Source organism: Tetrao urogallus (assembly GCF_951394365.1).
Source record: "Tetrao urogallus genome assembly, chromosome: 2".
Lineage (NCBI taxonomy): Eukaryota > Metazoa > Chordata > Aves > Galliformes > Phasianidae > Tetrao > Tetrao urogallus.
The window spans coordinates 12,962,053-13,083,948 of NC_136814.1; the positions used below are offsets into that span (position 1 = coordinate 12,962,053).

The following is a 121,896-nucleotide window of genomic DNA, read 5'->3' on the forward strand; positions in this document are numbered from 1 at the left end:
CATTCCTGTGAAAAAATTATTTCCTACTAAAGCAAATGAGAGAAAAAGGAATGGGAAAAAGGAAAGATACAGATAACAAAAAGAAAGAAAAAAAAAGGACAGTCTATTCCTGAAGCTTTCCAGTAAAGGAATGCCTACATTACAGGATGACACACAACTTTTAAGGGAAGGGATTGCCTGTAGTAAATGTGCAAGCCTTAGTGCTAAATGTCAGCCTAACAGTCAGTGGCTGCAGGAATAAAAATTCTTCACATCAGTGCAAGAAGGAAGCAGCATGCATCCTGGGAGCCATCTGCAGCCTTTTTCTATCAGCCCCTCACAATATGATTACGGTGTCCAACGTGCTGCACAGAGAGCCCTCCTGCAGAATCTCCCTACTTAGTCATGGGCGGAAGAGGGTTCTGGTTGCTTTTTTTTTTTATATACTAATAGTGATTAAAGCATCAAGCAAGGAAACAAAATTCAAAACAAAATTCTCTCCTGTGAACTCACTACGTACACTACAGCACTTGCCTAGCTCCCACTCACACAGCAGCTAAAAGCTCTAGAGGAAAAGAACAGACCTTAATGATCACGCATCCCCGCACTCTGGAGTGTGGGCTACGGCAACTAATAATAGATGAAAGTTTACATGTTTTTCTTGTGTTTCTGCTGGGTTTGCTGTGTCATTAACTCAACTTGTGCCTGACTACTTATGTTAAACATCCCCTTTGTGACTTTCTCTAAATCTTAAATTTTGCATGTGACCACATGTAAATGTAAATGTGTATTTTTATGGTCCTGTAATCTCAGCGCTTTTAAATCCCCGTTGCCTGAAGGCATGCAGGGAGCTGAAGCAGAAAAGCTTGGTCAGTTTGTGATCATTTAAGCTAGTTTATTTGCTCTTTCTGAGTAGATTCAGTTCCTGTAGAGGTTTTTGCCTTTTGTGTAATAGAATAAAGATAAGATCTAGGAACCTAATTAACCCTGCAGGGCCTGTGAACGAAGCTCATTAGAAAACAGTCAAACACATTTATATTTGAATACCTTATTTACAGGAATTCATATCATATTTCTGAACCGCAGATATACATACCACATAATCATACCTTAACCACTGTAAAACATTTCCTTAAATTAAGCAGAAAAATGCACCAAATTTGAGCTCAAAGTCATCTGGATTATACATGTAAATACCCCATGCCTTAAAAAGAATAAAAATAAAAATTAAAAAATCACTGAGTAATAAATGGAAATTCTATGTGCAGGACATTCTAAGCTATAATACCCCTTTACCCACACCCCCCAAAAATCTGTATTTCACGAAATCAGTATTGCAGCCTGACCAGAAAACACCAGTCCGAAACAATTTCTCTAGGGGATTTCCCATCCGCCCAGGGCAGTGACAACATACGTGTCATCACAGATGCCATTGGAGACTTCTGGAAAGACTTCATAAGGTGTAAAAATAAGGCTACTAAAGACCTCCTTCTGGTGTTATTTCATATGTCCGTAAATTCTCTGTGTCAGACAATAGCAAAGCATCAGTTCTGGTACTCAATGTTCACGAATACACGTCTTTGTCATACACGTTCCAGTTACTTGAAATATCTTTTGCAAATCTGAATTCTCTTTACTAATCATTTGTTCCTTCCACTCATTACAGAAAGACTAGAGAAGTCAACTGAAGACAGATCTTTGGAAATATCTGATGAAATTTTCTACTCTGAAAAACAGAAAATCCCCCATGCGCCTACTTTGAGGTACAGGGAGCAAAAAAAGTCATCCATAGGCACCAACTGATAGTGCAAATCCTGACAGTGCCAGTTGACTCTGAGCAAGAACTTACTATATTCCATGGGTTCAGGACTTCAGAAGCCAACAGCACAATGCTGGTGATTGATAGCTGACTCACACATTAGTGTGGTACAGGGCACAGCTCTGCATATGCACTGTGTACATGGAGACTGCGAAACCAGAAGAATTATTCCAGCTTCACATGACATCTTGTAGGGCAGCTTGGATACAGAATTAGGTCTGGTCAGTACTTAATTTTGTTGTAAGAGACTGCCTGACTGGTGAGTAGGATAAATGATGCCACTGGGACTGAAATGTATCTTAAAATTAATCATTTGCTTAATGGCTTTCCTAGACAAAGCTAGGTCTAAATATGTATTTAAGGATATTTTCTGATGCAAACTTGGGATAGAGAAGATTCTGTCACAGAGAGATTCTAAGCAAGAAAGAGATATATTGTGCCACATGTATTTTACAAAGGACATTACATTTGATATGTTCTAAATTCTACATGCAGACAATTAGTAAAAGCAATTCAGGAGAAGGAATGAGCTTTTGTTTGAGATTTACAAGGTATTTCATAGAGCAGAAACCAATACTATAAAAATAAATACGATTATGTATTTCTAAACCCGAGCTTAGAAATCTGCTTTGAAGGCATAGAATACCGTATTAGCCACTTTAAAAGCCTACTGTTTAGAAAGACAAAACCTTGACTGCTTCTATAAGTAGATTCATGATTTATATCGTGAATCACTTTGGCAAGAGTAGGAAAATCCCAAATCAAGTTACTCTTCAACCTGCACTAATAAATCCTGTGTTGACGTGAATTGTTTTCTCAGTGCACCATTTTAAAGAAGTCGTGTGTGTTTTTAATCACCAGCCTTCTTGTTTCCTCTATATCCTAGTCAACAAAGCGGTGACAACTGCAAAAGCAACTTAGGCAACATACTGCAACTCAAATGCAGCTCTGAGAAATATCTCTGTGAAATGAAGTTTAATGAGATATCAAAATGTTACACATGCAAGTCTTGGCTTCTGGACAGTACTTCGGAATGCAAAGCCAGTTTCCCTAGTCCAGATTAGTCAATATCAGGTTCATTGGTCTAACATTTCACAAAATATTTTCCCACATTTGTCTGACTGCAGTTTGAAGGGTGTAGCTGACAACATAAATGTGCCCTAAGGTGAAAATCCCTAAACATTTCCCTCAGCGATCTTAGAGTCTGGACATTACCAATGCAGATGTCTGTAATCAAGAGATCTCTGCAGACCTGCTAATTATTCCCTAGGCTTTTCCACTGGCAATAAAAATCCCATTTGTCGCAGCTTGTTTGCAGAACTGCTTCCATTTCCACAATGGTGGCATTAATTAGCAAAAACCTGTGAAAATTGTCAGAGTTTATAGGTTTAAAAAAAAAAAACCAACACAATAAGCATTGCTTCTATATATTCATATGAATTCAGCCATGGCAACAAGTCAGGGAAGCTCAACTTTCTCAATTGGAACAATTTTTCATGCTTGTAGCAATAAGTGGGAAATAATAGGGGTCTCAGATTCACATTAGGGAAGTTGCTTCTGTGACCTCTTCATGCAGATGGATGGTGAATTTCTCAGATAATAAATCAAAGTTCCCTGATGGTACAGTGGCATCTCTTGCTGAGGCCCATAGAGCTGCTAGCTGCCCTCTATTCAAAGGCAGCAGGCCTCTACTCTGCAGGACGCTTTCTCTACAAATCCTTCACTCAGGATCAGGAGATACCAGGGCCTCTATAAACTGCCCAGGCACTTTGAGTAGCAGCCAGCATCCTGCTGGGAAATAGACACTTTTCAACTTCACTGACATCTGTCACACACGCAAAGAATAGAATGTGATCAGGAAAAAAAAAGCCACGTTATGGCTTTCCCATCAGCAGGGCCAGCTAGGTCTTTACTCTTAGTGGATATTTAAAAAGTCCTTCAGAGATACCTTCCTTAATGGTAGCATTACAAAGAGAGTCTCACCCTTGGGTTTTAAGGAAAAAAAAATCCTCAATTTCTCTTGATATATTTTGCATTCAGCAAACTTCCCTGTAGGAATTTAAAAAAAAAACAACAACAAAAAATAACCTGTGATGTTAGTTTTTCCATGCAGTTTTTACTAACTTTCTACCAAATATGTCTCTGAAAGGAAAATGACACCAGTTTTTATTATCAGAAATATATTTATTATGTGACAATCTAACTCCTGGAATAGCAATGCTCCTTTTTTTTTTTTTTTTTTTTTTTTTTGTAGTTAAAGCTTTTTCCCAAATGACCCTATAATAAGCATGGGAAAGCAGTATTGTAAATACAGTAATGGACTTCAAACAAGTACACTTTTAGCTCAACCTATATTAAACACTAGTTTGGTGCAAGGGCTGTCAGTTATTGTGCTTACATGATGCAAGGATAAGGCTTAAAAGACACTCCCTTGCTAATGAATATCATTTCTGTTTTAAATAGATGACAGCACTTCAGTAGGAGTTTCGCCCTCTCCAAGTGTGATCTTTATGCATAACTTTTTCATCACCTCCTTCTTTACTTAAGTATTTCCCTCAAAAAATACAGTCCTACAGAGAAAGTCATTTTTTCAGGAAAACAAGAATTTCAGCTATAGGTCTGACAGTCTGTGGAACCATGGGCATCTTTCTGGGACTCCTCAGTTTCTTCTAAGGCTGATGGTGAAAAATTTGCTTTTGTCTGGTGCTGTGAAACACATTCTGATAAAAAGAACGTTAAGATTTTCTTTTTACACTCATTACAGAAGTAAATATCTGTTCATTCTGTTTTTTTTCTCTAGTAACTTCAGTAGGGTACATAATGGTAACTGAAAACAGGTTTTGGCCAACTGACTTCATTCTGTTTGTTTTTTAGTTCCACCCAAGTAAACTAAATTCAACAGTGATGTGAACAAGGTAAATCAGACCAAGCCAGAGGTATTTTATATAGAGATTTCAGCCTGGTCTGGCAGAAGTATAGGAAGTAGTGTATTTTCCCAAAGAAAATCTGAGGAAAAAATTCCAATGTGCCTCCTCAGCTTAAGATGACAAAGCCCTGGTACTGCATAGGCACCTGAGGGAAAGGATTTAGCCGCTAGCTGTACAAAGAGAAGCAGCAAGAGATTGGAATCATCAGTCACTGAATGCTGACCATGTTATAATATCTGCAACTTAAGATTAGATGAAAGATAAGATAAGAGAAGGATAAGATGGGCTTAGAAATGAGTCCTGGTGATGTTTAGAGCAGAGTGCTAAGCTCAAAGCCAGCTGGTGCATTGGTTTCCCAAAGCTGCATGAGCCAGAGTCACAGAAATGGGTCACACCTGCCTAAAGCCATCGCAACTGGGAGTGATGAAGGGTAACCTGGCAGTGGAAAGCAGCCTGGATCCTTCCTTCCACTGGGCAAAAGACTCTTAATAGCTTTTCCCCACTACAGTTTTAGTTAAAAGACTGTTTTCTAAAGGCAGGACTTGACTGAACAAATTTAGCAACACTGTCAAATCTAATAGTCATTAAAGTTCTAATGGAAAACTTCATCAAATTCTGTTGGGCAGAAATGTGTTCTTAATGAAGAAAATCCCTTTGTTAAATATTAACATACAAAAAGCATTAACATTGTGTTTAAAAAGACTAGGCTTGTTCCAAACACCTTAAAACAATGATATCTGCAGCTTTCCAGAAATAGGTTTTTATTCAGTCAGGAGCTCAAGCATTTAAAGGTCCAAACTTTAGTATTTAGATCCTGGAACTAATTTTAAAAACTGTTCAGTTCAACTAAAGCATGCATTTTTTTGTAGCAAATACGCTCTTCTGAAATAAAACTGCCACCTCCATCTTCATCATAACGATTTCTGACCTGCTCACAGAGCAGTTTTGGGTGTATGCACACAGCACAAAGCCAAAGGCACTCAGACCTCCACTGTCAAGTCCCACATGTTCTCAGAGTGCAGTTGTGGAGTACTCTGCAACTCAGTGAATTATTTAAGTACACACTTCAGATTTCAAAGGGTCTGTTCAAATTCTTAAAGTTACTCTCGGTATCATTTTGCCAGAAGTACTCCCTGCCTTACTGAGTCAAAGTCTGATGGAAAGGCATAGAAGGATAAAACTGCAACATAGTCAAATCAAGCCAAAGACAGCACTGAAATCAGTAAATGATCTCCCCAGTCATCCCAAAGCAAGACCATAGAAAACAATTTAAATGTTTTTTAAGGCACATATGAACTCTTTTCAAAAAGCAAAATGATTTGAAATAATTCCAAGAGGATTTTCCTATTTTTGAGCACTGCTGGTTTAAATACCAAAAAGAGATTTTCAAACAATTGTTTTATTTTCTAGAAATTGTCAAGTACATTACTGTTCTACTTCTTCTATCAGACCGTACCTTTTTCCAAAACAGCTGAATCTTCTATAACTATATAGAGGCCATCTCATCACTGAAATTCGAAATGATCTGGATATTTAGGAATATAAATATTCTAGAAATGTCCTTAATCTGAGTATCTACATAAACTAAGGAAATATATTTAATACTAACAATCAGAGCACAGCAAGGATCTCAAGGCAAGAAACACAGATCCTGAAACACAAGCATTTGTGGTCTTTAACATTATATCTTCAGGTCCTCTTTCTAGCATAATGAAAGAGCTTCAGAAATAATCTTATTGTTTCCTTGTGCCCTGTATATAGTAAGAAGCTGCCATCAGTTTTCATCTATTGTCTTCATGGAAGGATTTCTGGGTTGTTTTCTTTAGGAAAATCCTAAGGAATGCCAAACACATCTTACATGTATCAACATGTCATTCGAGCACATTTAAATGCCATGGGATCTCTCTCCTTTCCCTGGGCCAAATAATTTCCCTTGCGTAAACATATTCAATATTTGAAAATTTCTTTAACATATAAAAAAAATCCAGTAATCTTTTCCCCAGGATTCTCTACAGAAAGTGTGAATACTATGTACACCTTCATTGTAAAGGGGAAAATTCATTCATCCTCTGAAATCTCTAGCATCTTCGCTGCTGCTGCAGAAGATAAGCTAATGATTCAAGATTTGCAAAGGGACGGACCCATACTGTGACTTCCGGCCTTGTAAAGGCCACATGGTAGGTTTCATTTGTCTCATTAGTTTTCCCACTGTACCAACCAGAAGTTTATTATACAGTACTCTTCTCTTTCAACTTTTACAGTTCACGTACCTCAGCAGGAGTCTGGGCAATATGACCCAGGATGCTCCTCCATGTCCCAGGCTCCTATCAGATACATGAAAAGAAATCACAGAGGCCCCAAAGAAATATTTTTGGAAACTCAGGATTAGATGAAACACAACAATGGATCATATAAGCTCAACAACAACATTCAGCGTAATAGACAGACACAAACCACACTGTGTTGTATATAAAATATACAAATATCTCCACTTGATTTCCTAAGGAAATGAGGCTTATGCAGTCATGCCGTCTGCCTGTTCATCTGTCTCCCTTTAATAACTCTCAAACCCACTGGCACATTTAAATGTAAACTCTCAGGGGAGAAGCAGAAAACCAGGAGGCAATTAAGTTTCTACAGGTCTTGTGAAAATCAGTCACTGCACAAAGGAAAGAGACCTAAATTAGAGCCCCAAACTGGTGAAAATCTCCTTGGCCAAGGAACCAAGGGTTATTTGTCCAATCAATACAAATCAGCTTATTTTTAGTCTTCAAATCTTTATGTGCATGGGTCCGTAACAGATGTAGCAGAAGCTGTCTTGTGCCCTCCTTATAATTGAGGGATCTGGGAAGAATTCTGTGGTCTCATGAAGGTGCATGAAAAACACATGATATGGTTTCATAGGAAACTGAGCTCCTGCTGCACTTGGAACAGCTCCTTCTATTTTTTTTTCCACAAAATGAACAAAGTAATTTCTGATCTTAATTCCTTGGATGGACTGTGGTTTCTTCCCTCTGCCCCAAAGGCCTATGGAACCTGTACATAGTTATTTGTAAGTGCTTGGTCATTCTAGTAGCTGCATTTTTCATTTGATATTGAAAAATATCTTACGGAGATCAGGATTCCCTCAGATCTGGGAATCTGAAGGAGGCACATTTCATTCTCTTCATCTTCCAGTAGTTTATTAAATCACATGAGACCCAGCTGATATGCAAGGCTTGTTTGCTCTCACACTAAAGTTAAACTTACTTAATTCTACTCTCTTGCCACCTTTGCTAGAGGACGTTCTTTGGAAACAGTTCATCTTCCAGCTACCTTCCTTTCCCCAGTACTTACCTTTTCTTTTTTATTCCCAGATCACATACATTAATACTGATATATTCAGAGGCATTCTGAGACACGTGTTAAAATCATGCTAAGTGGGAAGCAAAACAAGAAGATACTCCTAAAACTGATGTGAATCATATTAAACAGTCTTGAAAGTGGCAAACTTCAGCATCCTGTGGAATACCCTATATCCTGTCGCTGAACTTGAGGAAAAAACACACCTTCAAATTATTACCTCCAGATACAAGAAAAATCTTCCTGAGAGCATATTCTCAAAAACTTGTGACATGGTTTCCAAGCCTGCTCAAGCCTGAGCGAGTAATGCAGCATCATGAGAGCTGAGCATAAAAAAAAAACACATTAATCCAAATGTACCTTGAAGCACAATACTTAATGATCCAGGAAGGCCTGTCTTCATAATTTAACAGCTATTATGCACTTGTACACAGGGAAGAAGAACAGATTCATTGCATGACTGATAAACAGGATACTGATGCCAAGCTGGGGAGTCTTTTAAAAGCCAGATCAATTCAGTCAATAAATTGAAGTCAGCAATGCTTTGCACACTTGCAGTGGAAAGCTTCCTTCTTTTCAAGTTACCTGATCCTTCTTTTGAGAAATTACATGAAGGATTTCTAGACTGCGATTCTGAAAAAGGTTTACACTTGTATTCTTTGATGAAAGTTACTTGCTAGGCATATAGTCATGTTTTTAAAGGAGTCGCCAGCAAACCATATGTTTAGTAAATATTTACCCATTTTGCCAATACAGCATTTCATTCAAGAAACAATGGATGAATAGTGTTAAAATAGTGGATTAAAGGACCAAAAAAATGAAACTGCAATCAGGGCATTTGAACATATAACATCCTTTTAAAACCAATTTTATAACTAAGTTAGGCTATGTTGCTCAAGTCAGTCTGTTATTTACATGGATACGAGTTGTGGGAATTGGACTTTCTTTCTAATGAGCTATTGATTTTGGCAAAATCACTCCAGGCAGAAAATCCATATATTAACAGGCCTATTTTGTTCACCAAGATGTGTTATTTTATAGCACTACTGAGAAAATTCAGTGCATGAAGTTCTTTCAGCTACTCAACAAGATAAATTGATGTGCCTCATAGGCAGAGATCAATGCAATACAGTACTGATCAGGAAGGAAATAGCTGAGAGACTCCCCCGCAGAAAGATCAGGATATTTACAATTTTTTCAGTGCAACAAAGACCTGAGATTCTTAACTAGAAAGTGAATATTCTATTTACCATACACAGAACTTCTATATCCAGTTGATTTCCTTGTCAAAAAAAAAAAAAAAAAAAAAAAAAAAGTTCTTGAAAACTAAAAGCATGCAAGAAAGTAAAGGAATATACTTTGAAACTCAACAGGATGTTAAAGTGGATGTTTTCAAAGAGAAAAGAAGAAAAGCAGCAAGATGCCAGAAAATAGAAACCCCTTAAAATAGTTGAAGCGCACAAAATTTATATCCAGTTTAGGAAAATATCCCTATTCAGAAAAGGTCTTACGCACTCAGTGACATGCTGCCCAACAGAAAACGGAATTTCAGTATGCATTTATATGCTTAGTATGCTTCAGTATGCTTACATGGCCTGGATTGTCAGTCTTCTATAAAACAAGCGGGTTCAAATACATTTAGAATATCTTCCTAAACTGAAGGAACACAATGGTAACAAAGCTCAAAAGGACTTTTTTATAAGGATTTTTTAAACATTCCCTCCCCCTAAAAGTATCAACTACATACATTCCTACTCCAACTATCCTAGGTGTTAAAGGTATTTACTTCCTTGTGACTTGCTAACTGACAAGTTAAACATTGATTTTCCTGTACCGCTTTCCATTCCTTCACTTGAACTGTGGAATTATAAATGGAGAACATACATAAACCACTTATTCAGGTTTCATGGACTTCCAAATCATTATATCTTTATACAGTAAACCTACAACAGACAAACCAGACTACATCTTTAGAATGCACTATTACTTTGAAACCGAAGTAGTTAAAGCCAGCAAGGGTATGATCTGGCCAACTATCTGGCAGGAAATAGTTTTTCAGAGATAACTGAGTGGATTTCTATGGCATGCAAAAATACATGGCCGTATTAGATAGTCTTGAGTTTCCATCTGACCTAAAACCCATTAATTAAGTTATGTTTCCTTGGTAAATGAAAGGCTAACTTTTGACAAGATGCAGATATATGTGCATCTTCACTGTGTTTCTTCTTTATGTCTTGAACTCAGTGTTGTCTCAACTTTGGATCATGATTTTTCTGCTTTCTGTTTATGAAAGCACACACAAAAAATGAATAAAATAAGCACAGCATCCTATGAAAAAATATTTAAAAATTAAAATGTCATAGAAAGAGACAAAGCCCAGAACTATAACCTTTTGAATTTTGAGACTGCTTTCCTACTTGCTCCCAAGAGGTGAGTTATTCACTTCATTTTTCTGCCTCATACACTTTCTTCAGAGTAAGAGAAAAGGTTTCTGCTCGATTTTCTCACAAGAATGATTTTTGTTCTTGCTTGGTTTATTCAGTTCACTCATATTTAATAAGGTTCTCATCCAGCTAAGTCCTAAGCATGTACTCCATCAACAACTGTACAGTAAAAGCAGAAGTCTTGAAATCTACTTTCAGAATTGTAATTTTTTTCTCTTGCTATCTGTGCACTCACTGAAGTTTACCGTTACCCTTCAGACTTCTTGTTTAAATGAGTTCCCCTTCTACATGTACAGCGATGAAGTCTGCCCTCCAGCTTTGCTTCTCTGTACACTGTAGAAACTGGACCAGTGATTGCAGAGAAGAGAAAAACTTGTTGTAGAGAAATGTAAGGGAGAAGAAGGTTTTTATGTTATGAAAAGAATAATACCATAGATGGGCAGAAGACAAGATCTGAGATTCTGCTGTGGATTTTTTAGGTTTAAGCAGGAGTCAACTATCCTTGTTTCTACAGATCAAAGCAAAAAGCAGCACGGTGACTGTACACTGTAATGGGTATAGTATTATCCCAGAGGGAAATTACCTAAGTGTCAGATTTAAGGCCCATGGAAAACGTACCTTAAAGAAACTGATATGTATCAGTCACACTCTTATTGGCAAATGAGGTTCCAGCATTAAGAGATGTAGGCTGTGGAAAGGTAGGCTATTGTCATGCCCTTTTATTTTGAGTGGTTTCAGAGAACCGTAACTTATTAGGCAAAGTAAATAAAGACAATATCTTGCCTGGAAGAAAGAACTTAAAAATCGCACCAAAGTTTAAGACCTTCTGAATGACAGAGTAGAGATGAAGGTGAAGGCAATAAGTTTCCTTTCTAGCCAACTGGAAAATAACCTCCTTTCAGGTAACAGCTGATTCTGAGGCCTTAGATTTATGTTGTTTAGTTAATTCAGGCACAGAAGGTATAGTAGTAAATGTATGGGAATACTATAACAAAAGTGTACAGTACTGAATACTGAAGTATTGTTATTAACTGACAGCTGAAAATATGGTATGAGAGTGTCAAGCTCATGTAATAGCATCAAGGGGAAGGAAAGAGAGAGAAATATTGTTAAAAATTATAGTGGCAAGAAAAGGAAGCCACTCTATCCAAACTGAAACTCAGGGTGCTGTGACAATTCTGACAGATATAAAGACAGCAAGCAGGGGCACATTTTTTGTGGGTTCTGCAAAAACAAGTTGTAGTTTTTGAATAAGAGAAGCCAAGACAACATCTGGTATTTGGAAAAAGATACCAGAACTGCAATGGCTCACATCATTTTAGAGTTTGCCAAGTCTTGAGGGAAGTACTAGAGAAAGTCCTGTACAAAGTCAACAGCCAGTTCATGAGTAACTCTGAAAAAGCTGTAGGAGAGTAGATAATGCTGAGAACATGGATTGTTTAGGCCGGACACAAACATGCAAGACAGTGGGATCCCAGAAAGAAGAATATTAGTTCTGCCTTGTCAATATTAACAACAATCACGGGAAAAAGACAGCAAACAAGAAACTCTTCCCTTTTATGAGGAAATATAAACTAACAGCTGAGGTAGATAAAGAGATTTGTGTAGCATTACAAAGAAAAATGTATGCTGTGCTATGGTAAAAGCATTTTCCTTCGAAGTTACAGAACAGAAAAGAAATAAAGATTTGTGTAAATTCTCAGGATGAGCAATAACAATTACAGAAAATTCAGACAGCCTAAATATGTAATATTTCACACATTTGGAAAAGCATCCTTGGAAGCTAGTAGAATATTTGAATAAGATTAATGTTTGAAAATAAAAAAAAAAGCAGCCAAGAATCAATTCAAACACCAAGTCAGACTAACAAAAAGGACAGATTTCTTCAACCATGCATTGATGCATCCATTCTTCTCAACCAAAAAAAAAAGTATTTACAGAATCTTAGGGCTTATTAGGGGTCTCTAGAGATCATCTAGTGCACCGCTCTGTTAAAGCAGCTTCCCTACAACATATTGTACAGAAAGGCATCCAGATGGGTCTCGAATATCTCCAGAGAAGGAAGCTGCAACTCCTCTGGTCTGCCTGTTCCTGTGCTCTGTCACTCACAGTAAGAAGCTTGTTGAAGATGGAATCTATCCCTTCATCCTGGGATATGAAGATATTGAACAAGATCATATCCAGCAACCCCTGGGGAATAGTGCTGGTTATACTGCTAGTTACAGGAAGAATCATTCAGGTATTTAAAAAACCTAAAATTACTATATCTAAGGGGAAAGGATTTAAGATAAGAACATCAATGCTTTTCTATACTAAATGCATTACTAAAGTACAGAAAATTATGTTTGGAAGAAAAAATGCTTGATTCTACATTTAAAAAATCCTTTTCAATTGGACCGAATAGCTCCCACATTGCAGACTAGTATAGAAAAGAGCTACTAATGTGTCTGAAAAGCTAGACTGGTTATCAGGGACAACACAACCACGGCAGCAAAGATTCCCAAATGTAGTGCCCATACTCCTCTTCCAGCACACGTCACTCTGCATCACTGCCTACCTTTCATTTCTGTAAGCTCACATTTAAAACACAGCTTGCCTGAAAACACAGGAGACTGTATGGTGCTTTAGGCTGAGAAAAAAAGGCAATTCAGTCATGCAAGTAAGAGGTTATTCTCATCATGCCCACTTAGACAAGAGGTTTATCAGAAAAGCAGTGTGTTATTAAACCAGCATTCAGTCTAGCTACCCAGAATTGACTTGAGAGGGTAATGGTAGCAAGTAGACAAGGGCACATCACAGTAAAAAAAAAAAATATGAGAAACTGAAGAATAAGTTGACAATGTCAAATCCAAAGCATGATAGCAATTGTAAATATAAATTCCTTTGGAAGTTTCTAAGCTGGGTATGAACGCAGCCCTGAAAACAGATATTTAGGTTTCCAAAGACTCATAGCTTACTGCAGTGGTACAGAGCATGCTGAACAGTGGATAAGCATTAGCAAATAGCTAATAGATATCTGGATCAGATAAAATGCAGTGTTAAGGTTTTGTGGGAAACAGTCTCTAACCTGATTTATGAAGAAAGGGATGGAATTTGGTGTATCATACACACACTAAGTAAAGCAGGATTTGTCAGACACCTTTGCTCCATGCATTTTCCACATGGCAGAGGACTACACTCTACACTTGATTTTTTACATCTTTCTCAGTGACCATAGTCTTCTGTCAAGACTTGCAAGGCTATCCCTATATCAAGGTGATGGTGAATGAGGTAAGGCTCTGCTCACTCTGATGTAATCTGAAATAAATGAGATGGACAAGTGATCAGATTAAAGAAGTGGGTCAGATCTGCTGTTGGCACTGCTCCACTGACGTCAATGGAATTAAGCTGATTTACACCAGCTGAGTATCTGGCCTTCAAGTTTCAACGCATTTAGTCAAAAAAAGTGAAAACACAAAAAATCTTCCATTGTAAATTCTCAAGCCCAAACCCCCCCATTTACTAAAAAGAGTAAATAAATTACAACAAAGTTATTACTGTAGACATCGCTTGCTACAAGTCAGCAATGAAAAGAATGAAGATCAGGCCACACTAAATCTTTAATTGCCCCTTCCACTCCTGTGTGAGAAATAAAAGGATAATTCAGCACAAAAACACCTTAGCTCTGACTCAACTATCTTAGCAGTAACTATTGGTGGAATGAGCAGATACTGTCCTTTGCTTTATGAAACATTAACCTCAATCCACATCTGGCAATAAGAGCTACAAATAAAATCTAGCTTCTGCCCTGAAGTGTCAAACCCTTATGGCTGAAGAAAAGCAGTATTTGTGATCTACATACAGAAACACAAATTTCAGAAACAAATCAACACACATAAACTTTCAGATATGCCACATATCAAAGTTCACACAACTGCACCTTTATCCCAGCTCTAATAAAGTTTCCTTTGGAAAAAGTGTATTCATAACTGCCATCTTCTGAACAGTTCTCTGAAAATATTGCAGTGATTCAGTATGCACGTGTTGGAATACTGCACGCTTGATGAGTAACTATTTAGTCATTGATAGTGTAAGTAAGGTAAGTGTGTAAGAAACAGAAAAATCACATTTACAGTGAGAACAAATCATCTGCATTTGAATCTACAAAAAATGTGCCATATCCTTAAATTGTTGGAAATCAGTGTTGTCCTGCAGCACTCACACAACTTCAAATGCTATGTGAATAAACAAAGTAAACAAAGCATACAAAATAAAACATGCCACAAATATTTAGAGATAGAGAGGTTGAAATCCAGGCAAGCTTACAAAGACTTACTTTCATGAATGACACCAAACCACATGTATTCCATATAGAAACACTCTATATTTCCAATTTATTTCATCCTCAGCAACATCTCAGTTGCTTCTATTCACACTGCATTGACTCCAAGTGCAGATGTTTTTGCTAAGGCCTCAGAGAAAGCTGGAGACTTCTATCATGTCCTAAAAATCCATCAGAAATTACACATTTGAGAAGGAGCCAAACTGTCTTGCCAGACATGCAAATATAGTCTGGCGTCTCCCAAATCTCTCCTGCTTGTATTTGCCACAATAAGCTCTGGTATAAACATTTTACACATACACACATTTACACTTTCCTCCATAAGCACTCACAAATATGCAAACAAAAACTGAAGTAACTGTATTTGTTTATATTGATATTGCTGATTTATTTACTCACAGAAAAATATTTTTTTTTTCATTTTTACACTCCAACCTTAGTTGTGAGGTTTTACAGATTCCAGCTTTCTGCTGCCTTTGAGATCCAACCTACACCCACTTCGTCCTATAGAGAGCATAAGGGAGGATGCAAATCTAAGAAGGATGATTTGTTAGCCTAATCTCTCCTCTTCTGTGTGCAGTTATCAGATACTTCTTTTCTGGTGTGTTTTCGTGCTCTAGAAACCCTCCTCTCTACATATCCATCCTGGGTAGCTGTATACAGAACAAGACTTACATCCAACTTACTCTGCCAGCATTGCTAAAACCCTACAGGTAAGCAAATTGAGATATCCATCCCACAGTCTAAATTCCAAGAAGTGATTTCTTTTTTCCAGTGTACTGCAGACACTCATCAGATAGGCAGTAACAGACTGAAACTTCACCAGTATTTATTTTATAATCCATAACATTTCTTCAAGCAATCATACAGATTTCAGTGTTTCCTTTGATCGCTCTTTGCAACAATGAGTGCAGGCCTTTGCCTAGGTATGATTCTTCAGTCCTAATACGTACAATGGAAATGCCCTCACCCACAGAAAGCCTTCTCATTAAAGCTCTAATCTGTTCCACTACATTCTTGCAAGACAGAATTATCCAGCTTTAAAGCATGCCTCAATAGTGAGCCATAATAAGACTGCTAGAAACAGCTTAAGTAATTGGATTGCTATATGGTATTGAATGTCTGACAACAAAAGATATCAATCTCTATTCTACTACCGAATCTTTGTTCCAGCAATGAATTCATTTAGTAATGCATTTGGAGGGTTGTAGTCCCTGCAGAAGGAATAACAGACTGCAGATACAAAAGCAGGGCCATCTGATGAGCACAGAGAAAGCAACTGTGCCATTCCAAGAAGTTAATTACAGTTTTGAACAAAAGTACAAGACCATGATTTGTTGACCATTACCATAATCACATTACTATAGTCTTTTATTCCTAGCAGCAGAGGGTCTATTCTTGCTTTTCATTTGGCACAGTGCATCATATTTGTGTTTTGTCACCTGAAATGTGTTGTAGAACAGCTCTCCCTCTAAAGGTAACTGGAAATGTCATACTTCTGTTTTGATGCTTTTTCTTTTAGAATTTATTATCTATATAGACTTCTTTTTTCAAAAGAATCTTTGAACCAAGACAACTATTCCCATGATTTTCTACAAATGACAATTCGTAGAAATGATTTCGTATGAAAACTCATGTTGATGATATGTGATACTACAGTGATTTATGTATGTTATCATAACTCAGACAGGATACAATGGCTCAAGACAGACTGTTTATAGCCCAATCACTTTTGGAGCTAAACATGCCCTGCACTCGCATACATTGAACAATGTTTTAAATCCTTCTAGTTATTTCTGATTTATTCCACAGCAAGGCTTTTGGGCCATCCTAAGAACATATGACAAGTATTTTGTTTCAGACAAAAGCATCCCCTAAGATCACTGAAAACAGCACTGGGACCCTGTGCTTTCATATCTGTTAGCCATGATAGTGTACGCGGGGGCTGGGATACCAAGAATCAAGAGAGTTGGGTGGAATCTTTGTCTGAGAAAACCCTGGTTTTTGATTCCATGCACCAAGAGACATGTTTTAAATTGGCGCACACCAGCCTAGTGCAGAGTTAATGTGTCTGGTTCCAATAGCTCCACGCATTTCATGTAAAATATAACCAAAAGAAAATAGTTAGATCTCTTCTTCAAAGTAACATAAATGGTACAGTGAATTAATTCCCAACCACTTAGAATTACTAAAATGGTGCTGAGCCAAAAGCTGTATGAATTTTTTTTTTTTACACTATGATCATTTTGAGTAGAATAGTAAGTACTTCACAGTTTGAAGTGCATAGAGAAATTCTAGGGCTACTGCACTGAAAAAGACAGCAGTGCCCATTCCTCCAGAAAAAGAGCAGCAGCTCCAGGTGCTCTCCAAGAAAAAGGAGAAATTATCAAAAACATAGGAGAATATCAAAACCATCAAGTCTCTCTGGGTGTTCAAACAGCGTCCAGAAAGAGAAAGCGTTAGCAGGAGTGACCTTCCTGCAATCCATCATGGACACACAATTCCTTCACGAATGACCCAATATTTCTGCCATTTATTAGAAATCAGCTGAACAGCGATTTGCCTTTTCACTAACCAACCAGGGGATTGAGCAAATTGCCAGAGAAACAATCAAATTGTCCAGTGCTAATTAAACCATCTATCAAGAAAAAGCTCTAGACTATTTAAAACCCACCTTGCCCATGATTGGTGACAAATCCCCTTAGCTACTACTACAGCCTACATCCTACCAGTGGAGTGAACAGTCTCTGCCACAGCACAGCTCCTAAATCAAGTTTGGGAGCTTTGGAGAAGCATGACTCTGCAGCCCTCAGCTGTGCTGAGGAATTTCTACTTTACTAGAACCCATCTCACCCAAACTGATCCTTATCACACCCTCAAAAAATCCCCTGTCAATCAGCCAAACCCTAAAAAACTCCCTAACAAAGCAGGGCATGCTGTTGAACAAGAATATCACTGGGGTCAACAAACACAGCCCTTGGGAGCCCACTGGATGACCACAGAGTAGACTGACAGAAATCACCCGCCATTGACTGGAATTGCTCTCTGTGGTACAGTCTGACACACCACAACACATTTCCTGTCATACCCAATCCAAATACCAGCAACAACCCATCAACACCAAGGAGCAAAAATATCCACCTTTCTTGAAGCACTTCTACTCCGCAGAAGGACAACATGTTGCTGAACATTGTTCAGACATAGAAACTGAGGCATCAAATGGGAACGTTACTTACTGGTCAGTTAAACTTGGCGGAGATGTGGGGATTCTGCTCACTGAGCTTCTCCTCTTCTATCTGCGAATTCAGGGATCCCCCAAAAACCTTTTGTTTGAATTGTGACAGCTTTTAAATTCAGGCTTGAATTTTTAATTGCATTTCTGCTGGTTTGGAAACACTAAAATGTATAGGCATTTCCCTGTGTAATGATTAAAATCAGCAACGCTCTAGGCTTTTGAAATTTGCTGAAGATTTATTCTTTAAACTAGAGAATGATTTATTTCAACAATTAACTTCAGGCAGACTAGCTAAATTACGTGCTTTCAGGGCTCTCATTCACCACAAAATTAAGAACACTGGGTGCCAGCCATAGGAGCCCCACAATCCTTTGAGACTCAGCACTGACAGAAACTCATCCTTACCCAGGGGAAAGAACTGTCTCTTTCCCATGGCCACAAAATGCCATCCCTGACCTTCTTCTTGGCTCCACCATTTGCACAAATCCTTAGGCTTCCCCCTACTTGACCTCATGCAAGTTGCAATGGACATATAAGGCACATGGCTCCCTGGGACTACCAGGCGTGCTCTAGGTCGATGTCAAAACAGAAGAGACAGGCTCTGAAAGGACTGATTATAAGCCAGATGCCTCAGAGCAATCACACTTCTTAAGAGAATTTGTATTAAAACTTTAAAAGACTGAAGGTTTTTCAAGAAAAGAGTAACTTTCAGTGAGAGCAGAAAAACTCAACCAGGAATGTTTTTTTTTCCTTTTTTTTTTTTAAGCATAAAATCTAAGAAAGCATCTCCTGCATTTTATGAGAGAGCTCTCTATCTTCAACTGGCAGTCTAGGAGCATATTGATAACTACATAAGGCTACTTTGTAGTTACAATGAATCAGGTTGAAAGTATAAAACTTGAGAAGGCATTAGTGAATTTGCGCTGATAAATAATCCCTTCATCTACAAGAGCTTTCAATGCAAACTAAAATGAAGAGGTTCCCGCATCAAGCAAAGCTTTGGAAGAATGACTCATGTCTTTCCCCCATTGCTGAAATGCTATCTCATACTTAAGAACCCTCAAACACTGATACTCCTTTTCCCTTCCCACTCCGTTATTTCTATTTCCCTTGATTTCAGCTTTTGCTTCCTTTATGGTTTTACAGCTTTGACTCAGTAAACAAAAGCCTGCTGTTCTCTGTGTACTGGACTTGTTCCTGTTCTTTTCACCACAGTTCAAGATCTCATAAAGCATGCTATAACACAATGGAAAGTACAGCAACAACAGCAGCAGAGTAGCAAGGTCCTAGACTGCAGCAAGGATGCCTTTGCACCAATTCAACAACAGCAGGCACAGAAACAATGGAAAGAACCCACTTACCTTCAGATGGCCTCAAGCACACAGAGAGCTCCAACAAAACCCTTTTACCTCCACTGCCAACCCTTAAATGAGGTCTGGGAAGGGGTGGATCCTGGCTCCAGCCTTTCTGGTCACTCAGGTGCATTGCATAATTGTACACACCTGAGCTCCTTAGGGTTGACCCTGCCTTCCCACGAGGTGCTCAATCACTGGATCAAGCTGTGACTTAGCTTTCTGCTACAATGCCATTTGCACTGCTTTGTGATCAGTGTCAGCAGCAACACGCTCTGAAATGTGGAGTGTGCAAAACTTCCTTAAACACATACCCAGAATTAAAGATACTTCAGTGTATAGAAAACATCAAAATTATAATGTGATCATCCTGAAGAAGATCACGGGTCATGAACCGATAGATTTTCAGTACCGTTCTGCTATGATTCTGTCACGGTTTCACGGTTTTTCATCGGTATTCCACATCATAATATCAATGCTAAGAAGCACAATCAGGGCAACTATCGGTGTTTGGACACATTCCACAAACTTGCAGAACTGTGACAGAGTCATTAACGAATGTACCTCCAGCAGCAATATGAAAAATCACGCTCAGGCTCAAAAGACATGTTCAGTGCTGCAGCTTTCCTGTAATTTAATTATTTTCAATCAGCTCTGATTCTTAAGTAGTAGTATAGTGAACCTATCTGGGTTAGACAAGCCATGTTTTTCTTAGCAACACTATTCATTATACTTCTGCTCTGACAGACTAAAACCTAAATAACGAGAGCCTTGGGATGACATAAGTGTTGTAAAATCTTAACTAGACTTTTTTTTTTTTTTTTTTTAAATAATAATATATGAGCACTTAGTATAAATTTCAATACTTTACCACTACAATAGCGTCACTATATAAGTTTCTTGACTAAAATACTGAATTCACAGGAAGAAGAGAAGAGAGTATAAACCAGAGGTGTCCAGGGATAGGCAAGTGAAATGTTCAGCAGCTTAAAGAAGTATCTGGAAAAAAACGGGCTGAAAACACCAGATTATTGGTGCTGATTGTAAATGAGATGAGAGTTACATAACATACCTCACATACAAAAAGGTAGTCATGTCCTTCTCAATGTCTCCCATAACAAAAGACAGAAGTCCTGCTGATTACAAAGACATTTTAAACTACCTTAACAAAAGCCTCAATAAGAATAATTGATCTATGGGACCCCTTGCCAGAAGAATAACCGAAAAACAAAGCATGCTGCATTTAAAACTGAATTAGTGTTTTATGTTGAGACTGTCATGACTCACTTTCTGACAAGATACAATGAAATTGTTATAAAGCCCTGTGACTCTGACACAGACTACTACATGATGGCTACAGATATTTAGTCCCTCTAAGTAAATAACACTTAATTTCCAACTTTTTTGCCCCAGTACTGACTGGTACTGACAGTATCGCACTGGATATCTTATCTAGTCTGATAGTGTTTAGGCTTCTCCTTTGTTTTCCTCCTTATGTTACTCACTTCTCTATAATACCATGATATTAATAGCATTTTCCTTCTTTAAAAACAGACCTTTTCTGGATCAGTTGTTGGAAATCTCAGAAAGGCAGGACCTTCATTGTGAAAGTGCTACTTATATAAGTATTCTGATCATAACTTTAGGTTGACGACAAGCCAATGAATACTGTGAGAGAGAATACAGCTCTTATGCTAACATACATAAGCATAAAAGATACCATGAAAGATTTTTTCACTTTTGATTTTGGATTTTTTCAAATTGCTGTATCAGTGGATATGTTAAGGCAGCTGTTTCTAACTTTTAAGAACCTTCTTTAGAAGCTTTTGGTTGTCTCGAAGTTCAGGAGCAATCATTTATTTTTTCAAAAAACTTGAATTACAGACTAATCAGTTCTAACTGTCGTCAGTGTTAAAAATACTTAATCTAGAAAGCTGTGTCTTAATGAAAAATGCGTAAAATAAAAATCCCTTCTAGACCTTCTAGATCAGTTTTCAAGCTGTGTTTACCAACCCTGGCTGAGTCGCCAAAGGAAAGGCCTGGCCTTATAGTCAATCCATGAGGCACGCAGAACGGCATTTCAGCTGAAGAACCTCAGGCAATCGATGTCTTTGGTTTCATGTAAAAGCATACACCCCATTTCCTGCCTTGGTTGATTTTTTGAAAGGTGTGGGCAAAGTGCTTTTTCCTAAGCAGGCTTTCTTATGAACTTCAATTCAGTGCATACCTCTACTTCATTGTTCTGTCCCAGCTACTTGAACTCCATTTTAAGAACTAGGGGCTGGCTCTTGGTCAATATAGCTGATCTTTGGTACCACTTACCAATCACATAGTTATCAACCACAATCTTCACAATCACACTGGAAGCTATATCACGTGAGTCAGCCTTTCACTCTTCATCTCTGCACAAGGCCTTCAACAGTCGATTTGCTGTCCTTAAAAAATTCCAACTCCAATATGGCTTTCCATACATATTTCATTAGCCAAACACAATGGGACAGTGTGAAAACTTCTGGGTTAAAGTTAGAGATGTTCTAGCTGCTTTGAAATACTCTGTGCCAGGTGACTCAGAAATTGTCTGGTTTGATTTGAAGCTGATCTTTCATCAACCATTCTTCTACCTTGGGTGACTGGAGTGACTTATTCACACGGCAAAGTCATAGAAGAGTCACCTCCCCTTTCACAAAGAAGGGGAAGTCCAACGTAAGCAGAAAGAGATGCACTTCCCATGCAAATTTTGAGACAGACACAGCCCTTCTTTCCCCATGGTAAAGCCTTGTGTTTTGCATTCCTTCACTGAAGTACGGCCATGCCCAAAGGCCCAGCTCTAATAAAAGCTCATGCAAGGTTTTCAGCTGAGCTAGACAGTAAAAAAAAAAAAAAAAAAAAAAAAAAAAAAAAAAAAGCCTTTTTTTTTGTCCAGAACCTGCCTCCATTCAGTGACAATATCTCTTACTTCTGTGCCCCCCTAACGTTGTTTCCCTAAGCGCTGGCAGTATCTCTCTTGGCCCGGACCACTTTGCTCTTTTTTCACAATCACATTATGTCACTTAGTGGCAATGTAAGTAGCCTCCAAGCCTGCTCTGGAGTGGGAAGGTTTGGGCATTCCTTGTCTCTAGAAAGCTTTTGTTTTCTGTGGCCTCAGTCCATTCTGAGTCTTCCCACATCATTCTTCCACAGCCTTCGTGTCTCCTGATGGCTCTAAAATGTAACATGAGTCCAAATACAGAACTCTTGGAAGCTCAACCCCACACTACTCTGCCCTTAATTCTCCCTTCCATTATAACACAATAAAAACACACGCTAATAATATTACACAGTAATAACATGTATAGTAGAGTTTCTTTGCAAGCTAGGACAATCACTGGTACTGAGTAGCAACCCTTTGGGGTATTTCTGAACTTGTTCATGCTAACAATTTCTTTCTATTCTGTTTCTCTCATCAATAAACTTCTTCCAGCACTTATTCTTCTGGTGACCAGGATCATCAAGATGACACTGTTAGCCACTAGATTCTGAAAATCTACTAGTTAATATTAATAGAAATTAATATGAAAGGGTATTTTGAGAAGGCCTGGCTTTTCAGTCCCATTTTAAAGATTTATTTTGCCCAGTACTAACGTAGTATCCTTTTAATGCTCTGCTTCTGAAAAATCTCCTTTTCCCTACAGCTGAAAATATTCTCCTGCCTGTATATTTACCAAGAAGAAAGGAGATCACAAATTTTATTCCGTACTAGGAAGGCATCATCTTGGAAAGCATTTGTCAAAAATGTAGAGGTAAGTTCCCCTCAGCAAAGCTGGTTTGGGCTTGGGATGATCCTTCCAACAAAAACAATAACAAAATCCCATATCTTTTGTCATCTGAAATCACAAAAATAAAGGCCATGTTGTTATTTAGTATAACAACAACAGTGACTTTATGACATACTCTTCTTAGAACATCAGCTTTATTTCATCAGTTCAAGTCTGACAGCTTTGCATTCTGTCAGCAGGAGTCTTCACTCCACTTGATGTAGACAGATTGAAATAACCTAAAACTAAGCCATACACAAACTTCTGTACAGCAACAAATCTTCCCAGTCACTTGTCATCAATGACTGCAGTGCTCTCACCCTGCTTGCAGAACACCAGAAGCACTCTTTCTAAAGGGGCAGCAATATCATGCTTAGAATCACAGCGCAGTGAGCTGTCAAGTCTTATTTCCCCTCTTAATGGTTTAGCAAATGGGCTGACATTTTTTTACAAGCATCTAACTTGTTAATTGATAGTGTTTGCTCTTGGCTATTATTTTTAAGAGAGCCTGTTCTGGCCACAGTACAAACATCCCTTTTGCTGCAGGCTGCCCCTTTGTCTAACAATCTGATACATAGAGCCCATTGACTGCTCCGCTGCCCAGAAAGAGATGAGCCTCCCTGGATACAGGGCTCAAACTTTCACTGATCTCCATTTGGGCTAAAATTGGTCATGTTAAAAATGTTCAAAGAAGTGACTGGAAATTAAAAATTGTTGAAGGAAACCTTATGGCATAAAAAAATAAAAATAAAAACTGTATTGGTACAGCAGGAAAGCATTTCTTGCCACTTATCCCTTAGCCGTTCCAGTAATAGTCTTCAGAAGAGTAGCACTGACTCAAATAGCCTAAGAACATGGTTGCAAGCTTCCTTCTTCCCTTAGAATTTTACCAAAATCATGCAACAATGTCATTGTTTTTCTTTCAGTGGGCTAGCTTCCTACTCACATTCTGATAGTAAAAGAGAGTTTCTCAAGAGAAGTGAAGTCTTGAAAAAGCTTTGCTCACTGTTGGGAGGCACTCTCAGTTTCTGTTTGCTACAAAAACTGCTTACCTCCTTGCAGGAAAGAAATGAAAGAACAGTTTGTAGAGCTGAGCACTTCGGTCTTCTGCAGATTCAGCCAAATTCACAAGTAATATGAAGGGATAAGATACACCTGAAACAAATGTCACACTTCCTTGATGACAGTGAAACTGCTTTCCACTCACCACAAGGACAGTTAACATTACTGCTCAACTGTATGGCCTTTCTACAATAAACTGCCCTTACCCCAATGAACATGCGTCTCTGTGCACAGCCAAAGGGAAAGTGGGAAGGTGCCTAAGCCTGTTGTATATCCTGTGAGCTGCACAGGATGGGTGCAGTGGTGTCTGCCCTTCCTGACTGGACACTGCTGTGGAAAGCAGAAAGAAAAGAGGCTGCGCTATAGTTAAATAAATTAATAAAAGAAACAGAAAATAGAATCCTTCCGACAGTGCAGGACAGAGTAAACCTGTCTTGTGTTCTGTCCTCACCTACATAGTGCCTCAGGGAACCTTCTCTGCTCCAGCATTAGGCAATGTGAACCTGGATGTTTTCAAAAAGTATGTGACTGCAGCAGTGTGTGAGAGGCAAGAGACATGTTCAGTTCTGCGTGAAGAAATGTTGCTCAGGTGAGTTTCCTTCCCTCTTCTTGCCCTAGATGGCTAAATTCTCTTTTGCACAATGGATTTTTCCTACCAAACATGAGGTAGGTGGCATACATACAGCTTCTTCAGCTGCTGAAGCACATGTAAGGAGCTTGCAGAACAAAAAACATGGAGGTAGGTCTGCAGGGCCCACAGCAAGGAACACGGTTGGCCCAGGAATTCCACTATTTTTCATGGCTGCTGGACAAAGGACTCTTCCCCCTTATGCAAGGCCCCTCCTCTTTGACCAAGATTCAAAACCCAAAGAATTTCAGGAATTATCCATCACTTAGTGAAGCTGCATCCAGGCAAGGACTGGACAAGTCATTAAGCTAAAAAGCAACTGCATTGCAACAATTACCAAATCTCTACCAGTTCAATTTGTACAAGCATATGTTATTGCAGCAATGTATGTATTCAAACATAAGTGACATTAATTTTAAAATATTTAGCAATAACTTCATGTTTTCTACTAAAAAAGAGTTCTGTGGTAGATGTTTACTCCTATATATAATGCATTAAACAAATGCATTTCAATTTACTCACCTAGTACTTTTATGTAAGTTCAGAATTATTCCGCTTAAATAGGAAAGTTAAACTACCTAAAAATTGGAAATTTAGTCATGAGAGATGACTTGATGGTGTGTTTTAACAACATTAAGAACAAGCAGTAAAACAACTAGGTGTTTTGTTGTAGGTTTAAGGAGAGAGATGCTGAGGGAAGCCACAGGAAAAGAAAGTAGGAGATAAGAGAGTGGCGAAAGGCAAAGGCTGGTATCAGTAAGATCTCCTACTGCTGAGCATGGCCCTTATATGTCGCTTGGCAAATACAATAGACACGCAAAAACAGGTTGAAAAAAATCTTCTGAGGAAAAACCCTATAGCCTTATATGCCTCTCTCAACTATCTTCTTCAGCAATCTTGGATTTGGTTTCAGTGTAATATGAATAGACCTATCTACTTACAAAAGCTTCCCTCTTCCCACCAGTCTTGTTTGTTATTTTATGTGTTTCTGCATCATTTGCACAGTTTGCTTTGATCTACATTCCCTCTGGATGTGCGGTTTCCTTTTCGGCTACCAAAAGGAAAACTGTTTGTTTTGAGAATTTGCTTATTTGGAAGCTCTGCTGGCCCAAAATACCTATTTTTAATCCAACTGAACACAGCTCAGTGCTTTCAGCTCTTCAGCACTGGTTGCCTTCCTTTCAGGAAAAAAAACCTCTTTGGAACAATAACCGACCTCTTCATACGCTAATAAAATTGCCAAACTGTAACCCTAGCTGGCATAACTGAGAGCATTGTGTTTGCTACAGCCAAGTTTGAATGTTTACACTCAAGCATAACATGATCAACGATGTACTTCTATTTTAGCACCATCCTGAAAGAGTCAGCATTTTGTTCCGCATCTGACACCCAGCAATATGTACTGTGCTGTGCACTAAAACATCACCAAAAGTGGTCATTACAAATTCTCTCACTACTTCTCTAATGCAGACCTAATCTATCTTCCGTCGATGGCATCATTCCTGCTGCCTCCAAGGGTAGGCTGGGCTGCGGTGCATTTTCAGTGTTGCATATAATGTGTGACATTGAACATAAAGTCTGAGCCATTTTAATCCTTCCTCCTTCTCTAGTAAGCACCACAATGCCAACATACTAGGAGCAGTCCATAGACAAAACACAGTTCATAAATAACGTATAAACAATCTTCAAATGAGAAGAGAAGACAGGACACATCCTTGGAATGACTCTTTGACTGGGAAACAGGATATATTCTTCAAGGACCTTGCAGGAGTACAGTCCCAAAGGACAATCATAGATTAGATCTTTTCTTCTGTGGGGTTAGGCCACAGGAGTTAACTTGGGAAACAATTCAGATAAACAAAGTGCTGGCAAGAGGAAGGACACTGTTAGATTTTACTTCCGTGTCATTATTAGATTTGGGTCTTCATGTCAAGCTTCACATTAAGGAATTAGTTTTAAATGGTAACAGCACTAACTGACATCATCAGTACTGGAAAGTAGGAACAACCCCCTGCAATTCTGGAGACGACTTAACTATTGTGAGCTTGCTCTTAATGAGGCAGCCTGGAATCAGAGTATCCTGGTCTGTTGAGTGAAAACAAGCACAAATGTGGTAGGGTCCCTTAGTAAAGATACAAGTCCTGGCAGACCAAGTGCAGAAGCTGGGGGTTTGTGTTTTCTTCATCTGTAGGCCAGTACACCACACGCAAAGGCTGATATGCACATTATTAATTGTTTTTTTAGAAAAAAATTGATAAAGGAAATTTGCATGTGAACACAGAGACGGTACATAAGTAGTGGGAGAAGAAGAGCCCCTGCTTTGCATAAAGAAAAATCTTCCTCATAAAAACAGAGCTAAGCCCACTTCATGAGAATAAATACACAGAAAAGTATTATCAGTGATAAGTAACTGAAATGTCTGAGAACAGTTCTCCTCTTCAAACAGACATATTTGCTGGGGAAAAAAGAAAAAGAAAGAAATTCGTGGAGCAATGTAATGTATGTGCCAACCCTAATTCACCTGTATGAATTAAGAAGAGGCTTTGCTAACAGAGGAGGCAAATATATACAAGGCAGATTTCTAAGCTGCTCTGTACCCAATTGAAAAGTGAGAACAATGGAAGTGATCCCCATCCCTGGAGACTTCCAAGGCGAGGCTGGATCAAGCCCTGAGCAACCCGATCTAGCTGTGATGTCCCTGTTCATTGCAGGGCAGTTGGACTAGATGAGCTTTAAAGGTCCCTTCCAACTCTAAGGATTCTGCAGTTCTATGAAATTATTTCTTACTAAGTGAACATGGACAAAGTAAATCCTAATATAAAAGCATGTTCTTCCATACTCATTATTTTCCAGCACATTTCTTTGTATCTTTAAAATACAAGACTTCGTAACAAGGATACAGTAGAACATAGTGATGGCGCTCTCTGTGGTTCATTCCTTTAAGCCATGTCTACTGTCTCACAAAGTAAGAAACAACTTTACAATATCACAGAAGAGAACTGGGACAGGAGGCACCTAAATAATGGTTCTAGTGGAGAATTCTTTATTTTTTCTAGATTTAAAAACATATATGCAATGTAAATCTCTAATAAATAAGCTACAGGCGGGAAATACCACATAGCTGGCAAGGCATTGCAAAGCAACACACTTGGGCTATCCCAAAGCAGACCCCAAGAGCAGTATCTGCCCCGCTGCCTGTACATTGCCTCAGCTGCACTGCCCGCCATCTCCTGCACTGCCAGTACCAGAGCTTGCATCATTAAGGCTTGAAACTGATCCACTTCAGTGATTAGGCTGATCCAAGGACACGGACAGAAGAGCAGGATTTAATGGGCAGGCGGGCAGGAAAAGTCTTTTAACACTTTAGAAAACGTTGACTTGGTGGAAGGAATTGGCTAGCTCAAGGGATTAGTAATGAGATACTGAGCCCCTTAGCTCCAGGTCACCAAACTGAATCTGGTCCAGGTCAGCAGAAATCAAAAGCCGTTACCATTCAGTGGCCTTCAGGAAGTCAGTTGGTGGTCTTACCCCAGCTACTACTGGCAAAATACCTACGTTATCATTACGGATAACAACAGCACTCGTGGGAATGGTTTAGGACTGGCATGGTACAGGAAAAGGCTGAGAAGATGTCCCAGCAAACAGACCAGGCTGGGGCTCAAGAAAAATGAGAAAACAGCTCCCTGATCATCTATAGACTTTCAGCATGATTTGAGGCACGAGATTAAGGACATTGTTCATTAAAGGTTTGTTTCCCCACTGCTCTGCTCCTTGCAAGGCATTTGTCTCTGACATTTGTCTCTGAATGTCTCTGATACAATAATTGCTGTATTTCAGGTCCCAATCTTTTAAATAGGAACAACCAGCTCACTGGGCTGCTGCTGCAGATCCACACAAAAGAGCTGATTAAATACAAAAGCTAACCAAGAAACCAAGAGAAGGGAAAAAAAATCCTTTTTAGATAAAATCAGGTCCTCTAACTCAAGAGCAAGGCATGTTTGGGTGTGCATAAGGCTTGTATTCACAAAATCCTACAGGAACAAATTATCCTTATAACAAAAAGAAGCCTTCCGAAAGACATCACACATTTCCACTGTTACCCAGCAAAGCAGCATCAAAGAATTCAGCTTCTCCTAGCTTTCTCCCTACATAGGATGAAATTCTGTATTGCACAGGAGGTCAAATAGATTATCATAATAGTTTCTTCTGGCCTTGAAGTGATGAAGCTGAAGAGTGTATCACAAGATATCAGTCACTACTGAAGGCAAGATAGCAGGCAGCAAGCTCAGTGATAGGGTGTGACATGGCAGAGTAAATCTGATGTTCTTAGGCTGTGTGAAGCTGGGAAACTGACATTTTGCCTTCTTTGTTGCCCCTTTGGGACACTGAAAGATGCAGGTTATTATAATAATAAGCACAGTCCACTCTCAAAGCAGCCTAAGTATATTGCCTCTTAGGGGAGCGAGTGCGTGAAGGATTGAGAAACACTAGTTATTTTCAAACTGGATTAAGTCTTTCAAAAGCTAATAGGTTTTCAATGAGCTGTGGTGCTGCTGCTGCAGCTGCTCTAATTTGAGAATAAAAGAATGCAGGCTTTGTGCCTAGGGACCTGTTATTGATCTGAGCAAGGAAGATGGGAAGGGAGGGGGTAGAAGAGGGTTATCCTCCTTTCAGCTGGGGTGGGGGCATTCTTTCCAAAGTCTCATTATCTGCTAGTAACAACAAAGCCTAACCCCATGACATGCTGCTCTATACAGGATTGCACTTGTTGAGAACTAAAAGCATTAGAGAAAAAAACCTCCTCTAGCTACCTTGCACAGCTAACTTCATTGAGGGCCCACGAGACTCAACAGATGGGTCTCGGGACACCCTCATTAGGAAACGTGCCCAGCCCTTTGCATCTGGTGCCTCACTCTGTGCTGTGCCATGCACTCATTAGCATTATGGGCTCACAGATTCCTTAGCACGTGCTTCCAATAAATATCGGAAAGGAAGGAGGTAAGGGTTCAGGATGCAAAATGAGGGGTTGCTCACTAGGCTGGGAAATCCTTACACACACACACACACACACACACACACACACACGAACACTCCCTTGTAATCCCAGAGGAGGGGGGACAATAAAAGGCAGCCAACCAAAAACATGCATTTAAAGGGACAGGTGTGGAACTGCTTCATTTCAAATTGTAGCGGAGACTCATTAGTTCCCCTCTGCCATAGTAAATAAAAATCATCATTACATATGTTGAAACAACAACAATAAAAAACCTGACAATTCAGGGCAATGCACAGACTGTGGATCTGCGAGAGTCTGGGGCGCTTTTCAGACACAAAGTGGATGCACAATGGATTATGCCTTCAGAGAAACTAAGTAGTTTTAAGGTCTGGTTCTTTTGGGCCCTCTCCAAGCATGCCCTTCATCACACTTGGAATGGTCCCTCACTTTAGGGTCAAGATCAGGAGCAAACAGAAGGGAAAATCATCCGTGTTTGAAAATGATGTGAGACATAGAGGTAGGAATGTAAAAACTCCCCCACACACTGCAGAAAGGACAAGGAAAGACCTTCAGTCAGAGAGGTCGAGTGACCGAGTGCAGCATCTGGCTCACACTGTCCATCCAAGAAAAGGCATTTTATCCCCCATCTCTCCATGATGCCCCTAGCATGCTCTTATTGCATTCCTTCTCATTCACTTCTATTAACATTATCCTGCTTCTCGTTGCAGGCACCTTGATCACAGCTGACTCGTGCCAGAGCAGGACTGAGAAAAGCTGAAATGAACTGCTGAAGTTAACATGGACCTTGTTCAAAGTATTGAATACACCAAAACTGCCACAGTACAGACTCGCATTCTTCTCAGTGCTGCTGTTACTAACATACAGATGTGTCAAATGCCTCACTGCTTGATCAGTGACATAAAAGTCACCAGTGCACATTCAAGTAACATTTGCATGCCAGTGGCACTGTCGTAACACACAGAGTGGTCAAGACTTTTTAAGTTTTGTGTGTGAAACATGGACGTGAGGAAAGCTTGCTATGTTAGGTCCCTTGCCTAGGACCTTGTCTGTCTGTACTGCCAAGGATCCTGTGCTATACATCTTCCAGGACCTGTGCTTTGTACAAAAATACATAGCTGACGGAAAAAAATTCCTTCTGCAATTTTCAGGCAATGCCAAGGGACTAGACAAATGCATGCCATTGTGCCACTGCACATGTGTGTAACCCTGTTCTCTGGAGAAATGTTTCTCTTATACATTAGCAGGGACATTCCCACCCACCCTGCTTTGAGATCTAACTCCCTGACCATTCAAACACATCCCTAAATGAAAGCTTTCTGTTCCCTGACCCAGGAATGTCTATATTTTGGACTGAATCTGGATTTTAGTAATCCTAAGTCTTCTAAATTCTTCCTCATGCCAAATGGAGCAACTCCGCTTGCATCCCCCATGCAGGACTAACCCAAGGCCCAGAATATCAGATCAGCCATGGAATAACAAAAGGCAAAAGCAAGAAACCATGTACTGCTCACCCCCATTTAAGTTTACTAATTGCAATCCCCTTCTTTTGAGTTATTTCCTTGGCTACAATGATACGCTTGCATTCTTCAGTACTGCACCCTTAGGGATGTGGGATTGATAACATATTGAACAAATACAGCCATATGCATTTAACAGTGAAAACAATCTACATGAAGGGGAAAGTTCCAACATTTTGATACTTTCATCACAAGAAAATGAAACTTGTTCTGAGGACTTAAGACAATTAGCTAAAAGAAGCATCCTTGCAGAGAGCTGTGTGGAAAATCCTGCCAGGAGCTTGGGGCTGTCTTACAGGTATCAGTTGCTTATTGGAGACAGGGCTCAGCCCAGGTTTCAGCATAGACATTCTACAACTGACAGGAATAGCTGAAGCTGCAGCTTATCAAAAGAAAGTGTCATCTTGTCTGTGACAGACATGCCATTACTGCTCAGTGTCAGTCTCTGCACCTACGGGAAGCTACTCCAGCTTGATAAGCTGCCACCCTGCTCACACCTAAAGCTGTAGTCAGAGCTCTGTATGTTCAGAAAGCAGAGATTTGAGATCAAACACCCTGTGTGTAGGAATCCCACACTGAGGAGGTAACAGGACAATAGAGAAATTGGGATCACCAGATCAGGCATGGGCATCTGATCCTCAAAGGGTTAACAGGGAAACAAACAGAAAACAGAAAATGTAATATGCATATAAATAAAGGTAACTGGAGGAGAAACAGTACTATTCTCTAGAATGGAGTAAGGTCTCAGTTTTAAGCTGTGACAGAAAGCAATAATGTTATGGATTCAGTTAATTACAGCTGGATAAAACTTCAAGGCTCTACAATAGATGCAAATTTTGGCTCTACAGCTTTTAACTCTGTCAGGGACTTCACTGGTTCGCACTACAGTTATTTCTGAGCGCCTCAGTCATTATTTTTTTCTTAGTCTCAGAGAAACCCCTGAATTTGATTTTGAGCTTTTAGTTCCAAAGAGATAAGGTACAGAAAAACTAAGAAGGGAATTTCAAAGTCACAAAAGGCACGTGCACAGTGTACAAAATGGGGCTCTAAAAACGTACTTCTCTTGTGCAACACACCCCAGGGAAGCAGGAAAGTGCGTGCCCGCAGCAACCAACTGCAGTTGGGTCTCCATTCTTCTCCAAAACCTTTTAGCACATTTGAAAAACTTGCCTAAAGACACTGCTTTAAGAATTTGCCTGACTTGGAAGACCTGAAGCCTTTTTGGAAGTAGGCTTGTACTACTCAGAGTCTGGTAAGCTACTCTTTCTCCTACCAGAGTTTCTGCCTCTTGCTCAACTTTCTCAACACAGCTAGGTTTCTCTCCCGATCCATTTGTGAAATAGACTTAACATGGGGCGTGGCCTCCACACTAAATGCTTTCTAATTAGTTTCTAAACATTAAATGATTATGGAAGTGCAATTCCCATTCCACTCAGGTGATGAAAACCTTTACAGGAGTTCAGTCTCACTTAGTAATTAGAGAAATTAGCTTTCTAAGTTTAGATCACTCAACTGTGCAAATGTGTTCATCTGGTGGAATGTGTTGCTCTGAAATGTGTGTCAGCCAAGCAGCACGGTACAGCCTCTATCTCTGCCTCCGTGACACTCGCCCAAGTGGGGAGGTCAGTTGCAGTACAGCAAGAGGAAAATAAAGTGTTATGGGTATATTATAGGAAAAGCCTTATCTAAAAGCTCACTCATCCATGATTAACTGCACTGATACAGTTTTCTCCTTGCAAAAGGGTTGCTTAACTCCCAGATAAAGGATTAGCCAAGTGGATGACATTGTCCATCTTTCACTCAGTCTGTCCATAATTATATCTGAAACTGTGATGAACAAGTTTAGCCAGTGGCTCATACAGAAAAGCAAAAAGTAACTTAAAAACCACCTTGTATTAAAAAAAATATCTGTGGAGAAACAAAGGGCTTCTTATAGCTTCTTCATTTGCTTTGGAATGAGGTCATCAAACTTTACGAATTCTTTATGACTGCAGATTCCAGTGGTAGCTCTTTCTACTGGTTTTGAAGGTTGCTAAAGATTGGATCCTCACCATTATGTAACCACTTTGGTCTGCATTACAGCAGTAAATGGCTCGGTCACTGACCTGAAAACAAGGTGGACCGGGTCCCCAAACGAGGAATTTTCAGGGGCATCGTTCCAAACTTACCTTCGGGTATCACAAATCTAAGGAAATCCTGTGGGATTGTTCACAGCCATGATTTGATGACTCACAGAGCTTTAAAAGGAAATTACAACTTTCCTAACACAAAGCACTGACTTTTGGACACCTGACCCTTGTAGGCCAGGCGCTCCCTCTAAAGGCTATGATCCTCGTCCTATTGAAGTGCTGCTGGGCATTCTCCCAGTGGCTCTGATGAAGCAGGATCTAACTGCATTAGGAAACTGATTCAGGACTAAAGCAAAGTACTCTCTGTAACACGGGACCTTGGCACGCAAGATGTTTGTAACAGCTTCTAATGTGGATGTAATATCATTATGTCAGAATAGGAAGATTAACAGGAAGTAACTTGACGCAATGTAAAAAGCTGAGGGCCAGAAATTGAAAAGTTCTTCACCGGCCTCAAGGGAAGATACACAAGGCTCTGCACCTTGTGTGACATGAACATTTGTAAAAATGGCATTGCACCAGGAATTTCAAATGCACCAGCCTCAGACTACTCAAAACAACCACAGTTCAGGTCCCACCTGCGCATGTAGTGATTTGTACATTGGTGTACACAGTGGAATGGGCATCTGAAAAAAAATCCTCAAGTGGCGTAACACTGAACACTCCATTGATTTTCAGTGCTGAGGCTAATGGCCCTGAGAGTTCAGTGAAGAAAAACAGGAGATGGGACTTCAAGAGTGAAATTCGGGCCTCAATAAGTGAAGGAGATTTTGTTATTGATTTCTACAAGGTCACCATGCCTTTTAGAGCTGCAACAGGGGGCATGCAATATACTTCCACGCTACTCAGTCTTTGCCTTGGTTTACCTATCAGTAATACTTCGCATCTCAAGACATTGGGAGGCTTAATTCGTAAGTGCTTGCAAAGCATTTAAAGTTGTTGGACAAGTAATTCTGTTTAAGGGCAGCTTCACTGCTGAGTCACAAGCACTGTGGGAACCAGCATTTTGGGTTTCTTAAGCACTGGAGTCAAACAGGTGGAGTAACCTTTCACAGAAAGGCCAACTACAGACCTGCCCTAGAGGTACGCAGCCTACTAGCAAGCAGCAGGGTATTAAAAGGCCCAGAGGAGCAGCTGTGTGGCACTTGTAAATGAGTAACATTCAAATTGGCTGTGGAAGCTAAGTAGAAGCCATTCAAAAAGGAAGAGATGCTGGTTCCTGTCTTACCAAACTGCAGCCACGTTGCGGGGAAGATACAAGGAGGGTTTACCAGCCTAAGGAAAGGTAACAACTCTGAGTAAGGAACAACTGATGCTGTTACGCCTTTTGGGCTGAAAAAGGAGTGAGGAGTTCTAAGCAACGCTGCATTTCCCAGGTGTACCCAAAGTGCTGGTATGGAACCTATGCACACAAAGGACCTGCAGGTGTGCGGCTGCAGCGTGAGCGTGGCTCTGGTGTCAGGGCTATAGGCAGCACCAGCACAGCCCTCACCCAACCAAGGGCAGGCCCGCACCACACCTTTGCAATAGGAAATGAAAACGAAGGAGGTACAATTCGGTCCGAAATTTTCTTTTTCTCTCTCTCACTGTCTCTGGTGTATAAAACAGACACTTACACGTTAGCGTGTTGCGTCAGGATGGGATCAAAGGACACAGGAACCGCTGCTCTGGGTCATACCGGGCACCGTGCCGGCGGGTCGGTGTCTGCAGCGCCGCAGGGCGAGGGGCAGCGGCACGGGGCAGCGGCACGGGGCAGCGCGCGGGGACGGCACAGCGATCACCCAGCTGCGCACGGGAGCTTGGGGAACTGCCCGGCCCTGGGATACACTTAAAGCTTGCCCTCGTTTGCTCCGTTGATGTGCGGTTCTTCCTCGGGGAGCGCGCCTGAATGCTTTTTTGCTACGGTGCAAACCAACACCCAGCGGCAGGCAGTCAGTCAGTCCCACACAGCCCGCCGTCGGCAGCGCGCGGTGACGAAGCCCGGCGCTCACTCGGGAGCCGGGAGCAGGCGGGCTGCCTCCACGCGCGGCTGGGCCGTTTTCCCACTCACGATCTACGGGAGATACCGGCCAACGCGCCGGGCTGATCGGGAGGGACGATGCGGCACCGGGAGAGAGCGACCGCCGCCTCGCCTTCCCTGAGGGCCGGCAGCCCCTCGCGCCTCGAGGCCCCGCTCCCGGCGCGCGCCGTCCTCCCCTCAGCGTTCCCGCCGCGAGCGAGCGAGCGCGCGCCCCTCCCTCGGCGCGCGCGACAGCCGCTCTGCCTCAGGTGCCGCGCGCCGCAGTAGCGACCCCAGCCCTTCCCACGGCGCGACCGCCTCGAGCGGGGGATCGCGCCTCCGCGAGGGTGCGGCGAGCAGCTCCTCCAGGTGGGCCGGCCGGCACCTGCGGACGAACGTCTCGCGACGGACCCACGGACCGCCGGCCTCGGGGCGGGAGAGACCCGCGGCCCGCCTCTCTCCGGAGGAGCGGCCGTCGGCTCTCCGCCTCCTCGCCTTGCCGGTACCTGCCTTTCCTCCTCCCGCCTCCCTCATGCATATGGATAGGCGCATGCGCGCGCGGCCGGCCTCCCCGCCTGCCGCCGTGGGCTAGATGAAGGCGAGCGGCGGCGGCGCTGCCAGACGGGCGGCGGGCGGTGCGTGCGCTGCATGTGCGTGTGTGTGTGTGTGTGCGTGGTGTGCGTGCGTGTGTCCGCGTGTGTCCCGGGGGGCGCCTCCGCCGCGCGCTGCCCGGCGACCTGAGAGCAATAAAAGGATCGGGATAATAATCGCGATAATAAAATAAAAGAGAAAAGAAAAGGCGGACAACAAAAAGAAAGGAGGAAAAAAAAAAAAAAAAAAAAAGAGGGAGGCGAGAGAATAAGGAGAATAAAAGGAGGCCGGGCTGCTTTGCATTGAAGACCGGGGCGCTATTGAAAGCGCCTGAAAAGCGGCGTTGTTCGGCGCGGGCGCGGCGCGGTATATAGAGAGCGGGGCGGCGGCGGCGGCGGCAGCGGCGTCTCCTCCTCCTGCTCCTCCTGCTCCCTCCGGCCCTCCCCGGCGCGTTCCGGAGCGAGCGGCGGCGGCGGCCTGCAGGCGGGCAGCGCGGCGGCGGACGGCGGCATGCGTGCGGCCCGGCGGGCGGCGGCGCGCTCCCTCGTCCTCCTCGTGGCCCTGCTGGGGCTGCGGGCTCAGGTACGTGCGGGGCGCGGGAGTGGCTCCCGCGGTGGTGGCTGGACGGGGTCCCATGAGCCGCGGAGGCTGCGCGCCGCGGGGCGGCTCGGCGGGAGCGCGGGCGGCGGTGCCGGCTGTCCTGCGGGGAGGGCGGCGGTCCGTGCGGCCGGTCCGTGCGGCGAGGCGAGGCTAGGCTAGGCTCTCCGAGGACCGAAGTGCCATTAGCGCGCGTCGCTTATTTTCGGGATTACTTCCTTCCCCCCCCCTTTTTTTTTTTAATTTAATATATATTTGTGTGTGCATTTTTGTACTGTTTTTTTTTTTTCTTTTTTACATCGTTGCCAAGCGTAGTGCCGACGGGTAATGCGGGGCTGCCCGTCCCGTCCCGTCCGCCGCTCCTCCGAGCTGTAGCGGCTGCGCTGCTGCCGGCGCCGCGGTCGCGCTTTGCTTCCGTTCCTGGGAAGCCTCGCAAAAGCCTTTTAGACTCGGGTCTTTGGGTTCTTTCTCAGCATCCGTGTTGCCGGGATGATTTATGAGCCTTTCTTGTGGGTATTTGCTAGGAAAAAGCTTGAAGCAATTGCTTTTTCTTTTTTCTTAATGCTGTGTGCGTGCCTCTCAAAAGTAAGCTGGCTTTAAGATGACTTTCCTCTGCCTGCAGAGCTGCCGTAGGTTGTGTTTGGGGTGAAAGGTGAGGTAACCGTGTTTTTCGTTTTTTTTTTTTGTTTTTTTTTTTTGTTTTGTTTTGGTTTTTTTTGGTTTTTTTTGGGTTTTTTTTGTGTTTTTTTTTTTTTTGTGTTTTTTTTTTTGCTTTCTCCTGCGGTTCTTTCTCGGGACGAGCAGGTGGTGTCAGCATCGGGACAGTTCGAGCTGGAGATCTTATCCGTGCAGAATGTGAACGGCGTGCTGCAGAATGGGAACTGCTGCGACGGCACTCGAAACCCCGGAGATAAAAAGTGTACCAGAGACGAGTGTGACACTTACTTTAAAGTTTGCCTGAAGGAGTACCAATCGCGGGTCACCGCTGGCGGCCCTTGCAGCTTCGGATCCAAATCCACCCCTGTCATCGGCGGGAATACCTTCAATTTAAAGTACAGCCGGAATAACGAAAAGAACCGGATTGTTATCCCTTTCAGCTTCGCCTGGCCGGTGAGTGCCCTGCTCGCTCTGCATTGCCGGATGGTGCTGTTAGAGCTCGGCTCGCTACGAGCGTCTCCAGCTTGTGGTGCGGGGATGGAGGCGCTGGGCTGGGGAGGGAGCGGGCGCCTTGGCGGGGGAGCCGGCACTCTGCCGGGCAGAAACGAGCGAAATGCGGTGATGTTTTTGTTTGTGTTCCCTGGGGCTCACAATGCGCAGCCTGTTCAATTTGAAAGTCAGATGTGCAGCGAGGGGGATCTAAACGGGTCAGGGAAGCAAACCCAGTATCTCTGCACTTTACAGCATGAATAAGCCTCTTGAGAATTAGAAGGTCAGAAGTTCATTTATTTATTTATTTATTTTTTCCAAAGCAGTGAAGCCTTGGGCTTGAGCCAAAGGAGCGGTGGGTTAGGGGCAGTGGAGGGATCCCGTGTGAAAAGTGTGTGTCATAGCTGGCCTCCTTCCCTGGAGCGTGTTTGGGAAGGCTTCCTGCTTCCCCCAGGGGAAAATCTCCCTGTGCTGCTTGGTGTTGATGGGAGCTGCTGTTGCTGCTCTGGGTGAGCTGGTTGCCAGCTTCCCTGAGAAGCTTGCTGTGTTTTGAGGTATGTGTGGACTCTGGAGCCTAAGACAGAAAAACCTGGCCATAGCTTTGGTCCATCTTACCCTCTCCTATCCGCAGTGCACGTTTTCTGGCACATTGTCTCTGTGATCCATAGATTTTGGCTTCCCAGTTTGCAAAACTTTGTGGGGCCTTTTGCCAAGCACTTTCCCACTGTTGTCCATTGCAGTAAACAGCGGTCAGCCCTGTGGGAAACTAGTGGGGGTGACCTCTTCATTAGTTGAAATCTGCCTCATTGGTGGTCACATGCAGAATGCTGGCTCGCCCTTCAGAGTTTCTTGTTGCTTCTGGAGAGCTCAAGGGGAGTGAAGCCTTGATATGCTTAGCCCTGTAGAGGAGTCCTGTAGTTGTTGCACAGACCCTAAGGACCGTCCTTCCAAAATAACTGTTGCCAGTGTCCCATTCATGCAGTAGGGTCTGGGGATATGCAAGACTGCTGCTGCCATGGCCCTCAGTACCACGAGATGCACTGCTCTGTGCCCAGCAGTGTTGCCAACATCAGCAGAAACTGAGGATGACCAATGTGGGGGGCTTTTGTGCACACATGGCAGTCTGCCTTTTGGGGTGGCTCTTTCAGATGCTGTGGTATATTAGCTGAAAATTTATGTTCCTAAAACTTGTATTTAAAGATCACCTAGGAAACGAAACTGTTTTTCCCCCTCCCCTTCTCCAAAGGTGCTGAGCACACACTTTCCCAGTGACTGCCTTGGGATATGTTGATGCTCAGCAGTTTTGAATATCCAGTCATCCTAACCTAGATGCCTACGGCCATTTTTGCAAGGGGTGGAGGGCCCTTGCATGCAAGCAGGGGAGGAGTAAATCTTGTTTCCTATCCTGTGTCACCGTATCGTTGCTGGAGAGGTGGAAGCATATGTAGATTTTCAGCACTCTTCAGAGCTTGGCCCTTCTAGTCAGATAAGGCCTGGTTGCTGTGAGGGCGTGGACTTTTCTGGGGGAAAGCCCACCCCGAGAACATTCCTCCCTCCAGTTGTAGTGCAGACACCCACTTTGTTAGTCCTGTGGCCAAGTGCTGTAGGCAGCTGTGTGTTCTTGGAGCGTCCTGTGCTGCCTCCTACCTGCCTTCTCTGTCAGTTGTGACTTCTGGAGCAGCAAAGGCTTTAGAGGCAGAAGGGTGAAATCAAGCCTGCGTTTTTATGGAGATAATATTACAAAGTACAATAGCGGCGTTAACAAAAGTATTCTCTGTTGGAAGTACAAGTCCTCTCTTTCTTCCTTTTTTTTTTTTTTTCTTTCTTTTTTTCCCCCTAACATGAATGAGATAAAACTGTTATCAAATATGCCATCAAAGGGATAAAGGGTTTTGTAAAAAATCTGAGGTATTTGAAGCTCTGCCAGTGGCTGCAATGCTTGTACTGCAGGGCTTTTTTTGTTGTTTTTTATTTCTTTCTTCAGAAGAGTTAGGGTCATCTCCCCCCTGAGCCAGTCTGCTCCCAGTCATTTAAATGCCTCGGATCTGAAGATAAGTGTATATAGAAAAGATGTGAAAACTGAATACTCCCCTTCTAATGCCCTTCTCTCTGTAGGATCACTAGGAAGGGACATCTTCGGTGTAGTAGGAAGACTTGGGGGTTCTGGAGACCATGGAAAAAGTTTCTTGTCTGCTTTCTTTAGTGAAAGAAATTTCTCTGTTGTCCTGCTGAATGTAACTCAGTACTGGAATCATAGAGCAGCAGTGAGACTCCAGTGCAGCCTGCAAAATGTGCAAAGCTTGTCAACTTCTGACAACTCTGTTTCCCACAACTGGAAATTTTTGGAATAAATGCTTGCATTTTTTTCCATGCAAAAATATTACTTTTGAGATTGTGATGACTGTTCTCAATTATCAAGCCTGCATCCCAGCTTTAACTTCACAGAACACGGCTTTTCAGTTAGCCATTGTGACTTCTAAATAGCACTGGAACAAAAGAATATCTAATGTGACAAAGCACTTGTTTGTACTGAAACTGTGGACAGAAATCATTTTTAAGTAGTTCTGAGAGCTCTAAAGATAAACTAGAAAACTTAATGAGCCAACTCAAATCTGATGCTGAAATTTCAGCACTTAAAAACATTTCTGTAGATGGGTAAACACTGTTGATTAATCAAAGCATGAGACCAGCTTTAGATTTACAAATGTGGCTAATTGTGAGAGCTTACCATTCATTTTCAATTGGTTATGTTCAAAGAAACTGGAGCTAAGCTGGAATGTTAGTTGTATTGCGCTTGAAAATTCATGCTCATCTCTGTGTATGTGTTGTGTTTTGTTGTCCAAGGGAGGTTTTTCTGGGATGTTACAGCTTGAATCTGTAACATTCAGAGCTGTTGTTGCCTTCATGACTTTAAAAAAGCTACAAGAAAATGAGAGTGTGTGTGCGTGTGTGTGCGTGTGTGTGCGTGCGGGGGGGAAGGGGGGGGAAGACAAAGCACTTCTTCCCAGCCAAGCTGCCCCTCTGGCCTTTTGTCAAAAATAGGTATGTTGTGTTAGAGATTCTGAACAAAAGAAAATGGTGTGTAATATAAATGTACTGTTAGATTTGGCTTGTAGTTGTAATGTAGATTTGAAGCATTGGAGTCTTACTACAAGCTCACACAGTTAGCTGTTGTCAGTTTTGATATGTATCCTTGTGAGTAATGGCTGTGGAGATGGTGGGCCATAAATTCATTTAAGTGATTGGAAGTTTGACAAAGTTGCTAGGGAACAGGGCAGCAGACCAGCAGAAAAAAACATACCAGAGTGCATCCAGAAAGCCATCCCTGCAGTAGCTTGCAATTCTACAGTAATTTGCAATGATAATAATATTTTTAAAATATATACACAGCCAGGCTTTATTCATGCATTCTTTTAGAGATTTGATTGATTTCTCTTGATGGGCAGGCCTGGCTTATGAAGCCATATAGGAAAGTATATGGAACAAAAGAATTTCCATGTTCCACTTGTCAAAGTCAGTCTCAACAAGTCTTGTTTGCTAGACACATGCTCTTCTTTGGCATAAATCAAATCTCTTGCCTTTCTTAAGGAATCAAATGGCATTCATAGTCTGATGCCTGCTGTACCTTCAGGGAGCCACACATGGATAACAAAGCAAAGCTTAGCAGTAAATTCTGCTTTTATGTGAAGAGAGGTTTTTTTTGTGTATTTGATGAGGCTGTGAGTAAGAAGCAGGTCAAAGTTGGCAGTTCCTTTGGTATGCTCAGGTCTAATTTCAAACAGCTTGTTTATCCTGAAATTATGATCCTTGTAATTATTTAATGTTGGGGCCAATTGCACCAACCCAACAGCAAACTATTGAGGGTGGAAAAAACCCTCCAGCATCTGAATAGCTTTAGTGTAAAATATGATGGAAAAAGTGTTTTGAATGTCTTACTTCCATCTTTAAAAAATAAAATATTTGGCCTTCCCCTTTTTTTTAATGACAAATCTTACTGTTTCTGGGTCCTGGAGATGTAAATATGTCCTCTGGGTAGGCGCTGCTTTTTCTGGCTAGAAAGAAGGAATGAAAGAGCTTTAGTGTTGTGTTCTAGTTTTTAAGGTTCATGATTTCCTCTTTCCCCTTGTCTAGACACAAGAGGCTTCCAAAATACTTATCTGTGCCTCATTAATTAATGTAGCGGCCTTTTGAGAGAAAAGCATCGCATCATTCAGCTACTTTTATTGTTGTTTTATTTTCGCCTTTGTTTTCATTTGCTTTATTGTACATGTTGAGTTTGTCTTTCTTTCTATTTTTTTTTTTTACATAACTTTAAACCATTGGGTAACAATCATACAACTAAAGCTAAAGATTTTGTTCTGTGTTGATTTTTTTTATTTTTTTTTCTTCCTCCTTCCAGTTAGCTCTTGAAAACTTGCAGTAGCACATGCTCAGTATTGTTTAAGCTCTTCTTAAAGAATGTCTCGTAAATCATCTCAGAGTAGGGCAGGTCAGAAGAAAATTTTATAACAAAATGCAGATCAATCAAGTAATACTCACACCACATCGTTTGTTGTTCACTTATGAGAATAAATCTTCAGCACTTAAAGGGCAGTGTTTTGCTTAGGATGGCTAGCCAAGATGGAGCTGAGAGCATTAACTGACATCTGAAGCGTAATTACCATCCGTGGAGCTGTGTTTTTTCCCCAGGACTGCAGAGAAGCAGTGCAGCTACTTGGGGGTTTTGGACTTGTTACATGTTCTTAAGAGTTATTTATGTTCCAGTCAGTTCAGAACTTCATCTTCCTGGTAAATCCATTTGATTATATTACCATAATATGCCTAAAAATAAATCCTGCCTGCTTCCAGGATTTTTGTTCTTGTGATACATAACGAAGGCCCGCTCCAGTTTAGCTTCAGTGCAGCTGGATTGGGCCTCATGTTGAAGCTTATTCCTAAACTTTCTCAGACTGCACGCATCCAGCGCTGTCGGCTTGTTTACGCAGCTGGAAGTGTGCATGTCTAAAAATGAATTGCATAAAATTGATGCTTTATGCATAAAATTCTTGTTGGGGAAACTTACTGCTTTGCTGTGGAATGAAGGCCTCAGTAGAAGTAAACTAGTTGGGAAGGTGGTGAAGTTGGGCCTCAGCTCATTTGTGTGAGATGTTGTGCAGCTTGAGAAGCTTGCATTCTCATCCATGGCTTTTATTCCAGCTTCAGTTCCTACTTCACTACCTCCAGTGCCCTGCAAAAACCTCAAGCTACGCTTCTTAAAAGCATTTCTATATAGATAAAAGTAAAGACAGGACCGTCTTTGAAAAATCAGACTAAACTAAGCATTTCTGCTGATGGACAGAAGTTTTATATGTTACCTAATTCAGTTCTAATAATAATTGTAAATGTGAGCCATATGCATCTTAAATGGGGAAAGATGTGAAAATTAGAAGTTGTTACAATCTTTTCTTGTTTCTCTGGAGCTCATGACTCTGTGGTCACTCTTCTACAGCATAAATTATACTCATTATTGTTGTAGTATTCAGAAGAAGCTGTAAAATGTGGATAGAAGTGGTTAAAGTGGTTTGTAAGTAGTCAAACATCCTGAGTCCTTTACCAGTTCAACCCAGTTCTTATGCACTTAGGTAAATAAGTAGAAAGGCTTCTTGTTCAGGCTTGCTCTATGTGAACCTGACTGTTTTGCTTGGCTGGCTACTAGGTATTCTCTCTATTAACCTTGCCACCCTTTTGTAACTGGTGCATTTAATTATCAGTGGGATGCTTTAAACAGGTAGGGGGACTGATAAGAGCAGGTAATCTGCTTGCTGGGGGAGGTCAAAAGCAACTGTTGACATCTTGGCCTACCTACTAGCCTTTAACAAGTGGGGCTCCGTGAGAAAATCGCTCTGTAACCAGGTAAGGTGCTGGTTAAAGTGCTGTTGTCGTGTGATGCACCTCAGCAGCTGCAGTCACCTAAAATCATTAGTTTAAAAAGAAAGATCTTATGTATAACATCATACAATATAAATATATGTGTTTTAAGAAGAGCAGTGGGAGGGATGGATCTGAAGTCACCCCCCTCTAACTCAGTACATTGTTTCATTAATGCATGCTAGTTTTATGATTGGAATACATTGTAGCCTGGCCACCCAGACAGTGACATTGACTGCTAATATTAACTGAGAACAATAGCGTGGCCATACTGACTGCAGGGAGGATTACAGAACATAATGGGGCCTATCCAAAAATAATGCTAATACAGGACAAGCAACAGGAAGCAGCAGTAGACTCAGCATTGCTCGGCTCCCAGACAAACCATGGACTTACTTCACACAATGGCAACTTCAGCACATTATGTATTCACAGGACACTCATTATTCCAGCAAGTTTGACAGATCAGAGATCAGGATGATTTACTGGATGCTTAAGCGCATGCATAGTTTGGATAGTGGTAATTTGTGTCCATCATTTGGCAGGAAGGAGAAGCTGTGTCACAGAAACAGTCTTCAGTTACTGACTTGGCTTATGCCAAGCTGGAATGGTGGGTGAAAGTCATTCCTGTAAGTTGCCAATGAATTAAATTTGTTTTTGTATATTCTTTGAATGGCACTGAAGTGTTTACGAGCACTGACAGCAATGGAGGAACTGCTCAAAACAAACAGCAAAAGAACACTGTGCTTGCATTTTCACCCGGGCATATTCTGATGAAACCTGCCTGTTTGAGGTTCAGTCTAGCACTTGGTCAGGGACTCTGAAGCAGAAGATCACTACAGCTTGCTTTGCCTGTATATACAGGGTTAAGAGAGTAACAATTTATGGGTTGCTACCTTAGTCTTCTGTAGTCTGGCCCATAGAATTGCTTCCTGACTGTATTCAAGAAAGAGTCAAGAGAATTGTTTCCTGTTTTTCCTCCAAATACGTAATTTCTCTGGATGAGGAACCAGTTGCCCTCAGCTCCCATGGAGGAGCACTCTGTTGTCAGGGTTCACTGGCTGACCGTGGCATGACGTGGTGACGCATCTGCACGGCGGCGTCACTGTGACTTGCCATGCGGCAGCAGGAGCATGCAAGTGAGAGTCCTGCTGACTTTTAGGGGAAGTGGTTTTCTGACTAGCCTCAAATGTGCTCAGAGTTGCCCTCCTTTCCTGGCTTTTGGGCACTCTGAACTACTACTCTGTTTCTCCGTTTTTTGTCTCATCCCCTTCTAGCTGAAGGGCAGAGAGACTGCAGCAGCTCCCTCAGTGTGCTGTGCCCCTGGGATAGTGTGCCCAGCTCCTAGCCTTCTTCCTAGTGGTGCAGGCACAGTCTGAGGACTGTTCTCAGATGAGTCTTCAAGCTGTGCCTGGCTAGGAGTGCACGAGGAGAACATGGCTGAGCTTAACCTGCTCTCCTTGTTTGGCAGAGGGGAGGAGCAGGCACAATGTTAAGAATGCAAACTTCCCACTGCATTTGTCTAGTCATGGTTTCACATGCTCAGCAAAGCTCTTGCTTGGTTTAACCACAAGGCTAGAAGGGAAAGAAGTTTGACAAGTTGCAGCCTCTTTCAGAAGGAGGCTGTCCTTTTGCTAATAAGCCTGATGTTTCAGTCTTCCTCTGTAACTCCGAATCGCAGAATGTCTTTAGAAGCCAAAGTACAAAACCACCTCTCTTGGGTGAATACCTGGATGAAGGGAAGAAGAAATAGTAGAGAAGAGAGCTTTGAACACCTGTTGTCTAGCTGGAGCTGCTATTATTTCATTTAAATAGCTAGAAAATATGCTGCATTGCTCTTTCAGGCCTTTAAAAGGGACTTTCTTTGGATTTCAGCGTCTTCAAAGCTTTCAGTGAGTTGTATTGTCAGTGGACTGAGGCTAACTCGTGATAGCTTGTCACTGAGGGAAGCAACCCTTGCACATGGGTGCTTGCTTTATTTTATTTGGAGTGTGACCTCAACCATTTCCATCCTCTCATAGCTTAAAACTCATAGGACTTCAGCTTAAATTTGACCATGCTGCCTTTCAGCCCTCTGGGTGGATCAGACTGGATGTTGTGCACACTGTGCAGGCTTGCTGTTCCTTTCAAACTGCCTTTCCTCTCAAGTCAGAATCCCTGCCTTCTGGTCAGGCTCAGTCTTACAGTGGCTAATTGGGTGTGACTCCAGAAAGTTCACTGCTGCCTCTTTGCTTAGGACATTGCTTTGATGGAATAAGGTGCACGACGTGGAATTCTTGTGTCTGGATATATATATTTATTCAAAGATGGGCAGAGGTCAGCTGTGGGCATGGGAAAACTTAAACCTCCTCACTGTAAGTAGTCATTCCTGAGATATCTTAATTGTTGATCTATAGAGTGGGGATGATATGCGCTTTTAAAATATAACAATGGTTCAGTCTTTGCACAGAACTCTTTTTTGGGCAGTGGTGGAGAGGCATTGGCTGGAGTTATGTGATGGCTGTATTGCTGAGGGGCGCTTACTGCTGTTGTGGGGATGTGGGTGTCTCTGCTTTCTGCATTGAACACAAAGTCTTGTCCTTTCCCTGCCCCATGCTGAGAGGGACTGAGCCTAGAGATTAAACTGCCATTCTTGATACCTTCCCTTTTCAGGATGGGGATTCCTTATTTAAAATATGTCAGATGAGGTGAAAGGGGGCACATAGAAACAAGGGAGTTGCTAGGGTACGTCTTCTCTCCCTGCATTTTATTTCTACCCAGTTAAGCAGAAGCTCTTTACTCTGTAAACAAACTCCTGTTGGAAAGTGGTCATGCAGGTATCTAGCAACATTAGTACTTAAAGCCAGGATTCAGCCTTTCCTTTCCTTAAGGGCTAGGTGTGTTGGTAAACAGTGCTGAGAACCAACCCGTAACTGTTGCTATGAGTTTAGACAAAATATCTTCCAAAACAATTATGCAAGGCCGAAAGGAAAACATCCTTAACTTCATTGGAAATAGTGCTAGTTGTCATAATTCATTCTCCATATCGTAACACTTTTTTTCAAGCTTGCAGAAACACGTTGTGCTTCTGTGTTTGCAATTAAACCAGTGAGAAAGCATCCGTGATAGTGCAATGTGCACCTCTGAAATGGCTCAGGAGCGCTATTTGAGTTTTGTTTGATTTTTACCTTTGACTTGTGAAAGAACTTCTTCAGTATGCTTTCAATGGTGTTAAATGATCACATCGCGCTTTGTTTTGTTGCAGAAGTTTCTTCCAAGTTGAGGCACTTGTTCTAGACTAATAGCAAATGTGTCACTTTCATGAAATATTAACCAAAAATGGTGTGGCCAATGCAGCCTCCCTGTAAAAGTCAGGATGCATGTCTCAGCTCGCCCAGCTTTGCTTACTTTTTGAAGCATTTTCCCACAGTTATCAGTGAACAAAATGGAATCCTAGTCTGCTTTGAATATGAAACATATTTAGGCTATATTCCAAGCTGGTGTCCATCACAAACTAGGTTTTCATTCAGAGGCTGCATGCTGTGTCCAGTCGTGAGAAAACAGTCTGCCTCAGCCTCCTTTTTGTTCCTTTTTTTTTTTTTTTTTTTTTTTTGTTTTTGTTTTTGTTTTCCTCTCCTCTCAAGGAATTTGAGGTCTGCCTTAAAGCAGCACCTTCTAGCAGCTTATTCTCAACTTTATTTTGGTTTCTGGTACAGAAAAGGTGTTAAGGGCTGCAGGCCACTACTGAGTGCCTATATAATTAAGAAGAAATAAACCTTACAGTATACAGCTTCTATGGCAAAGCATCAAAGCTCTTCACGGAGAGAGTTTATATTTGTTCTGTTATTGTTCTCACCAGAAAGATGTTACGTTTATTACTTCATTTGTAGTTCTTAATGTACTTATCAAATCAGAGTGTGTTGGGTTTTTTTATTTTTCTTTGGCTTTTTTTTTCATTTTGAAGGCTTTTTTGAATCCTTCTTTAAGTTTGGCTGTGCCTGGCTATATGGCAATTTTGAAAGATACAGCTGAGTTAATAATATCCCAGAGTAGGGAGGGGGAAGGGAATACATCTTAATGGCTCTTGTTCTCAAGTTAGGATTGAAGATAAGGTGGCTCAGATGAAATAGCTGGCATCAGTCCAACCCATGGAGTCGCTCTTGATTAGTTTATGCTGATGATTATTATTACTGGAGTGCTAGGGAGCTCATTGGCAGGTTAGTCTGTCTGTAAATGTGACACGGGGTGGATAGTGCGTCTTCCCTTTCCCTGCTCTCCCAAATAGCTCGATTTTAGCCTTTGTTTTACAATGCATCTCTCTTAGCCCACCCCCTTCCCACATCCATCAGTTCTTCCCTCGGTTACCTGATACTTGTGGGAGCTGCGATGGCCCTCGTGCAGACAAAGCTTTCAAAGGGGGTGCTGAAAAGCAAAGTCCCTAGAGATTGTGCTGTCAAGGCAGAGCACAGTAATCTTAGCAACACTTCTTGCTTTCAGGATGATTGGGGGCAGGGAAATCAAGGCTACTTTTCTCAAAGTAAAACTCTTTTGAAGCAGTTCTTGAGAGTGGTGGTTCTTTTTCGTTGGTGTTTTTTTTTTTGTGTGTGTGTTTTGTTTTTTTTTTTGGTTGCTGCTATGCTAGTTCAGTGTCTTCTCTCTTCAACGTGCAGTATGCAATTCCACACGTGCTCAGCTGTGGCTACAGCATAGTGTCAAAGGCTGGACTTCCTGGTTAAGTACATAAGATGCATTAATGATGACAAAGATGAGCTATCCGAGGTGAAAGGTCTTGTAAGTCAGACTGGATAAGGTAGCTTATGGGGTTTCAAGAAGATCACATTTGTCTCAAGTATAACCTATTACCTATTTCTGTTTTCTCAGGCACAGAGCAGGTATTTTTTGAATTTGAATTGTATTATTGTTTTTCCTTCAGGTTCCATGCGGCTTTGAAATTAACTCTTGTTTCTCTTTTGCAGAGATCCTACACTCTGCTTGTTGAGGCATGGGATTACAATGATAACTCTACGAGTAAGTATTTGTTCCTCTGCTTTAATTTGTTTGGACTCCTTGATTTCCTGTCTATTGAAAGGTATTTGGCAGTCTACCCAGCTTACTATGAACAGTGAGGAGTGTGATAAGCTCTCCCACAATCAATTCACAGCAACTGCTCCGGGCTCTGCACTACCCTGTCTCCTTATTTCCTGTAGAGAGTGAGTGGCTTGCTCACTTAGGCACTAGCAGTTTCATGCCTAAAAATAGATGCTGTTAATTCTCACCTCATCCTCAGGGAGAATAAAGACCCAGGAGTTTCTCTTGTTTTGTTTTGTGTTGTTTGCTTTTTTTAAAGAATGATATTTAGAAGCATAAGCATTGCTGACTAGGGACCTCCCTATAAACTGCGTGCTTCTCAAAATTGAACACACTACATTTAAAAAAAAAAAAAAAAAAAAAAAAAAAAAAAAGGCCAGGTGATCCATTTAATGACTGTAGAAGAGGAGGAGAGGCAAATGATTATCAGTTCTTCCTTGGGGGTTGGATGTCTACAGACATGTATTCAGGAACTATAAAAATGTTTACCAGGTAACACCTGGTAGAGGTGGCTGGAAATCAAGGGTGGGAATCTTTCCCTTGGAATGTCTTTCGGCTGGATGAAGTTTTCTGCTGAGCTTTTACCATTGGCTAGAAGAAGCTATGTAGTCTCCTGGCTTTATGAGCTGTTCTGTATACTGCGTACTGTTACCGAAGCAGGTATGCAAAACTAGCTTTTTTTTTTTTTTAATGTAAGGTTTTAATAGTGTGTGGTAAAAGCCACAGGAGAAACTATGAACTTGTAAACTTTTGACATGACAAGCCTTTTTCTTCAACAAGGAAACATCAGCACTGTGGCCCATCTTCCATAAATCTTACAGCAGCTTATAGACCCCTTTGGACTGAAGTGGTCTTCACAGAAGAAAGGCTTTATAGAAATGTGCCCAGTGCTGTGGTTTTCTGTTCACGTTTTAATTGGTGAAGAATAGACAGTTTGGGAATGGCTTTTTGAGTCCAAGAACCTTTCTACACAGATCTACTTAGTGGTGTCTGTGATTTGCTTTACAACCTGCCACGTTCAACACTTTCGCAGTTCCTGTGATCTCAAGTTCTACTCCTGCACAGTCATGGAGATGTCTGGGAAACCTCTTGGCTCTTGGTTAAATGTGTTTTATGGAGAGGTAGAAAATAGATTGCTTCAGCAGCAGAGTTGTATTAAAAATGGAAGATGCCTGAATTCAAAATGAAGGTCTTGTTTACAGTAGGATCTGAAGATTTTTTTCAGACTGGGTCTCTGCCACTTTTACTATTATTAGAGCTCATCTTTTTTCATGAAACAACTGCATTTCCAAAGCTACACAATGAACCCTTTCTTTGCTTTCATGTTCTGGAAGGACAAATGTCTTCAGACAAAATTGCCTCATTTCTCAGCAGTACATTTGACCAAGTGCAGACAAGTTCTTATGTATGTTCCTGATTTGCATTTCTGCACTAGCCTTGTTGTCGTACAACCATCTGTAGGTCACTTCAGTCACAGTACTGCACAAAGCCTTTTCTTTGTAAACTGACTTTACTTACAGTCAGCTTTCCCATAGCTAAAGAATGTCGTGAAGATCTAGCTAAGGAAATAATTAGAACTAAGCAATTGTTATCATATAAAGTGATGAGCCTTTTTATTCTTAAACCCAAGATTTTCTTTCACACTAATTACTATTGAATTGGTAGCTCTCAAAAAAGTGAGTTTAGTAGGCTTTGTGTGTTTTGCAATAGTTTGAGCATCCTTCTGATCAATGTAGTCATTAGGAGATCCTAGAATGGATGCTTCCTTCCCCTCTCTACATTCCACTCCTCCTACGTTCCCTTAATCACATACTCTCTCTTGTCTCACTTCCAAGAGTGTCTTGCAGTTAAATTCTGGCCCTGTTGAAGTTGATGAGAATCATGCTTTGCTGGAGCCAAGATTCAATGTAAATAGTTTCCTTACTCTTGTTCTTCTCTAGATTCCATCTTGATACTGTCGCTTCAAACACAAAGCTAATGGAGCTGCCACTGCATCTCAAGCTGTGTCAAAGAGCTATTGTAAATTACTGGTATCAGTTGCATGTGAATTCTAGTTGGGCATGAGAGATTTCAGCACAATGTAAACCAAGCCATAGCTGGAAATTGTCTGAAATGAAACTTTAAAAAATAACTATGCTGTCCTTGGCCACCCAAACTGCTTAGAGTGGATTTCTTTGGTTGTTTAGTTCGGTTTTGCTTCCTGATGCTTGATAGCTGTAATTTCCAGAAACCAGACCACTGAAAGGCAAAGACAGGCAGTAAAAATAGCTAATTTCGCTAGAAAGTTGGATAGAGTTGCTCACTGAATAAACAGACAGATTAATAGCTTTAAAGTTTAGCCACAGAAAGCAAAGGGAAACAACTCTGTGACAGCAAAGTGCTGAGAGGAAGCTAAAGATGTACAGAAAGCCACTCTCTTCCGCTTCGTCAATTTCTAATTGAATTATGTTTCCTCTAATCTTTCTATCAAAGCATGGGATTTTTAGTCTGATGATGTCAAGGGAATTATGAAGATCCCTTTCTTTCAAGCCCGATTGAATTCTTGTTTTAGTAGCCAATCTGCTACTTTGGGGTTGCACACTTTAAAACTTAAAAACACTGTCAGTGCAGGCTAAGAATGGAAGAGTTGTTGCAATGCCTTCCCTGAAGTCTGGGTCAGCACGCTTGTGTAAGTGCATACTGACAGGTGGGAATAAGGAAGGGTGGAGAAATACTTATACAAGAAGGAACATGCCAATACTTCATTGTGAAAACTGTGGGTGATGGCTAATGGAAAGGGATCTTAAGTTTGTCAGACTGAATTTCAATGTGTGGTAGTAGCTTTATAACGTGTATCAAATCAAAGGCATTTTAGCTGTGATTCAAAGTGAAATTGCAGCTGGCTTTCATCTGTGTCCTTAACGAAATGAAGTCCAGTGGACTAAAAAGGGTGTTTCCATTTCAGCTCTTATCCACAGGCTGAGCTCAGAGGAATTGGTGTCACAGATGTACAACAAGGACTAATGAGCTGACAGATAGGGGAAGAATGATAGAGCAGAGGCAAGATCTCTTTTCCAAGGTGATTGTTTTTCTGGTGCCAAGGACTGAAATAGTTGTCTGTGTGATGTTCCTCACAGAGAACAGGAAAAGTCTGGAGAAGCAAGTGGGAGGGTGTGCAGCACTAAGTTAAGCACCATTCCCTTCTGCTACTCAGAGGAGAAGAGGAATAGAGTTGTTTTACTCGCAAGAAACAGGATGTCTTTATGCACACACTCAGTATTTGGGGAAATGTATTCCCTTTCCAGCTATGCTGTAGATCAGGGTGTAATCTTGGCAAGTGCAGCAAAGCCATCTCCAGCACGCATGAGTAGAACTGTAATCGCTTGACTAGCCCCATTCAAGGCAAATAGATATGCATCTGCTTAAGTACCTCTTAGAATTAGTAATCTTGTTGATGAGATCTAAGAGCCTTACACCTGCACAGTACAGGGCATGATATTGCTCTGGATATACCAGTATGGAAAGTCCTTAGGTATCTAAATTAATAAAAGCCTGCATGCTTTTGAAAGTCTTCTGCAAAGATGTGAGATCAGGGACTTAGTGCCAATGAATAATAAAAAAAAGGATTTAATTTGAAAATATAAAACGAGAAATACCAGAAGATGCATTAGAAGTTGTTGCCCTTAATTTCACACTGTAAACAGTTAGTGAATGCTGGAAACTTGAGCCAAGAATACTCATAAAAAGTGGTAAGTGCTTACTTACGTATATAGACACTCTTCTGTGGTTGGGGAGCAAGCGCTTTGATTCTCAAAACTATAGACAAGTAGGCAGGATCTAGCGACGGAGTGACAGTACGTATCAGTCCTGCAAAGCCTGTCTTTTTGAAAGCTAAAAATCAAAAGACTTTAGCAATACATTTAGAAGTGTTTTACGTTAAATACTGCCCGTGTGTTATGTCAAGTGTTGTAGCAGCTTCATTAGTCTTCAGCTCTTCCATAAAATCTCCAGGGTTTCTTCTGTGTTTGTCAGAAGAACTAACTGAATGTGAATCCACTTCAGTTCTTCACACTTGAATGTGCTAGTACTTCCCGTGCCGCTCTGTAACATCGTTGGCAAACTGCCCTTCTACCTAAACTTTTCCTCTGGCTGGATTATGGTCTCATATACAGAACAATGTAGCCTGATACTTATTTTTGTTTGTTTTTTTTACCATGTCTGTAAGGATATTTTGGCTGTTTTATGATAAACTTCAATTCGGCAGTCAAGTGCTTGCTAGCAGCGTGTCGTAAGACAGTGTCAGATCATTTAAGTCACAAGACCTGAACTACAAAGTGAAATACCGCAGACGTATACAATGTTCCAAGCTAATGTGAAATATTATTATTTCAAGCCATAATTTAGACAGTTGTAGGGCTCAGAAAGCCAGAAAACCTTTGCTGGAACTAAATGTCAAGTACAAAGTCTAAACTTTGAAATGCTCTATTGAGAGAAGGGGATTGTGTAGCAAATATATCCCGTAATTTGAGTTCTCTTTTTGGAGCCCTTGCCGTCTTGAATTTTTGGTGTCAGCTAATATCTGAAGGGGAGAACTTTCATGGTATTTTTCAGCCAAAACTCGTGGATGTTGACCAAAGTCCAAAGTTGCTAGTTTTCAATATCGTGTTTACACCAGAATCCCAGAAGGCAGCAAAGATTTGGTAGCGCTTATGTTCAGTTTGTGGACGTTGCTTTATTAGGATTCTGTAATATGACTTTTTTGTAAACATTCCGGTTAAAAATGAAATGAATACCAGTAATGGAGGAGCAGGGCGAGCCGCGTTATGTACCGGCCTGTTGGAGCTTGGAGAAAGAGGAGCTGAATCTTCTTTAATCGCTAACATTCTATGCTATGATTCTTATGGGATGTCTGGATGCTGAGAAAGGGATAAGCGATGGGCAGTAAGCTATCAGTTCCTTCTGACTTTCAGCTTTGTTTGGCTTTATAGGCTGTATATGCATTTCAGTTACTGGTCTGTAGCTCCAGGGCAGCCTTATCTTACTCTCTGAAATGGAAAATTAATAAAACCAACTGGCTATCTTGGAGAGTCTTGTCTGCTAAGCTAGAGATATGTAATGGGAGGCAATGATACCTAAACAAATGTTTAACTCCGGTGTCTCTTTTAACATCTAGATCCTGATCGCATAATTGAGAAGGCATCCCACTCTGGCATGATCAATCCAAGCCGCCAGTGGCAGACACTGAAACATAACACAGGAGCTGCCCACTTTGAGTATCAAATCCGTGTGACTTGTGCAGAACATTACTATGGCTTTGGATGCAACAAATTTTGTCGACCGAGAGATGACTTCTTCACTCACCATACCTGTGACCAGAATGGCAACAAAACCTGCTTGGAAGGCTGGATGGGACCAGAGTGCAACAAAGGTTTGTGACAAGTGCCTGAACCCTGGATTATCAGTAGGCTCGGATAGGACTTGAGTTCTTTGTATCCAAGTTGCAATTTAGTGATCAGTTTGTGTTGACAATAGGGCTGAGGACTGATGGGATGCGAGTAACTCGTTACACAGGGGCAGGACAAGACTAGTTTCTGCCTTGTTTTTAAAATCTTGGAGAGATCTTGCTAGTACTGGGTGCTTAGCAGATGTGTTCTTTCTCTGAGCATCCACATCTTTGCCCTTGGGAAGAAAACCCAGCCCACTGACTTCAATGGGAGTTCTGTTGCTGACTTCAATGGCAGGATTTCCCCTTTGGTGCAGAACTTCAAGACAAGCAGGAAAGAGAGACTTGTTTCAGAGCTGACCTGGCAAGTGTGAAGCTTTGGTCTTTGAAAAGTCCCCAGGTGTTTGTTCTACCTGAGCTGATGTTCAGCATGTTTATTAGGGAATGGCAACTTCCTAAGTAATTTCAGAAAGAGAAAGCAGGACTGTGAAGAGGAACAGTCTATCAGCATGTCTTGCTGACTGAGTTTAACTGCAATTTGAATAGACGCTCATCTTAATATCCTGTCTGTTCAGAGATAGGTCTCAAGTGTAAAGAGAAGTTAAAAAGTTGCTTTGAATTAGATGTAAAGATAGGCAGAGTGCGCCAGTTCACCACAGAGGAAAATAAACTTGTAGACTCGGTGACTTGCAGCTCAAAGGTGAAATGGTTTCTTTTGCGTAGAAACAACTCTTTGAACAGTGCTAGGTATGATTTCTCTGTAAATCTAGCTGACAGATTTCATATCACAAGGAGCCACCTACTTTATTTATTTTTTCATTTTCTAATAGACTTGATATGAGGGACGTGTCAAAACCTTGGATTTAGTGGGATTACAGTGGTGGTTAGAGATTAAAACCTTCCCACCAGTGTGAAGATGCAAAAAGCAGGCTGCATGCTGATGTTCTTTTGTTTTGTTTTTTAACAGCTATTTGTCGTCAGGGATGTAGCCCCAAGCATGGCTCTTGCACAATTCCAGGAGAGTGCAGGTAAATGCTCCCCTCTCTCTCTCTCCTTGTCCCCACCAAGCAATTAAATGAGTGATGCTGAACACAGTAGGATTGTGGAGGGAGGGTATTTTTGGAGCCATATTTTTGAGCAAGGCATATTATTCATGCAGACTTGCTCAGAACGAGGGGGGGAGCAGGCTTTTAATGCACTGCTAATTTGAAGCTTTTGGTTTGTGAAATGGTGGCATTTTGAGGGCTGGGGGAGAAGTGGAATAAATCAAGTGAATACTGCCTAATGAGCACTGACTAATTGCTTCTGCTAAATAGTGCAAATGCCTTATGGGTTGGGTTTTTGTTTAGTTTTTGGTTTTGGTTGTTTTTTTTTTTTCCCCTCCAATATCCCGATTAATAGGCTGTTTCAACTACTAGCTTGAAGTACAGTGTGGCTTTTCTCTCTTTTCTCTTTCACTCGCATTTTTCCCCCTTTCTCCCTCCCACCCCTGCTTTCTTCCATCAGAGGCAAAAGTCAAGCATTCTTTAGAATAGGATTAGTTAAATCTTTCTGTTCTTTTACCATTGTGAGCCAGGCTGGGAGTGCTGAGAGGTTAATAGCTGGGATGAAATCTTGTCAGTAGGCTCTGATGAATGTAGAATTCTGCTGCTGCGCTTTGAAGTCCATTCTGTCCTGGCAAGGACACAATGAGAAGCAGAGTTTATCCATAAACCAACAACTAAATATTTGGAGTGCTTCAAAATATACAGCATATATTTATGACACAGGGAGGTTTTCTCAATTACTAATACAGGGTTAACAAATATTAAAACGTCCTCATTCTTTATGAGCAGACTGGTTGTTTTCACGTAACCCTTTCTCATGCCTGTGTCTAAGGAATAGGGAGCTCTGCACTTCTTAGGCTACAAAGGAGCAATATTGATTCTGCGTAGGAAGGGTTAAAAGTGAAGCTTGGCTATTCGTGAGTAAAACACCGAAATCTGGAGGAACAGAAGTCTTTTTTTCTGCTTAACAAACATACTGCTGCATTCTCCATTGCTGGAAATGTTTGCGTGAAGTGAGCTGCTTTTCTTTCTAGATAAGCTGTAGTTCAAACAGGAATTAAATCTGAGGTATCTGACAGTCTGTGTTATATAAAAGGTCAGCCTAAATAATCACAGAGCACTGTCTCTGTAATCTGTGTTTTAAAACAAAACAATTTCATCAAGGAACTTTCTGAAAGTAAGGTAGGAAGTAACTTCTCGTCTTCTGCGAGCAGCGTGACAAAGTGAAAGTCAAGCCATGGGGTGGGCTTATTCTGGGTTATGCTAGGAGATTTAAATGTTGAGCAGTGCTGATATGGGCTGGTAAACCTCCAAAGCACCACATGGATATATTGCAATTAAAAAAAAAAAAAAGCCAAGCAAGTGATAGGAAGTACTGGGGGTCCAGATGGTGAGAGGAGCGTGTCAGTCAAGGCCACCAGTGATTTTGTGCTTCTGTCATCAGAATAAACATGCCTTGTAGGGTTGCTGTCTCCTAGTTAGAACAACAGGCTTTGTTTCCAGATTTTTTTTTCCTTTCTCTTTCTAAGTCTCTTACCTCCCACTCACTGCCCAGACATGCACTAGTGCTCTTATTTACTTAAGGTGCAACTTTCCCACACTTGATTTGCATAGTCTTGAAACAATGCTGTCCTTCTGGTGCTTTCAGATAACTTCTGCTTGCCAAGTCAGACCAATATCTTTAAAGTGAACACAGAAACAAGATTTTATTTTCTTTTAAGTTTTGATGAGTCATATGGCCTGTATGTTACAAATGCAACAGTTTAAAAAATAACATCCTAGCAGAAACTGCTCTGGGTTCTGGTACAACAGACAACTTGCAAACATTCTTAAAATATCCTTTTCTCACTTGGTGCAAGTTACTTTCTTCAACGCAGGTCTGCCAACAAACCCAAATTTACTCATGGATCATTATATAGAGAAAGTTAACTTTGTATTTCGCATAAGAAACTGTTGCATACATATTATTAAACAGGAATTATTACCACGAGTCTTGTTCTGGAATTGATACCTAACTTTTTTTTTTTATGCCCATAGAGTTTGTCCCATTTTGTTTGTTATACTTTGAAGTTGATCTGACTGAAGAAAGGCCTATCTCTGGCTCCACAGCTTATGCTCTTTGTGTGTGTTTTCTTTTTTTTTAATTACTTCTGTTTAAATTTGCTTCAAAGAAAATGAATTTAAAAAACAAAACAAAACGACTTCTAATTTGTCAGGAAGGAGTAAAATTCTAGGTTTGCATGCTTGTTTTTGCAGATGAGGTCCATTAGTTTTGCTGCCATGCAAGCTCATAGGCAATTTGCTTTCAGTGCAATACAAATTAAAAGGAAATGTTTCTAATTTTTTTTTTTTTTTTAATCATTCCATATTATTACAATCTTCCCTATGGAAGAATTTTCCAGGAGCTACTTGAAAGAGGTCGTTTTGCTTGGTCTGACTTTCTTTCATGTTCTCTGCACACAAAGAAACATAAGTTGGACTAGCTATTTTCTTATACACAAACTATTAAGACTTTCCCACTGACCCTGAATAGGCTGCAATTGAAATAGCTATTAAAAAAAGTTTAATTAGGATGTCGTTTGTCACCTGAGATTTTGAGAAGTCAGACTTGCCACTGGCTGTGTGTGATTACCCATTGGATAGATTCCTCTAGCTTTTTCCCATGAGAAGAAATTGCCTGTAAAAGAATGGGGGGGAGGGGATATTATAAATAGAAAGATTAGCTGACTTCTGTACAGAAGGGGTTTATTTTCATAATTTAGTGACAGCTTAGCGCATAATTGCTGCTGATCAATTACTCTTAGGACCTCTTAATGAAATGTAGTACTTCGACCAACCTTTGCTTTTAACTTCTAACTTGTTTTCCTTGCTTCTACCTATTGATCAGCTTTAATTTGAAGAATTCTTGGTCTACCTTGCTAGTGAGAGCTAAATAAAAGCCTAAATGAACTTTCTTATAAGAGGGCTTTTCTTTAAAAGAGCATCTTCCTTTTAAGAACAGAATTCAATTGATAGTAGCAATAAATACTTAATAATAAATTCTTCTCAAAATATGAAAATCCAAGTTTCCTAAAATTGGACATGTTTTATTATTAACCTGGAAAGGGGATAGAGTAGATCAAGCTCTGAAATGCATTGGCAACAAATCATCTTTGAACACATTCAGAATCCTGCTGTGTGCTGTTTTCTTTAATCTCTTACTGTGGCCCAATCTGTATTTTCTGTGTATGAGTTATAGTGCAGAATAAGGTTAGGTTCCAATGCAGGAGAGAATTCCTAACGCCGTACTGCTGCCTTGCCAACGCTCAGAGTCGGTGTTTATGGTTCAGTTCATCATCCTGCAAACTCAGCATGGCTGCAATGCCTGGAACCTTGTATTTATGAGGATCTCTGGATAACTGTTGTTTCCACTGACTCCCCCCTCCCCTTCCAATTTATAATGCACCCTGTCAAAGCCCAGAGATTGATTTGTAGTGCACACCCACCCTCTCTGCCACATTTGTATGAGGCTCCAAAAGAGTGTTATTGTGCTGAATGGCCTCATGCTGATTCTCTCTGAACAGTTATTCTTTTGTCAGGAGGCCAGCTACAGAGACCTTGGCAAAACTACTAAAATGTTTGTTTACAAGAAACCATCAAACAAATGTTGAATAGCTTCTCCTTTCCCCTTCTCCTCCTGCACCTCCCCAGTCTTTCTCGAAGCTTTGGAGTTCTGCAGTCCTATCTGTATAATTCTAAAGGGCCGGGGGAGAAGGAGGGCTATTCATTTATTGATTCCCTTTTCTTTGTTCTGATGTATGTTTATATATATTTTATTTTTTTTCTATTAATCGAAGGTGTCAGTATGGATGGCAAGGCCAGTACTGTGATAAGTGCATTCCACACCCAGGATGTGTCCATGGCACTTGCATTGAACCATGGCAATGCCTCTGTGAAACCAACTGGGGTGGTCAGCTCTGTGACAAAGGTATGCTAATCTTGCAGATAGCCAAGGGTAACACTTGAATTTTAACACTGGCAGACTTGCTCGCTTGGTCATGCACGTGCTCTGCCCACAGTAAGCCTCCTGAAATGTGGGACTTTTTGTCCTCTATCATCTTAGCTGTGCGTTCTCTGCTGTTATGGCACTGTTAGTCTATGTGCTTTGCTTTGTCAAGTCCTACTGCTATGTAGGTGCATTCTATAAAGTCTCCAGAGCAAAGCACAGACGTGGTGATATTTCTGTTTTTTCAAACCATAGCTTTTCAACTCTCGTCACCTTTTTGCAGATCTGAACTACTGTGGAACCCACCCACCCTGTCTGAATGGTGGTACCTGCAGCAACACTGGCCCTGATAAATACCAATGTTCCTGCCCTGAGGGCTACTCTGGACAGAACTGTGAAATTGGTAAGTGTGTGATGCAGCCCTTGAACTGCCACTGGTAGTTAATTATTTTGCTGTTTGGGGATTTTATGAGGTTGGGGAAGTCACTTTCTAATATTAGTCTAATGTCAGGGCTGGCTATAAAGATGAGACTTGCATGTTCACGCTTCATCAGCTTGTATCTCTGAAAATCAGCCTCCTGCTCACCAGAGAGATCACTACAAGTTGCCTAGTTTGGCTCTGACTCAAACAGGTGCAAGTCGAGGTGTTGATAAGCATCATGGAAGATGACTTCCTAGTAGGTAGTAGCTTTGATTCACAGTTGGCTCAGCAGGACAATACATCAAGTGCTGGTGGATGTCCAGAGTAGAAGCATGTAGCGGGAGCAGGGGATGGCTTCTTGTGATGTTGCTGTAGTCTGTATCGTAATGTACTCCTGTCCTGGTGCAGCGGAGCACGCATGCCTCTCTGATCCGTGCCACAATGGAGGAAGCTGCCTAGAAACGTCTACAGGATTTGAATGTGTGTGTGCACCTGGCTGGGCTGGACCGACTTGCACTGATAGTAAGTCCCTTCAAAATTGTATTAAAATGTGCTAGCTTGCTCTTCTAGATTTGTCTTCCTAATACCTGGTGGACATGCAAGACAGCCTACTTAATGTTTCCAGCTTTAGCATTGGTCTTTACCAGCTATTTAATATTGTGGTGCTGAGGTTTTTGTTAAACGCAAGGGGAAAAAACGGTCAACAGTTTCTAGAGTGAAGTAGAATACAGAGTATTTTGGTAGCATGCTGTCAAGTTGTTAAAATACTGGTTTGTATACAAATCTGATTTCCACTTGTGCATGGTTAGCAGTGTAAATTTCTTCCCCTGTGCTCTGAATGCCCCTTTCTTACTATTATTTTTAAAACTTTTTTTTTAAAGAGGCTTTTTCCCAAAAGCCCTCTTGTCTCTCTGTTCCTCAGGGCAAATCCTAGTGACAACAACCATTCATCAAATTTATCATTTACTGACATTACCTGTTTGGTAACAGAGCTAAGCTTCTTCTTATTCTGTATTACAGATATTGATGATTGTTCTCCAAATCCATGTGGTCATGGAGGAACTTGCCAAGATCTAGTTGATGGATTTAAGTGTATTTGCCCACCTCAGTGGACTGGCAAAACATGCCAGCTAGGTAAGAACTCCCTTTTTCTTATCCTTTTGTTGCTCCAGGTGTTGGGAGTGGCAGGGAAATGCAGGAAGGATCATAGTCCAGCAGGCAAGGGCAGTCATGCCCTTTACTTCAGGCATGTTTACAGCACTGAAGCCTGTGGACATATTCTAGCACATTCAGAAAACTAGGTTGCAGTGTTGGCAGGACTGGGGCCCAGGACACGTTCAAAGTGTAGAGTAACTGCTCCTGATGCATGCTAGCAGCCGAAGGAAATCATTGACTAAGCTAAACAGACTATAGCTAAACTATAAATGAAGTGGGGAGGGTGTATCCCAATCCCACCCCCACACGTATTTCTTCCTTCAGCCTGTGAGAAAGTTGCTGTATCTCTTCAGCCATGTCAACTCCTCCAGGCCAAGAAGTTCACAGCTGGGTTCCAAAATGTGGATGATCTCATGAAGTGAGCTGTCTGCATTCTTTACACAACACACCAACTCCAGTGACCAGGCTGCAGCACTCCTTTGAAATTCTGGACTGAGATAGGGGGGAGGGGAAGTTGCTTTTAATGAGTAGCTAGGTAATTATCAAATAATTAGCATAGCCTGTATGTTCTAATTACAGAGAAATTGAAATAGGCTTAAAAGACTGATGTTTGATTGACTTTTGTTCATTCAAGTCACGCTAATCCACACTGTATAAGTTCCTTAGATCTGAATGAACTGTTGATTATTGCTGTGAAAACAGAGCTAGACTTTTTTTTCCCTCTTCCTACTCTACAAGCCCTGCATTTGGCCATTCACATTGTTTTTCAGATGCGAATGAATGTGAGGGCAAACCCTGTGTCAATGCCAACTCCTGCAGGAACCTGATTGGCAGCTACTATTGTGACTGCATTACTGGCTGGTCTGGCCACAACTGTGATATAAGTGAGTGTCTCTATCCTTGGGTTTCTTAAATTGTCTGTGTAAATGTATGTATTCTGCTGAATTCTAAGCTTGGATTTAAACATCAGGCTGAGTCCCAGCAGCTGATGTTTTTAAAAAGGGAGTAGTTGGTGTGGAATGAAAATACACAATTTTATCAAACTCATTAGTCCATAACCTAGCTGTATTCTGATAAAAATGAGTTAAACAATGATGTGAAGTTTTCCTGCTTCTACTAGAAGTATTGCAAGAGGTTCCCACCCATTATAATAACCTTATCTTAAGGAAGGTGTGCAGGAAACTTGACAGAAGGTTTATCTACTGCAGTTTTAAAGAAATTGAACTCTGTTTCTACAGTGAATAGATTTTTGCTTGCTAACATACTAATTTTATTACAGATATTAACGATTGTCGTGGGCAATGTCAGAATGGAGGATCCTGCCGGGTAAGCCATTCTGGTTTTACTTTACTGTTTCCCAGAGACTTGCAACAGTAACTGAAACATTTGAGTCTAAACACAAGTTGTGTAGAAAATAGCAATTAACTGGCATAAATTGTTGTTTCTTTGAGTTGGGAGGAAGGATTGTCGTGTTATAGCATGTAGGGGTATATGTGTAGAACAATGAGGGCAGAGAAATGACTGCGTAAAAGGACTCTTTCACAACCAGTGAATGAGATGCTTGTGCAAACTATCTATTGTAAACATAGGTATTCCGCTGTAAAATGTGGATCAATGTGTTCTACTCAAAACTACAAACACAAGCCTTTACTGGCTGTGTGTATAGATGCTTTGTTTTAATTCTTCTCCCTTCTTCTTCCCCTCCCTTCCAATTATTACTACCTAGTTTTAATTTGAGCTAGTATCTTATGTTGGTAATAGCGTAGAGGATGTATATTTCTTTTATTCTTTTTTTCTTTAATAAAAATATTTAAAGATAGAGGAAAGAAGCATAACTTTAAATTTTCTTGTTTCTTCCCAGGACTTGGTTAATGGTTATCGGTGCATCTGTTCACCTGGCTATGCAGGAGATCACTGTGAGAAAGATATCAATGAATGTGCAAGTAACCCTTGCATGAATGGGGGTCACTGCCAGGATGAAATCAATGGATTCCAATGTCTGTGTCCTGCTGGTTTCTCAGGAAACCTCTGTCAGGTAAGAAGCATGGGTGAAAAGCAGGCCCTCAGCCAGTGGTGTTTCTACCAGCACTTTGGATCTGTACACTGAATACCTTGCATCCAGTGAACCATAATATAAGTTGTACTTGATATCATTGTCAGTCTGCCAAGAAAGTGACTGATTAGTATATATCTTGTGGGGGAGGGGAGAAGAGCAGGGAAGGAGAAAGCAACAAAAAGCCCTCATGGGCTGCTGCAGATTCTTTCTTGTTAAACAGATCGCAAGTGTTTGCATGTCAGGTTCTGTTGCATGCTAACTATTAACTTTCAGTGGCTGTTTAATATCATGTGTGCTGTCGGTTGAAATAGCTGCAAGTCTAACTAAACTCTGTATGTTATGAACAAGTCATTGAGGCAGTAGATAAAAAGGTCAGATTCTCCAATGTCTGCCTGTCATACTGAAGGAAAACTATGATAAAACTTCAGTCTCACTCAGTCTTTCCCTTCCCTCAATGGTCCCCCCCCCCCCCCCCCCCCGTCCAAACCCCCCTCCCCCCCTTTTCCTTCCTCTTTCCTTTCTCTACACTGCTTGCAGCTGGATATAGACTACTGTGAGCCAAATCCTTGCCAGAATGGTGCCCAGTGCTTCAATCTTGCTATGGACTATTTCTGTAACTGCCCTGAAGATTACGAAGGCAAGAACTGCTCCCACCTGAAAGACCACTGCCGCACAACTCCTTGTGAAGGTGAGCAAAAATGACTGAAAACTGTTTCTTCCTGTCCCCTACCAAAGCCAAAGTAATGTAGCTGCAAAAGTATAAGCAGAGTCATTTTTATAAATAGCCTCTATTTCAATGAGAAGATGAGTAATATTTATAAATAGTAGCTGTTTAAAAGATAGCAAAATATAAATATGTTTTAAATAAGCCACTTTGGCTTAATATATTACAGACTGGAAAGTGGGTCTGGCAATCTTCAGAGAAGATGCTGTGATGATTTTTATGCGTAAATAATAGGTATAGGGCTTTTATTTTAAAGCTGTAAGCTTACGTATGTCTTTTAAACTTCCATCTCTGGAAATAAAAATGTTGCGATTAGCTGAAGAAATCAGATGGAATGGGCAGCCCTCACTCAATTCTTCTGCTTTTCTGCAGTAATCGACAGCTGTACAGTAGCAGTGGCTTCTAACAGCACACCAGAAGGAGTTCGTTATATTTCTTCAAATGTCTGTGGTCCTCATGGAAAATGCAAGAGCCAAGCAGGTGGAAAATTCACCTGTGAATGCAACAAAGGATTCACTGGCACCTACTGTCATGAGAGTAAGAACTGAAAAGTTGTTTTACTGTTCCTTCTGTTTTTGGTTAACTGTTCCATCCTTTCCTCCCAGATAGCTTGAAGGCTTCTTTTTTCTAACCCAGTGAACCTTGGAACTGCGTTAAGTTTTCATATCCTGGTTGGGTGAGGCAGATTGGAATTTGTTAGGCCTTGGGGAAAGTTCACAGTAATGAACCTTCTGGCCTTGAATTGTATATTTTTAAGAAACTTATATATACAATGTCTTAGGTATTTAATAGTGGGGTTTAACATGGATCTTAAAGGCTTCTGATTTTTTATTTTTTAATTCTGAATTGCTGAGCAGTGGGTTCATTCTGTTTTCTCTGCACTGCTTTTGAGCTATTTCTCATCTTGCTTATAACCCTTCTTCTCATAAGGAGCTTAGAAATGGAAGTAGCACCAAACAGCCTTCAGATAATTTCCAGTGGCTATACTTCTAGTTTGATTTGACTCTTTATTTTTTTCTCCTTTGCCTTCTCTCTCCCTCTTCCAAACTATTGCAGATATCAATGACTGTGAGAGCAACCCCTGTAAAAATGGTGGCACTTGTATTGACGGTGTAAACTCTTACAAATGTATTTGTAGCGATGGATGGGAAGGAACATATTGTGAAACAAGTAAGTTAACTGTTCTTCAGCACGCAGTAAGATCTCTTGGAGGCATGACTTGTACTGTCTTTAAGATGACAGTGTCCAGTGCCTATTTAACACAAACTTTGCTGCAATGACTGAAGAAGACGAGGTATCTTCTTTTTTCCTCAGTGAATCCCAGGCTTTTGAATCTAAACCCAAATTACCACACCAGATTCTCCTACTGTTCAGTTTTTCACTCTATGCTTTGGATAACTTCCTGAAAGAAAACCTTAGCATTTGCTTATACTGTTTTAGGAAGGACATATCTGTGTCACATTTGTGTTTTGTCAGCCTTGGGAACAGAAGAGAAGTGAGCACTCCACTCCTATCCTCTGACCGATAGGGTAGTTTATATAATACACATTTTCACTTCTTGTTTACTGAAACAAAAAGAAAACAAACTGGTGGAACAGGGTGGAATATTCTTCCCAACTGTGTCAGTGCTTAAATCTTTAAAATACTGACTTAAGCATTTAATCCATGATTGAAACTCAGGCCAAAATTAAGAATGGAACAGGCACCTTTCAGGCCATTAAGCGTTTACAGATTTGACAAACATTGCTTAGCTTGTTTTTCCTCTCCTTATTATATCTAGATATTAATGACTGCAGTAAAAACCCTTGCCACAATGGAGGAACTTGCCGAGACTTGGTCAATGACTTCTTCTGTGAATGTAAAAATGGGTGGAAAGGAAAAACTTGCCACTCTCGTAAGTTCAGCACTTCCAAAAATGTAATAGGCATGCTCTGTTTGGCTGCTTAAACTTGCGTAGCATTAAGGAAGCACAGGCAATAAGAATACTTTGGGTTCTTTGTAGGTGACAGCCAGTGTGATGAGGCAACATGCAATAACGGAGGAACGTGTTATGATGAGGGGGACACTTTCAAGTGCATGTGTCCTGCAGGATGGGAAGGAGCCACTTGTAATATAGGTAAATATCCTGCATAGTCATAAGGAAGCAGATGCGGCACTGAATCTGCGACCTCAGTTTTTTTCTTGGCTCAGTTTTGATGGCTTTCTAACAACTTAGCGGTAAATCTTGTTTCTGTTACAGCAAGGAACAGCAGCTGCCTGCCAAACCCCTGTCACAATGGTGGTACCTGTGTAGTCAGTGGGGATTCTTTCACTTGTGTCTGCAAGGAGGGCTGGGAAGGACCCACATGTACTCAGAGTAAGTCATCTCTGCTTGAACTTTTCCAGAGTGTTGCATGATGAGAATATTAGCTCATCCTGTCGCTCTTGGAGTGGAGATTGAAACCAGAAGGGAAAGCTTGTTTGATGTAGGTTTTAGCATCACCTGAATCTTTGTTTTTAATGACTTTATGTGATAGAGCCTTGACCTGGGCATGAGAAAGTTGCAAATGAGCTAAGTGGAGACAGATGTTGTCTTGTTTTCTCCTGCATTCTTTTTCTACCAGCAGCTCTGTCTGCTTCCACTTTTTCTTTTTTTTCCCCCGTTAGATTCTTTTACAACAATCTCTTCCTGTGTACATGTGTTCCACAATGTAGTTAACAAATTTTGTAGTGGAAGCCTGGAATCAATTTAGTAGAGAATTTCAGCATATTTTTGTTAAAGTTGAGCTACGTGTAATTTGGGAAGTAGGGGAAGTTCAATTATTCTTTACGAACAGCAGAGTTGTATTAGCCAGTCTGCATGTTTAACATTGTCCGTCTTCACTTTACAGACACAAATGACTGCAGTCCTCATCCTTGGTAAGTTCAATGTTTATCTTTTATCCTTTTTTGTTGTTATTGTTGTCTTAAAATTCTAGATTTTATTTATTTGTAGCAGTTTCATAATATGCATAATGACTTTTCTTCATAGTTACAACAGTGGTACTTGTGTGGATGGAGACAACTGGTACCGCTGTGAGTGCGCTCCAGGCTTCGCAGGTCCCGACTGTAGGATCAGTAAGTGTTTCAATAGCACTGAGCTTGATTTTTGTCTTGTTTGAATCTTGTAGTGTGACAATCAACTTAACTGAGTTAAGTGGTAGATTAGATTTCTGATAGATGTCCTGTGTCTTCTGTACCTAGATCCAGATTTGTAGCTGACGTAGGGAAGGATGGGAATTACAATAAAAATGAAAGAGATGTTAAAGCCTATTCAGCTGAAGCTGAACTTGGTTCAGCTACATGGGCAAAATGCCTTTCAATATGGTCTTCCCACTTAGAACATGTTTACATGCCATGAGTTAGTTTGATGTGAAAGGGTGCCAGCCAAAAACGTTATCAATGAATAATCCACCTACACGCCCTCAGGTGATGTATGTCCTTCCCTGTAATTTAATAATAATTACAGGTAGGAGGATGCTGACACCTTTTACTCTTAATAATAACCATGGAAATAGATGTTTCATAGTAGCAATACAACTGGAATGGGGTTTAACACTGTTATAGGTTGAAGAATTAAGTAGGTGAACAAAACTGAACTATGTCAAAGAACAGGAAGCATCCTTGTGTGAGAAGGATGTGTCCTTGCCCTTGAAAAGCTTAAGTAGCTATAGGGGTTGGGTTTTGGTGTTTGTTAGTGCCACACAGAAGAGACTTCAAAGAACTTGCTCCAAGATGGTGCTGGTGCTGCTAATAAGAATCTATCCCTGGGTAGACACAAGAGAGTAAACAAAGCTCCAGTAGGCAAATGCCTTATATGGTTTTTTTGTTTGTTTGTTTTCCCCTGTCATAGACATCAATGAATGTCAGTCTTCACCCTGTGCCTTTGGGGCTACTTGCATAGATGAAATTAATGGATACCGTTGCATTTGTCCACCGGGTCGCAGTGGTCCAGGATGCCAGGAAGGTATTGTGTGATATCGTAGCTGGTTGTACTGCTTGTAGGTGTCACTGCATGTTAATGGCTTGGCAGTTGTATGTGCGGGGAGCAATAGTTATTTTAAAAGCAAGTATCAAGTATCTGAGTCACTCAGTGTCACTGAGTTTAGGAACTTAAGTGTTTTTCAAACTTTTAGTTTTTAATTGTATTAAATCTGTCTTCAGTTACAGGGAGGCCTTGCTTCACCAGTATTCGAGTAATGCCAGACGGTGCTAAGTGGGATGATGACTGTAATACTTGTCAGTGTTTGAATGGGAAAGTCACCTGTTCTAAGGTACATCTTTGCTGTGTTCTTGGCTGTTGTACTTCCATCTTTTCTGTAGCCAGTGGTTACCTTATAGTGGTATTTGTTCTCTTCTAGGTTTGGTGTGGTCCTCGACCTTGTGTAATACACGCCAAAGGTCATAACGAATGCCCAGCTGGACATGCTTGTGTTCCCGTTAAGGAAGACCATTGTTTCACTCACCCTTGTACTGCAGTGGGTGAATGCTGGCCTTCTAATCAACAACCTGTGAAGACCAAATGCAATTCTGATTCCTATTACCAAGATAACTGTGCCAACATCACCTTCACCTTTAATAAGGAAATGATGGCACCAGTAAGTAGCAGAACGTAACTTAATATGCTGTGGTACTCACATACTTGTCTCTCTGAGCATGAAACAACATACTTAACCATACTGTAAAAGTACAGAAAAAGCTGATGCTCCTTCATTACCAAAAAAAACCCCAGAAAATATGGAAGGTTGATACAGATTTCAACCCTACATATTTTTGTGTCCAGACAGGAATAAAAGCTGGCTTGGAGGGAATTTTACGCTCCCCCTCCTCCTGTTTTAGAACTTCTATTTAAGGGCAAACTCTCCCTTCTGCCTTGATGTAGGAGTGTGTATGTGTGTATTTTATTATATATAACTATATTCTATAAATGCATTTAATATATGTATATATAAAATAAAAACATATGCTTAAAATTTGTATAAGAAAACACATATATCTAAATCATATATATGATCTATATACACATAAAATACAAATGCATAAACATAATACATATATTTCTATAAATATTTTTTGTGTGTATTTATGTGCGTATATATATTTAAAAAACAAAAAGCTTTTCTTCATCTCTTCCAGGGCCTTACCACGGAGCACATTTGCAGCGAATTGAGGAATCTGAATATCCTGAAGAATGTTTCTGTTGAATATTCCATCTATATTACCTGTGAGCCTTCACACTTGGCAAATAATGAAATACATGTTGCTATTGTAAGTATTCCTGGAATATTTCTAAATGTCTTAGTAGTTAATTGCCTGGATATATGTGCAACATGTGGATTTCATAAAAATCGTAATTCATGGCTTTGTCAGCACTTCTCATGGTTTAGTTTTCATCCCAGCTCTCTTTTAAGGACAGGGAAGAAACCTAGGTTACATGTGCATATCTGAAAGCTATCATCTGGCAGCAACTGTAATAAGGCAGTAAACCATTTTCTATTATACTCTCTTGAGCACTGTTTGTTTTGCTTTGTTCATGTTAAAGATAACGGGGACTGAAGTTCTGCAATATTATTTTCTTCCTGTAATTGGGATTTTTGTTTTATTCCTGTTTTTTAGTTTGGTTTGGTTTAGTTTTTGTTGGTGGTGGGTTTTTTTTTTGGGGGGGGGGGGGGGGGGGGGGGGGGGAAGGGGAGGGGGGTTGTTTTTGTTTTGTTTTGTTTTTTTGAAGTATGAAAAGTACTAAGAGCCTTAGCTGATTGTGAAAGTTTATAGATAACAGATTACATCTGATCTGGCATCTGGTATTAATTGTGTGACTTCTTTAGTCTGCTGAAGATATAGGGGAAGATGAAAACCCAATCAAAGAAATCACAGATAAGATTATCGACCTTGTCAGTAAGCGTGATGGAAACAACACACTAATTGCTGCAGTTGCAGAAGTCAGAGTACAAAGACGACCGGTTAAAAACAAAACAGGTAAGTTTTTTCCCTGCCTCCAAATGACTTGCATGCTTTTTATGACTAGTAAAGACTTTCAAAGCAGGTGAAGCTTTTCTTACTTTTGAATCTATAGCAACTGTGAGAATCTCTGCCTGTTTTGGCCCTGTAACTGGGAACAACAGAATTTTGCACCAGGATCTTGCTATTTTGAATAATAACATAAAGTGTTCTGTAAATGCTCTAGGCAAGTGACCTACCCTCTTAAATTTTCCACGTAGAAGCAAGGAAGAGAGCTAGCTAGTTCTGAGAGCTCTCATGTAGTTTATGTGGTGACACCATTGTCCAGATGCAATGAATTAAATATTAAGGTCAGAAGTGTCCAGTTGGCTTTCTGCATAGCACCAGGAATGCACGGGCATCTTATGGCCAGCCACAAGTGGAGAGGGAAATGACTTTGGTGGCCATGTAACCAATTGCTCCCAGGCCAAGAGAGACCTGGCAGGGCAGTGTAATGCAGCCTGCAGTACTGGTGCCTGTGATGACGAGAAGTAAGTCTTCCATGAGGGGGCTGTTAGCTAGTAGTTAGAATACTAAACTCACTTAAAACATCCTGTATTCTAAAAGAGCTATGATTATCCTCACATTATTGAGACCAGTGCATAAACGAGGCTTAAAAGCTGAGATTACCCTTTGTGGGAAGCATTGACTGGAACACTTTGTTTGTAGCAGGGTTAACTGGTCTCATCTCTCTTCCAGATTTCTTGGTGCCATTACTGAGCTCAGTCTTAACAGTAGCCTGGATCTGTTGCCTGGTAACTGTTTTCTATTGGTGCATTCAAAAGCGCAGAAAGCAGAGCAGCCATACTCACACAGCATCTGATGACAACACCACCAACAACGTAAGGGAGCAGCTGAATCAAATAAAAAACCCCATAGAGAAACACGGAGCAAATACTGTTCCAATTAAAGACTATGAAAACAAAAACTCTAAAATCGCCAAAATAAGGACGCACAATTCAGAAGTGGAGGAAGATGACATGGACAAACACCAGCAAAAGGCCCGGTTTGCCAAGCAGCCAGCATATACTTTGGTAGACAGAGATGAAAAGCCACCCAACAGCACACCCACAAAACACCCAAACTGGACAAATAAACAGGACAACAGAGACTTGGAAAGTGCACAAAGTTTAAATAGAATGGAGTACATTGTATAGCAGACAGTTGGGTGCTGCCGTGCAGGGCCTTTAAATATCATTATAAAGGCACTCAAGAGCTTGTAGTTCTTAAACTGTTGTGTAATATTTGAGTCTAAGGCTATTATTTACTTAGAGTCCCTCTGTTAATTTAAGTTTTGACAAGCTGGCTTACACTGGCAATGATAGTTGCTGTGGTTGGCTGGAATACCAAGTGCTGCATTTCACATCTATGCAAAACTAGTCAAAAGTGCCCTAATGTAAATTCAGCTGTAGCTGATGCATCATGGAAATGTTTCATAAGGTATTACAGAGCCTTATTACTCTTCCTTAGCGTTAATTTTTTTTCTGCCAGATGTCCCAATTTATACCGTTTCTTTAGAATAATGCATTTTATTTATATTTATTGAATCTGAGTTTTTTGTATATTGGTTTTATGGTGACGTACAACTAGTTCTGTATTTGAAAGTGCCTTTGCAGCTCGGAACCACAGCAACTATCAAAAATAAGTTTATTATTTATTTTTTTATTGTATTTTTGTTGGGGGAGGGTGGGGGGAACTTGTCAGCAGTTGCTGGTAAATGAAGAATTTAAAGAGGAAAATGTGTCAAAAATAGAAGTTTGTATAGATATGTAAATAATTCTTTTTTATTAATCACTGTGTATATTTGATTTATTAACTTAATAATCAAGAGCCTTAAAATATCATTCCTTTTTATTTATATGTATGTGTTTAGAGTTGAAGGTTTTTGATAGCATTGTAAGCTTGTGGCTTCTTCATTTTGAATTTATTTTCTTGTTACATGTTGCCTATATGCCAAAATTAAGGTGTTCTAAAATAGTTTATTTTTAATAGGACGGGCTTTCATGCCTTGATGCTGGTTTTTGTACAATGTCAAATGTTTGAAACACCTTCCATAGTATCACTTTAAGACTATTTGTAAGTACTGACTGAGGCAGTTTAGATAATTAGACTAGAAAATTTTTTTTGCTGCTTTAGACTTGAAACCGAGTGACAGGCAGAGAATCTGCTAAGAAGCAGTTTAAGGGAACAAAACTGAGCTATTACTTTATGTAGATGAAATGTGAGTGGTTGCATGTAATTAAAATATCAAATTAGCGTGTGAAGTTGGAAACACAGCAATCTTATTTTGTAAATTCTGATTTTTTTTTTTTTTTTCTCACCATGAATATGTAATACTGAACCACTTGTAGATTTGAATTTTTTTGTAATCTACTGCATTTAGGGAGTATTCTAATAAGCTAGTTGTTGAATACTTGAACAGTAGAATGTCCAGTAAGATCACTGTGTAGGTTTGCCATAGATTACACTGCCCGCCTTAACAAGTGAGGAAATCAAAGTGCTATTACAATGTTTAAGATCAAAAGGCTTATAAACATACTAATCTCAGTGGTTAACCATTGAGATCATGAAGATACCTTGTATTGTGATATTAGTGTTATATGAAAATGCATCTTTGATGTGTTGTTCCTGGCAATAAATCTTGAAAAGTAATATTTATTAAATTTTTTGTATGAAAACATAAAACAGCGTGGAGATTATTGAGCTTGGAAGCGCTCCCACCTGGTTAGTTGTGCTAAAGCAGTGGCAAGTGATGGCTTACATTTCTGAGACCTGATGCTGATTTTGGTGAAGTCGAGCTTTTTGTTGGATGATTACGCGTTTCTGTCTGGCTTTCATTCAAATTGAAGGGGTTCAAAAGCAACCTGTCCCTTGTTCTTGATGTCTTTTGGCTAATGTACCTCTGTGACCTTTTGAAAAGAGAATGATAATGTGACTGGAATTGTGCAACTAGTTTATTTTGCATGGGCCAATGAACCAGCTGGTAACCAAATCTAAGTAGCTAGGCAAGATACAAACTGCTGACCTGGATGGGAAAGGAGCCATAGATTATACTGATGCCTAATGGGCAAAAAAATGCTTTGTAAAGCATAAAATAAACTCTCAGAATACTCTGAAATGGCTCAGTGCTTAACTAATGCAGCCCCTCCTGGCTTTGAGGGACTGGGTGTGGAAGTACTGGTCAGTTGAATGATACCCTGCTCTTCATTGTAGCACGTTTCCCAATGAAGCTGTGACTTTGCTTTGCTAAAGCTGACAGAAACATTAAGTAAGTAACAAATTCAGCTGACAAATAATATGAAAGAGGTTCATATTCCTTCTTGTACTTCATCTTAAGCCACTCCATGCAAGAGTTGAAAAACAATAGGCTTTTTCTATTTGTTTGTAATAAATGCAGATAGCTTATATAAAGATTGTTATAATACAAACACTTGAAAATGATCTGAGCACAAGACCTACTGTTCTGTACTGTCTTTATCACCATTTGAAAAAAAAAAGGTAAAATCTCATTCTTTAGTGTTACTTTTTTTTTTTTTTCAAGCTTATTTTAAGATGAGATTCTAACTTGTTGCTACATAATACCTTGAAAGGGTTACTGCTCTTACTGTTCACAGTTGCATGACATGTAGCTGAAGTACCAGGGAATCACCAGTTTACTGCTTGCTGAAGGAAAAATTGACAAGATTACCTTCATCTATCCACTTCAACAATACCTAAACAAATCCTATAAGTATTCTTTTTCCTTTGTTTCTAAATTTCTACAATCTGCAATAAAGCAAAGAAGTTGCATCTAAAAAAGCCACTTAATGGAATCCTCCACCTGGCTTAGAGGCACAGTGAGGCTATCAACTGACTTGTTTTCTGTACTATAACATTGAATTAACAACCTTCCTCTAGTCTACACTTCACAGAGATCTCAACTTCAACAGTGCAAAACCATCTACTGCTTCTAAGTCACATAAACATTCACACTTAGGCTTATTCCTTCAAATTCGAGACAGCCTTCTACTAAGCAAAATTAAAAAAAACAAAAAACAAAAAAAAAAAAACAATAACCAAAACAGAACACCAGGATTTGTGCTAGTCATGGGAACGTGTTTGTGACATGCTACTTCAAAGCCTGCTGAGGCAAATTCTAATTAGACTTAATCATCTAACACAGTGCCAATGCTATTTAGATCTCCAAAGACAGCATAAAGGAAAATGTTGAGCATAGTATTAATTTATTTTTATATATTTTTTCCATGGCAACAAAGCACTGTGTTGACCATGCCGAGGTTTTGTTACGGCATTGATTTCCTGTGTAACTCATCCTGTAACCTGATGGCCTCACAAAATCAGAGAGGTAAAAGTTACATTATATCCTTGTATCTCAGTGGTAGCTTCAAGCTTACTTTACACTGGAGAATTTAAAAAAAAAAGCAGTCTTCCAAAGCCCAGAACTACCCCCCAGTGGAGGGTTGATATACAAAATGTTTTCTATTGGGATGAAAATAAATAGAAACACAAACATTTAAGGCTTTTCCATTAGAATATCAAGGCATGTTTACATTTATGGAAACTGTTCATTCATGGTTTACTACTTTGGGAAGATGCATTCTGTTTAGTCATGAGAAGCCTCCTGCTGCTAGTGTGTTTGGATTCCTATTTATCTAAGAATGAAAAATGTGTGCTTCTTGAGCTGCCATTTAAACATATTTTTAAAGTTCATGAATTGCTCCTCTTTGCTCCCACAGTTCTGCTATTCTTATGGTTAACTGAGCCCATCAAATCTGGGTTTGGTTCAACGTGAACTGAACACAGCCACATCAAAGTCACTGCACCTCCACATGGAAAGGGCCCACCTTACATGGAGGTGACTAGCAAAAAAGCTGCTGACCATGCATATTACATCAGCCTGACAATAAATTCATGTCACTGGGTGAAAGATAGCCTTGGGAACGGCTATTTCTGTGTTGTTAATACAAGCAAATGACAGCCAGACAGCTCTTGTATATCTGAAGCCCAGCATCTAAGTAATACAAACCAGCTCAGGGCATAAATATGAAACTAGCAATCCTCAAGCTATCTTCACAGATGAAAATATTTTTCTCTTTATAGTAGCAATACTTGTTCTTGCACCAATGGACACCTCTCCATGGCAAGAGTTAATATTATTAATCAGCTCCCTGGCAAGCTAGAAAATGTACATGGTTACTTTCTCCTTTGCTCCTTGAAGACTGGATGATGCAGCTTGTCATCTGCTATCCCCAGTGTGCCTGCTCCAGCCTTCATCCTCTAGCTTGGATTGCAGCCCTTTGGCTTTGCAGGGTTCCCCCGGAACAAGTCACAAGGCAAAGGCAATTTTTATATTTGTGTCTGCAAAGAAGATGAGAAGTTCTGACAAGGGAAGTACCAAATTCAGCCTTTTCCTCCCCAGATGATGGAAGTGATTGCATAAGCTCCTCCTCCCTTTCTAAAAGAAGCAAGATACTAACAGATGCTTGATATTCAAGAATTTTTCAGCTTCTCCTTTTGCAGTAGTAACACCAGTGGTCATTATGATTACTGTTTACAGAGTCTGTTTTTAAAGGCTAGCCATTTTTCCCCTTGGTTTGGGAATACAAAACCAAACAGAAAAATGTCTGTGCTGAATGTGATTAATTCCAATTCTTGGACGTGGAGGAGAAAAGAGTTGAAGGTTGTGAGCAGTCTGTTGGCCATCGGATGGTTGGCAGATGGCTTACCGAGCACTGGGGCAGCCGTGGAGCGCTGTGGTATCAGACAGGCGTCAGACCAGAGTTGCAGCCCACAGCTTCCAGCCAGCTCCTTCTCTGTGATGTGCAAATTGTTCCAACCAGTTTCTCTACAGGGTGGAGGAATAAACTTCTATTCTTTTCATTCTAGCGTTATGAGATCACATGAATATTAAAAAGGGGCATGCACATCTCTCAAATTATAGCTCTAGACCCTTTTCCTTAAAGATTTGGTGCATAATCAAAAAGACAATTATTCTGGCAGAAAATAAAGCAGTTCCAGAGCTAGATTACCAATTCTTGTTGCTGAGGTAGTAACTGAAGGGGTTGTCTCAGCTCTACTAAAGGATGTATCTGGCAACATATGAGCAAATCAGTGAATTTCTCACTTACAAAAAGGACGTTGCTACCTCTCACAGCAACGAATTCCCGACTCTGGAATAACTGAAACGTGGTAAAGGAGTTAGGATGTTGGAGGCTATTTCCCTGGACAAATTCCAGGTTATAGCTGAAATGCCCTAGGGCACAACATTGTTTTCACAACTATTATACAAATTCTTAGCATAAGCCAATGTTGAACAAAAACTCCCAATCTAAAAATGTCACCTTCTTGCCACTGTGGAATAGACAAGGTCACACACTACCAGGTTCCAGGAAGTTATCTGGAATAAAGAAGTGAGCAAGAAGGGAGAACTGTGTTAAGAAATAGATGAACAAGTTGATGAAAGACTTTGCATGAGCTCTTTAACCAACATGCATTACCATGAAGAAACTGCTTGCTCTCAACCATCAAAATAAGCATATTCATACTCCTCTCAGGTTCAGCAGCAGAACACCTTGATATCCCTTTGATGAAAGCCTCGATGTGCTGCTGTTTCCCCAGTGCCCAATCTTTCCTTCATATAGTTTTCTGGATACTATTTAATGATTATCAGAGAAGAAAAAAGCAGAATGCAAAGTGAGGAGTGCCTTGTATTAAACCTAATTTCTGAGGCCAAGCCACATTTTCCACTGCTGCTCAAAGACTCTTGATACTATTAACTGTGTTTGCTCAAGCTTGCATTGGAGCGCTTTAATACAGCAGGAGACATTTTATTAGGTACTGATACAGACAACAAGATAACTACTGTTAACATGAACAACATGGATATTCTAGTTACATTTTACATTCTTATTTCAACTGCTTTTCAATGCAAACAAAAAGTTATTTCCTCTATATTTTTCCTTTAAAAAAGATCAACTTTCCCTTCAAAAGCCAATGAGATGATGATGTAAAAATACCAATTAAAACCCAAAGAATATGACCCACATGCAGAGTTGTGAGAGAGAAGGAAATTTACACTGAAAAAATAAATGTTCCAGCAAGTTTATCTAACACTTCACTGAGACAAATATTTTGTAGTAAAGAAAGGTTTTGTTCTTAAAATTTTCCTTTTTTGTTAGAAACAAGTGTTCTTGATATTCTTCAAGTCAAGTGTTACGCTGAAATGCGACAATGCAGTGGTAGTAACATGCTTGTATGAGCTGTAGAACCTGGTATGCAGAACTACAATTTGACAATCATCAGAACTAGCACAGTGCCTATCACCCAAATAGAAGTGTTCTACTAGCTGAAAACTTTCCTACGGATCAGCGCTGGGCAAAGGATATTTTACATCAGCTGCTTTCTTTTAATATATAAATATGTAAAAGGCTGGCCCAGCCTTTGATGTACGTTTAAATACACAGGTTCACTACACAAATATTTTAACTGCTTCTTTGTAACACATATTGGAAATGATGGTCTGGGCACGTTAGTTTGGCTGGGAAAGGATTGCTTCGCTATCAGCAAACAGCACAGACCAAATTAAGCAGACTGTGGGCTGTAGCCAGTCAGCTGCTCAGACCTACCCATATTTCAGAGAAGTTCAAAGAAGCACTGAAGAAAAAACAAACGTAAAAAACAAACCCAGAAGAAAAAAACGAAGACGTTATTTCTGTGCTTCAATGGAGACTTCAGAATAGAATAGAGCCTTAAATATTTAATATCTTTAATAAAAAGGTATGCTAACTCTGCTGTGTAGCAAATTTGTAATAGCAAGCCCGGGCCAAGACTTGAAAGCTGCTCATCTTCCATTACTGGGGCTCAGTTTCCAGCAGGCATTCTTTTTTCTCCTGATCCTAACCGTGACTTGGAAACCAGGTTAGCATTTCTAGAGCATGCCAGACCACACACATCTGTCAGTCATCTGGATGCAGGTGGACTGCAGATAAAGAAAAACCCCAAGGCTCAGGAGAAGAACCTCGGGGTGAAAGCAGACAGGTAACACAAGCATATGCTAACAACACATTTCAGGTATCACATTAAATTCTCCACAGCATTTGCAAAAGGTAAACTTTTATAGTAGTCCTAATGCACAGAGGAGAAGAAAGAACAATTTTGAGTGGTAGCACCATCTAAAATCCAGAAATGACGATACTGAAACTTTTTCCCTAAAATCCCCTACATTTCTGAAAGGATCCAAGAGATAGCTTTTCAAATTAACTGCTAAATACACAGCCAGAAAGCAGTGGGTCTCAGAAACAAGCCTAGGGACCTAACAAACCACCAATTACAGTTCACTGTAAAGTTCACTGTAATTGTTCTGAGCCTGTAAGCTCAAACATTTTTAAACAATCTATCCCTACATTTGTTAATTTTACAAGATCACTATTTTAAACAGATGTTCTCATGTTATCAGTAAGGTGATGGGAGACAGCACTCTAAGTAACAAAACAAAATATCCTAAAAGCAAAATCAAGTACTCAGCTGCAGAAAAAGCAATAATTTTATCTGCCCTTACAAACGTATGAGAGTCATTTTTAAGGGTGGATGCAGATATGTTACTCAGTTACAAGTAAAACTAATCTGTAATTATAAGGCCAAACTAGTAAGAATAGTAATATTCACTGATATAAGATACACATGGTGCAGTGTATCTTGCATCATACTTGATTCTAATACTTGAATTATGTTCTTTTGAATAAGAGAAGTGCAAGAGGAGGGGAAGCTTCTGACTCTGAAGCTATTAGTAGTAGTTTGGGGCTTACTTGCTCCAGCCTGCCCACAGTTCTCACAGAAACAGTCAGTGTGTTTGCCACTTTGGGAAAGCCATCATAATGCCCCTTTGCTAAGCAGAACAAAACAAAAAAAAACAAATATCAAAAACAAATAAACAAAAAACCTAAAGTAAATTTGCCAACTCAACATGTGTCTGTTCTTACATAATAATCTTCTAATAGTTCATCTCCTACAGTTACCTGTTGCAACCAAGAATATAATGGAAAATTCAAAAGCACAGTAGAAATAAAGGAAATGTAAAACTGCAGACTAGAATATATGCTTGTACCATTTGTTGTCAGATTATTCACTCTTAGGACTTAAATAAGCCATCTAGAAAATGGCTGAAACCTTAATATAAATAATCAAGCAATTCTGTTTTACTTACTTTTATTTCTCTGAAACTTAACTAGATGTCCTTATACTCTTTATATCTCAAAACAAAAGAGCAGTAAACATACCTCAGGCTGTTATTCCAAACCCAGGTTCATTTACAGCCTTCCCTTTGCTTGCTACTAGGAAAGACCTTTCTGCAGAGCCTGAAGATTGGCAAGCATTAGCAACCTTACTGCAAAGCACTGTAACACGTAAACAGGCTGAAAGACAAAAAAAGAACACGTATTCATGTATTCTAGCATGCATGCAGAATCCTTTTCCTTTATAGTAAATGCAGAAGTTTTTTATAGCAGCAATGATGCTGTTCAACTATCACTGCTTTGCTGACAGCTGCTGAGTTATTGACTCTCACTGGTACTACACACCATCTCTAGTGCCACGGATGTGGATCTCCCCATGAATCTAGATGAGTCTACTCACAACATAAGTGTGTGTCAGTAAGAGTTTTGCAATATTTTCTTCACATAAAATGTCTGTGCTTACACTGATTTTGAGAGAAGGGTCAAAAGGAAATTGCTTGCCGTTTTATTTTAACCATTTAAAAATATAAACATGAAATAGGAAGTTACATTTCCATAGCACATTAGCATTCAAGTTACAAAAAGAGTACCAAAAAGCCTTGAACAGTTAAAAATTATCTCTATCTTAAAAATTCCAATTGCTAACACCTCAAAAGCACCGTGTGGTGACCGCACACACAAACAAGGGTTGATTTTGAAACCTGAGTGCATGTTTGTGTTACATTTTTACAGGTAGCGAATGCATGATCACTTGTATCCACAGCTCAGTTTAGAAATAGGTATTTATGTGAAAACTGCCCAAGCACAAGCAAGGGAAAGGCAACTGAAAATGCGGCCCTTCAATTACCAGCAATATTAAAATCCAGCTAAAGATGTATTTGAAATAACCTCAACTTGCCTTACTCTTGCAAATATCATATGAATAAACCAGAAACTTCCTAACATGGAAAAGGATTAATTTTGACCAAAACAAACTGTGTGCTTAGAAACAAGGAAAAAAAAAAAAAAGATAACTGTAGCTGTTGAGGGATTACAATAGTGATTTGAGCTCATACTGTCATCAGCTGTCAGGACTTCTTAATAGTATCAAAACAATCACTGGTCTGAAATTTTGCTTAGTAAATATTATGTTATAGGAGATTTTTCTTTCTCTAAATATTACACTTGGTTTGTACAATATTTATGTATCTAATACGAAAAGATATGATTATCTTCATTACAGTTCCAAATAGCTAAGATGCCTTGTTAACTGGTTATTTAAAATTTTATCTAATTTTGACTTTTTTTAAAAATAAATTTTTAAAATTTAATTGCTTCCTACTTTTTGTATATGCTTTCCAAACACAAATCTGGCTGTCTGCCCACACTACCATGGTGATATTTCAGTCTTTATGGTTTCTTAAGCCTTCGTAGTTTTAACTTCCTGAGACCATCTTCACCTTCTTTTTTCCTTTTTTGGATCAGCTTCTTTGAAGACACAGTCTGCATTTCTAAATAGGATGCTGAAGGCACCACAGGTAATTCTTCAGTGGTTGTGTCTGGCTCATTTTGGTTTGTCCTTGTAGAAAGGACAAACTTGTCTCTTGTAGAAAGAGGCTGGGATTGTTTTGTTCCAAAAGTAAGTAAGTTTTCATCAGATGCAATTTTTTTAAAGTCTTGTTTAGAAAACAACCTGGAATTTAGTGGGGTCTTCTCCTCCAAGAACAGACCTAGGTGATCATCACTGCACTTACTTTTTTCTGTGTTGCTAGGAATAAAAGGAGTCTCTTCAGAGGATATTTCTTTGAAATGGTTTAACTTTTCTTCTGAACTACAACTCTTCTGTTGAGATTGTGTTTCAGATATTTTTTGATTTTGTTTTGGGCCTAGCAGTGCTGACTCATAGCTACAAGGAGAATTTTTGCTTAGAAGTCTTGACTTCAACCGCTCCACAGAATGAGGTTTTTGCTGGCTGCTAGCATCCTCTGCCTGTCTCTGATTAACATTATTTTCCAGCTCTGAAACAGGAAACTCCAAGTTGCTCTCAGCTGTATTTATGCAGTTCTTTAGCCGTCCTGTGCTCCTCCATTTCACTTCTGATTGAGGACTGGGAGAAGTTTGACAGTCATTCTTTCTGTTCCCTGTCTGTAAGCCCACTGAGCCAAGATCCACTTTCTTGGAGTCCTTGTTGGTTTGAGGTTTGCTCACACTATTTTTCCCCTTTTTTGTCCTTTTCACACTGCAATAAAAAGGGATATTGTTTTTAATAAAAAGAAATGTTTGCTGTCTCAATCTGCCCTTCTTACAAAATCTGAAAGACCACCAGGGCAACTCTCTTTTTGAATGTGGAAAAAAAATCCTCGTATATCATCTTGACAAGCAGTAATGTTTGCCTAGTGTGGATAATATCAAGTATTATCCATCTGATTTTCCACTGCACTAGGGGAACCCTACTTATTAATGACTAAGCCACTAAGGAGTTCACATTCTATTCCAAGAGGCAGAACTGGATTCATTACAAGTGTTAAAGGTCAACACAACATAAGTATATTGAATTCCTTCCCAAACCGGCTAGATAAAATAGTATGTCATAAGTGCCTAAATGATTCCAAACCATTCCCAGATATCCATATGCATAATGTATATCTAAGAATAGAGGGGGGCAGGCTGGAGAAGCAGTGTGTGCGCCTGTGTGACTTTCTAATCTCTAGTTTAGAAACATTCCTCTGGAATTTTTCCCAGGACATTTCAAAGCACTACTTTAAAGCTAACCACCACTCATCTAATATCAAGCCTGCTCATCTGGGAAGGACTTAGGTAATGCACGCAGATGATATTCTGAAAGGAATTATACAGGAAAAGGGAATCAATCACAAGGGACATGACAGAGCATCAGTTCATACACACTCCTCGGCAGAGTGCCTTACCTACCAATCCAAACTTCACACAGATTGCGAAATGAACTTTGTGCACGAGTACTGAAGCTGCCTACTTAAAGTTTTCAGTCTAAATTGCTATAGAACACCCCATATTGGCACTGCCTTCTGCTGGTCTGCTGGCACCAAGCAGTTCCCAGATTGATATTTAACTCCTTCGAAAAGTGGTTCCTACAGAATAGGTAGAACTGGCATCCTCCAAATCTAATCTCCCTTCCAAAAACAACAAACAAGACAACATGGGTTGAAATTGAAGTTTGCCAGACTTCACAGCAAATCCCCAAGTCCACGGTTGATATACTAAATATGTGGAAATTCTGGCAGTTGGTGCAAATAAAAATAGCACCCTGGTACAGCAGGCAACACGCTCTGCTGACCAACCAAAGCCCTCATCTACTACAGGCCAGAGCTGTGCAGGGCACTCTTCAGCTGTGGCAAAATATCCAGACTATCACACAACCACTGCAGATTCTCCAAACAAATGAAATACATATTTGCAAGTGTTTTTCACCAGACTCAAACAGCACTTATTTATTTTGGCTCAGAGCTTCTTTCAAGAAAAAGACACCCTGTTTTGGTTCTGCCTTGTGCTACAGGAGATATCTATACGGGTTATAACAGCTTTCATTTTTTTATGTCATACAGAATAAGAAGGATCATTTTACGTCCTTTATTCACAGCAGAACGACAGCCCTAATGATGTTGAATAATCTTTTAAAGAGAAGTTCATATTATTTGATATTTTACTACATAGACTAGATTCTATTAACACAAATTCTATCAGGTTCTAAATATAACAACTTAGAAACAAAGAGACATACATTTCCTTCAAGATATCTTCCTTTATCTGTTCGTTCAGACTAAGCTGAAGCTTTCTGTTTTCAGCAGATTCAGAAAAATATTCAGATGTCCCATTGGAAACTTCTTTCTGTTCCAAAAGAAAACACAGGTTTGAAATGTGACACATCAAGATACAATTATTCAACATTAAGCTTCATTTCTAATACTAAGACTTGCAGATGTTCTTTGTTATTCTGATCTGAGCAGTCTAAAAGAAACAGCAAAGAAGAGAATTATTTTTAATTTTTTAATACTTGGGTCTAGTCAGTTCACTCCCTTTTCAGTCTCCCAGTGAACATATTTCATATGCTAAAATATATCACAAACAAACAAGACTGAAACATAAAGGATGCAGCTTTCCAAACTGTCTGAGAAACTGTTGGCAAATATTTGACATCTTTGTGGCTCAAACTGTGACAAATGCCAGGAATCTCTCTTGCAGACAGGAGCATGTTTGTCAGTTTTTTTCTGAAGAGACTGACTGGCGCAGTGGTCTATACACTTATTCTCAGAAGAATTCCCATAATTTTCCATACTTACAAAAAATATACAGAGTATTACTTGCTCATTTAAGAAGGTAAGGGTTAAAATTTTTAATACTAACATTCAAACACTCAAGCTTGTGGTGGTTGGCTACTACAGGACAACAGGGGAATTCTTTCTGGTCTCAACTAACTGCAGTACCATATTTTTAAATAATGTGAGATTGAGGCAACAGGGAGGGAAGGAAAATGCTCTTTTTCTTCAAGCTGTGAGCATTTCCTTTCACAATGAAAGGATCTCAATGAGAGAAGGGCCAGTTGCTGACTTCACTATTAACCACCACACACTTCAAAATAATATTATCTCTGAGGCTAGAAAGGAAAAAAAAAAAACAACATTGCAAAGTCAAGAAGAGAAGAGGCTCTCTGTGCCTCCTTTCCTCTGATAGCTTTTTTCTCCATCAGATCAAATGATGAAACTTCTGACTGGGGGATCATCAAATGTAGGAAGTGCTTCTTGATATCATTTCTTGATCCGAGCTCTAAATCCAGCTCACTAAAAGCCAGGCAGTATGAAAGAATGGAAACACAGGGGGACAGCAGAGGGAGGAAGCTAAGCATGTATATGGAACATGTTACCTAGAACGCCACTCAGGAACCTGTCACTGAGATGGGATTAAGCTGCTCATTTCAGTTCCTATAGGAGAAGGGGTAAATCCCACCACTCTTTCCAGAAGAACAAAGCAGTGAAATCAGTTTTCTGCCTTGTAAGCAAAAAGAGGGTAGTCAAGTCAGGCAAAGAAAATGGGCCCTTGTGACACTTCAAAAAACTACAGCTGTTTTGAGCCTTCGTTTCAGAGGCAATCTGTGCAAATGTTTGTGTGTACATTAACAGATGCATGAAGTTCTGTGCACAAACACTGCAACACGTGTTTACAATAAGCACAAAATACATTGGACGTGCGTGCAAAGCGATTTCAATCTCAAAAATCAAGCCTGACTAGTTTAATCTGAAGGATGAATTGCTGCTTCTATTCCTGCGAGAGATATGGGCTTCCTAATTTAACTTCATATGTTTTCATATTTTGTGAGCTACTGAAGAAGGAAATATTATGAAGATACTAAAAGATCTGTGCCACTTTTAAGAGAATGCACAGACTAACTGTAAAGTCTGTAGAAATTAATTTGACTTCCTGTAACATCTGCACGACTCAGACTGAAGGATCTTGCACAATAATGCTGTATCAGAGCAGCCAGAGAGCACTCTTACTTAGCCAGAGAAGTACAAACAGAGAAGCATCTGAACTTTCCTCGTTGCAAGTTATAGTAGTTGGAAAGGCTAATTGCATTACGTCTGCTTCAGTCCTCAGCTGAGAACATCAGTGAGGCAGCCTATGATAGGATCACCAGACCACTAAGATGATTTTCGTAGATATGGTAAACAATGGGTGGAAAGTAGCACTTGGTACAAAAACCTGTGTGTCAGTGCAGACAGGGGAGGATCGAGGACAGCTGCTGTCCACACATACTTACTACTGCAGGTAAGCAATAAACCTCAGTTCTAACTTGTATCCCATTATAAGCAGTGAACGATTGCTGCCTGGAATGTGCAGTCAAGGGTGTGAAGAGCAGACCCCAGAGAGAGGCGGAGATAACAAAGCCATTCCACTGTGAGTTGAGTCAGACTGGAAGTTAATGGCTCAGAATGGAAGGGCAGACACGTTTGCTGTGCCATCATCAACCTTTCATTTTGTTTGCCAGTAACTTATCGCACAACACAGTGACAGAAAAGGGTTAAGGTATTAAAAAAATAATCAAAATGATTTATATGTGAAACACTTCTGAACATGCCCTCTAAGTACAGTAGATTTTCCCCTTAGAACCACACCCTGTAAGTGCTGTATTTTGAGAGCTGAACAATTAACATGAGGCATATGAGTCAGTCTTTGAAAAACTCTGTGGGAACCAAAGAGCCTTTTGCTATTAGGAGTGATGTAAACTCCCTAAGGCTGGAATAAGTCCACAATAGAAGGCAAAGAGTCACAAATAACAACAATGGGCACTCCATAAACAACTAAGAGATTCAGCCATTACTGGTGATACTTCCTTTATTTTCTTTATTAGACTTAATTATTTTAGTTAATTAAGAAAAATAAAAAATCCTGTCTGTTTTGGGAATACTATTTATTTCCTATGGGAACTTCAGAACTTGTTAAAGAAAGAAAAAAAAGCTAATCTGTTCTCATCCTGTCTAGTAATCCCAAATTCCTTTTAGGCAGTGAAATAATTAAAGAAAAATATTCCAGGCATAAAAAGGAGGACAGCAGAAGCAGACATCATATAAACAATGACACCACGACAGAGAAAAACGTCAAAGCACCGCCAGACTTGTGACTTGACTCTGAAAGAGCTGCAGGGAGTGGGGTTGCTGCTAACAAATTAAAACCACATTTCTTGGCAAATTGTTAAAGACAGACATATTTACATTTGTATAGAGACTGGGTGGGCACAAGATTAAAATGCTTCTTTAGCCTTTGAACTGCCAAGATCTATTAGAAATCTGTGCTCTTAAAATCCTAGGGTAAGCTCACTCCTTTTTGTCACTAAACTCAGCTAAGGGCGTGCAGAAATGAAGCTTACAAAGACTTACTACCCTACCTGCTCAAAATACTGACCTTGCAAAACCTGCTCTGAATATCCTTAACATTTGTCCAGAGAGATGTCTGGAAAAAACCAAGAACTTCTGTTCACACCCACACATAACATGACTTAGGCACAAAATATACTCCTTTTAGGCTTTTCAAATTGAAAATCCATACTTGTACTACCTATACTCAAAAATAAACCTTCAAAAACATTCAAAAGAAGGGCTGCCATCTGCAGCCCTTTCCAACACAGTTCAGTTCAGCAAAGCTGCATTAAATATTTGCAAAAGAACTAAATATGGATTTGCACATATCAAGTATCCTTACAACTTACAATTGTGAAGGAGACTGAAAGGTTTGGCCTTTTCCACGAATAAGCCTTACAATATCGCTCACACTTTGTTTGTTTGTTTGTTTGTTTTTGCTGCCTCCTTTCCCTCCTCTGGTTTGGGTCCATATTTTCTAGTAGTCTCCTACTATGCTCAGGATAACTGTTGCACATGCTTATGTACCAATAAAGTAACTGTAAAAAATAATTACATTTCATGTCTGCTTAAAGGAAACAAACCACACAATTTCTGAGTTGCACTTATCAATGTAGCTCAAGTTTCTCATCAAAAAAAATTAATAGAAAACATCAAAGAGTCCCATAAATCATATTTAACATTGGAGTAGCATATAAGAGTCCCTACTGAGGCCCCACGGAGCACACGCAGCAAGACAGTCCCCAACATCAGACTGTATATAACAATATAGATGAAGCAATGTTATAAAGTATTATCCCAGTAACACATGAAAAAAATTATAATTAGTGAAAAAAAAAAAAGCAGTTAAATTCCTATTCTTGGGAGCTTTATGTAAGTTGCAATTGCATGATTTTTCTTAATGTCAGTGTCACATTAGCAGTGTCATAAGCTCAATCACATAGATCTTCAGATCTCAATGCTGTTATAATAGATGTCCAGCAGATCAGTGTGGTCAGACAGGGCTATTTAATCTGGTAGACAAGTGGGGGGGCTTGCTAGTGAAGGATGAATCAGATACTATATCAGATACAGTGAAGTCTAGCCTTCTATCCAACCATACATGAATGAAAAATCTTCCAGTCATTTCATGACTTGTGAGACAAAGATTACAGTGTTTTCAGTGCCGCAATGTAGCTGTCTTACAGATTCTACTTACAGAATCATACAATTGTTTGAGCTGGAAGGGACCTTCAAAGGTCATCTAGTCCAAATCCCCTGTAACGAACAGGGACACCTACAACTTGATCAGGTTGCTCAGAGCCCCATCTACCTTGTCCTTGAATGACTCCAGGAACAGTGCATCCACTACATTTCTGGGCAACCTGTTCCAGTGCCTCATCACTTTCACTGTAAAAAACTTCTCCCTGTATCCAATCTAAACCTCCTTCCTTTACTTTGAAACCATTTCCCCTTGTCCTATTACAGTAGACTGTACTAAAGAGTCTGTCCCCTTCTTTCTTATAGGCCCCCTTTGGACACTGAAAGGCCCAGAACCCAGCCCTCTCACTCAGAACTTCTGCACTGTAAAACATTCACAGTAATTTTCCAAGTACAGAAAAGGATAGTATTCTCAACCTGAAATACAATTCCTTGATTAGACTTGCAGAATATTACTTTATATTTTCAAATGGACTGTTCTGTATGTCAGAAAGTTGTAGTAAAAATAGCAAGGACCACTTTCTACATTACACATGGGAGTACTGATTTCCCATTTGAAGCAGCTATTTTTCAGGAACAATGATGGTTTTGAAATACATTCTTCTGAAAAGGTTGAAACTCGGGTAATAAGCAGAGAAAACAGGATCCTTTCAGTGCACAACCTAAAATCTACCAGCTTAGCACAGAAAGCAAAATCTAATTCCCAGATCAGCAGTCTTCATTATCTACCACCAAAATTCATTTTGATCTGATTTTATGGATCTCAACTGTTATGCTTTTGCTGGTCAAGAGTACCTGCGATGTGTACTTCCTAGTGCAAGGTTTGTCCAGTTCATGACAAAGCCCTGCGATGTACACTCCAAAGGTTCCCAAAGGATCAGACTGGTTTCAAGCGAACAGATTATAAGAGGAAAATACCTTTCTGCTACTTAAGTCTTTTGTTTGGATTTCAGTGATATTTTGGTTACTGGAAGAATCCCAAACCACTATGAATTTAGGAAATTCAAAGTTACCTTTCCAGATAATTGGGAAAAAAAAAAAAAAAAAAAGCTTAATAAGCCACAAGTGGCATAAACCAAAAATTGTGATGCTGTATTAAAAAAAAAAAAAGAAAGTTAGAAGGGGGCCTATTTAACTTAGCAAATATATCTAACATAAGTAGCAAGAACTTAACACTTTTTCTAAAGCCATAGAAAGTGTTCTCAAAACAAATGATTTATTTACATACTCAAAAAGCACTCAATATTAATTAAATAAAGACTAAATAACGTCTATTTGCTTGAAGGCAAAAAGTGTTAAAATTAATGTTAAGTAATTGAGCTATTAATCATTCTAATTTTATATACTGATGCTAGCAGACTCAGATTCTATCTTCAGAGAGAATGTCCACTGATAAGAAACTGAGGAAAACAGAATGGTGTTGCAAACAAAATAATCTTTACAAAAGTCATAAAGAAAAATTTAAGGAAGTTTTTTTTTTAAGAAGAAAACCAATGCCTTATAAACATTGATCTGCAGCCAACCTTTGCAATTAATCTTACAGTTTATTTCTTGATGAGAACATTCACATAAAATGTGCATTTTATTCCTAAAAGACTTTTTCAATAACGAGACAACAGCAATTTCATATGGAGCTCAGTTATTTCCCTCAACTTGCCATAGTAGAGATCATCCACTACTAACTTTCACACGGGTAGGTGGAAAAGCAAGCCACTCCTGTAATCTTGTGCTACAGCTTTTAGCAGCCTGATATTAGGATCCTCTATCTGCTTGCCAAATCTAAATGGTATAGCAGAATTAAGCAGTACTTAAAATATATGACATATACAAAATCGTGTTTCATTCACTCAAAACAGTCATTCTCATAAAAAGAAAATCTGAAGAGTCTCTCTACAGAATTATAGCAGCATTAAAGAACTGTAGGAAATCTTGGAAAGACTAACCTTAATTCTTGATTCGTTGGTTATACACAAGCAGAAGTGCATGGCTTAGGAGAGAATTACTGTTCAACAGTTTAATCAGTATATTAGCCTGGTTTCCAGAACAAAACACCCAGCTCTGCAAACCCCCAAGATTTCCGAGCTCATGGAGATTGGTCCCTCCAGATAGTTTCTAAACCCACATGTGAACTCAAGAAAATACAACTTACAAAACTCTCAAAGCCAGTCAGCTACTACATGTTTAAAGAAAACTGTAAACAAAGAAATAACTTTCCTAATATTTTAAACCCATATAGATGGCTGTACAGAGGGTAGCTCAGTCATTGCAGCAACACTGCAGTGAACCAAACAGGAGGGAGCTGGAGTCATTCAAGTGGATGGGAAGCAAGAAATAAGCCAGGAAATCAGTGGCATTATGATGAAAGCTGGTGACTGGCAGAAGGCAAAAGATGATTTATGATAAATACAAAAAAGCTGCTTTGTTAAGTTCCAGCAATGACAGAACAACCTGTTAAGATTTCTGTCAGGGATTAAGAATGCAACATGAGGAAAAAAGATAAGCAAAAATGCACTCAGTATCAAGGCATTCATTTCCAAATTCAGGTCACAGTCACTATTTACTGCAACAAAATGGAAACTTGCACACAATATGCAATATGCACAGAATGTGTGCAAACGCACTTATCAAAAATGCGTGCCATAGGCTTGAGAGTGAATTACTCAGCGGACCAGTAGAAGTTAGAAACTGTTCAAACATCCTTCCATGAACCATACCATCATAGGCTTCAGCTTACTTTTCAGTCAAGCTGTACAATTTCAATCAGTTTTAACAGTGTTCTGTTCTGTTGGAGGCTGACGAACAGACTGCTCTTCAAAAAAATAAAGAAAAAACCTGACAAATTCTTTTAACAAGAGGAATACAGAAAATTATTATCAAAATCTCAAGTTAATTTAATCTTTCCACGCTAGTTATCAAAATCTCTCAGATGCACGGCAACTAAATAAAATCTTTAGCTCACTTTAGATTTAAACATCAACACTGCCAGCTTTACACCCTGCACCTTTGTTGGAAGTGCTCATCCTCTCAAAGTCTGCCGAGAGGAAAGAACATCATTCAGTGAAAAGTCTACAATCTGAGCTCAGATCTGTATTAAACACCAGGATAAACTGGGACAGCAAGAGAGTGAGAGGGAAGAGCAAAATGAGGAAGGTGAAGGATGATGACAGATGATAATATCTTAAATAACCATGAGGCTTTGACAAATGAGATCCTGTGAATGCTGCTAAGTAGTTGCGTTTAAACCAAATGGACTACTCACGTAAGAAGCAACTACTAAAATCAGTAAAAGATTACTCAATTTGTCCCTCCTTTTTGAAGATTGCTTCATCTTGAAATACTTTTACATGCTTAAGAATTTACGTTGCAGTTACAGGGCTGTACATACTACTACTACTCTTCATCTACATTTTGCACTATGAGAAGTACATAATGTTTTAATGAAGATATGCTCAACTTGCTTACCGGCGTTAAGACATTACTTTTTATTTCATTCCTTATATACACCCATATCTGGTCTCATTTACCAATAAATGACAACCAAAAAACTGAGTTAAGATTTTTCAGTTGGTTCCTTGCAGCGTACTTTTGGCTTCTCCAGAGATTTTACTTTCTTCACTCAGCAATATGCACAAACACTGTAATTGCTCTTCTCAGCAGAAAGACTTCACCTTTATCAATTTATTTTCATTTACAGCCCTAACACTCTCGCACCAACCATTGTGACGCTTTTCTGAAAACCTCCACAGCCTTTCCTAGTCTTGATTAATTGAAATAACTGTGTCAGATTTCATTTCATCATTTGTCCACCTCTCTGGAACATTATTATAACAAACGGCAGACAGCTATGACATTCTTTGCCATGCAGAAAATGAATCAGACTGTTTGCAAGCTATAAGAAGAAACTAAGACAAGTTCTAACAAATCACGCTGCAGCAATCTCCCACATTACCACTCTCAGGTACCCTCCCCTCCCCTTTTGCAGAGCTTTCTGCCCCCACATCAGGGTTGGCAGAAGGGAGCACACACCCCAGCTGCTCCCACTCATTTGGTGCATTAGCTGAAAGCTCAATGAATTTCAGTTTGTACGAATCCGCAAGGCTGAATTACAAGATGAGGTGCAAGCACACAGACCTTTTGGCAAACTGTTACGTAGAAGTGGTGATTTTCAAGGAGAAAAGGCAGACACCTGTGACAAAAGTGAACATTTTAAAACTGCTGTAGCTTTCTTCTTTATGACCAAGTCAAAAACAATAGTACCACAGCACTCTTTAAAGCTACACTGACATTAAAAGGAAAACCTCACCCTTATCAAACACAGAGTACTGCCAAAAGCCTCTGCATCAATGTGAGTGTTTATGCAGCCACACAGTGAGAACACGGCCACTGAAGTCATCCAGCTGAAAGCTAACCATGCAAACAACAACAGCAAAAAAGAAAACCAAAAAATCCTTGTTTTCACAGGAACCAGTGAACTGAACCAGCTCCTCACATGCCAATGCTGACAGATGTCAAGGACAAGAATGCACAGATCAGAGAAGGGAAGGTAGGAGGCACCACAAGGTTCAGTCTTGCATCAGACTGAGTTAAGCATGAAAGGTGAGAGGGAAAAATAAAAAAAAAATAAATAAAAAGACAAAATCTTGAAGCATCAGAAATGGAAACTCAAAGAGAAAACAGAAAATTCTTCAGCTGTTCAACCACGTGCAGTATATGGACAGGATCTGTTGTCTGCAGTTTCCCCAGCAGCGAACCCTCTTAAAGAAATTGCTGAACTACAGCTTAACATTGTTTTCCTTTAGCTATGTCTCCAAAATTGACCAAATAAAATTTTGCATAATATTTGAAAACAAATGAAAAATAGATTGTATGAAATTTAAAAGTTGATAATGAATCTGAAAGCCAAGCAAGTATTAAAAAGGAACTATTAGCATGCATTTTGGATGTTACCTCTAAATGAGGGTAATTATCAGCTGCTACCTCAGAGGGTAATCCTGTCTTCTTCCGAGTCCTGGCTGCGTGCTCCTGCTACACTTTTTGTGTCACAGTCAGCAACTCTAGAGTACAGTCTGAGTTGGTTAAGTACACTGAGATGATGGAAAACTAATCCTCCAATTTAGCAGAAGGAAAAAAAGAAACTTCACAAGTAAATAATTTTCTTCTAGATCAGTTCAATGAACTAATTCATTCTTGGCTGAAGAATCACTTGGCTGATCCATTGTAACCAGAAAGGAAAGCAATACATAGCTGGAACTAGAGGGAATATGGACTACCTTTTCAGTAGAAACTCCAGCAGTTCAACTGTGATATAATAGTTTATAGACTGTGAAATGTATAACTGTATTCCACAACTTTTCCTTCTCCCCCTGCTCTACTTGATAACACCTTAAAGTTTTTAAGATAACTAAATTCACACAAAATCCTCTAGTAACAAATTATTCCTGCCTGAAAAAAAAAAAAACCAAAAACTAAAAAGGTTTTCCTTTTCATTCTGCCTTGCAACAAGCACAACGCTGCAGCAGCACACACTAATATCAAGCTCTCTGTTAATCAAAGCTAAGCGTACATGTTTTCATGGGAGAATCAGAAGCCTCTTACCAGCATAATCAAAATCCAAGCAAATTATATCACTTGCTCTCTTATACCATGTTTTAATAAAGAGAATTCTGCAATGTACATAAAGTATGTCACAACAATTTATAAAATGAGACATGTATGAAGATGATGAAATGTTACTTCTTTCGTTCTTGGAGAACTAAAAGGCACAGGGCATATCTTTAGGACTTTTCTTCTCCTATTCTACCTATGTATGCTTTGCTTTATTTTTATTTTTTTGCTTTGTATTTTTTTAAGAGCAATATTCTATAATTTCCTCTGCAACTTAACAAAGTTTAGTGGTAACCTGGAGATCTTTATAATCAAAGCAGGATCCCCTGCTCTCCACTTTCTTTTCTGATGTCATATGAATGGTAATTTCAAATTTCCACATCAGTCTCGTCATTCGCTTGACCTCCTTTATGTTTTCCCTACAATCACTTCCTCTCATAGATTCCAGTATAAAGCTGATGTAGTTATCAATGAATACTCCATTGTTAGCACATTTTCAAATGGTCCCAAGCCTTCAATAAACCTTCCACCCATTTCCATTACATTGTTTCTTCAGATAACCCATTTCCAATTTTCCATTTTAGCTCTCTACATAATAATCAGCCCCAAAAATGTCGTAATCTTTGCAGAGATGACTGATCTCTCTAGAGCTCTTTCATTTGCCTGGGTTTTCTTTTTTGCCATATTCCCAAAGCGGTCTTCTTTTCCAAGACAGAACTATTCAAGATTACAAACACAGTTTTGCAAAACAGGAATCGACGGCTTTGTATTTGTACTTAGCACTAATAAGCCAGGCTATTTTTCCATCTTCTCCTTGAGCCTTCCAATTTGCTGAATTATTTTCAATAATTTGCTGTAATGTTTCTTTAAAAAGAAATTTCTTCGAAAATGATAATTACTGCCTGCAGCCTGTTTCATAGATACGACAACACCCATTTCTAAACAGATTTTAGAATAGAGAAAATTCCGTATCAGTTGATCTTCTATTTTATTTCAGATCTACTCCTTAGAAGCGCTCTCAAATCTTTAACTAAACTTAAATCTAATTTGACAGAGTCTGCCTAAGCCACCTTTTCCTTGGTCTTACGGGATGCATCACAAGATTTTAAATCACTTCTCTGAGTATTTTGTGCATGCAGTTTGTGCTTGTGAATATCTCAGAAGCAATATAATTATGATCTTTCCTAAGGTGTAGGGACATAAGAATATCCTTTATCTGGCTACATCTCTTGAAACCTGGTTTAGTCACTGTCTCTGCCAGGAGAGACAAAATAGCTCAGGAACGAATGCTTGCCCGAAAACCATAAAACTACATAACAGCAGGTATAAAACAAAAATAAAAATTGTTAAGTCTCAACTAAATTAACTGTAATGACAATAAGCAACACTGAAATGTGACAAAATCTCCACTAACACAGAGTCAACTATTTTTATAAAACACAGATAGACCCTCAAACGAAGGGTGTGAGCTGATTAAACACAAAAACGAACTTAAATACAATATTATGAAATGAATGATTCAAACCTAAACAACATATAGAGGAAAACAAAACATATGCCTCATTTTTAGCCCATGACAGAATACACTGGAGTCTATCAACAGAAAGGTCTTCTGGGTGGTCTTTTGTAATCTAGTTAAAAGTTCGGGCACAGTCAGTGCTAAACTGCATGTGAAAAGTACACACACAAAGTGCAGATCCTCAGTCTTTATTTCTTCAGTGACAAAAAAAACCTGAAATTGCCCCTCAGTTGCAATCATACACCCACTCAGTTTGGGAAAGTACTGAACTGTACTGTATGAAAAATGTAGCATTAACATGCTGTAGAAATGATGGACCAATAAAACAGTCCACAGGAAGCCCCTTAGGTTAGTGTGACAAGAGTTAAGAAAGTACTGCAGAACATTTGCTGCGGGTCTACTCACTTCTTGTTAGTTTTCAAATCATGGAAGATGACTTAAGGATAGCTTTATTTTGTTCCCTTCTACCAACACACTACACTGATCATGCCCACCTGTTCTATGTGCACGTACTGCATCTGTATGTAAAGCAAACTCCCAAGGCTTTAGTATTGATTTCAGTATGATCCCACTGAGATTATTTGATGTGGGATTTTTTTGCTGCTGTTTTTGATTGGTTTTTAAACACAAACCTTTAAAGACCCTTTTAAAATGACTAGGACTTTCCATATATCAGATCAAATTTCTAAATAGTCAAACTAAAGACCATATAATTCTATTTTTCATTTGCCTTCTTACTACACAGACTCACAGAAAGAAACTAAGAAGAAAATTTATCATTAAAGCTAAATACAAATAACAAAGGCGGAAATTGGATATTGCACAAGAGATTCTTAAACAAGAAATAACTATTTCTCAGTCAAAATGCAAAGGCAGGATTTTCTATTAAAAGCATCTAAATAGTTTTTCAAGGCAATACTGAGAAAATAATAATTTTCAAAATAGCAAAATACTTGTAAAGCAGTTAGACTTACGTCTTCCTGAGAAAAGTATTTCCTTACTGCTTTGACATTTAAGGATATTTACCAGTTGAAGAATCAAGATAATAAAAACTGCAATCAGTACAGTAAATACAAACCTGCTTGATATAAAAAAGTACTAAGCACAATGTTTAGATTTTTTTATAAGATGTTGAATATATTTTAATATATCCAAGAGAAACGACTGTCACATTCATAGAGATCAGCACATAATGCTGACTCTTACTGCAAGCACAGAGCAGACCGTGTGCTGTACCGCAGGCCACCTGGGCCAATGTGAACACTCCTGAGACAACTGGCAGTTAACTGCAGCATGAAATTCATGAGCCTTTGACCCTTATAAAGCCCTCAAGATGAAATATTTAAGCAGAATTGTTTATGGTATTTAACTACACACCACCGCCCATAAATGCTTGGGGACTTTTTTCCCCCAACAGGGCCTAGAACTGACTCATTTGAGTTGTCTTGCAGAACAAGTGCTAAGAAAACATACAAAAAAGCCACTGACATTAGAATCTGCTCCATTATCCTCAAGGAAAATAAAGTGTTTCAAGGATAAATGACAAAATTCTAAGCTTTATGTTCCTCTGAAAATGCTGAGCTTCCAAAAATTCCAAAAATTCTTGTCTGCTTCAAACAATCACTTAAGGATCTGTTCCCAAATGTTTTGTACAACTGTTAATGTGACATTTTGATCACAAGATGATGTTCACAAATATACAGATAATTACAGCTACATATATACATTCATCTTACCGCTATAAAACAAACCAGAAAAATTACAGTCCAGCTTTGTACATACCAGTGCACCGCTTTCACATGTCCAAGTACTTGGATTAAATTCAAGTTTACTGATACAAACAACAAATTTGTCTGGAAACATACGAAGCTCTATGCAGAAATAATTGAAAGGAAGACACATATTAAAAAAACACATACTGAAAACATGCATGCAGTTCATTTTTGTTTTAAAATCATTAAAAAAAAAAAAAAAAAAATCGGCATGTCAGAGTAAGTTTAGTTCCCAAGAAGACATTCACAGTAGCAAATAAGCCCACACATACCTCTGGACAAATATACCAGACAGAACCTACAGAAATGACACTTCACCACTTATTCTGTGCTATTCTGATGATTAGTCTTTTCATAACAAAAGTTGTTAATCATGTCTGCAACACAGCACAATATAGCACAACATATTCCAACAGGACTTGATATAATAATTCGGCCTATGGACAAGTGTTTCCAACTCTGACTGCAGTAACTTAAAGTAAATAAATAAATCAGTAAACTGTTACTGAATCATGTATTTTACTCAAGTTTACATAGTTTGTTGAGAACACAACTAAATCTCTGTTTAAAGAGGACTGAAAATTGAAGGGTTTTACATAATAAATAGGATACTGGCTGAATGTAAACAATTTGTCAGCACGGATCCTCCATATGAGCAAATGGCTCTCTAGAAGGTCGTGCTTCTTTATCACCACCACCAGTACCTGACAAAACCCTCCAAGGCCTCACCAGCAGTGACTTTGCTCAAGTCATCACTATGAAAGATAGGGATGTTAAAACGGATTAACTTCTACTTGTCACTATTTGGAAAATTCTAGAGAGAATTCAGACACATCTTTATTGGCACAACAGCTAGTTAAGCTACTATAACTGGGTCATGAATATGATGAGCCTTTCAGAAGTAGCAACTGTTAGCAAAACTGTTTCCAAGGAAATATTCATGCTGTGGCTGTGCCTTATCACCAGACTATTGTTTTTCAGGTTGTACTCTTAAGAGCTGAACACCACCCCCAAAGGCCTTGTACAATGGCTTTCCAAATGTGAGCAGTCCACAGGTTACTTCCAAAGGGCTGCAAAGAAAAGCAGGGCAACTTTCACAGAGGCTAAATTTGTTATGTGGGGCTCCAAGAATCATCTCTTAGGTAAGTTCACTTTAGATACTGAGAAACCAATCGCAGTATGCAGGATTCTTTTTCTGTTAGGCTCCTTGTCTGTTTGCTGAATACTAGGTATATTCTCACAGAAAAGAAACATCAGGATTTAATATTTTTTGAGGATATGTGTTCTGCTATTTATTAGTAGTGAAACTCAGCAAAATGAAGCTCCTGTCTTGATAGGAACTCATGTAGAAGGAAAATGTTGACTGCAGAATCAAAGCCTTGCTTTTTGGCAGCGCTGGTACAGCAAGTTTATTCCGGTTAGTAATTTTTATTGTTATACGTTATAACAATCACACTTTCTGGCTAACAAAATGACAGTAGGTATTCATTGACCTTGAAAAAGGTCTGGATTTAATACAGAGAAAACAATGCTGAGACAGTACTGCAGATACAGTTCTTCCAGGAGGCAGACAGAAGTTCAATGAAACATTTAAAATCAACATTCCAGTCTCTTCCACCAATATAGAGTTAGAATAAAAAAAGGTTGGTATTTGAAGGAAAATTTAAACACTCATGAATATAATGAATTTCAATTTGAAAAAAAAAAAATCTTTAAAATATCCATTCAAATAGTCAGTATTTTTAGGGGCTGGATTTGTTTTACATGTAAAGAAAAATACGAAAAGCTAAGCACAACGGGCTTTTCTCTTTATTGCTGTTGGCAGGACAGGATTGATATCACTTCCTTACTGAGCATCTTGGCTTGAGAAAACACGAAAAAAGAACCTAGTCCAATTATATCACCTTTATAAAGATTTTATAGCACTGAGTTGAATTAAAGCTTTTTCTTGCATACACTTGTACTATACAGTTGATGTCACAAGACACTCAAGCAATAATGAAGTGATTCATACTGCAACCTCTCGTTGATTCACCCTGTAGAGACTCAGTAAAATGCTGAGTCTCATCACTCATACAGAATTTGGTGTGACTTAGCTGATAAACCCAAGGCAAGATCTACAAAAATTTAAAATTAAGTTTAAAAAGAATAATAATCACATCTTAAGAAATATTTCTCATTTTTTTTTAGACAACATATTCTAGAGTAAACAAATTCTAACTTTAAAACAAATCTGAAGTAGCTAACAACTATTAGTTCCCTTTTATTTTTACTCACAGAAATGCATAATTCTAAGTAACGCCATTTGAAACCGATTCCTTACCACGATAACGTTTCCCTAGAGCACAACGGAGATTAACCCATCTCTTCATAAAGTAGGCAGTAATGTGAAAATTGTTGGCTGCAACATAAAACAAAAAGATAATAAGTGTAAATGTATCTTGAGCATTGTGGTCTCCAAGTACAGTGTATCTACAAAGATAGGATTGGCTGAGAGAAAATATAACTGTAGAGGAAAAAAAAAAAGAAACCATTCATATTGAAGTCTTCAAAAAAGTAGCGTTTGGAATGAAAAAATCCAAGCATTTTACTAACCTTCAAGTTCTGATTACAACCACAGAAATAAATTTAAGTCAATTAATTAATCACAGATGTCACCCACTTCGCAGTCTAGTGTTGAGTCACTAGTCCAAAGGGCTGCAGTCCTAGGTACTACATGGTTTTCATATGTATTCTACCAGAAAACTACTGACATCGTTTACTTAACTTCATTCACTGCTTTCCAGAGAAAGATGACATACACAAAAGCTGATAGAAAAAGGTTGTTTAATTAAAAAAAAAAAGAAAACCACACACAAAAGGCCTAATTATTTAATTACATTGAATTAAGTAAGGAGTGCATACACCGAGACTTCTCCATATCTACAAGTAAACACAGTTAGTCCGGCTGCCACAGCAGATACCTGTAGCATACACACATCCTCAGTTTCTGATTCTGAGAATAATAAAAGCCCTTGTGCATCAGGAGCACGAGAAAACTACAGACAGGATTGTATTGCAGCAAAGAGATAATTAGACAACAGCTAAGAAAATCAGATTTTATTTTTGTTCTACTTTAAATCACAAATGACACTGAGTAAATGAGTTGTGACTTAATTTATGAAAGTATTTAGCAACGTAACTCCCCTTGAAATTGAAAGTTAGAATTTGCAGTTCCTTCCTCTATAGTCATTCTACACACCTCAGTAAAATTTTGCAAGAATTTGCAAGACAGCTAATGATATTTCCTCTAGCTCTGGTGAGTTTTGCGATGCTTATTTTGTTGGTGAGTTTGTAGACAGTCAGCTACCCTTGGTGCAGTTATCATAGAAGAGTTCAAAAGTCAAGTGCTACTGTTGTTCCCTCCAACTGTTTAAAAGGAAGTCAGGAAAGCCCGTATGCTCCCATCCTAATCTCTTCTGAGCAAGTGCCAAGGCACACCTTATTCCTAAACATAACCAGGAAAAATGCACATCCTTTCCTACAGACTCTACAACTCTCCTGCTTGTGCTTCCGACCTCCTGAGCTCTCCATGAAGAGAGAACTCTTCCATGAGCTCTCCATGAACTGCTCAACATCATGTCCTGTTAAGAACTACAGTTATTCATCACAATCAAACCCTTGAAATTTATCAGCCATCTTTTTTCCTTCCCCTCAGGAAGATACCTAAATTCTGACTTCTCTTTAAAGATCAAGTCAAGATGTGACAAGTTAAACCATCTCTTGAAAATGATGAGTGCTACAGAAAAATTTGGATGTAATCCATCATCTTTATTAACTGTATATTTATGAACTCAATTAAAGAAAATTACTTTTAGCTATTTCCAGTTTGGCATCCACAGCTCTTTAACACTGTCGGTAGGGCTAGCCAAAGCAAGGAATTTGCCTTTCATATTAGTAAGTTATTAGCATGACGATAGCATTTCCACTGTGATCTCTGTAATGCCAAAAAAGTTACATGCATAAAAGTACAACTTCACAATGAATTTCCTAAAAGAGAATGAGAGCCTTATCACCTCTGTGTGTCAGGGACACTGCTAAGGTATTTTTCTTGGGAAGGAACAGAAATGAAAATGTGTGAATCTTCTGCTTTTGCACAGAGAAAAGCATGGTACAGCATTCCTGACATTCTTTTAGGAATCAGGTGACATGCACATCTGATTATTTCTCATGCTGTTCTGGTATTCTCTGAGAAGTATTTAATCAGATTTGATTGACAAATGGTGTGAACAAAATATGAAATTACTCTCCAAGGCCCTTGATTCTTCAGTTACTGTTCTCTGGAGAACGCATACCTCCAACCCAGTAAAACATATAAATAAGAGATGCAGACAGCTCTACATGATTTTTGCAGTGTCACCTCAAGCCTGATTACTTGTGTATTGTAGAGCCTTGATAGGAAACTGGCAACTGAGGTAATAATCTCTGCCCAGAGGGACTAACACTAGAAAAGAATTTTAGTTTCTATGACTTCCCATGACCATTTATATTTGACTTCATTGAAAAAGCCAGTAAAGGTAATTATTTGCTGTACTTATTGGTAAAAGTGACAAAAATTTAAGATGCGCTGCATTCAAAATACCTATATTTTGAAACTACTGTACAGCTATGTTTAACAAATATTTTAAAATCCTCTCGTATGCGACATCTAATCTTGCCCATAAAGTCAACTACAGTCCACAAATTTTCCAGTATGAAAACAGTCTGAATTACTGCAGAGCTATAAAAACTGCAATAACCTCTTTCTGCTTCCTTCAAGAGAAATATATTATCCAATTAACCATTTTTGGTTCATGAAATATTAAGCTAAAAACTAAGAGCCAAAAGGACATCTTGTCTGACAATCTCATGCATCTTGCAAGTTTTTAAACTTTCTACACGCTTACTCAGCATGAGTCTGCATCTGCTCTCAAATTCAGACTTGTCCGCTATCAGTACTCTTTATATACCAGCATATGCTAACATGGCTTCAGGGCAAGCTGTAAAATATGCTCCAGGAAAGAAGGCCAGTGTATACACAGAGAGGACCAGAAGCTGCTCGTCAAGTTATCTGGAAGGAAGGACAAAATAATCCAGCATTAACTTTTTAAGCATTCCTTTCAAGCTTTACCCTAAGCTACAAAGACTGTTTTGCAGCCAGTAACAGAGAAATTTCACACATCTGGGGATCAGTAAACCTACTCGGACCAATCTTTGATTTCCTCTTCATCATAGAACGTAGATATAGCTCCGTCTGTAGAATACCAACAGAGGTAGGAAAGAAAAAAGTAGTTTGGAGGTTTGTTTTTCTTCTAAATCCAAAAGATCAGATCCCAGCAACAAGAAACAACCAACCAAAAAGTAAGAAATAAAAATAATTTTAAAAAAAGGAACCCCAAATGTGACTGAATAGAGGTAATTCTAGAAAAGCCACAGTTCACTTTCAGCTGTAACATGCCCCAGTGAGTGCTGCCTTTTAAGGGAATGGTAATTTGCCCTGCTTGTTATATTTCATGGTCCCAAGACACTGAGAGGAAGTATCAGACACTGACTCTGTACTGTAAAACTATCCAGCAACACTTGCTTTCCTTTCCAAAGGAGCTGCAGCCAAGCTGCCTTGAGCTTCCAGGAGGCTGCCAAGAGGCGGCTGTGGTGCAGTGCAGAGCAGTGGGAAGCCCTCTCCCACGGCTATTAGCGACCATTCAGCTGGGAGCCTGGGAAAATGCCTCCGAGCTGCTGAGTTATCTGGAGCAGCCTGGCAGGTGTTCGCTTCCCAGCAAAATCTGGCACCTGCACAGCTCTGTAACAAAACTCACTCAGGTCTTCTCCAAAGCCACAGCACAAGTTCAAGGAGGCTGACTTGCCCCCTGAACACTTCCATATTTGACACGCTGCACAACACTTCAGTAACGTCTTTAAACACAAGCAAATGAAAAAAAAAAAAAAAAAAAAAAAAAATCCAACAAAAACCAAAACAACCAAACGCACATCTCTTTTTACCTCCTAGCTGACGGATTTCACATTTCTGGCAGGTTATCCTGGACTAGCACAGTCTCTATATAAAGCAAAATCTCAAAGCCTTGTAACATATGTCAGAAAAGAGGATGAATTTCCTTGGTTACAATGTGAAAATAAATACACAGGTGCATCAGACTTACTGAACTACTGTATTTTACATTAAATTAAATTACGTTTTGCTCATGCTAATTATTCCAGATTAAGCTACACTAGTAATAGTGTTTACAGTACATAAAGTTTTTCATCTTCAAAGTGCTCTACAGACATATTATTACAGTCCTTTTTAGCGGTCATACTTCTCCACTTAAAATTATTCATCACCCAATCCAAATTCCTGATCATTCGTAAACTTCAAAAGGAAAAGAAAAAAAAAAGTATTTTATTCTAAACCTACTGGTGATTGCGCAGATTTCCTCCCCCAGAAGAAATGCACATATTCACATTATCTGTTCCAGGTCATGAGCTCTAATTTAGACAAGATTCAAAAGCAAATGGGAAGTGTTGCATGTAAGTGAGAGTCTGAGCATAGGATAAACTAGGGGCAGCAGAACGGGAGGGAAAGGACAACACAAGAAGCTACTCAGGTTTCCTGAGCCTTTTGCAGGGTTCCTAGTGGGTACAGAATTTCCATAACACGAACCTCAGACCCTCCCCCAAAAAACCCTATAAACTTCATAGGTAGTGAGAAGAAGTGTAACAGATCTTCACCTAGTGCAGATTTTCATGCACCAAACAGTGCGTTCAGACCAACCTACACAGCTGAGGATCTCATGCAGCCTTTTTAAACATTATTCCCTCAATTCAATTAAGTTGTAAATTATTTTCTTCAATTTTCATTATTGAAAGTGATAAGTATCTGCAAGTAATTATGTAATGAAAAACATCAATACCACTTAATTTTTTATTTTTGTTTCCTAATAGTTAAGAAAAAAGCATTTTGGCCACCAGAGTTATATGCAGTAAGCCCAAGAGAAAAGCCTGGGTGCTGCATTGACTATATTCACCTGCACTTGTTTGTGTGCATGCATGCACATGCCAGAAAGAGTCAGGAAGAGACGCAAGCTAAAGGCATTTAACACAGCACTGCAGGTTCTATTTTACATGCATAAAACCAAAAGACTCTCTGTTCTTTACAGTTCTACCAACAGCTTCCTCACATTACAAATATGTGAGGTTTGTTCTTGAAAACTCTTATATTTGCAAATAAATTCAGTGATGTACTTCTGTATTTTCCAGGGTACCTCAGAGCCAGTTTAAACCAAGTACAGGCAAAAACTGATTACTGTTTTTTTCCCCTTACAGCATTAGCAGCATCAGCTGCTAATGTATCCAAGCAGATAAAGTAAAGCCATATATTCGTAGATCAGAGCACCTTTCCCACAGACTGTTGTTTCCTATTAGAAAACAATAGGAGACAAGATTTGATTTCACCTTTTGGTTGATCTTTATGACCATATCATTTATTGTTGACAGGCTTCAACACACAAACTGAAAGCTACTTATGAATCCTTGTCTCTAATGCATAAACTGTAGTCCCGACCAAGCCACGTGCAAAGAGGTCCTTAACCACTGGAACAGGCCTGACAACTTAGGAGGAAGGCATCTGTCAATACCTGCCAAAAGGCATTGACAGCTGAAAAACAAACCCTGCAGTAAACACTGTGACACGACACAAATCAGCAGCTGCAGAAAATCGCAAGTCTCTTCAAAGCAGCTGTATCACCATGCACCAGCAGCTCAGGTAAAAACTGCCTGATGTCACATGTGCAACTACGCTGTACATTCAGAATCATGCTGAGCATCTGTCCAAACTTAGCCAGACACAGTTGCATTCAAATCACACAATGTCACGTACTTATGTCACTGAATTCCTAGCAGTGATTAAAGTAAGGCTGTAGAAGGAGGAATTTAGCTAAAATGAAACAGGCACTGTGATGGCGACAAATACAACTTCCAGGGTACGAGGGAATGCGTAGAGTGGTCTTTAAAGCACAAACTAGCTTTAAAAATATATGTCTTTTCAGCCTGTTTCATTCCTTGAAGATATCTGTGCACTACACAAAAATTTTTATCATTAAATTCTTAAAAGGGAGGAATTCATATTTTAAATGGCAGGAATCTCTACAAAACAAAGTCAAGTCTAGAATAAAAACTCAACCAGAATGTGTAAATGAACTTTTCAGAATTTAGCTAATATGACTGCTTCCTCTTATTATCACAACATCATTGTAGGTGCCAATACTACAGTGCTAAAAGATTCTCAAAGGCAACCAAATCATCTGCAGATTTGCAGGCTCTATTTTTTTTTCCTTCTGGTAATAGGAAGTAAATTCTGTAAAATCATATTCCCCAAGAGGAAACGGTTTTAACCCCCTAGCTGAAAAGACTTTCATCTTCTGATAATAACAAGGTCTTTAGGCAAGGGTCAGTAAAAACATGAGGAACAGGTTTTATAGCCATGTGATACAATATACATTTATCCACATGTTCAAAACCCATGGGTTTGGTGAAAAAGTCTGCCTCTGGAGACAGGTGTAGGCATGAGTGGGAAAGAAAAGCCAGTAACAGATATCTTCTGCAGAACTTTAAAAAGACAGCATGAAATGTGAAAACGTACTTTCTCCAAAGGTGAACTTGATATATAGCAACAGTGAACATGGAACCATGAAGCAGATGTTGATGGCCATGATCCCTCTTTTCTTCTACTCTAACATCCAGGAGACACTTCAAAAGCAAGCAAGTTCCAGGAGATGCCTGTGGACTGGAACCAGTATGCATTTCACAGTGTTGCCACTGGGGTTCACAGCTACTTTCACACAACAGTCTTTTCTTAGGCTTCCAACAAATCAGAACAGGAAGAAATTTTGGAGCGCAGCAAATAGAAGGAAGGCCATGACAATGAAGTCTTCTGTATTTTCTCTTTTAAAATGCCAGCTAGCAAATGGGCCATAATTAAGTCAGCTGCTAAAATGATGTACCTCAAAACAAGTGTCCATCTTTTTCCTCTCATAAGCTCTGATAGGTCCCATGAACAGCCAAAGATTGTGTTCATCTGACCACTGCCACTTGGCTCAAGCAGTCAGGCAGGTGCTGCCTGAGGTGCAAAGAGCTGTCACCTCATCTCAGAAGTGTATGCAGCAAGCTGCTCCATTACGCTTATTCAAGAATACAGTATTATAAGGGACCATTTGAATTACACAGCTGAATTTCTTGTGGGCTCTGCCATCAGTGTACTAGATACTAAGTGAAAAAAAGCTAAATAACACATCCACTCCTCAATATTCAATAGCAAAATCAAAAAGGATGGAATCTGTGAGCTTATCACGTGCGATAGAAATACAAGAGACTGTGAAGAGGACTTCTATTTTTTTCTCTAAAGCAAGCTTTGCCATCTACATCATTTTGTTTTCTACACATACATATACTGACCACCTAAAGGTGGAATGTTTCTGCTGCGATAACTGTACTTTGCTCTGCATGAGATTATCTCATCTGAGGTGACTGAATTCATCAAATCCTGTTACCATGTCTACAATGCATATTCAATATTGCATTCAATCTTTTTTCCCCTCTCAAGTAAAAGCCTTCTTTATTTGCTGCACTACTAAATTTTAGTTTAATTCCATACATTTTTAACAAATTAAGATCCAGTCTCTGCAAAGCTCAGCAGGTGTAGTTTTGATTATGGGCTATCAGTCATGTCATGAACATTTTCAATCAGTGGAAATATTCAGTGTGTAATAAGCAATACAGCTAGCACCTCGACTAGTGATGGCTCAGTAGAATCTAATACACAGAATCAGATAATTGCTTTCTCTGACTTACTTACGTAAGGAAAGTATGCATGAGTTTTTTGGGGTTTTTTTTCCATGAAATGGCCTTCCATCTCTATCTGCATAAATTTATGTAAAGCCTTAGAAAAAACTTCCAAATCTAAATAAGCCCACAAAAACGTTTGCAATTTTTTCTCTTCTTTATATAATAATGAAATTTAAGTTACTGGTTTTGTTAGATTGCTGGTAATAGTCTGGAGACATCACTAACATTTTTAGAGAATGAAAGGGTTAAAGATGTGTAAAACAGATTTTCTCACAGTTTAGAGGGAAGAAAACAACACATTTAGGAAACCAGGCAGCTAAAAGGTCAAAACGTTACACTTCCAGGTCAAACTTCTGGTTGCAATTAAGTAAATTCTTCCAAATATTTCTAAGGAAATCATATTTCTTTCAGGCTTTGTTTCAGACCCTTTTTCTACCTTGCTTACTTCGTAACCAAAATACTGTTGCTCTCTTTAGAAATATTTAGAGTATCTTCTGTTTCTTTCTTTCTTTTTTTTTTTTTTTAATTAAAGGAATCCTATATCATGCTGATGTTAAAAAAAAATAAATCCTTATTTTTTTCTCACCTCGTTTACTATATTGTGACCTAATTAAAAAGACAGAAGAAGCTATCTAAGTTAATTTTTATAGACTTTCTTCTCCCCTTAGAAACAGTTCTCTTTACATCCAATTTCATTATCTGTATTTTTACAGTTGTATTCCTTTTATTTTTAATAGTTCTACAAGAAACTCCCAAATCCAAGGTGCCAATGAAGATCTTGATGTTGTAAACATGTGCCTACTAAAACGGTCCTGCAAAACACAGTGACTGCTACCACTGCTTAATGAGAGCACTTATGATTTTCTATGACCTCAAGAGAATCCATGTCCCACCAGCACAGAGAATTTCAGAAGTTCTGTAGGATTTTTTTGTTTGTTTGAGACAACTTAAGCACATGGTCACCACAGCTGCACACAGAAAAGAACCACAACAGGAATGTAAAGATAACCAGTAAGTAGGCACAGTCTGCACACAAACACACTATAAATGCATTCTTACGTATACGAGCTAGGAAAAACAAAAATCCTAAGGCATATTCATACCATATTAAAATTTAGCCAAACACAAATACATGACCACACGAGATTCAGATGCTTCCACACACTTTGCCTCAGAAGAATGCATTTATTATTGCCAAAATGCCCTCACTAGAAGATGATGACATTTGTACTTGATCTGTGGAACATTCCAAGCAGCACAGTCTCTTAGCAATCCCACAGGCTTATTTGTAAAAATCAGACAGCTAAGGAAAATCAGCTCTCTCATACTGACCATTTCTTCCACAATATCTTAGATACTCTACCAAAAGGAATTTGAACATCTACTGAATGCAGACCACGGAATCTACGAAATGTTCCCAGCAGAAAACTGGTTTGCCGTGTTCATTATGGATGGAAGCACAAAAAGTCAAATTTATTCCTCAGAAAAATCCTCTTGGAACAGCAAGCACTTTAAAATCCATTCCCACTATTCCTCATGTTCAAGCAGGTCTAAAGAAGATAACACCGATATCCTAACCTCTGGATTCCTGCTTCCAGGTGAAGGTGGAAGCTTTAAAAACTGTACAGTGCACACAAAAAAGTACCTCCAAGATGACCAGATGTGCAAAGAAGAATCTGTTAGTGATGTAAGAAATAGCCAGTGCTTAGGGAACTATTTTCAAAATCCCTCCGTGCGGATTCCAAAACAGGTAGGTGCTAAGTTATACTACAAAAAGTGGTAATACAATGCCCCCGTCAAAATGAGATTCATTTTGATATTTTCAAGTGAATATCAATCATGTAAAGCAGAAATTAAAAGTCAGGTTAATCTTGCTTAATTTGCAACATCTATAAGCTTGCATTCTGAATTCCAGTTTTAACTGATACAGACAAACAAGCTCTTCCGGATTCACATCATCCGAAGATGTATTTTAAAATGTACCAGATGAAGTGACAACCACCCACCCACTTTTATGACTTATGAACAGACTTCAAACCACTAGATTTGCAAAGTTAGATATAATTAGATACAATTAATTATATACTGCATGTTTTGGATGGGCGAATTGACTATCAGCTCCTAGCCAGTGTCGATACATTGAAAGAGAAGACACAATTCCACTTTGTAAATAAAGGTTAATGACTACTTACTCCTTTCATAACTATACAGTGAAAACAACAAAAAATACATTTTTAATTTGCATAAATGTATGTGCCTTTGCATAAACCGAGGTACTAACAGCAAGATTACTATGCAGTTCTAATTGGATGCTACAGTAAACCTTTTTAGCTTACTTAAATATAATGTTTGTCCATGCACCCCCACACTTTGCTCACATGCATGTACTGCAGTAATTTCCATTTTTTTTCTCTTCATAAAATGAGTTTAAAAAAAACATCTAGAACCAAAAGATAGAAACAGAATGGAAGTGAGAAATAAATAAATAAATAAATAAATGATCAATGAATTAAATAGATATTAATTAAACATCAGAAGTAAAGCCTGTTTTCTAAACTGAAGACATACAGCAAACTACACAATTCTCCTATTATTTTAAGCAAATGGTATATTTCTTTTCAACAGTATCTATATAAAACATTTCATTATAGGGTATCTCTAAAATAAATACAACAGTATTTCATTTCCTACCCAGGATTATAAATAATTTCACATGGGGGATGCACCTAGAGCAGAATAAAATAAGGAGAAAGCATTCAACAGATCTGGTGCTACATCTGCAAATGTCCCAAGACAAAGATAGCAATTACCAAATCCTGTGAGGAACAGTTTAATATCAGGAAAAAGACAAACACAGATCCTTCAATCTAGAAAGCCTAGAATTTCCTCTGACAATCTTTGAAATACATCAACCTCTCCCCGACATAATAACATTTACGGTGCAGGCTTTTTCCTTATGATGATAAGAAAGGCCATACTGAATAAGATCAAAGGTTCATATAGCTCAATGTCTTGCATTTAATGTCACTAGAAAAGCATAGAAGGGAAGATAAAACACAAGAGCAAACTGTATGCAATTATTTCCCCCCAGTCCTCTCCCAGCCTTCCATGAAACCCATATCCTTCCTGGGTTCTTGCCCAAATAAGTGAACACATCTATCACCCTCATTGGCAAAGAATTCCACAGCTCTGCTAACCAAATTGACTTCCTATAACTTCACTGAATGCCCACTTGTTCTCAGACTGGGGGAAAAAGAAAAAAAGGAGATCAGAAATGATTTGTGGAGTTGATCTTTAAGGAAGACAGATGAAACAATTCTTGTTAAAATCAAACTTAACACTATTTCACCACAGAGAAATAAGAGTTTAAAGCTAGACAAGTGGCAGTATTTTAAATCACTTTTGCTGCCACAGAATTCTAACAGGGAACTTAGCCTATGCATACTTTACGCACTTCAATTACTACAGAAATAGTGAACACAGACTATTTCGTGTTTATAGGAGAAAAAAAAGAAAAAAGTTTCATGAGAAACAGAACAAATGAAATGTATTTTCTTATAGAATCTCAGTGTTTTTTTTTAAATATTTAATAAGATGTGAACTTTGACACTGGGTCTTTGTAAGGCCAAACTACTCAAAGGACTCGCACTTCTTCCTCTTCCTCATTTCAGTAAGCTTATCTGAAGTTAAGTGCTGGCAAACATATCCCCTGAAATTTCTACCTGTCATAAAGTTCAGCCAATTTAGGAAAAGCAATCAGAGGGAAAAGATGGAACGGCAAAACAGAAACAGACAGAAAATATGATCGCAATTAGCTCAACTTTTCTAAGGAAGCAAGGTTCAAAATATTTTTTAAAAATACTCTATTCCGGAGAATGCAGATAAAATCAGGCTGTGAACTATCTGTGCCGTATGATTAATTATTTCCACAGGAGGAAACACAGTACAATACAAAGATCTGAAATCAGAGCACAAACGTTCCACCATCAAGCCAAGACAAATAACAAGGATGCTAGGGAAGGAATGAAAAAGATCTGAAAATGATTTGTAGGATAAACATATTGAACTTTCTCCGCATTCAAGAGAGGGAAGAAGGAGGTCTGTTTACAAGATACCTTCTTCCTTTCTTCTTTCCTTCCATTTCTAAGGTGGCCACATTTTCTTTACACGTTCTCCTTTTTCTTTCCTCTACGCCCATGTGAACTTTGGCTTCTTCCTTAGTTTTCCACAGTCCTCCCTTTGTCAAGCTCCTGTATACAGCATCTCTATATGATCCTCTTTACAGCCTCTAGTCACTTAGTTTTTATTACTCTTCATCAGAAACAGTCAGTTTCTGAGAAGGTGAAAAGCCAGGCTTTGCTTTTAGCCTATTTAGGCCTACAGCCTTTCTGTATTTGGATGAATATTATGACACTAAGACTAAAGATGCTCAATACCATCGCTAAAAACAAATATAAGTTACTGAGCAGCACAAGTGGTGCAAACTGAAAACATATGGCAGAAACATATTTGTATGTATTTTATATATATATTTTAAATACACACATGAAGAATAGTTCTAACTTTAAAGCTCATACAACATAAAGTAAAACAGGTAAGTACAGTTTGGTTTTTTTGAATGAGTTAAATTTGCTAATGCATGTTTATTGTTATTATTACAATTATTGTTGGTTGGCTTAAATTCACTGAACTTCAAGTACTGCAAGCAAACCATATGTTGTTAATGCCCTTCCTACATGATTTTGGCCATGCAGATTGGACACAGGCAAAATAAAATCTTTTAAAATCTACCTCATTTTACATTTCTTTAAAAAAGATAAAACAAAGCAAAATTAAACACTTTCAGACATTAATTAAACACAGGAAATGGAAAGTTTATACCAAAGCCTATGTCCAAAGAATAAATTAAAGCTTATTTTGGCATATTGTTCTTACTGGCCATTTGGGAGGGGTGGGGAAATTGTTCAGACAGAAGGAAGAATAGGAAGAACTTGCTTGTCTTGGCTACTTTCTCTCATTTTTCCATTCTTTCTTTCTTTCTTCTCCTATGTGTAACACCCACAGATTTCCTAATGAGATGGTATGCGACCCACCACACACTGCTGTGTGGGTGTAACTTGAAAAAGAAACGTAAATTTACAAGTTACACAAATGGATATTTACATTTTATGCCACTAAATTGAAAGGTGGCAGTAACTAATACTAACACTAAACATAATAGCATGTCAATGTTTAAAAGAAATTCTGACAGCTGAAGAAATTCCCTTCAAAATAGTAATGGTAGCCAGTCTGCTCTATAGATCTAGAAAGCAGAACTGGATCTGCTATCCAAAATAAAGTAACTTGGTTTCTATTTCTGATGAAAATTCCCATACGGCCAGTTTGATATTAAAGGTCATCTAAAAGCTTGCTAACCAGAACTAATAATTCTGGTTCTAATAACTTTTGAATACAAACTAACAGAAATTAACCCCAAAAGATGCAAGTCCAAGCAAGAGCGGAGTGCTGAGCAAACAACCAATTAATAAACATCTTCTTGTTCTTCACAGACACACTCTGACCTGCAAGAGTGGTGATTTTACAGCAGCAAAACTCCAGACACAGACTTGCATAACTTTGAGAAAAAGAAACCACATCCAGTTTGAAGAACTCAAAAACTTCCAATAACCTCCAAATGCAACAGTAACTGCAAGCTTAAATATTTTACCAGCAGTAGCTGAAGAATGCCAATGTAGTTAGCCACAGATGAAAGCTTACACATTTCTCTGTATACTTCAAATACTGTCAGGCGAGCACTGGCCAGCTATTCAGCTATCTTGCGCTTCGTCTGTTTGAGAACATTACAAATCTTTGTACTTCACCAACACTCCACCAGAACTGTGACCAAAGAGAGGAAGGTGAAACACTTGAGAAAGAGTTTTCGCCTTGTGGCTCACCTAGAAGGGTCAGTCTCTCAGAGGTAGGTCCCAGCTGCTCCGGTGAACACCCACCTACTATATCTGCTATTTCCTTCTCAGGTAAGAATAGACTTGAATGTAACTTGAATAAACTTGATTCTTGAACAAAGCACTCCTTTCTTACAAATTACAGCCCTGAGCAAAGTGTGCTGAGGGAAGAAGAGAGATTTGGAAATTAAGTTCAACATGAATGTTCCTTATCGCATACTTTTTTCTTCCTTTTTTTCTTTCTTTTTTTTTTTTTAGTGTTAATTATTGATGTCAAGATTAAATGCAGAAAACTAATGAAACAGAAATTCTGTCTCATCCAAACTAAATACTCTTTAATCTAAAACTATCAAAGATATTACTGATGACCTTAGGTCCTTCATTTTCACAAAGTAAGGGGAAGAGTCAAGCAGATCAGTTCACAGCTGTTGAACAGCATACCAGTATTCTGACTGAAAAGTCTGTGATACGAAAGAACTTATAGGACCTTAAAATCTCAAGAATTCCCTCAAACTATTGCATCTATCTGCATATGCAAAAACAACCAGCTTGTCTGATAGTTTTACCTTACAAAATCATTGGTTTTGAAAACATACTTTGACTGAGGCAAGAAATTTAAGAAAATAATCAGTGAAAAATATCACTTGATAAAAGAAAATACAGAAAAATCTCAAGCAATCTCAGAATTTCCCATCACACCCTTTGCAGTGGTCCTCTGCTTTCAGCATAAGAAAATTCTATTTGTTCGCTCAGAAGTAGAGAAGCATAGTAACAAGTTTATAGCATGCTCCAGGCTGGTAATAAACTCAAATTATTCATTTCCTAGGAACAATTTTATAATAGCTTGATTTTCAAATGTAAGACAAACAAGCCTATTAGCTACTTAAAACCCACCTAACTAGATCAGGTAATGGAATAACAGCGAAGAAAAACTGGCAAGCCACTAGGTCCTAACATTTGAAGAAAAACTACAGTAATCGTTATTTTTTATTTTAAAGAAAAGTTTACTGGAATTGCATCTACTGATTTCACTTCCCTCACACAGATAAAAATCCAACACAGTTGTTCTAGCTGGGTAAATGCTCTAGCAACTATTCTTTTCTGCACAGTAATTATCCCATCAAAGCCTTCCAAGGTCACTGACTTCATTACCTTTCATTATCATTACAAATCTATAGTAACACAGGTGAAACAACAGATGTCACTTATCACAACACAGCAGTTTTTAAAGAATGAATAAATGGCAAGAGGAAGGAGAAAAATATTTCTGGAATAAAAAAATGTACAAATAGAAACCTGACTTCAGAAAAAAGACAGTTTTCCATCATTTTTAGAGAAACATGGATTCTTTTATTCTGCTCAATTATATTCTGTCACATTAATTTAATAGCACAAGTGAGATGTCAATTTTTCAACTATGTACAGAAAATTAAAACCCATTCCTGTTTTTTTCAGAAACATAGCCAAAGTAATTTCAAACCCCAAAACTCCAGATATTTTGGCTTTACTAGATTTTACGATGGGAAGTTTCTCATTAAAAAGTAAAGAACAGCAGTTTCCACCATATTTTACCTTGTTTTATTGTTTTACAGATTAAATAACTGATTTTACCTGTAATGAACAGAGGAGTTGACGATGCATGTTCCACTGACTTCCATTGACCACGCTTTTTAGGTGCTTCCAGGTAGCGTTTGATCCGTGAAACGACCACCTCTTCTAGGTACATGCAGACCTCCTGAAATGTCAACATTTCCCTCTTCAGAGCTAAGCACTGCATGCACAACAAATGCACAAAGGTACAAAATCTCTCCGACAATAATCTGGTACTGCAATCAGGTACTGATTACACAGAGGTGAGAATAAAAAAATACTGTCTGCAATCAGGTACTGTGGTGTTACACAGAGCTGAGAAGCATAATGCTTAAGAAATATATTAGAACAAGGAAAAGAAATCCTAACAGCTTTTCTATTTTTTTTTTTTTTAAACACATTTTAATAATTTCTTCTACAGTTTTGAAGAATAAGAGAGTAAAAACTATGATTCAGATAGGTCACAATGCATGGTGCAATTTATTTATAGAAAATCGCTGAAGTTCTTAGTAGTAGAAATACATTATGACATTAAATAGCATTGTTTTTAAAAGAAAATTAAATTATTTTGTACGCAAAGTATGAAAAAATACACATTATAAGTATCATAACACCAGAAATTTAAGCAAAATATTAATGAAGATATTGCCAGGAATCATCAGCACTGCAAGAATCAGTATAAACCACAGCAGATATTTTGGTTCAATTCAGTGTAATTTGGGAAGGAAGGACATAGAACTAACTTGGTCACAGTAACCTAATTCCTCCAGTTCATTTGATTTTACTCCTCCTAAATTTATCCATTCATATTTTTCATACTTCCTTCAAAGCACAACACAACAACGAAATACAGACAACTGAAAGAAGAACAAACCTTTCATCCAGAATAACCACAGAAAAAGAAACACCTTGATATAAAAGCAAAATATTGATCTCAAATATTAGATCAAGTTTTCAGATTAGGGCACACACACATTTGTGCCTTTCACTTCAGAATTTTTATTTTCCACTATGTCTAACTTTGTGCTCATAGAAATGACACTTTGCAGCACACAAATACATCATTTTACCTTTTTTATAGTTTTTGGACATCAGACAAAATTATATTAGTAACACCAAACATAAAATACCTTGGCTGAAAATTTACTTTGGATTTATCTACCAAGTATGCAGAGAAACATTTTTAACATATTGCTCTAAGTGAGAGCAGTACACATATATAGGTCAACCACAAATAGCATTTTCTCCTTACAGCTAGAAATATACTTTCCCTTATGCTTGAAAAATATAGTTGTAAAATACAGTATCTGCCTATTCCTCTGTTTTACTCATTAAAGTGATCTCATTACACATTCCTTCAACAGGACTGTGCATTCGGGTTAGAATGAAAAGTCTAGAAAGCAGAGGAAGGAGTTTGCATGTGGTTTCTTCCACAACAAAAAGATCAGCATGCATTTCTTTAATTTACATGGAAAATATTTAATTCCATTGTTATGCCTAGGGAAATTATATTTATTGGTTCTCCACAAAGAACTAAACAGGTCTGTATTTAAGAAAGTATAAATGAGCAATTTTCAAGATAATTTTCTCTTATTTCTAGTCCTCCACTGAACAGAACTGATAACTCAGACCTTTCTGTATGCAAAGTGGAGATTTTACAGCAAGGACATGAGGAGAAATCAGTCTAAAAAAGAAATAGTTCTCTTGTCAAGTACAAGGCTAAACTTTGATTTGTTATTCTAGGGGAAAAGAAAGAGGACACAAAGGGCCGGAAAACTAGAAAGGCTAGGACAGAAAGAGAAAAGTTCCTGAAAAGCATCAAATTAGTGATTTGCACGTCAGTCCAAAATGACCCTTATACACCACACAGCAGCATGCAGAGACTGTGCTCAGTAAAGTGCCCAGCCAGACAACATGCACAGCCTTTTCTAACACCATCCCCACACTAACGGGCTTGTATGCAGCTCCCAGCCTGCCTCACACAGCCTGCACTCTTCTCTCCACCCTGAATCGCACGGCCAGCAGAGCACGCCATTCCCTGTCTGTGGCAGTACCGCGCCTGCCCCCACGTTATCCCTCTGCAGGGCTCTGCATCCCACAGACAGCAGCCACTTCTGCCAGGGGAAGGATCAGCACAAATCATGCTTTTGTTACAGGGTGCCTGAAAGGCATCTGCTTTTCCCCACAGTTCCTCAGACAGGCAAACAAACAAAGGTTGCACCACTGTTCAGGTGATGAATTCTGGAGATGTCAAAAACTTGTTGCAGTGAAAATTAAAACAAACAAACAAACAAACAAACAAAAAAACCCATAAAAAAAACCACAGGCATAATTTGACCTTTTTTCTCCGGTACAACAAAGGCTCTGTGTAGGGCTTTCAGGAAGCAAATTGTAAAGCTATTGGAATCACGCTTCTTGGTTGTTGAAAATAGGCACCCTTTGTACTTCTCTCAAAACACACGGTCACAGCAACGCACTGAATGCTGCCCCGTCATGCCTCTTTATTAAATCACTCATGATCTAATTTCCTGAAATTCCCATCTTTTGTTTTGGCAATGATACAGAATACATTTTGAAAGCACTTAAAACTTATAACCAAGATAGTGCCAATTATAAATAGAAGCGGTAAGGAGTATTCATTTACTTGAGGAAAAAAGTCATCTAAAAGACTTGCCGTATTTTCTCCTTTGTCTGATTCTTAAAGCACAAATTGGGTGAACCTGATAAATATTCTGCCTTCACTCCCTCTGACCACTAATTTGGAAGGTTTTGGTGTTTTTTTTTTCCTTTTTCTTTAAACACGGCTGTGACCATACGGGGATGCTCTGCAGTGACAAGTTAATTATGCCATTATTAGGAAAGCTATCCGCTGAAAATTACCGTAACAGAGACTTGCGGGAAAGTCCACAGGCATCTCAAACATGTCTTGCATTCATTTTCAGCAGGGAGCTTCTCAAGTTCCCATGCAGACTGAAACAGGGGAAAACTCCGGCCAGTAACTCATCATGAGATTCTTACAGAAATCACAGAATCTGATGAAAGTTACATTTGCAATTTTACTGGTTGCTGAGGCTCTGAATTTCCAAGATTTCATCTGCTGTTAGGATATTAAATGATACATTTCAAAATCAAGTTTAATAATCTCCCTTACTGAGATACAGTAGTTCTGTTATACATTACCTTGCATATCATGCATATACATTATATTTTCTTGCACTCGCTCTCTAAACTAAATACCATTCACACTTTCCTAATTGTGATAAAACAGTTAACAGGCTTTTCACCAACAAGCTCTACAAAAGTGATACCTGTCACAATCCATTATTCATAACTCAGGACAGTTTACAAAAGACAAAGATACCGTCAGAGAGATGCTTTTAAAACCAAAGTCAGAAGAATCAAAACCACATGCATACACATGCAGAGCTTAAAAATTAAGAGGGAAATAGAAAGTGGCCATTAGTGACCCAAAAAGCACGTGTAGTTCACTTAGGGGCCCCACAGCAACCATTCAGTTAGGCACAACCAGCAGCGCTCTCATCGTAACACTGAAAAACACAGAACAGTTCAAGGCTATCCAACATTTCCCTGTGACCACAGGCTTTTGAAGTAGAACTGTTATTTGTTGTACCTCCTTCTCCTGATCTGAAAACCAGCTGGTGTCTTTATTGGAGCCTTCGGGCAAAATATGAACATCTACCAAAACAGCAAAGTTCCCACACTGAAAAAAAGAAACACAAATTAAAAAGAAATAAAAAAGGTTCAATTGTAGCTGTCAAGAGACAAGTAAGTAAAGAATCAAGTACACATATGCATGGGAGTCAGAGATGCAACAAGCAAAGTGCAGAAGTTTGTGGCAGACTACACGGTATGGAATTGCAAATTGATATTTATCAGCGAACTTAATGAGAAATCAGAGTGCCAACACACTTCAGGTAGCTAACAGAAAGCTTTAAACTATAACAGCAAGCACCAAGCACTCTGAACTTTCTTCCATCTATACCTCTTGAAAATGGAAATACAGGCAAATTACCCTGTGAAAAATAAGCTATTCTTTCACCAAACTCCCAAAAGCAAAAATAAAAGGAACAGTAAAGTTTGAAGAATTGTGGTAATTACCTCACGCTCATTCACATCTGTCATTCAGCCAATACTTTTAATAGTTCAATGATTACAATTACTCTTACAAGACACTTCTAGGATGATGCAGGCTCCATCCCAAAGGGTCACATACACATCTCCTTAGTTCCACTGTGAGCTGTATCACCTCTACAGAGAGAATAATGCCTCATGCCATATGTAGAAGTATGGTGTGTCATAACCCTAAATCTTCCCTTTTCTGCTGAGACTCAGCACCAAATCTCATTCATATTTCCTTTAATGGAATATCTTGCAAGGTAAAACCTTCTTCTCTCTTTTTTGGCTCTTTGCATCACATCTGTGTCACAATAAACTCATTCTGTGAGACTAGGCATGTGCGGTCATGGCAACTACACATCTGGAATGCCTGATGGAATAGAAAGAAAGAACATCCTGCTATCAGACAAGCCTTAAAGCTGTACATACAGCCCAGACTGAGATCTCTTTCCTTTCAGGGTGATGCTGCAGCATACACTTTCTGTTCTGAGTTTCTCACTATATTTGCCCTTCACTGCCAAACATCTGCATACCCCCCATCAGAATTCCCAGAGCAAATGCAACTATTTCTAGGAATAATGTGGCATGTATTTTTAGTCTACAGTTGTTTATCACCTATAGTCCAGAAGTCTAAGTTTTAGGCTTGTGGTATAGCAAAAAAAGAGTCTTTGAGAGTCTCCTTAACTGCATGGCTAGTACAACAAGCAACCACATTTATACACTGATTTTACTAATCATGATAGCACATTTGGTAAATTAGATACTTGTGGGATTGCCTAATTACCCAGGAACAGAACTATTTAAATAACGATTTAACTATATTTAAAATATAATGCATGAGCAATATCATATTGAAAGCAGAATGCAAGACATCAGCAAATGAGGCAGGCAGCGTGAAATTAGTTCTACGTTACTTACAGGCATCATTCACTGAAAGAACAGAACGCTTTGATCTGTTTATCAAAAGGATTCTCTTCTCCAGAGAACCAAGAACTGCCATATGGCTGCAATAGCAAACCTCTTCAAGCTTTACAATGACAGCAAAATCCCTCTCAGAAATCTCTGGTGAATCATTAGTCAGCTCTAAAAAACTTTTGAGTTGACTACTGATCATCAAAGCTATAGCAGACGCTGCATATTATAGGTACAGAGAGGTTGTAAGTTATTCATAGTACGTCACTTACAACAACAAACAAGAGCTTGATATGTCAAGAAAATTCCAATTATCTACAGCTGGGTGCTAACTTGCACTATTTGGTACTCACTGCAGAACCTTTGTTTATGTAAATAGATACAGATATACATAGATACAGAGACATATGCACACATGCAAAGCATAGACATGTTTTTAATAAGATAGCATTTGCAATTATTTTCTTTCAAATAACAATATTTGTCTCATTTATCAATCCTAAGACAACTCGAAAACATAACCATATTTGAAACAAGATGCTGAAACAGTCCCAAGTTATTTTAAAACACCGCTAATAGACTAAACATTCGTAATACTTCAAAGAAAAACAAATATATATGAATAGATGTAAATCCTTGTAATAGATGAGCTTTCCTAATGGAAGATTCCTGGCCCTTGGCATTTTGGAGCACTCTGCTTGTGGACATCTTATCCGGAACCATTTCAACACCAAAATCCCCACAGCCTCACCACTCAACTACAGACATGCTTCAGAACAGGACACAAGGAAGCAGAACTGCCCAGGACAAATAGGATTAAAGGAAAATAGCACAGATCTTTTGGTGGTACTGTAAACTCCTATTTTTCCCAAGCTCTGAATGTGACACAAACAGCAGCTCCTGAGCATGATTCCAGGGCACACTGTGCTTAATCCCTACACCTATATTTATACTTCATATTCCTTCACGTGGTACAGATTTACATACAGTGTTTGCACCAAACAGCTAAATACAACTTTGCCCCAGCAGCAAAGGAGGAGTTCCCTTTAAAGTCTGAACTCCAATATAAATAATTGTAGGAAATGGAGGTAAGAGGAAGATATGCAGTGTTTATGTTAATAGATAGGATGTTCTTAAAAAGGTTTCTAAGTTATTTTTCTTTATGCTCCAAAGACATGTAATTCCATTAAAATACTAGTTTATATTTTGGAGAAAATGCAGTGCCTCCAGTCATTAGGGCTGCAAGAAGCAACTTGTCACTGAGAGGCAAATAAAACAACTGCTTTGTTTTCTTTTTCAGCCTATCTCAAGATTTGTACGGAAAATAAATTTGAGATGCCATTGCCAAAACTTGGACCTGACACCCTAATTTGATGGGAAACAGGTCAATAATCACAACAAAATTTTACTTTTTATTATTATACAATTTTAAAAAGTAATGTACAATTAAACACAAAATCAGATGTGCCAGTTTGTTATCTTCCATAATTCTAAAACTCAAAAATCTCATTTTCTCAGGTTACTGTACTCACCATAGCACTCTAACAACATTCAAGCTTTGTTAAGCGTAAGGTTGTAAATTCTCTCAGAATGTTGTCAGTATATTGTTATACAGTAATGCATCTGATTCAGACCATATTTTCTGGAATCAAACTGTTTATAAAAACACATCAAACACTTCATAGGTTCTGCAAATTGAAAAGATAAACCAGCACATAAACTGAATGAATACCAGTGCAAAGTGGTAACTCAACCAAGGAAAATAACCTTCTCATAACCTGCTATAACCTCGGCCCAGGATAATCCAATATTAGATAGATCACTAGTAGATAAACCTGAAAAAATACTGCCACGCTCATCTTCTCAATAAGGCAGCCCCTATATGGTGCTCTCCCTTGTTGAAATGGCATTGCTTCAAACAGCCTTAAAACAGTCCTTGTAAACAAAATTATTCAGAAGGCTGGGAATAAGTACGGTGCTTTTGTATTCAGTTGCATCATTCCAAATGTGCTGCATCTCTGACCAAGGTAGAAATGGACGGCTAGCCTCCCAAGAGGCATATTACAATTTCTGTATTCTGTGATTATTGTGCAGATGGGAGCTGTACAGCCAGCATTAATTGATGCCCAGTTCAAAACGAAGTGTGTGATATTTTGGCTATTAGTCCCAAAATCTTAGGGATTTGCTGTGTTGTTTTTACTGTACACTAATCAGTAATACCTTTCCTGATAAACTTTGCTTTGTTCATAATTAAATTTTAATTACAGGACTTTAAAGCATATATCTCAGTTCCAATGGGGGAGAAGAATGCTCTATAGTACAAAACCTCCAGCTTTCCAGGTTAAGCACAGAGGAACTCTAATGTTTCCTGTCCTTTTAAATCCCCTTTTGCCTTTCCAGAAAGCTGTGGTATTGAGTTAGAGTGATAATTGTATTTCATATTCAGATTATGTCTACCATTTGTCTTTGGGGGTTTGTTTGTTTGCCTGTTAAATTTAAGACTACATCCTGATGGGCACTCAGAGCTACCACAATGCTGGAAAGGGCTACTAAAGACATTATTGCTAGAAGGTGCCATCAGCCTCCAGGTGGCAAAAGCACAGCTAAGAGAAATTGTGAAAATAAATCATAGGTTTGAAGGAAATATCCTCTAACAACCAGAAAAATACTTATAATATATTTCATTCTTTCCACAGTTTTTCTAAAATCAATAGACATTCCAAGTTCAATTTATCAGTTCAAAAGTCTACAACAGTAAGAATAAAAATATTTTGTATTGGTCCATACATCATGCCAACTTCATTATGACAGTATATGAATGCTACCCTTCAGTTTTTCCAGGCTTTTTAGAAGCCAGTTTATTTTACTGCTTCATCTTTCTGACTCCAAAGAAAACAGGCTTTCCTTTTGTTTACATATTGCTACCAATTATTTTCAGTATTTTGATTCTTTTTCTCTTCTAGAGCAATAGGAAAAAAAATCATTTAGTAAGAATACAGCATAGGAGCATTTATGTATGTTATTGTACACAAAAAATATATATTCATTTATAAATGCATCTTACTGTTACTATGCTTCAAGGTAACACAGTTTCCCAAACAGAAGGACAAACTTTTCTGGTAGCCAAATGCCTTAACCTGCATTAACTCAGCCTGCATGGCTCAGGACAGCTGCAGGTGCCACCACTGCTGCAGATGGCTGTATGAGAGCAAAGGAGATTTGGTAATATCATCTGATATGATAATTATTTTAATCTTTTTAGAAATAAAATTACATTATGATATGCCTATGGCTTTTGCAAATATTTTTCAAGAATCTCTAGAATTTGAGAATTGGGATGTTTGCCTCCTAGAAAAAAAACAGGAGCAAGAGGGTTACTTACTTCTTTATTTTTATTTTTTAAATGATTGGGTTGTTGAGTTTTTTTGCTATACAGCCAACTTTCACAGAAACAGCTCTCTCTAATTACTGCTAAAAGCAACATGGTCTTCCAACTTCAAATTCCGGGGGTTTAGGAAACAACAGGTTACCATGGCCTGGCTTTACCATCATGAGATCAATTACAGGTC

At 39.3% G+C, this 121,896-nt stretch overlaps 2 protein-coding genes across 2 annotated transcripts; one reads left to right on the forward strand and one right to left on the reverse strand.

Annotated features, from left to right (window-relative positions):
- Positions 1–36,445: 36,445 nt before the first annotated feature.
- Positions 36,446–70,854, forward strand: JAG1 (jagged canonical Notch ligand 1; the record flags this gene model as incomplete). The annotated part of the gene is made up of 26 exons (XM_079532931.1): positions 36,446–36,738; positions 37,558–37,863; positions 48,762–48,813; positions 54,026–54,280; positions 55,263–55,323; positions 59,178–59,308; positions 59,610–59,729; positions 60,156–60,269; positions 60,768–60,881; positions 61,673–61,786; positions 62,182–62,228; positions 62,764–62,937; positions 63,496–63,646; positions 64,055–64,219; positions 64,739–64,852; positions 65,463–65,576; positions 65,685–65,798; positions 65,922–66,038; positions 66,553–66,580; positions 66,693–66,778; positions 67,554–67,667; positions 67,865–67,974; positions 68,062–68,298; positions 68,837–68,968; positions 69,526–69,676; positions 70,397–70,854. The coding sequence occupies exons 1-26, from the start codon at positions 36,667–36,669 to the stop codon at positions 70,852–70,854; spliced, it is 3,651 nt and encodes a 1,216-aa protein (XP_079389057.1). The 5' UTR covers positions 36,446–36,666.
- A 9,462-nt stretch (positions 70,855–80,316) lies between these two features.
- Positions 80,317–117,421, reverse strand: SLX4IP (SLX4 interacting protein; the record flags this gene model as incomplete). The annotated part of the gene is made up of 7 exons (XM_079532789.1): positions 80,317–81,145; positions 82,664–82,770; positions 95,899–95,987; positions 98,212–98,289; positions 113,300–113,423; positions 116,910–116,999; positions 117,398–117,421. 7 exons carry the CDS (start codon positions 117,419–117,421, stop codon positions 80,317–80,319), a joined length of 1,341 nt encoding a protein of 446 aa, XP_079388915.1.
- Positions 117,422–121,896: the final 4,475 nt, after the last annotated feature.